Raw genomic sequence first — 144,179 nt, forward strand, 5'->3', positions numbered from 1 at the left:
ACCCCAACAAATATTATACAATAGGCTTTGCATATATGCTGAGTGTGAGAATAAAACATACATAAAAGCTTCACTTTTTTCTGAGATTTGCAGATATTATGTGTGTGAGGCGAGGAAGAGAGACCAGAATGAAAAAAAAAAAAGGGGGAAATGTAGCAAAATAGACATGGTATGCCAAAATGAGAAAGATCCTGTTATTCTTTTCTTTGATCAAGCTACTGGCCACAGAAAAATGGCCAACATAAATTATATATGCCAAAGTCAACTTCAGCTGATGTTCTTTCTAGCCATTTGATCTTTTATCTGCCAACTTCCACCCATTTTCCCCAATTGTATCCACATTTAATATTATTTTAGCCATTAAAAATGTGGTTTTCTACTTAGTTCAAGTTTTCTGTGTAACAGACATTTTATTCTTCCACTGCAATATACTGGAGAAATAAAATGCCATTTATGCAACAGAAGTGATACTCTACTGAATATATGCTACCAATAACAACTCCTAATCACTAACACTGTTTCCTTTTTTGACCATTTATATGGATTTAAATAGGAAATCAAAGAGTTTATGTCTTATTTTTAGTTGAAAACCACACCATGAAAGGGTTATTTTCAGTGAAAAAAAATCAAGCTGTGTACATCATTATTTTTTAAGAGATCTTTGAATTATTATATTGTTTATGTGGCTGCTGAAAGAATACTGCTGAGTTCAACCATAATTAATTGATGTGAAAGAAGATTTCTGTGGCTATATTGCAGGAACTGATGATAAAACACAAGGAAAGGGACCTCCTACATTGAGAATCTCTAACTGTAAATCTCACTAGTTTATGAGTGGAAAATACCCAAATAATTGTTTTGCTCAGAGGTACTAAGCACCTGTAGCTGCTGTGGACTGTAATTGATGCCGTCAACACTCATAACTTCTGAACACTTGGGTTGTGTAATTCACTGGTCCTGGCATCTAGAAGACGGACAACTCCAGCTGGTGCTGATCTGAGGTGAGGCAGCAGACTTCGCTGAGTTTTAGGTTGTTTTGATGTGGACAGTTTTCACTTTCCCATCTGAAAAGAAAAAAAAAAACAAACAAAGGGTGGTGTGTAACTGTAAACTTCTCAATTGGGAAGAAGAAGACTTTCAGTCTTTCCTCAGACTTCCCTGCACACCTGAAGTATTGTCATGCTACAAGCAAACTATTGAGAGAAATTGAGATTACGGTGTTTTCATGGCATATATATTTTATTTTATAAAATATTTTATATTTTATTTATATATATTTTATATTTTATTTATATTTATATTTTATTTTGACTTTAGCTGTTTTATTTCCCATTGTCATGAGAAGTATCAGGATCTTGTGAGCAGTATGTTGCCCACAAGCCACTGGCTAGCATCCACAGAGGCTGTGAGGCCACCAGGAGAATTAAACACTGCAACTGAATACTAGATATTTCCACTAGGAGTGCCTCCCTCCGTGCACATCGTGTTCAGTAGAAATGAAACCGCGGGTGTTGCAGAATTCACACTGTCACGGCGCTAAGTGGGAAATACGTAAAGACTCAGTAAGCCAAAACCTGAACCTCTGTAAACATGATGGCAACGTTGCAACTGGGCACAGGGCAGTCCCCATCCACCTGGAGTACCAGCGCAGCTCCTGACGAATTTTAACATGGCCCTTCAAGCTGGTGTTAACTGTGAGGCGAGTTCACCATCACTGAAGTCAGCTGCAATTTCTGTATTGCTTTCCAGTGCGCACACAGCAACCTGGTTTGGCCATCGTAAGTACGCGGATGCTCCAGTCCTGGAGAAGACAGATGACAGACAGTACTGCAGGTGAGGTGTGATGCTCTCAGGGTGGGATATCTTGAGGGATTCCAGGCACAGCGCTGCTGGAGAACTTTGTAGCTGACTGCTTTTTCACCGGAAAACAGATTCATCGAAACGGAAAGCTTTTGTTGGAACGCGTGATGTGCAGCATAACTTTTTCGTCAGAAAGGACTTAACAGAATCGGGAGAAACGAGCTGGCTGTCACCCGAGGGACCCAAAGGAGGGGAGGGGGGGCACGCCTCGCCCTCAGCTACCCCACCTGGGCAGCCATGGGCCTCCCGGGCAGCGTGTCCGGCTGCAGGAACAGGGAAACGCCACCACCACAACCCGGCCATCGTCGATGCTCGGGCCACTGGTGCATGCTTTTGGGCTTAAACCCTTCGCGAAGTGGTATGAACTGGTAAAGCGGGGTGCTGACGGCGGATGAACGCCACGGCGCCTGGAAGGTGAGGGGTGCCGAGCCCCGTTCCTTGCGGCGCAGAGCAGCAGCACCAGGCACTTGGCCTCCCCTCAGGCTTCCTACAGACAAGCTGCCGAGCCGGCAGCCAGGGCCCTGCTTCCTCGCCATGAGGAGATCCCTCAGCCACGCCGAGCCAGCGGCGTCCCCGGGACAGGCCGGCAGAACCGCTCCTCGCCCGTTTCTCCTGGGCACACAGGCACGTTTCGGGGCCATGCTTTCTGGGCGAGAGGAGGCCCCTTTTCCCGGCCCGCCACGCCGGCCCGTCGTGCGCTTCACCCGGCCGCGCCGGATCCCAGCCGACCCTCCCTCAGGCGGCGGAGGCGGGACGGCTGAGGGAGCGGCGAGCGGCCGGACCCCGGCCCGGAGGCGGTGCCGTTGGGGGCGGCACCTCCTCTCCCCCGTCCCTCCCCTCCCTCCTCCCGCCGCGCCGTGCCACCGCCCCCTCCTCCCGGGCCGCGGCCGGGGATATCCCCGGCCCCTCCCCGGCGGGCCGGCGGCGGCCCAATGGAGGCGGAGATGCTGTGCGGGCTGCGGGCGGGCTGGGGGCGCCGCCGAGCCGCGGACGCCGCCGCCGGCCCGGGGACGCGCACACTCGGCGGGGAGCCGGAGGCAGAGGCGGGCGCAGGCGGCGGCGCCGGGGCCGGGACTCTGGCAGGCGGCGGCTGGGATGAGCCGGGGGGGCGGCTGTGGGGGCAGATAGCGTCCCGCGGGGAGGCGGCCGAGTGGGGCTCGGAGCGGCGGCGGGGTCCGCCCGGCAGCGCCATGGCGGCTCAGTGCGACCCGCTGAGCGGGTACCTGCAGCAGCCCCTGTCCGACCCGGGCTCCAACAGTGAGCGCAGCACCGACTCGCCCGTGCCCGGCTCCGAGGAGGACTCGGCCGGCCCGCCGCGGCCGCTGCACAGCCCCGAGTGGGGTGAGGAGCGATTCCGGGTGGACAGGAAGAAACTGGAGGCCATGCTCCAAGGTGAGGGTGGGGAGAGGCGGCGGCGGTGGTCCCCGGGGGGCGCGGGGCGGTGGCGGCCCGGGGAGGGGAGGGGAGGGAGCCGCGTCCCCGGCCCGCCATGCCCTGTCTTCCCCGCCGGGCCGGGGATCCTCCTGTCAGCCCCTCCGGCGCCGCAGAGGGGCGGCCGGGGGCTGGCCACGGCCCTGGGTAGGGGGGGGAGCCCGGCGGACCGGTCCCGGGCGCCGTCGTGGCCTCCCGGGATGGGGCTGGGGGGGAGGAGGAGGCTCCATGTTGCCCCCCGGAGCGGGCCGGGAGCGGGCGGCGGGGACACCCCCGGGCCGTCAGCGGCGGCCTGGGGCCGGGCGGCCCCGGCGTCGCGGGTGGCCGCGGCAGTGGCCGGCCCCGCCGGGGCTGCTCCCGCGCCGGGAGGCTGCAGCGCTGAAGGTCGAGGTCTCTCAGAAATCCCGCTTAAAAAACGCGGTATCCCCGCTCTGGCAGGACGGTCCGTGCTCTCGGCTTTCGAGGAACGGCCGTGTAGCGGAGCCTCTGAAGCCGGGCGTCCCGGCCGGAGGAGCGGGGACGGCGCCGGGAGAGCTGACAGCGGCAGCCGCTGCCTCAGGAATTGCTCTGCCTTCGGTTCTGCTTGCTTTTTTTTTTTTTTCTTGCTTTTTTTTTTTTTTTTTTTAACTTGAGGCTACATATTTTGTCCCAGTGTGTTTTGAATTATCTAACTCTCGGTGGAAGTTACGTAGGCAGTTTTTGACAAAATAGCGTAAGAGTAGCGATTGCTGGTTTAGTTGCTGAAGAGCAGATAAATAGGTTTAAACCAGTTGAGGATGTTGCGGAGTGGGGTTGCTCCCCTGGGGTGTTCCCTGCTGTCTGCTCTGAAGAGCCCGTGAGAGCGGAGGTGAGTTTCAGGTCTTAAACTGACAAATCTTGGGTCATGTTTGCGTTAACAAGGCAAGATGAAGGTGGTTTCCAGAAGGGTACTCTTTCCTCTGGGACTACTGTTATGTAAACATTTAATGTTACGCTTAACATGGTAACTCATGTATTTTACCGACATTTTCAAAACAAATAAACCCCTGACAAATATTTCAGTGTTGGCCATGTGGCGTGTCACATGGAAGGCATTTCATTGACTTACTGGAGAGCAGTAGGTGCTCGCTGCCTGACCATCCCCTGGCCAAGCACCTGCCTCCTCCAGGGATGGGAGACTGGGGGATCTAGCAGAGGGATAGGAGTGGGTGAGTTGGGTTTGTGGCTGAAGAGCTGCGGTTTGACTTGGTGACTACAATGATTGGAATTTTTTTAATTGAGATTCTCTCTCCTGGGGGTGAGTTAATCTTTAATCAGTTAATACTTCAGTCCTAGTAGAAAAATCTCATTATGTAATGCAGTAAAGAGAAAGGAATTCAGAGGAACAGAAGTCTCACAAGCAGCAGCAACTGCTTTATAAAGATGTGCTCATCAAAAGTGTCTTAAAACCAAAAATACATGGGTATTGAAAAGAAAAAAGTATTTCTGTGTATGAAGTGGTAGGAAAAAGGGTCAAAAGTTACAAAGTGCTGTAAGAAGATTGAAGGTTGCCTTAATATTTTCCTTTAGTAGCAAAATAAATTTCCATTATCTCATCCCACACGCAGTCCTTCCTTCTACTGCCTGAGGTAGTAAGCATGCGAGGGTAAACAAAGCTCCTAAGCAGAATCCAAATGCTGCATAAGTTGTGTCATCTGGTAGTAACCAAAGTGTGAGATTTTTTTTTCAGTTTGCTCTTTTTTAAAGTTTTTTTTCTTATCCTCATAAGAATGTAGTAAAAAGCATATGATTGATAGAGTACAGTGAGTAAATGCTGCCTGCTTTTCGATGAGAGGTTGCTATCTGTCCAGTCTAGAATACAAATGCTTCAGGTAATGGTTTAAGGAGCTTTTGCATCAGATAGTTATGCTTTTTCTGAAGAAAAGTATGTGTTGGACTTGGTAATAGTTGATTTTCTGTGAAAATCAAAACTTTCTGGCTTATTGATAATGAAAAACTACTTATTAGCAAATAAATAATTATTCCTGTCAGAAAACTGTGAACTGTTTGTTAAACACTATCGCTGTCCTTCAGTTTTCTCTCTGTACTTTACAAGTTTTTACCTCATCTCTTGACTTCCTACAAGATAGGTCTTACTTATCCTTTCCTTGTAGAACACCTCAAGGACTGAGGAGCTCTGCCAGGGTGTCACAAAGAGCATCATGAAGCCAGATCTGTAAATGGTACCCAGAAATTTAGTGACAGTTATACTGCTGACTACAAGCTAAAGTTGATTTATTTTTTAACCTCGTCCCCTCCCCTCCCTTGTTTTTTGTGGCCATCTTTTGGGTATGGAAACTTCGACTGCCCCTAGTAGGAAAGGAACATTGGAAAGGAAGCAGTGTGCCATCTGCAGCAACTAATTTATGTTAGACAATTCATAAGGTTGTGTTTCCTATGGTTTCTAATACCAGATCCTTCACGGGAAGTTCCTAAAATGTGCAGAAACTGCATCATGGAAGGGAAACATCTCAGTAGTCTAAGTGGTGATGATCAGATTTCTGGTTTCCAAAAGTTATCCAGTTTTTTGCCTTTTTTTTTAAGCTCAAGCTGGTGTAAATATAACTTCTTGTTTGTATTAGATGCTAAAAGGCTCTTCTTCTGCTTTTACTGGCTGCTGGAGAGCATGTTTACACTTGTGAAAGGTACTCCTTTAATGTTTTAAAAACTTATATTTTCTTCTAGTGTTTACCATAGCTTTCTTATATTATGGGAAAGTGAGAATATGTCATCTTTAGTTCAGTTGTCTTTAAAGCCAAGTTTGAAAAGGCATCTGTTGAAGAAACCTGTAAGGAAATGTTCTCATTCTTGCTCAGGGATCCCTTATTTTTTTTGCTAGTCAACATCTGTTGTTTACTGTACTAATGATGAAATGTAAAAAAAAAAAAAAAAACCAAACAAAAAACCCAAAACAATCAAGCATAGAAAGAATATGAAGAAGCTCAGCGTTCGGCTTGGTGCTTCTATTCTGTGATCGCATTTCTGAATTTTATATGCATTTTTGCCACGGTTATTATCATCTTTCCTGTGCTTGATGTTTTGTGGTTAGCTGCTTGGGGGACAGCGCTGACTTTAGCGACACTCCCTGGGGCGCAGCAGACTGTGTAGCTCATGGGGGAGACCGGGGTACCTTATTGTCGGATAGAATCCACATCTGGAATAAGTGCTGTAGCAAGACACTGGGTAGCTCTTTCAAAAAGGAGTTGATGTAGCTGGTTTGCTACCAGCTGTATCTGAAGCAGAAACCAAATCTGAATTCAAGTGTCAGAAAATATTGATAGATTTGAGTGCTACTGATATTTTAGATTTTTTTTTTTCCACTGTGAAATAAGTTTAGTATTTTTGATGTGTTGAAGTTTGAGGTAGAGGGAGCTTCACTGAGAGCTTTGCTTTTTCTGTTCAGAATATCAGAAAATGCAAAAGCTGTGGTAAAAACCTTGAGCATAAGAATAATTATTTTCTTGTTACGTCCAACTGTTTTGTAAGACTGTTTTATTACTTACTTAGAGATGAGTGGAATAATGTTCCATAAACAAATCTCAGTCTTTGCAGTGGGATGTAAGCTATTTTATGCTGTGTGTCTTCATCAGAGTTTGTTGGTGATCAGATCTCTTTAAAATTTTACTTTCTCCAGAAAGAAAATTTGAATAAACTGAACAGCTAGTCTTTTCAGCAGTGACAGAAGATGGTATTTCATAATAGCCCTATTAATTATAGCTGCTTTGCACTAAACTCTTGTGAACACTCAGGTGACTTAATGCTGTGGAATGATTTAGTGAATGTTTGAGTGCCTGTTTCCATAGCAGCTGAGTATTATAACAAAAATGCAAAACACTAAACTTAGAAAAGCTGTCCAGAAAGTATAATCTAACAGGTAATGTCACAGCCATCGATAGACTTAGGCAAGTTGGCCATACACCTTAAAAAAAACCAACCAAACAAAAAACCCTGCCAAACAAAACCTCAAAAAGAAACACAAAAACCCCAATCACTACCATCCCCCGAAACAAAACCAACAAAAAAACCCTAACGCTTTTTTTATCTTGCGTGATGAGTTTTATTCTTGGATTTGACTGTTACGCCAGTCCTAGGTTTCAGATAATCCTTTTTCTGTGTCATGTTCTTTAACAGACATTGGGGGTTTTGATGGGATGTATGTACAGCACATGCTTAAATACTTTGTAGGGTAGACTTTATAGTGCACCATCGCACAACAGTATTTGGGTAAAAAAAACCCCAAATCCACATCATTGTTTTTTAAGAAGAATCTAAATCTAGCAGTGGTGTGGATGCCATATTACATACAGCTCTTTCATTAAAAAAAAAAAAAAAAAAAAACCACAACCAATTGCGTGCCTGTTAGAATTCAGCTTTTCTCTCTTCTGTTTTGGGTTTTTATGCATCATCTTTCAGTTTGGGGAGTCTTTTGGGTATTTTTTTATTTTGGAATCTAGAGACTTTAATGGGTGGTTTTATGCTTTGTGTTACTTACTCTTCATGAGGTATTTCAGTATTTGTCTTGGCTATTGATAACCAAACACATGAAGAAAGGCACGTGCTCGGGAAGCTCTGAAGAGTGCTCAGCACCTCAAGCACCCTGTTTGCTGTTGAGCTCATCTTCCAGAGCAGGTGGTGTTGATACCGAGTGGGAATCTTGGAAAATAGCAGTGACCAGTGCTGACTTAGTACTGACTGTCGTTAGTGTCTTCATATGTTAACTGCAATAGGTCAGAATTTATAGGAATCATGTCAGTCTAAATTAACATAATGTAGACCTAATTTCTAAAAATAATAAAGGATCACTTATTATTTTTCAGGCAGTAAGGCTGCCATCGCAGCGTTGGGTGAGCACTCCCCCGTCCTGTTCCCTCAGTTTTGTTGCTCTTTGCCTGTTATGGGGAGTTAGAAAAATGCTCAACTAGTAATTTTTCACCAAAAGAAGCCCTATTTTTCTTAGAGGGAAGTGACATAAATACTTAGGTAACTTTTTTGCACAATTTGATCTAGGTGAAATTTATTTACTGTAAATCTGCTGAAAACTACTTGTTAATTCCTTTGCCTAAAGGTTGCCCTTGAGACTGTTGCCCAATCCCAAGACTGTACTTAGGCGATGCCTGGATGATAACCGATTTATTTTGTTTGCTGATCTACCAGGTGAAACTTGCTGTATTTAAACAAGTATATTTTCCCTACTTAATGCATAACTATGTGGGAAAGTGTACTTTTAATACTTTTCTAGGCTTCTCTACTAGTTTGTTTCAATTACAGAGAATGATAAGCTGATATGTGTGACAAGCAAAGTTTGGAGGGGGTGGAGAGGGGAGAAAAACACTTGTAATTGAAAGTACTGAAGAAGATGGAGATGTTCCAGGAAACCAAGGCCTCTGCTGGGACCTTGCTACAAACAGTGGTTTTATTAGAGGTTAGACCCTGGAGACATGAATTAATAGATTTTTGAGCAAGTTAGCTGCTTAATAGGCAATTGCAACTCAAATAGAATGATCCTGACTATGATGGTTTCTGTGTAGGGATGGCAAGCACTGTGCTATATTTATGTTGGGTTTTTATGTTTAAATGGCTAAGCAGGAATTACTATTTCTCTTCTGGGTTGGTTTTTTTTGTGTGTGTGATGGTGGCAGAATTCTGTGTGATAAAACTAAATGTACTGTGATCCTTCAAATAATTAGTGTATCAGAGTGCTTTTTATTTATACCCCTATTTAAAGTTCCCCGTGTCCCTGTTGGAGTTTTAAGAGGTGTGAAGTATGTCTTTTCTTTGACCAGATTCTTACTGAAATATTTTCTCAAACTCTTTACTTCAGTAGGTCCTAAACACGATTTCTTTTCCTAGAGGAAGAATTTGGTTTTTTCCTGCTAAATTGTGAGATTTCTGTTGGTGGTTTTTATTATTATTTTTTTGTTCCTTGCAATGTATCAGCATAACCTGGACAAGGACATAGTTGTGGGGAACTGGAACCTTTCTAATAGCATTTACATTTGGTGTTTTAACTTGCATGTAGCAGGAAAAAAATTCAAGTTCTTTGTCAGGTTTTCAAATCCCTAAAGTGCTGAATAGTCTATTTCTACAAAAATAAATATATTAAATGAATTTGTGTGACTTGTAGTTTTAAAATGTTCTTGCATTCCATTGTTAACAATTGTAATAATACCACTTTCTCAAGTTTCAGTGTTTTTTAAGTAGTACAACGGACTATCATGGTTTGGCATGAGTTACTAAGTTAAGTATTGCTGGCTTGCACATTCCTGTTGGTTATATTGTAATCTTTACCTCCATTGGAAAATATGTCCTATTTTGAGTACTTATTTCAAGCTCTTGGCTTTATGTCTGTCAAACAATGAAACATGTTAGTTTCCTTTAATTTCAGAATTCTGTGTTGAAGAAGTAATAGCTTTTTTAATTTAATTTTTTTTACGGTAATATCCCTTACTGTGAGGACTCAATAGGGACTTTCATGAACTTTGAGCATAAAAACTAATATGACTACACGTGAGTTTGAGTTCAGATGGCTTATTAATTGCGTGTGCTTCTTGTAGCTGAAGGAATGAGTACTTGATGTAAGGATTTCTTCTATAAGATGTTACCTGTTGATCAGTGGTAGCTAAAAAAAAATAATTTGACTGAAGCAACTGAAAACATTCCTTGAATATACCTGCAACTTTGTTCAGTATTTATTTTTGTTTATGACTAGGCTTTCATGTCTCTGGATCAGATCAGTATGATTGTATTGCATGGGGCAGTGTAACTCTTCATGCTTCAGTGCCTTTTATAGCTGATTTACGTAGAGATGTCTACAGTGATATCCTCTTTATTGGAATAGGAATACATAATTTAAAAAAAAATATTTCCTGTTAAAGGTTCACTGATATTGTGAGGGAATGCTCATGTGTGATAGCAGCCCTCTGCCAGGGTATGTGTGGAGCTATTGGAGTAACTCTAATCCTTATAGAGAACAGAGCTGTATCCTTTCTGATGTTCTCTCTCTAGCTAATAGCACCTGAGGAATCTGCGTATTCAACAAATTCTCTCATATATACTCTTTTATATCCTCTCTTATTCTCTTTTGTACATAAAAGTGTAGGTTTTGGATACTGGGAGGGAAGCTCTTCATCTCTTTAACACATGAACACACACCCCCTGGCCCCCGGCTAGGGGGTTTAAAACAAATGCAGAACAGAGATAACGCTAGATGTCTGAATGGGTATATCACTTGCCTAGTAGCATAACTATGTTTAATTCTTCTGCTGCAAACCAGATTTCACGAGGAGAGGTTGATGGACATGTAGCAACATTGGTCTGTCCTAGTCATTATCCCAGCTCTAGTGTAATAGAAACCAGGGCACAGAAATGGGGAAGGCACGCAATAGACGTGCCTCCAGGACAGTTATAGGAGAAGCTCTCATCCCTTTTCTGGGAGACCCATGTGAGTGGATACCTACCTGAAGTGCCTGATGCTAATGCAGGCAGCATGGATATCAGGTGGAATTGGAGGTCTGCAGGCAGCCACAGGGCTGTGATCTCACTAAATGTTGGAGAGGTGTCGTGGGGACAGCTCTTGGGATGGGAGTCCTTCCATGACTAGATACAGACCCTTCAGGATGGACAGGCTGGGATGCTGAGGTGCTGCCCTTTTATGTGAGAGAGCAGCGGGGTTGTACTGAGCTCTGCCTTGGGACAGATGAGCCAGATGATGACCCAGTGCACGGATCAGGATCATTGGGTAGACCAGTCTGGGTGGTGTTATGGGTACAGACCATCTGATTAGGAAGAAGTAGCAGATGAGGCCTTCTTCAGACAACTGGAAGAAGCCTCATGGTTGCAAGCCTTGGTCTTCATGGAGGACTTCAACCAACCTGCTCTCTGCTGGAGGAGCAGCACATCAGGGCACAAGCAACATAGGAGACTTCTGGAGTGCATTCATGACAACTTCCAAACAGAGGTGATCAAAAAGGTGACAACAGGGGGTGCTCTGCTGGACTTTGTACTTGCAAGCAAGGAAAAACTGGTCAGGGACGTGAAGATGGAGGTCAGCCATTCAGAGGGACCTTGACAGGCTGGAGAAATGAGCCAAGAGGAATGTCAGGAAGTTCACCTAAAGGAATCATGAAGTGCAGCACCAGGGAAGGAATTACAGTGTCTACCATCACGGGTTTGGGCCTGCCAGGCTGGAGAGCAGCATCCCAGAGAAGGACCTGAGGGTCCTGATGGACAATCTGATCATGAGCAAGCCTGCAGTGTGGCGTTGTGACAAAGAAACCCTACACCATTCTGGGCTGCGTGAGAGAGTGTTGCCAGCAGGTTGAGGGTGGTGATCCTTGCTTGCTACTCAGCCCTGGTGAGACACATCAGGAGTGCTGTGTCCAGACCTGGGTTCCCCAGTACGAGAGAGACATGAGTATTGGAACAAGTTCAGCAGAGGACCACAAAGCTATTGAGGGACCGGAGTGTCTGACATAACAGAGGCTGAGAAATCGGGGACTGTTTAGCTTTAATCTTGAGAAGAGAAGGCACAGGGAAGACCTTATTAATTTTGTGTATTTGTGTCGGGGTATAATTAGAGGGAACTAGACTCTTCTCAGTGATGCATAAGGATGGGATGAGCAAAATTTCATTTTAGGACTTTTCTCCTTTTTCTGGAAAGGAAACAATCCATAAAATCTGGAGACTTGTCAGTTTTGCAGTGTTCAGTGCTGAAATGAGATCACTAATGTCTCTTCTGGAGAGGAAAGGAATCGGGGGATTATTAACTACAAAGCTTAACATTAATTTTACATTTTCAATTGTTGAGTTAAAATACTAAATCTAATACTGGACTGTAATATTAGAGCATAATTATTGATGTTATGCATTGAATAAGACTATAATTTTTTAGGTAAATGCTTGATCAGATACCAGTGTTAAAAATGGCACTTTGCAGCCTGAACTGTACTCCAGGGTCAATAAAATTGTGACTGAGTTCAGGGGTCAATTTGTCTTCCCCAGGGCAGTGAGAAACATCTGCTGGTAACAAATGGTCTGTACATCCCACCTTTAAAAGTCCTCATAGGATTTAGATTTTTTTCATTAAACACTTCAGATTTCTTAATGCCTGATTATTGATGCTTTTAGTGTCATGTCAATGAAACTTAACTTGACTGCTCCATCAGTATTTTATTTAGGTTGCCTTTGCATTTTTACGCTGTGGTTCTCTTAAACAGGTAGAAAATAACTAATACTTTAAAAACTTTTATTCTTGTTCTATTTTTTTAGTGTGGTTACTGCTGTTCTTTAGGCACTTACCACCTTATAATTTATGGTGGCTCCTAAATACAGGCTAATCATCATCTTGCAAGTCATAGTTTACTATTTCATAGTGTTTCCAAATTTTTTTTTGATGTGCGATACGCAGTTTAACAGTCCAGTTGCTGACCACTAGCCTCTGCCTGGGAACTGTGGTTTCACAATGAACAGCGAAGATCAAAATGTTGGGGCAGCTGACCTCTTGCTCCTTATGCCCGCTTCTTATGTTTATTTTGACCCCTGTATCATCTCTTGTGCCAAAATTGCATCCTGTCTTACTTCCTTAAATACTTGTATATTGACAAAAAAATTAGGAAATAGTTTGGATAGTCTGTGTTAGGTGTTGATGTAGCCAGGGCTTCAAATATGTGGCACTGAGAAGAAGGGACAACGCCCAGCACGTTTCATATGTCATTTGGTTGCACCAACCTGACTGATGCCTTCCCAGGTTTGGTATGTGAGATGACGTGAGGTGGCCCTGCTGTGTGGCTGGTGGCAGCGTGTGTGGGCACATAGATGGGGATGTACCCTTGGTCTGTTGTGTGCGAGGGCTGGGTCTGGCTAATGCAGGCTCAGCTGGGGCCTGTGCCTGGGGAGGGTGCTGGTGCCTGAGTCCCCACCACCCCTGGGAAGATGGTGGCTGGGGCAGGTCTCAGTGGGCACCTTCTTTTAGCCTATGCCCGTCCATGCGAGGAGTGAATGTGTGCTGTGTTTGGGTGCAGATTGCGGCCTTGCTAGGGGTGCTCTAGACCGAGTGGAGGGTCCCTGGTGGGAAGGGGACCTGCAACCTGTCTGGGCAAGTTGGGACACAGGCCTCCTGTGGCAATACATAGAGCACTGCTGCTCTGATGCCTTCAAACAGCTTTTAAAATAAAACCAACGTGTGTGCTTCTTAACTGCTTGAGCTTAAATTGAGGTGTCAGGGTTCACTACGGAAACTGAATAGACTAACCGGTGGTTCTGTGGCCAAGCAGTGGGAGCTGACTGTGGGTTGGAGTGGCCTTGCTGGTTCAAGTGGTGTAGTTCATGGACTCCATGCTGTGCTTTATGCTGGGCCCTATGAGCTTTACGTTCTTACTGATGGCGTGTTAGCAAGTTGTGAAAACAGGTCTTCCTAATGCAGCTTAGATGAGAGCACAGTTGTGTTATCTCTATCACTTGGATTCTGTTGTGTAAACCACAGAAAGACTTGTTGCTCAACATACCCTTCCTGGAAGTCTCTTCCTTGCACATCTGAGTCAGAACAAACAGGAGATAACTTGTTCTTTAGATTTCTTTTCTTTAAAGAAGTGTGAAGGGTTTTTAAAAAATGTGTATAAATGTATCACTTGCGATGAGAAAGACTGGCAATAATAGACATTGCTTAAAAAGGCACGAGATTTCCAGTCACACTGACTACCTCCCAAATGGCCAGCTGCCAGCAGCTGTGTCTTCTGGATTTGGCATCTTGAGATCAACTGTTTTATAAATGCTGTGGAATAAGGCTACTATTTTTAATGCTTAGGTTTGTTTGGTTTTTGTTTTTTTTTTTTTTTTTTTTTAAGTTGCCTAGGTTGATATCCCCTAGAACTTTAAAGATCAGATTTTGACCCATTTTATTAGAGGCTGAGGACTATTGGAACACACTGTGGTCACCTTACAGGACACGCAACATGCAATTTGCTGAAGATTTTTTTTGAAGCTGCGGTTGGTACCTGATAAGTGATATGTGTGTATGTAGTTAAATGTTTTAGCTGTTACACCGTCTCTGGAGAGGTACAAATGCAGCCCCATAGAAATGTTACTGGACTAGGAGCCTGACAGCCTCACTGACCTGCCTTGGGATCTCGATTAAATTACTTTTCTTTCCCAAATCTGATTTGACTGTTAAGCCATTTCCCAGAGGTAGGAAGCTGGTTGGTGCAGTGCCAGCCTCAACACGGCCTCAAATTCCCTGTTCCTATGCAATTCCTGGTGTGTAAGGGTTGCTATAAACCCTGTGGAAAAATACTCCTTGTGTAGAAAATGTGATAAACTTGTATGGAGAATCTTTCTCTCAAATATTAAGAAAATAGCGACTCTCCATTCCTCTTTTTGGCTTTTTGCCTGTTGGGAACATGTGCGGATGCAAGTGAAGCATGAGCCATCCATTTTCCATTTGCTAAACTTCTGTGCAGGCCAGACCTGGGAGGCTTTGTGGAGTCTCAGTTCCATTTTCTGCTAAAAATGTGATATGAATCAGGTCTGTAAGTATTGTTTTCGAGGAAAAATAAGCAGTAATCTTTGTGCTTATACGATTATTGTGAGGCTTGCAGTATGTAGATACTGAGGAATTTTTTTTGTAGTACTGTTATACATACGTTTTACCCCCCTGTCCCACAGAAAGGATTGTCTGATTTTATTTTTTTTTTCTGTGGGCCTGCCCGATGTTTTAGTTAAGTAGTGGGATAGTAATTTTTTTTAGATTTTTTAGTGCTTCTCTAAAGCTTTCTAACTTGTACAGATAACTTCTATTTGTAAGAGTTAAAATGCCACAGGGTATTTTTGTTCTAGATGCTAGAATACTACAGAGCTTTTGAAAGCAAAAATTATAAATAAAAATGAGTGCCAAGGAAAGAAAAATAGAATGGTTTGGGTTGGAAGGGACCTTGAAGATCATCAAGTTCCAACCCCCCTGCCGTGGGCAGGGACACCTCCCACTAGACCAGGATGCTCAAAGCCCCATCCAGCCTGGGCCTTGAACATCCCTCTCCAGGGATTGGGCATCCATAGCGTCTCTGGGCAACCTGTTCCAGTGTCTCACCATCCTCAGAGTAAAGAATTTCTTCCTAGGATCTAGTCTAAATCTCCCCACTTTCAGTTTAAAACCATTACCCCTTGTCCTATTGCTACACTCCGTGATAGAGTCCCTCCCCATCTCTCCTGTAGCCCCCTTTAGGTACTGGAAGGCTGCTACAAGGTCTCCCTGGAGCCTTCTCTTCTCCAGGCTGAACAATCCCAACTCTCTCAGCCTGTCCTCATAGCATATGTGCTCCAGCCCTCATTGAGACGTCATTCAAGTGAAATAAGTATATAATTTGAATACGGATAGATAAAAAAAAGATTGGGCTGTGTTATTTCTCACTTATTTGGAACAAAGTATCTGTAAAATCTAGATTCATTGCCTGTACTAGCAATGAGATGACTAGCAGAACGAAACCAAAATGCCATTCTGTTGCCTGTGGAACAGGTCAGATCATGGGCTTTGTCTAGTTAAACTTCATTCTTGGACAGGAGTTACATTGTATGTCCTTGTGAGGAAAACTTGCAACATTTTAATAATGAAGTTCAGCTAAATAGTTTATACTATAACATGTCTGAAAATCAGCATTAAGCCAAGTGAGTCTGGCCTGAAAGCAACAATGTTAATAGATAAGTGGAGGTAGAAATTGGTAATACTACTGATTTAACTTAGTTTTTTTAAAAAGTGCCATTTAAATCCTTTTGAACATATATGCTATACATATGCAGGTTTTTTTCCTTAATGTAATCTGTGCATATACAAGCTGTCTCTTGTATGATCTACCTCTGTTATTAGTATCTTGCTATTTAAAGTTTCAAAATTTTTGATTGTATTGATATGCTGAAGTTTCATGGTGAGGTTACCAGATATTCCAAATTTTTAATTAGGTTTTCACCACTTCCTTTTTTGTTTATAAAATATTGTTTAATTCTACTTACAGGTAATGATACTTTTTTCCATTTTAAGCAAAATCTGGCTTTAGGAATCTGTATTGCCACTCTGAATTTGTGGTTTAAACTAACCTTTAAATTTGCTTTTTCCCTATTGGCAATAACTTTGTGTGAATGGAGGGCTTTGATTATATCTATTTTCATTGGCTCTGTTCTGTTCAGACTGTGCCTACAATAAATTTATGGCAGTTGAATATATGAGATTGGTAACTTAAGACTAAGCATCTTGAGAAATGTAAAAAATGAAATCTGTAATTCCAAAATAAATATTAAGTCAATTAAGTGATGTATTTTTATGTTATGGAAAGCTTTAGCAGATTGATGTCTTACGAAGATATTCCCCACGACCTTTATGGTAAGATAATTGAATTGCTTGAGGGAATACAAACTGGGATTCAGAGAACTGTTTGCTGAATTAATTAAACAAGAAGCATGTTGTAAGATAGTTCCTGTGGAGAGCATTATACTGTGCTACAAAAGCCACGATGAGTGAAAGGTTAAACACTTGATTAAAAAAAAAAATCTGTGTTTAAAATCATATCTGTGTAATACAGATATTTAAATAAAAAATATTTATTTGTATGTAATTCAAATGAAGGATACGTATGTATGTAATCCTTACTGTGACATGTAAATAGTTTGTTTCATTGTGATCTACTTCAAAGAATATAAGACTTGGTCTCACTTTTTCTGAATGTGTAAGTGCATCCGTTGGTGAGAAGTGCTATAGAATGGTGAAATACTAAATTACTTTAAATGGCCTTTGTTTATATGCAGTTAGAGCAGTTAAAATAACATTGATTTAAAGAGTCTGGATATGGAATAAATTTTTGAAATATTTTTTTAATAGGGGAAAAGAATCTTGGTACTTTTTTTTTAATAAAACAAACATAAGTGCTGTTTTTCCTCAGTAAACTTACTTCTGGAGTGTGTGTAAAATAGTGGATAAGAGAGAATCTGTTTCTAATCTATGCCATGTGCAGAAACAGTGAATAAATTTGATCAAATCTTTAGTCCTTTATAAGCAATTCCTTTTTGAAATATGAACATATCCTGCAGAATTTTCTTTTCTCCCTCTGTGTGGAAGACATTACTGTCATTAGAGTCCAGAATACATGGATTCTCAATATGTGTGAAATTTTTTAATGCACTGAACAATTGAACATGTAAGGGTGTTTTCTGGGTTGCTTAGCAGCAGTCAGGTTTTTTTACTTTAAGTGGCCTTCAGTGACATCTTTAGATTGTTTGAGATTTGGCAGAAATAAAAAAGTCATTCCAGTGTTTGAAACATAAGGAATCGTTTAAGCTGTGAAAAAAGTAGGCTCGACTTATCGTAAAGTTTTGTTTATATTTAAACATTTACAAAACTATGTTCTTGTGAATGTTTGGGTATAAGTGAGTGCTAGAAGAGTATTTGGTTAGATGTTAATTATAGGTTTAGGTGACTTGCCACCCCAAAGATGCAAGCTTTGGTTACAGATCAACTGTATCAGAATTAAGTCTTTTTAAAAATTGAAATATATCTAGTTGGAAGTATATTTTCTGTATTTATATAGAGAGCTGACTATTGCTAGTTTACTAAAACATACAATATTAAATATACTTTTTTCCCTTATGTGATATCAAACTTATATTTACAAGAATCTATTAATAGGGTGGGTCTCCTGTATGGCTGCAGAGCTGGTGATGGCACTGCCACTCTGGCTTGAATAGCCAGCGGAGAGTTTGAGACCGGTTTTAATCCATGTTAGAGGGTTACATGCTGGCAGCTTCCTGCTGTGGCTCCCCACTAACTTAGGATGCTTTCGGTGTCTCTCTTCCCTTCCACCTCCTCTCTACATTGCACGAGTTAAAGGAGTGTTCAATCCTCTGAACGGAGTGGTGGCTTGGGTCTGGCGGGAGCGTGCTGCTGGACCGAGTGAGGCGTGGGAGAAGCAAGTGGCTGAGTTAGAGGAAAGATTTACATAGCTGCCTGTGCAGGTTAGCCAGACCAGAGTTTTAGCGGAAGGGTGTAAAGGCCAAGTTTTTCAGACAGAGAGGAAAGATATTTAAAGTGGGAAATCTTAGGACCCGAGAAGCGAACAGAGACGTGACTAAGAGGATTATAAAAGTCCAGTAGCTTTGGACACTCACAGGAAAGATCTCCCCATAGGTCATGCAGCGGCCAGACGTGCTGTTCTGAGAGGAGCTGCTCTTGGCGCTTCTGTTCAGCTTCTCTTCTGCTCTCTTTCTGTTTGTACTGTTTTATGAGAGGAGAGGAGGAGAAACCACTCACCAGCTCTGTTCTGCCTCCTTCCAGCACTGTGATGAGTCAGGATCATCAGTTGGAGCACATTTGGGCACTTTTGCAGCTGGTACACAGACTCAGGGCTGTTGCCTCTTTGTGCGAGTGAGAGCAGGCGAAGGGCAGGCATGGGGAGCTGGGACCCTGCAGGGGCTGGATGAACATCCAACTTTCTTCCCTCTTCTACCCTGTCCTTCCAGAAGGTGTAGAGCTTTGGTGAGCACTTAAGTTTTAGTGTAGGCTTTGGTGTAAATACTTTTTCTACTTAACTACCCAGGCTTGCGTTCTTTCCACGTGTTGTGTTGAGTAGGCAGATCTGGTGCATATGCCCGGGGAGAGCTACTCCAGTTAATGGGATGTCCTTTACGGCAAGAGAGGCAGCGGCAAGACAGTTGAACTAGTGCCTCTTCTCTTCACAGCAGTAAAGCAAATTCAGATACCTCAGTGCATATTGACTTCCATATTAAAGATTTAAACTGGAGGACCATGATATAGAGCTGCTGGCTGTGGGTCAGTCATCATTGGTTTGCTTCATTCTACTCTAAAGAGAAAAGCAGCAGCCATAAAATAAATTTTGTCATTTTCTAGGTAACATTAGAGATTTTAAGATTATAGCTAACCAGTTTTGAATACAGCTACTTATTATCTTTGTAAGGTTTTGGTGTTGTGCTGATTTACCTTTCATCTTAATATCTTGCAGATGATTTTAAAATAATTTAGAGAATATACATATTTTTGAGGTAGATCACTACCATCACCTGGTAGTGTAATGGTAAACTTATAGATGGAGCTTCTTATTCTGGAACACTTTAAGTTCCTTAATATTTAGCATTATGTTGTAATTTATCCTTTCTTACATCATTTTAATAATCAAAGGAATAAGAATGCATTCTTAACAATATCTAAGTAATTTTATATTCTGCAAAGGAGTTTAGCATTGGCAAAAGCTAAAACATTATAGTCTTTTCTAATTCTAAAATAGAAAAATTTTTCATTGTAATCTCTTGTAATTCCCAAATGATGTAGCCTTCTCAAACTTTCTGCTCTTGGGCTGTATCTCTTCAGTTCAGGTTCATAAATACAGAGGCAATTTACCTTTTTAGGTAGTTCATAGGTTAAACCTGGTTGAATTTAAAAGGATAGTATTCCAACGGTTTTGAGGACAGAAGAGTTGAAGAGGCTTGTTTACGATGAAGACACCATTTTTAGGCAAATTATTATGTAACTTTTAATTTGGTTTTTCATATATCCTCTAATGACTCTAGTACTTTGTTCTGTGAATGTCAGTTAGTGGCCCAGATAGACTGCGGGTCCAAACTGGTATGTTACCAGATTCTTTTGCTCAGATATAGACTGTTTTGTGACTTCCTGGCAGGAACTAGTTAGTTACTGCAAAGCAGAGGCTGGCAGCTGACTGATCATCCACACTGAATACACTAGGGGTTGGTGCTTAATCTAGTTCCGTGATGCCATTTCTCTAGCAATGTAAATACAGATTTCTTTTCTGGAGAAACCCCTAATCTGTGATCAAGTGGGCTTGTGCAGGCACAGCTAGAGCTGGGAAACATTTCACTGTGACAGCTTAGGCAACAGAAGCCAATTTGTGTTTTTCTAAAACAAAATGTTTCTTCTGACACCTTAAATTTGGTGATTATTTTTCAGCAAGTTACAGAAAAGATTTTTATCAATTTCTGCAAATTGGTTTTGCCAAGGTTGTGGGTTCATAGTAGCCAAGCTCTCATGATTTCAGGGTAGCAACTCACAGACCTGAAAAGTATATTATGGTTAAAGCCAATTGAACTGTAGCAGGAAACCAGAATTCAACCAAAATCAAAATAAAAAAAAAAATGTAAACAGGAAATGCTGCTTTTTTTGGCAGTCTTAATAATAATAGCTTATGAACTCTAGAAACAGAGGAAACCATCTAAACTTTCACTGCTGTTAATTGTAGATTATTTTTTTTGTTATGCACAATTGAGATTTGTAGAGGCTTTCAGAATCTGATGAGCTTTTTTGACTCTTACTCTGGCCATTGCAATGTTTTTTTCCTCTGTCAAGACAGCTTTGGGAGCTTTGCTGTGTCTATGGAAAAAGAATAATTTATAGCTTACATGCTTGCCCTCACAGAACAAACTACTAGTCTCCATACAACTTAATTAGCCCTAATTATATGCAGTGCCTCATTGTTTTTAGTAATGTGCCAAAAAAAGCAAACAATAGACAAATTCTGGTTTAAAGGGGTAGTTATAATAGTTGAAGTAGTTCAAGTAAAAACAGCATTAAGGAAGAAGCTTAAAAGCATATATTAAGTGATAAAGTAATTGTTTGCACAGTAGAAAATACAGTCCTGTCATGTTTATCTCAAGAATAGGTGATAGAAGAAATTATTTTTTCCCCAGATAATGGAACTAGATGAAGTGTGAAGGTCGGAGTCTCATCTGGTGCGTTGTATTTGTGCTGTTGCATGCAGCTGATGGTTACACTTTTGTAATAGCTTGAGTTCAAGAATAAGTAGTACTGATAGTATTTTTCTTAGAATGGGGCCAAATAAATAATGTGTAATTTATGTGGAGTGTTTTTTGTTGGAATACCTGGATTTCAGTATTAGGAGATTGTATTCTGAATCTTGGGTTTGTGTATCTGTGAGTATATGGACTTCAGGGGTTTTTTCAACTGTAAAAATAGACTTGATGTAAAATCACTCAGTCTCTGCTAACTGGGAAAATTCCTATGGATTAATTGCAACTCCAGAAAGACCCAGTTAAATAAAGTCAATAGTAGGAGGCTTTGCTTGATGCTTATCATGTGTGGGTACGGCTGCGTTTGCCATTTTTTCTGGAGTAGGCATAATGCAGTTTTATGCTTCTTATTCGAAGTGGACACTTTTCACTGTAGGGAGGATTTTTCTGAACTTAAATGCTCATTTTTTCTGGTGTCCATCGCATCTGCTCTGTTGTTAGAGTTCTCTCTGCAGTGACTTGTCCTTATCCTTTCTCAATGCCTTTGTGATGGAAGATGACTGAATGAGGACTCCATTAAGATTTCAAGAGCTAGTTCTTATGCAAATACCTCATGTCTGGAAGTGGAAGCTTCCAGTATGATACATTTTCAAGAAAGCTCTAGTAGTATAATTTACAGTATTATTAACCTCCTTCTTCAAGTGCAGTCTTCTGCAGCTTTGAGATACTGTTTACTCTCTTTAAAGACTCATGAAACTTGAACTTTCCAAACATTCAACAGAGGAACTAGAGCAGCAAGTCCTCAATTTTCCATTCTGCTTAGTTTTAAAGCTAATCCATTTTAACTGCATGAAGAATGTACGGTTTTTGTCAGTTGGTTTGCACTGCATGAAGCTATCGTTCGTGTTGTGGAACATCTTGAAGTCTATATTATTGTAATGAAAGAGGAATGTTAGGAATCTTTTGTGGACAATTTATTTTTTGCCACAGAGCTTTCTGTATCCTTGCTTTGGATGGTGAAGAGCAAAGACTGTAATTGCTTGTTTAGTTTTTCTGTTCCTTAGTAGTAGGCATTTTCTGATGCAAGGGCTCCATCATCCATCTTCTTCTTCCTGTCTTAGGAGAAAAAATAAATAATAAAAATTGTAGGCTTGGCAATTTTAGGTAAGATACATATCCTTAAATTTCCTGTTTTCAGCTGTGGCACACCCCTGCTTTTTGGATTATTTTTTTTTTTTTTTTTGCTCCTGGATGCCTTAGTGGCATTATTCAGCATTACCCAAGGCTTTGCATAGTTCTTATAAACGTGTGAGAATAGTGACCTGACTTTCTCTGTCCTGAGTCACGGTATGTGAATAAGAAGGCTGAAGCAGAGGCAAAGGGCTCAATATATTGAGAAGAGCACATAATTTCAGCGAGTGGTCAGTGGAGGTTTTTTCTTAAATTGTAAGAGGATGAAGCGTTACAGGGCTTCCTAGAAGTGTAAATTGGACCCCACGTGTGAAAGGCTTTGGGAGTGCCTAATAAAGCCTATAGGAAGTAACAGAGGACTTAAAAATTTCGTATTTTTCTGTAATTGTGATACTTGCCTGTCTATGTTGCAATTTGGTGTTGTAAAATCACATGGCTTAAAATAGTCACCAGAAAAAAAAGTGAGACCAAGTTACAGTGTGTGTACCATTTTAGGTAAATCATATACTTTTTAACGGAGCATTTATATTCCTACTCTTCATTGTATATAATTTTCTGGTATCATTGTCTTAATACAGACTTTGGAGAATGAAAACTGAAAGCATTATTTTTTTTAAGTATTTATTAATTGGATCTGATTAGGAACTAGAGCAAGACATTGTTGCATTTTTTTATTTTGTTTATTTTAAATTGACTACTAACTGATGTTTAGGGAAGACGGTAGCCAAGGCCAAGCATATAAAGAGTATTGACCAGTTTGTACCCAGGGTGGCGGTGGTGGCTGTTTTTCACTGAAATACAAAACTGAGATCCCCTTAGCTGTCAACTGACAAATGTGCCATTGTATTTTTTTATTCTCCAGCAAAACTGAGTACTCAAGGCTTGGCTTATCATTAATTCTGTGGAACATAAAATGCTGATATCGTGCCTTTTTGTCTGAAGATACTACTGATGGCTATTGCAAACATGCATCTAGTCTTCGGGGTTTTTTTTTTTTATTGATGGGTGACTTTTCTCCTTCACAGAAGCCTGACGCCAGTACATGCTTATGTCTGCGAATGCTGACTTTGAGCTACTTTACCCTGCCCTCAAGTGGAGAGTATTTCTTTAGGAAAGTTTGCAGTTCAAAGACCCTTGCCTGTTTGAAACAAAACTGTTGTTGAACTAGAAATTACGCATTCATACAGAGTTCTTGTTTTCCCACATATCAACCACAGATATGATTATTGTAAATTAAAAAGAATTTATTTGTATAATTGAAAATAATTTGTGTATTTGCTCACTTGGTTTTTACACTGTATAAATCAACTGCAGTTAGGTGCTTCTCAGGAGCAAGCGTAGCTGCATACATAAAGGAGTCCTTTTTCTCGTATTACATATCTTTATCATTCCTACCTAGAATTATTCTCAAGAACAATCTCTTTTAAAAAGTGTTCCACGATTATGGCTGTTTGCTGTGCTTCTTTTAAAAAGGCTTTTGAATAATATGTTTTCTTTTGCCAGGCCTGATATTTAAGTTGATGTTTTAGGCTAGTTATTTCTTGGCCTATTGTAAAATATATTTATCATTACTTATGTACCTGTTAAATAAAAGTGTGCTTTCTTGTACTTAATATTCAAACATTATCTGCTGCCATGGCAATCTAATCTTTACATGTTCTTGGGCAACACTTTGTTAATATTTTTTGTCCAACAGTTGGCTATGGTTTTGATTTTATTCACTATCGAGTCCCCAGAGTGACATTATGCTCCTTGATTATAAAATATATCTTAAAAAAAAAAAAAAGGCCTTTGTACTATGTCAGCTCAGCTTCAACAGTTAGATCTGGATGTGTGTGTTAATTAGTTAATTATGGCTACTCCATAAAGAACACAAATTGGCAGGTAACAGGGCAAATAACAAGGTTTTAAAGTAGACTTGATTTTTCTCATTGGTTCACAGACATTCCTTCCAAATTAGTGAGATTTCCATGTCATTTAGAAAGTGTTCTGGCAAAAGCTTTATGCATGCATGAGACACATGGACAATATTTATAAAAACTGGGATATTTTGCAAGTACAACATGTTGAGAGATGTTACACAATGTTTAGTTCCTAGTGCTTTATACTGATAGGTGGTAATGTCATTCTGCGTTTAGTGATAAGATTTTTTGTATCTGTCACCTGATTACTTAAAATCTGCTCTAATTTGAAAGGGCTATAAGCTTTGTCAATTATTATGCAGTGTATTGTAGGCTGTCTTTGAGTATTTTTAAGAGGAGTAGGGTGGTATCCTGCCTGAGTAGAGAGGCACTTGCCACCATACTTGAGACTCAGTAAGCTTTTTGCTTTAGTACTAAATATGCATGCGAAAGAAAATCTAAATATAGACTTTAGGGTCACTGTTAACGCTGGTAAAAGTCATGTTGGGATATAGTAAATGCTTGTTACGATGCTTACCATCGTTTCATCATTAATTGAGATGTGCCTCGTGCTCATCGGCAGGCACTTAAAAGTGGCAATTTGAAATATTAAGCCATGTTTGAGGTCTCTTATGAATGTGCATTATGATGTATTAAAACTTTCTGCTAACTTTTATATTTCTCCTGTGTACAAGTTACTTTATTACTCTGTAAACACTGAAAAATGAGTTGATACTTGACATGATACAGGAGAAAAAACATATTCACATGAACTTTTACTGAAAGGATCTGAGTTGAATAATACTGAGCAGAAATGGGAAAAAATTATTCCTGAAAACAGCATTACACTAAGTCAGCTGCACTAACATCTTGCTACTTAATACTGGTTTTGTTTGCAAAAATACAGTGTTTCTTGAGCTAAAGCTCCCACACAGGAACTGGAGGCAGAAGTAGGCCAAATATTAGTTCCTTACTCTTTATCGTTTGTTTTTCTAGATTTTGGCAGAAATAGCACATTCTTTGTTTTAATTTTTCACTTCCCCACACTTGACATTTTATATCCTCTTAAGTTTACAAGTTTCTTTCCAGTTTATTTTGCATGAACTTAAAGGAGTTTAGTATTGTATCAGCTTTTCTAAGCAGGACTTTCTTAAGTCTTAAAATGGAAAAGAGCAACTTTACTTCAGCAATACTCAAGGTTACCAGATAAATAAGTTGCATAACTCAGAATTACAGTTGTTTAACCACAAAACAATGCTTTCTTGTTTACTTGTGGTCATTAATTTAGCTTAAGCATTTCCTGCACTGTATCACAAGGCTATGTAAATGGAGTTTTGTAGAATTTCTCTGGCTTATATATTTCTTGTAAACAACAGTTTTAGAAATAGTTTTGTGTCCATAAAAAATACGAATTAGCTAGCAGGGTTCTAGATACTAGTGTTTAAGATCATGTGCTGTAGGCAATGATGTGCGTGCATGTAAAAAGAGGAGTCTTATGATTTCAGTAACATATTTTGGGCCTGTTTGTGTAGGCAACATGCAAACATTCGACACAACTCTCCACTTCCTGACTGTTTCTTAAATGCCTCACTGAGTTTAATGAAGTTTGAATAAAAGGTTCACCAGTCTACAAGGGCTGCCGTTTGAATCTTGTTACATGTACTCGTAAGTGATGTTTATTTAGAATTAGTCTGTTACCCATAGCAGTTCTGTGATATTTGCTTTGACTGCTCAAACCTGTAAGAGGTTTCAGTCCTCTGCAGGATTACTTCCCCAATACTGAAGAGTGCAAATGACGATTTTTCACATCGTGCAAATGCAGCAGTTCAAAGGTGTTGCCGGGACTTTGCAGGCTTCTGGGAGCATTTCAGCTACCCTATGGCAGGATCTTGCCTCTAAGGGGTGGAAATCACAAGGATCTTATGCCTAACAGGGCTGGCTTTCTAAAGACCCATCTGTTAAGAGGGGTGGGGTGGGAGGAGCTTTGTATTTCTGTCTGCCATGTATCCAGAATACAAAATTTGGAAACGAAGAAAAATTCACTTGATCATGTTTGTGTTTATGAAAGCATGGCCCAAAAATACATGTGGGGTTTGATGGTTGAGCTATAAAGTTGATGATATAGTATGTTCATATATTTTTATTCATTCAAGTACTGAAAAATTTGCGTTCCTGACTAATTTTTCTTCTTGAGATCACACTAAGCTTGGGAGGAGCCCTTGCGTGAAGATGGCTAACAGCCTAGATCAGTGCTTTAAGGTGGATGGAGCAGTGAAAACTTCTCATTAGTTTTCCACCATCCATATGTAGTTTTAGCAATGTGTGCTTCCATCATGTCTGTATTTAACTTAAAGAGCTTTGGGGTCTTTCTGAGGGACAAGTCTCAATAGCATTGAGCGATTTGAATATATACCACTTGTACATTCTGCCAAATAAGATTAATTTGTTGTTGGTTTTTTTTAACCTTTGGGTGACTAACTGAGCCTCTTTGCTTTGACTTTCTGTAATGCGTAGCATGAGTTCAGCTTCATAATGCTTGAACTATCATGCATTCTAGGGAGGTACTTGGTTCCAAGGCAATCTGGAGAAGCTTGTGGATTTTATAGCACCTAGGACTGTAAAACATTAAACTGAGCAGTTCTCAGCAACTAATGAATATGAAACTTTGTTGCTTGCCTGTGTAACTTGAAATTCTGCTTTTATATGTCACCCTTAAAGTTAGTTTGGCAAGAATACTTTAGTTTTCTGAAATCGTATTTAGTAAACTAAATGCAACATGCAACTGGTTAGTTTTTTTCCCCAATGAAAAAGATTTATCCTCCTGTCCTTCAGCTCTTCATTTGCTATAGAGAAGATACGTTGTAGTTTTTCCATAAATATTGATGAAAAATTAACTAGAAATAGTTGGTGAAAGAATATAATTCTCGTTCACCTGAAGTTCACAAGGATTTGCTACCACTCTGCAAATATTTTATAGGAGATCAGTTACTTTGAAAAACATGTTGGTAACAAAAAAGATAGTCTACCAGTGTAAGTGCAGAATTTCTTGTGGAGCTACATCTTTTTTTGTCCAGAGAAAGGCTTTCTCCTGGTGCCAATTTAGACCAATTTTTTTTTCTGGATTTGTACATCTGCTATGTCTCAGATATTGTTTATTGTTTATATCTGGTGTTGCCTCAGTGAAGAAGCAGCTAAGATTTCCCAAATGGAGTAACTTACCTTAGGAGATAAAATTAATGTAATTATTGAAATTTATTTTTGTGTAACTCTCTAAAATCGGAATGCTTTTGCTTTTTTTAAGCTAGATGTCCTCTTTTTTGCTAAACGGTCCACAACACTACAGTAAAAGCTACTAAAATATGTTTAATAGCTAATGCTGTCCACATCTTCTAACATGGCATGATTTGAGCCACGATTTGGGCTCCCGGCTAAATTTTACCCCTGCAATGTAAACCAGTGCAGGCTTCTATCTTGCATAAACTGTATCTAGAAATCCTAATTATACAACATGACATTCTTCACTCTGTGTATGTTTGTATGCTTTTATTTATATGCATATGCATAAATGGAATCATTTAGTGCTTTGGCAGCTGTATATAGCAGTTCTGTGTTTTAATATGGGAACTATTCATAAGAAAAAAATCATGTAGATGTTGAAAAATCTGGACACCAAAACAGCTGTGAAAATAAGTTTTTTCACCTTTACCAGAAGGGTCTAGACTTCTGTTGTGCTTTGATCTTCTTACCTAAACAATGACTTCATTTCCTTAGTTTCTTAAAGGCAGAAAGATCTTGTTGTGAGTAAACTTAATTTGGCCAAGTAACTTATATTTCTGTGTTTTGTGCTGATACATAATTTGGATTCCTTGCCTAGCTAATGTTTGGGAAAAATGGGTGAAAAATTAGCACACACTTTGTTGTGGTGATACACAACTCTAAACCTGATGTATAGGTGAATTTCTCATTTCCTCTGTCTCAACCCTTTGGGGAGATCCGTCTCACTCTCTCTTTACACAACTACTTTGCAACTTCCACATTGATGTTATTTGCTCTATATTTTGCAATGCACAGAATTAGTATTTATTCTTCAGTGAAACAGATGAACTTGTTTTATTCAAATGTCATCTAGATTATGGTGATATCTAAGAATAAGCCAGACTGGGACAATTTTTTTTCTATCTTTAAAGCTGTGAAAAGTATGAGTTGAGACATACAGTGCATTGCTGTAAGTTGGGTTACATGTTAAAATGTGATTATTATTTTTACCTTCTGTGTTAAAAGTATGAGGTTTTATATTTTCTCCATTTTTGAAATTAACTGAATAATTCAATGCCTTGCCTCAGTGCTTTATGCATGTATTTATTTAAATCTGTTAATGTCTTATTCTTTTCTTGTTTTTTTTTTTTAAACTTTTTGTCCTTTGCTACTTTATACTTGCTTATAGCCCAGTTATACTTTTCATGAAGTATCTAAGTGGGTTTCCATTTTTCTGCATGTAAACTTACTTTTGTTTTTTCATTCAGGAGGAGTAAAAGGTACAAAAAGGATCTGATTTACCAAATACTCAAAGCAACAGTTGATATCAAGTGGTCACTGCTGCCACATTATAAACTTAGTATAGAAGAGCAACTCACAATTTCACCCTGAACTGAAAATCAGTTATTCTAAATTTAACAGTCCTCTTCTAGAATCCCTCTACAGTCACATGCCTTACATCCTAGAATTAGAAAGTACTGAAAATAAGACTGGATTGGATTTGATTAATACTTGAAATTTTGATGAAGACGTTTTATGCTTCTGTATGAAATGGAATTTTATAGGCTTGTAATATATATATATTTGATAATTAATAGAACTTACTTTCATGATTCAATTATGTGTAGTACAACAGGTACTGAACGCTTGACCTAAATGCTAAATAATTTGTAAGGAGACTGGAGATGTCAAGCAAAAAGAATAAAAGGATCTGTGAATGGTACCTGGGAAAGAATTTACATCTGAGGTGATCCATCTATTTTCAAACAAACCACCACAAAAGAGAAAAAGAATACTCAGGTTAAGGGGGAAAAAATGATGCCAAGCAGCCTGGATGTGTGGATATGAGTGTGGTGAGGTGTTACTAGCTGTGTAGATGCACAGAAACGGGAGCTCAGATGCCTAGAAAAGGATTCATCGCATGTGTCCTTTAAAAACCAAGGCTGTTGTTGTTTTATTCCGATAGAGACAGAAGTGAAAAGAAAGTGTGTTTTGGACAAAGAGAACTGTTTGTGTTGTGTTCTCCAAATATTCCAATGGCATCCAGGAAGCCAGAGAGTGTGGGGTTGCTTGGTTTTTAGAAAAGGAAGTGACCTCTTAATTCCAAAATTAATGGTTTTGTCCCTGTCCGTATGTATTTACAGAATCTCGTTCAGCATAATGATTCCAGATATGCACGGTGTCTCATTACTGTTTGAAAAGGCTTTTTTCCTTGTAGCTCAGTATGTAACCTGCGTTGCAACAGACTTAAACTGGTTTCCTGTATAAAGCTTTGTCTTTGACTTAATCTTGGCTTCTCTCCTGTAACTCTACATCTGTGAATGACTCATAACAAGCAGGGCCATCAGAAAAATATTGTGTACATTTTTATCCAAATCTGTAGGGTTTTTGTTTCTAATTTTTTTACAGCCTTGCTACATTCTTCCCTCCCATGTAATGAATCATACGGTATCTGTACGCATACCTGACAAGAAAAGTGGTTGTGTGTTGAGAGAAAGTTGAACACTAAACAAATAGAAAGAATATCCCCAACCATTCATCTGCTGAGAGTGGAGCTTTTGTATTTGGCAGTTATCCTCTGTCAGCCCCTGGGGCACTGCTGATATTATGATTTTTCTTTCCCCCTGTAAACAGCAAGTTCTGTTAAATGGATACTCTGGCTCAGGGGCAGAGTTGGATCTGTTGGGCACTGGCAGCAAGAGAGGTTCCTGAGGCAATCAAGGGCTGCTTTTTTTTTTTTTTTTTTTGAGCCCTCACAGCATCCAGTGATTCAAGAAGGCAGCCCTGCTGCTGAGCTTTTTAGAAAAATGCCAAGCGTTACATCTCTTACTTCTCTTACTCTTACATGACTGTTTTGACTCACTTCCAGATGTGTGACAGCACGGGAGTAGCTCAATCAACTGTCCTGTCCCTTCTGGAGTGTTTATGGTGGCTAGGTTGCAGCGAAGAGGAAAAATACTAGAGCCTAAAAGATGAGTCCTTGTCTTCTATCTTTACCTTTCACACAATATCTTCCTAGGTGAAAAACAACAGTCCCCAAATTCAGCATGAGTTAAGTGCATGTCAGCTCATACACTAACAATAAGGGAGTCAACTGAGGTAGGCAAGATGAAAGCGTGGCTGGAATAGCTTAACCCTACCACACTGTTTTGATCTCTTCCCTTGTGTCAGGGAGTAAGGATACAGTAATGGAAAAGTCGGTTACTGGCATAAATAGCTTCTCATTGCTCTGATGAGAAGCATTTTATAACAGCAGTGGGTCCTATGGGATATTGGTGAGATTTTCCTACAGCTACCAGAGCAGCACTTCTCCAGCTGTCTCCTCCAAAACTACCTCTCTTTGGATCATGGGTCAAGGGAATTGATATTATCTAGACTGTGTTTAATGTGGGAGAATGTTCTTGCTGACTTTGTGACTGGCTGCTGACTGCTTCTGTCAGTTTTGTGCCTACAAAGGAAAATTGTTTCTGGCCAGCATATCATTTTGACCACAGGTTCCCAAGTTTCCTGAAAAATTGAGATGCAAAAAGGCCCATTTGAAAGCAAGGAGACAATGAACTGACTCTTTGACTAAAATAACAAAAGCTAAACCACCCCCTTTTTCCTCTTCACAATTCAGTAGAGGTGACTTTTCCTGGGATGTGACCCTACTCTGAATCTTTCTGGAGGGCAGCTTGGCCAAGGAAAGTAAGAAGACTGAGGTCATGGGTCCTTTATTCTTTATATTTAGGTACCAAAAATGTTTTATGAACATTAGAATGAATCATTCTCTTCCTTTGGTAGTACTGTATCCCATACATTCTCAAAAAATGTTTTTCTTAGAACTGGGGGGAAATACTGGGGTGAGCTACATACAGTGCATGAACATACTTTTAATATAACATTTCAGTTGTGTTTCACTCATGCTAATAGCCATGGATCTTAAAGCTGTTTCGTTGTAATTGACAGTGACAGTTTGATAGATTCACTTTTTAAACAGTTATCTGTGGCACAGATACAAATTCTGTCTTAAGAGAAACTAGAAATAGGTTGTTAAACTCAGCCACTAAAATACTTAGATGCTGAAAAGCTGTCTTCATTCATTGACTAAAATTGAAGAAAAATGTTCCTTATAATTAAGTAATCTGATGATGGTTATCTTGATAATTTTTCATTAAGAGATTTCCAAAGTTAGGTCTCTGTTCTTGAAAAGAAACCTTTTCACAAAGCAAAGAAAAGCTCAGTTTGCCCACATCAAGTATGTTCTCTAACTTTGTATGCTACATCTGGAACTTTAGCAGTGTTTTTTAAGTCCTGGTGATAAAAAAAGAAATAATTTAAATTGTAAGTTTTAAAATTTAATTTAGGAATGCTTACAGTAATGCACCAACTGTTCTTGTTTCAGAAGAATATCCAGTATCTTTTATGACCAGCTGCCCTCTAGTTGGGATACCCTGTCCTGAATTCTTTCTTCCTTTGAATTCTCATCTCCTTTCCTACAGTCATGGCAGCTGACTACACTTTCTGCATGGATATGCTATGATTTTAACCTTTTACAATACAATTGAAGCACTTACAAACTTGAAATGGAATTTTTGCATGAGCTTGAGATTCCTTACACTTTAAGGAAAATCTTAAAGATTTGGTGGGTTTTTGTGGGGTTTATTTTTGGTGTGTGTGGTGTTTTGTTTTGGTTTTTTTTTTTTTTTTTTTAGAATTTAGTTGAATCTTTATAAGTTAAGGAATTTCCGAAAAGCCCTTTGCTGCTACCAGCAGCAGGGCCATTTATTTAATCTCTGTCGGTCTTTGAAATCAAGAGTTCAGGAGAGTTTTTTGAAGAAAAGTGTAGGATATACTGAACTCCAAAGAGACTATTCTTTGATTTATCAGGTTATGGTTGAGCAACTGAATATTCTAAGGGAAAAGAGGCTTTGGTTTCAGTCTAGATTTTGACAGTGAGAAATGGAATGGTGAGAACCATCTAGGAATGCTAGCATCAAACGAAAGAAGTTGGTGGGACTTTGTATGAAGGAAGAGGAAACTGAAAACTTCATCTGGAAACATCAGCTGACATACCAACCGTAGGAAACAGCAGAAGTCCTTCAATGATGATGTAGGAGACTTCTAGGAATATTTTTCCACAGCATGCCAAAGCACAGAGTAGAAGAATCGACTTGCGCAGTTTTGGGATAGACTGCAAGTAATCAGTTTTGGATTTTGCCTTCTTCCTTATCTATGATTGCAGTTCTACCATAGCAATACTAATCAAGCTGCAAAGGGGAAAGTTTTGTTACTGGGATTTCCATATGCAAGGAAAGAGAAGCAAATAATAGAGATGACAGGGTGTTTGGGACTGTAATAGTGAACAAGTGTCAATCCAAGGCAGCTAATAGAGTAGTTTTAATCAGGTAATACAGTGCTGACAGCTAGTCAGTTTTCCTGGCTCAGTTCTTAAGAGTAACTGGCAGGAAGTGAAGCATTCACTTCATTATCTTCATTAAAATCCTAAATCTTGTGCCATGCACTCGACTCTGCTCCATGTCACATAAGGAAGCGTTCTGTGGTTGTGTGGATGAGCTAGACCCATGTGTGCCTTTCAAAGGAGAGATTTCTATCAAGAAAAAAGGGGCTCCCAAAGCAACCCCAACTTCACAGCCTGCTTTCAAGCTGTGTTGGCTATAAAAAGAAATAAATAAACAGACTTTCTCTATGCAGAGACTTGGCAGAAGCTTTTTCCCTGGAGATAAGTTTGTTTTGCAAAATTAGAAAAATCTGTTATATATCTACCATGTACAGTTGTTATGTATTAGATTTTTGGTTCTGCATAGACTTCTATAGTTATGCAACTCTAAAAATATTGATGGGAGGAGGGGAATTGACAAGGCAAGTAGCCTTCAGTGTAACTCAATGATCTTATTTTCTTTTATTTTTTTTTCCCCTGTTGCTATTAGTCACCAAATCCATGGACTCCCTGTGGAAACTAGAAGGAAATCTCTAGGAATATTTGTTAAAAATCAATGTCTTTTTGGTCTTTAGAGTGTATATGTAAGGGTTTTTTTTTTTTTTGCATTCTTTCTTGGCAATGTATGCCGAGGTAGTGGAAGTAAGCATAGTTTATTTTAAGCTTTCCTTGTTTCTCTGTGTGTTGTTCCCTTTAATCATTGCAAATGATGGATGATTAAATTTAATGAATTTTGGTTGTAGGGTTGTTTTGGTTATTTGCCAACAGTCTCAATTTTAATATAGTATGCAGGGAAAAAAGGGTTCTTGAAAAGTAAATATCCCAATTAGTGAATGTGCTATATATAGTCTTCATGATTCTGTATCTGAGACTAAATGTGAGCTTAAGGGGAAGAATTAGGTATGTGAATGGCTTACCTGTCTGTGTTTACATGCAAATTCAGATGACATAGGCCTTGATCCAAGAAATTTCATCCACCTCTCAAGTAGTCTGAAAAGAGGCCGTAGACGCTGAATTTCCAGGGTGCTCTTAAACACTGTATGTCAGCAGCAATGTAGAAGTATCCTAAACTCAGCCTGTTCTTTTCCCAGAATTAGTTATGTCTGTCAGAAGTTATTGCACATCTGGCCTCTTTCTGGATAGCTTAGTAGCTTGCCTATGAAGTTCCTGATGGAGATACAGTGGAACCCACCCAAAAGTGTCCAAATATTTAATGGTCTATTGTCATTTACTGAGCATGCTGAAATTCTTCCAAACCAGAGGAAGAATGCTTCCATATAAACATTTTAAGTTTGCATCATGGGTATCTTTTTGTCTACAATGTTTTTGATATTTTTCCCCCCCTAACTTAAAAGGTGATGCTCTTATTTTCACCTTTAGACCACGAGTCCTTTTGTCACAGACTATGTAGACACTGGGTGATTTTTGTAATATTCTAGATATCACATAGGTCCTGACTTGACAAATTTCTCAGCGTGGAGGTCCTGACTGACAAATTTCTCAGTGTGGTATACGGACAGATATATTCTTGCTAGCTTTCTTGGTTGTTGAGTGTGCCAGTAACTTACAGAGTATTTTGGGTTTTGTCTCCTTTGCCCACTCCCCCTTTCTGATACCTCCAGTTGACTTTGTGGCTTTACCCTGACCTACCTATGGTGAGCAACCGCAAAACCTAAAGGCTGCTTTACAGATTAATTTAAGAAAGTTTAAATGCCTGATTTCTCATTCATTGGCTCTGGAAAACTTGCTCATATTTATGAAGCAGCTTGAGAGCCTAAAATACCAAGATTGTTATTTATTATAATAAATTTCATGAAGTAAACTGTAACATATCATCAAAGTGAGAATAATACGTAATGATATTGAAAAGACAATTGAGAGACTATTCAAGATTGTTTGTTATGCAGATTTCTTGTTTGTTTAGGCCTTGATACTTTTCTTGCCAGATCCTTTCATTTTAGCTGAGTTGTCTCTGTCTGACTTCTTAGTTTTGAAGCTGAAAACTGGAAGCGAGACTAGCTTTGTAATTACAAGAAAAACGGAAAACTGTTTTGTTTGGATTTCAATAAATTAAATTTAAGATTAGATTTTTTTTCTTTAACAATGTCTGCTCTATCTTTTTGTTCCTAAGGCATATTTTCAGCAATCTGACTTAAGTCTGTGGCCATTGGGGTGGAATTCTTTATCTTGGCTTTATATAAGCAAGCTTTCAGAGTATGTATGGGTTAGTGTCTGACTTTGTGCATAGGAAAACATAATCATTTTGTCAGATGGTTTCTGGTGCAATGAAAGAAGCTTTTTGATTGGGGCTTTTTTGTGTATGATAACCAACTTGGTAACTTCTGATTCAGTATCAAGGAGGAATAGCTGTCCATTTAATTTAAAAAATAATAATAAATAACCTGGCTACGTGACTAGCATGTTTCTGTGGCAGTTTCAGAAGAAATCTAATCTAACTAAAATGAGAACAATCTCAACATATGTGTTATGAGTTCTTTCTCATTCAGTGGATAGGAAAGGTAATGGATAACTGATCACTTTCAGGTATATTATTCTACAGGTTCTTGAAATCCTGTTAAGTTGATTCGTCTTGCTAGAATTAGAATAATATCTAGTTATCTCTCCTGGTAAAGAGTGTTTTGATGCAAGTAATGATTTTGTTTCATCATAGCTGAAATCTGAAGAGCAGAACATGCTTTCACTTCCTCTTATAAATATAATCTTTCAATGTAGGTAGAGGGAAAAGTTTTGATACTAATCAATGTAAAGGTAAATTTGCAAATATATAGTACACTTTTCAATAACAATTTCAAGAGTTTAGAAAACGAGATACACTGATTAAGTAAAGTCTTATTTAAATGAATTATTGCAATTTTGTGTCTATCTCACACATCAGTTTGTATCTTGGGTTCAGTTCCTGTAAAATATGGTTTGTATTGTAACAGTTTTTTTCATAATTAAAATAACATTTGAAGTAAAAGTTCAAATTCATTTTTCCATGTGAACTTAGAAGAAATTACAATTGGGCTTGTTATGATTTGGTGATTAACTAGACAAGCAGTGTACTTCATGGGTACCATAATAGTTAACACCTGTTTCAACTGTTTTATATTTGTATTGGATGAAACCTCAGCAATCCAATATATCTTGAAAAGCAAAAACCTAATATAAAATATTTCACGGTATGGAAGAAATTATAATAAACAGAGTACAGCTTAAAATATAAAATGCTTATTATGCACATTTACATAGCCTTTCGTCTACTTCTGAAACCAATGTTGCCGTTTTATGTAAAAATAATCCTAGTTTTTGTGAAGGTCAGTTAAGTGATTGTTCAACACCATGAAATAAATACTGTTTCTAAGAAAACAGTACTTCCTGAATAGCAGAGGTTGGCAGAAATGGATCAATTTGTCAGTCAGAAGTCAGTACGCTGTATTAATTACTATTTGGTTTGTGGTTTTTCTCAAGGCTGCTTTGGGGACAGGTATCATTGGTGGAGTGGTCTCCTAGGGTGGGTAACCAGGCATGGCTTTCCAGAGCTCATCTGGAAATCTTCTCAAAGCACTGATGCTTTCCTGTTTCTCATTGGAGACACTTCTAAGCAGTTGTTGTTGTACACATTTAGTTGAGATTAAGGAGAACTTTCATTGACTTGGTAGCTTTCCTGCAGTAAAAGGTGCTGTTAGAAAGTTAACTGCTCTTCTACTTGTGTCATGTTTGTGGTGCCTGGTCCTGCTGGCAGAGGAGCCTGCGGTTCTTGAAGATTTACAAAATGTTAATTGTGTCTGCTACTGCTTCTTGAAGCTGTGGTTGCCCAAACATCTTCAGCTGGCATATGCCAGAGCTGCCAGCTAAGTGAGCTCCAAAGATCTCCTTCCCTTTGCACTTCCCAGGTAAGACCAGGGGGCTGTTCCAGTAAATGCTGCTCTTTCTACCAAGTATAAAGCTAGATCTGGTCCCTGCTGTAGCTGCGCAGAAAGCTGTGCCATCAAATGAAGGAGAGCAGCTCAAGGTGGAAGTGAGCAGCAAAGGCTTTTTCTTTTGGTGGCTGAGGCTTTCTTGTAAAACAGAAGTCTGTGTGTCTTCTACAAGTTACTAGTTGGACTTGGCTTTTAAAAACATTCTCACAGCAACTGAGGGTAGTGGGGCTCTAGTGACCAGCATCTGTAGCAAGAAAGTTCTAAAAGTGTTTCTTAATCGTTATTTTAAGTGGAATTTAGCAAGCCATTAAATAATTGAACTGTATTTGTTGGTATAGTATTTCCTAGATCAGGATTAGGGCTAGGTGCTAGTGTCATTTCTTTATGTTGTTTGTTACTGGTATGGTATTTTGAAATCATTAATTTTGTTCACAAAGTCAGAAAATGCAAAACTTTGTCTATTAAAATCTGAAAGCTTATTTCAGATTTTATGATGAGATGGGCTACATGTTGCCTTCCATGCAGCACAGGTACAGCACTCCCACAGCCTCCCACAAAAGGCTTGTTCTCTTGGGTGTTTGAGAACTTGGAAGTTTACTGCTTTTTGAAGAAAGCTTGGTTTCATATTACAATTTTAATTAATGCTTGTAAGATTACTAAAATACCAGGGTACATCTGCCAGATGTAAATTTTCAGAGCTTCTCAACGTGATATTTCAAAGATGAAGTTTATTTTGAGAGTCAGGGTTAGTACTCTCAAGATTTCTTTAGAAAGGAGTTGAGCTTAGGATGCAATGACCTAGCAGACATTTTTCCTAAACACAAATTAAAGCTTGCTTTTATTTCAGTTTATCTGATTTGAGGTATAAATTGCAGCTCGTTCTAGTGAACACTATAGATGGTTTCCAGTTCTAATGCCTTGTGCATAAATTCCATAACTCTGGAATGCTTCTCTTGCTCGTTTCCCTGCAAAAGATGCTTGTTTTGTCTTGTTATTGAACAAAATCTGTGTAGCCTTTCGATTATGGAAAAAAGGGATAAATTTCTCCTTGTGTTTGGCTACTCTTATGTTTTCAGAAGTGCTAGAAGTGTCTTAGCCTCCTTTGCAGAGGAAGAAAGGCGTCAAGATAATTTCATGTGAATAGTAAATGTTTTGCACACATGTTGGAAACTGTCTTAAATATAGGTGCTTAGTTTGGAGGTCAACGGAGATGAAAAAGTATGTAATTGTGTGGATAGCATCTCAAAATTTATAAATTACTGATGAAATCACATGTTTAACTGTAATTTCTCCTTATAGAAATAAGAGAGCAATTTTTAGGAAGCAAGTAAAATAAGAGTAAAACAATATAATTGGTACAAAGAGTTGTATCAAGAGGAGGGAGGGCAAAAGAAGGAAATAGCTGGAGAATAGCTAACCTAAAAGGAAACGTAATATACTGCTTCACATAGTTTATCTTCAAATTTCTAGGCACTTTTTTTCTTTCATAGGGAAAGACACTGTAGTAAGTGTAACTCGGTACTTTAGGCTGCAATTCTGAGCACTTTTTTTTTCCCCTTAACTCAATGTGTAAAGGAGATGGCAATGACTAGATAACCTTAATATCCAAAACTATTTTATATGAAAAATGATCAGAGGCATACTTCATGGATTAAATAGTGCTGCATCATGGACATAAAGGGACTAAATACTAATATATTGCAGTATGGTTTTAATCATGTGAAGAACTGCTTTAGGGTATAGTGTCTCTTCCAATAAATCACCATACAGTCTTCCCTGCCTTTTGGTAGATATCATGAGACCTGACAAATGTGTTATCATAAAACATACCCTATGTGCTGAAAAGCTATCATGAAAGACCGTATCTTTATAGTATGGTGTAACAACTAAAACCATTGATTATTAACTAAAGATGTTTCTAAAGTGCCATTTGCTCCAACTTCACTATTCTCTATACTGGTTTGTTGGGTTGGGTTTTTTCTGTGAACATGGTTTAGGATGTTCGCATTCTCTCTTCTTCCTTACTTCGTTCGTGCTTGTTGAGTCCATCTGTTGTGCCATACAGCTGTTGGTGGGGCCAAGCTGTAAATCAGGTCGCCAGAATGATTCAGATTAAAAATAAACTTGCAATACAAAGCTTGGAATTTGCTTTGTCAGCATTCTGTTTAAATGTCCTGCGGAGCATCACTGCTATTATCTAAGCCATCTCTTGTTTGTATTCAGTTTAGAAATCGTGTATTTGCAGCTGGAACAAAATCTGTCTGTTCTCAAAACTGCAATTTCGGCCTCACATCTGTCATGTTCTCATCTCCAATTTATCTTCTGTACCCTCTGATTAAAAGCATGTTGGTCCCATGTTTTGCTTGAAAGTGTGGTGGTACTCCTCATTTCCCAAAAGTGTTTCCTAGTTATTCCTGAGCTAATGGAAAACTTGTAAAACAACATGCATCTATGAAGTGCCTGCTGTCAGAAGAAAGTTGTGTTTTACTGCTAGTATCTGTAGCTTGTAAATCTGAAAAACTGAAGTCTTGCCCAATTGTTTTCTCTGCTTTGAGAAAACCTTGTTCTGGTGAAACATGCACCAGTTTACTGTCCTCTTACAGGCATTTGTGGGTTTTGAGGGCAAGGAGGGTTTTGTTTTCTTCTCAGACTTGTGGAACTGCGGAGTCTGGAATTGCTCTGCAGCAGGATGACTGCTTGACAGGCTTCAGTCACTGCCTCTGCTCTGACCACTTCACTTAAATAACATGAACTTCTGAACTGTATTAGATAGAACTTCCCAGTGTGCACTTTATCCATAGTATTTAGGTGTTGCTATTGATATTTTGAGAAGTCTGTTTCAAATGGAGTGGCATTGCTTCCTCTGGGGTAGAAAAAGTCATCTCATGCCTCTAGCCTGTATCTACTCGGTTGCATTTGTTCTAAGGTTGTGTTAGCTGAGTTAATGTTAACTTAAGAGTTTGTTTGGAATTGTTTGTGTGGTTGGAAGAGTGGGGAGAAATAAGTACCTGAAACAGTTTTGAAGCCAGGGTGATGGGGTGAGCTGGCGGTTTGTTTTGTACATGAGAAATACAGAAAAATAACAATGACAATTATTTTATTCGGTAATCCAGGATTATTTGGGAAACTTTTTTGCTCTTGGTGTTCCATTTGGAGGCATCCCTTTATCCAGGGAAAAGGAAATTTTCCTCTTCGTAATCAGCTTGAGCTACTGTGTTTTGGATTGGTTGCTAGATCTCAGGTTGCAACCAGATAAGCTACGGCATAAGCTATATGTAAACAGTTGTATCATTTTAAGTGCAATCATTTATATTAACTAAATTTACAATTATGGGTTTAAATACATGTGGGAGATAATCCAGGCCCTAATCAGTCTTGCTCTTGAAATCACTGAATTATATGATTGCTTCTTGTAAGCTTCCAAGTTGTGTTCTACAATGATGTTTTGTTCTGCCACTGTGGTGGTGTCAGCAGTGATTTTGAAAAGTACTCTGAAGTCTCTGTACTCTGTTTGCAGCCTACATGTATTTACTTATTATTCACTCTTCCTTTTGTTAATGTTTCCTTTTATGGAAACATGAATGTCCCAGTGTGACCAGTACAGCCCTAGAGTACAGGGAGCATTTCACTCTGCTGGCACGTGTACCTCCGGTGATGCCTGTTTTCCCCGCGCATCCTCTTGAAGCTGAGGTCCTGGGACACACACACACATCCCCTCCACTCCCCCCTGCACTTAGCGCCTTGCACTGGGGCAGTTGACACTGGAAGAGGTGTGTGTTGGGTGTGATGAGGAGGATGGGTGGCATTTTCTGTTGTCTCTTCTCCTCCAAATAGGATTGGTGTGGAGTGTTTCCTGATGGTGTTTCTTTTCACAAAGTCAAAATTTTGACCTTTTCAGCCTTAGATTTCCTAGGCTAAGAGGGTGAAGTCGAAGATTTTCCCTGCTTAACAAGTGCTTCTTTGCCCACACTTGCCAAGCCCTACCCAGTAGCCACTTCCAGTGCCACTTTTAGCTTTGAGTCATCTTTCCTGAATGTCGTTCTCAAAATGTTCAAATGTGCTCATGCCTCTGCTTTGTGCAGTGGCAGCATTTTTAGTGGAAGTATCTAGGGTTGCTGTTTGTTTTTCAGCTGCTTTGAATGCAGTAGCTCATGAACATTGGCTGGTGGAAAGTACCTGTTGCAAAATTTCACTGGGTAACAAGCAATTGAGAAAGGAATATTTAACATCACTAATAAGTGTTTAGATTTTTGTGGCACTTTCTTGGTCTCAATAAACCAAATAGCAGTAACACTATATTTCATTTCAATGTGAAAAATAGCGAAATAGAGGAAAATCTCTTAACATAATGCCGGTTTACCATAATGGTTATTCTTGTTTTGGTTCTAATTTTTAATCTTGATATAGCAAATCTAGTGCCCTCCTGGCTATCTTTTGATCCTCCCATTAGTAGAATTGCATAACAAAGTATGCAGTGTGAACAAATCACTACACTTGTGCGACCATATTTACTTTGTAACTAAAATACATATCAATACATTATAGCTCTAGTATGCAAACACCAACATCTGCTTGGACTCCATCCTGAGCAAGTGACTTGCAAAAGGTTGTTCTGAGTATGTCAGTTGCTGATAAATGTTCATTGCATGAGATAAAACTACCTAGAGTTATAATTTCACAGTAGCATGTACTCATTGATAATTTCCATATGCAAACCTGTACATTTTCTCCTATATGTTGAGTAACCAGATCCTGCTTTTGTTTTACAGCTGCTGCAGAAGGCAAAGGGAAAAGTGGGGAAGACTTTTTTCAGAAGGTAAGAGATATTTTAATTCCGTAGCATCGGTTGACTAGAGGAAAAATTATGCCCACTGCTCATTCTTGAGACCAACTAATTAAATTTAATGTGCCATTTCCATTGTATTGATCAAACTTTTAAAAATGTTTTTGTCATTGAATGTGTCTATTAACCATCAACTATGCACAGAATGTGATGAGAAATGTGTTTGTTGGTTTATGTGACTGTCATTTATGCACAACAACTTAATTATTCTTTAACTGAAAACTGTCAAAATATGCATTATGAAAGTTTTGCTTAATAACAGGGGGTTCATCCAGAAGATATTGTGAGGTTTTAAGGTTTTTATATCTATGGATAAATGCTACCTCCTGTTCATATCAGTTTTTAAGTAAACTTATTGTGATAGTGTTGAAAGCATAAATATTTGGTTGAGAAATGCAAAAGCCTTTTAAGAAAGAAATGCACAATCCACAGAGTGATTCAATAAAGTTTGTGGTTAGACAGAGGCACGGAAGGACTGGAAAAAATAGTCCTGCAGCAACTAAACTACAAAGAGAAACATGGTCAAGAGTAATGACTTTGAAATTATTTTTGCAAAGCAACATGTTTTGGTTTGGGTTTTTTCCCCCCAAGAATAGTGTGTCAAATATTATTTACAAGTTACGTTAATGAAGATCTGCATACTAATAAAAAAGCATCTGCATGCTAATACAAATGATAAGCTAACTTGTCTTTCTGTACTATAGAGAAAACAGTGTAAATTTTTATCCTGTGTACTGAAGTGCCTTGAAACTCCTTTCTGACTGGTGGTCTGTTTAACAAGTAGTTCGCTGTACTTCCCATGTTTCCTTCATATTTATAAGTGGTACTTCCAAAAATGTCTCTTTTTAGATGTGAAAGAATACTTTATGTTGCACGTGGTTGTCAGAGGCTTTGATGAAGGCCGGTGGGTAGCAGTCAGTATACTGCCTACCTGTTTGCTTCAGAAAGTATTTTTACAGGAGCGTTCAGATTATGTTGCTCTTCAGTGACAATGAGAATTACTTTTCTGGACGTGGTGGTTGTGCTTAACTGTCTAATACTAATGCGCACAAAGGAGAATGTATCAATTTTTCCTTAAGATTTTATAAAAGCGCATGGGTTTTTTACTTGCTGAAACAAAGCGAAGCCACAGTAGCATATACTTCATTCTACACATCGTTCATTTTACAACAGACTGTTTTCTCACACTTGTATAAATCTGCTCATAATTCTTGAAGCTGTGGACAAAATACTTCGTCTGTGTGGGATGAAGTGGCTTATATATTTGACGTGTATTTACTGTAGATAGGATGTACCTTTACAATTATGTAGTTATTAGTGTAATAGCAAAAAACATTGTTTTGAATTTAATAGGAAAGTGAAATGTGCTAGAACGTCGAGTATGTGAATAAGAGTACAGTACTTAGCCACTACATCTATTATCAATGTGGATATTTTGACATTACCGTATTATCATATATGTGCATAATTATTACATAGGCACAGTGTAGATGCTGTGATAGGTTAAAGCTGCTTTGTTTTGAGTGCATTCTCCTTGCAGTCTCATCAACTCTATAGTTTAGATTACTGAAGTTTCTAAGTACATGCAATACTACAGCTAATAAAAACAGATGGAAACTATCTTCTTTGCGAGTTTTTTGTTCAAAAATCTTTGGACAGTTGCTCATAGCTTACTCACCGTCTCTGTCTGTGCAATTTCCTTTAATCAGGGTTAAGCTTTTTCCTTTCTCATGTGAAATGAATAAGGCAGTTTCTGGAGGTAGAAGGAAGAGTCTCCATGAGTTTGAAGTTGTATAGTGAGGAAGAAAGTCATTTGTAGCATTAGAAACACATTGCAAACTAAGGCGGCAAGATACTTCCAGAAACTTAATATGAATTTGAAGCTATAGTAAATGGATTTATTTTTTTTAAAACAGTTTTGAAAATGAGACTTGAGGGCATTATTGGCAGGCTTTTGAGTGGAACAGGGAGAAGTGCATCATATAAGAGGCACATAAAGAACTAAGGGTCTAATTTGCTTAAGTAATGCCATGTTTACTATTTTCTGACAAACTCTGCCTTCAATGTGCTGAAGTTATTGTTAGGTTGTGCTTTGTGTGGTGAAAGAAGTTTTCCTATGAATGCTGAAATGACAGAAGTAACAAGGCAAAGATTCAAGAAGGTGGTTCCCTATGTCAAGAGAATGCAGACCAAGAGGGAGGGGAGAGGAGGCCAGTACCGGAGGGAGTGAGACAGTGCTGACTTCTTGCAGATGGCTCTGTAAGTGGCTGGTGGGCCTTGCTTGGTGGCTGGTCAGTGGGGGACTGCGCTCAGTTCTTTATTAGCTTGCCCTCAGGAGGAACCAAAGTTGCTTATACACTCTCTGAGCTGGGCTTGAAGTTGGGGACTCGGTCTGGGTTGTTAAGCTACATAGTATGCTCTAATGAATCTGTCATGCTTTTGAAAAAAGTTAATGCTGGGTTTTGGTGCAAAGTAGTCTTTTACTGGTCTTCAAACATGTGAGCAAGCAGTATTACTTGGTTTTTCATAATCAAGCAGACTCTCAGAAGACCTGAACTGCTCCTATCAACTTTTAACTTTTGAAGTTTAATAATAACATTTTAGAATGTCAAAATATTACTTCACTGAGTATTTTATCAGAAGCAAACAAACGTTCTGCAGTTGCTGGTGGAGTTACAGAATAAGCCCCAGTTATTAGCTTAATTTGCCCCTTGCAGCCAAGATTTCTGCCCTGTCATGGTGGGGAAGATCAAGTGATGAAGTGCCCCTTCTTCTGCTCCTGACTTAAAGTGGAAAGTAGATAAATGTTTTTTTGGTAGTGTTACTTTAAAAAAATCTGAATACTTTAGCATACTTTCTTCTCATATTTCTTAAGTTTTAGTACTGCTTCAAAGCGGGGGAAACCTAACATAGTCTAGTGTGGATTTTTCAAAACCACTGGGAGCTGCTAATAATTTAGCAAGAAATAAGTAAATAATGGGATAGTTTTCTCTCTAGAGCTCTCCAATCTGCAGTTCAATGACAGGTAATCTTAAATAAACATGGATCCGTTTGCTGTTGTGTTACATACTATTTATGTAAAAGATCCTTGTGGACCTTTTTCTATATATTATTGTTCTAATTTATTCCATGAGAGTAATACTTAATATGAAGTTATTACTTGTTTTTGATCCAAAGCCCATGTTCAGTTGATGGTGGAATTTTTCCATTGAGTTCCATAACATCTGGTTCATGCCTCATAGGCAAGCAAGGCCCTTCCCAGACAAAGCCAGGACACTGTTCCAAGGAACATATAATTTATGTAGCACTATAGATATGCATGGCACTCTTATATAAAATGTAAGAAGGTGGTGGGGGTCTGCCCTGAAGAGTTCATAATCCAAAACAGATGAGGGTCAGCCGTGTGGACAGAGGGGAATTTAATGCATCATTTCTGTTAGCTTTCAGTTCTTCCCTCATCAAGTTTTTGGGTTTGGATTTGTTTTTGTTTTTTTCTTAAACACTTGGAAACGCTAGTGCTGATGATGATAATCTTTCATTCTGAAATTTTTCAGGGCAAGAGTGTACTTCTGGCCTTATCACGGGACTGTCAACAGTATGGTAGGTGATAGGTGAAGGCTGTGGTTTTAGTGGAAGTTGGATGGAGTTCTTGGGCTAATGTGGGACTGCATGTGCAGGAGGTAGTGACTGGAAATGATGCACATGTGGTGCTCTGCCCAAGTGTTTGACTGTAGGTCAGATGTAAGCTGCTCATTTCAGCATAATTCAGTGTGTATGTGTGTTAATCACGGGCTTTTGGAGTTATTTCTGAAGGGGCTCCTCAGCATCTCCATTCTGGGCTTTCCAAGTGTTCCTTTGCAGAATTTGGTTTTATGGAAAGCACAATATACTACCAGCCAGATGTAACTTGTGGGTTTTATTGTTTCTGAATGTTTGAGATAGTTTAGATTTTGTGGGGTCAGTTCTTCTTTGTGTTTTGGTTTTAATCAAAGAGAAATTATGTTTGTAGGAATATATTCATTTCCACAGTTGCAGATACTCAGGGTTTTTTTTAAGATAACACTGGATCTAGGCAAAACATGTGTTTAAATGCTCATACTTCTCTTGACTGCGGACTCTGTTATTCCCTGGAGGGGATGTACTCATGCTTGTGGAAGTGTGAAGATGCAAATGGGCAAATGTTGCATGTGTGTACCAACACCTCTTCTGTAATTATTTGGAGTTTAGGAGTGTAAACAAAGACTAGGGTTTTCTTTTTTCATTTTCCTTCCTGTCCTTACATGTAACATGTTTGATCTGTGGCTTCTAATTTCATTAAATGAGTAGCACCTTAAAAGAGGCCATTTTGGAAGCAATATTTGGTGAAACCATCCCTTAAAACAAGTTGCTTTTCCAGTTAAGATAATGGAAATAGTAGCAGTAACAGATTAAAAAAAAAAAGGCAATTATTTGAAGATGTGAAAAATAGGTATATCTAATTGCATCTTTAATTACCTTTCTGTTAAATTCCTCTTCTGTATACAGCAGTTATTAATGAATGTATGTTACCTTTTATTTGTTTCGGAGGCTCTGGCAGCAAAAGCAGTAAGGAAGCTGCCTCAAGCCCTCTTTGTTTATCCAAGACACTGAAAGAGCTTGTTTTGCAACCTCCTCTATTTTCACTTGTATCTTTGAAAAATGTTTGTTATGCTGATCTGGAGCAAACCTTGTAACTTCTGTAAAACTGTTATGTGTGAACGTATTGATACAGTGCTCATGTATACATGAATACTTTTCTAAGTATAGATAGTATATACTGATACAAATTTAACTTCTAAAAGTTTTTTTTTTTATGTCTGCCATAGGTCAGGCTGAAAGTTAGTCTGTCTTCATTTTTGATCTCTGAACATGAAACCTGTAGGTAGACATTCAAATGTGAATGGCTTAGGGCATTTTTAGGCATGACAAATATTAATCATTTACCTGCGACTAAGATGTCTCAGGCTGTTTATTATCCATGTTCAGCAGTAACTTCTGAAGGGCTTTCCATGTGTCTTCATCCATGACTTCTTTTGAACTGCCTGTTTGTAATTATAGCTTCCCTAAGGCTATACTCCCATTTCTGATGGCAACCAGTCAGCTATCGGTTTCTTCCAGTGCTGTTTACCTTGCTAGTGAGACACCGTGAGTTCATGGTTATTTATACATTATCATGGGGTTTGTCTCTATTTCAACCACAGGAGCAGTTTTGAACTGTGGAAACTGGTTCCACACCTTCCGCTTTTTCTGGGTAGAAATCAGTACCTACATTAGCATTAAAATAACCTCTTAATGTAGAGTTTGGCTCATAGCATGTGACAAGGATATATTGAGGCCATACGTTTCCAGAATGTGCTTGAAATGCCCGGCTGTGATGGGAACACTGGCATGCGCTTCTCATTTACATTGAGCTTCCTCTCATTTAGCTTCCCAGAAGAGGAAGCGACTGCTTGGGGAGGGTGGTATGGATTAGAGAGTTGAAAGAATGTCAGCGGCAGTCAACATTTGCAGGAAATCTTGAGATTGAGAGGTCTGTCTCCTCTTGGCAAAACCCCACCCAGTGGAAAGAAGGAAACTATTTAGGTTGGATTGGTTTCTCTAAAAAGGTAAATCAAGTATGCTTACTTAACTTTTTGCTCAGTGCAGGCAGAGCTAAGTGGTGGGAAGGCTTCATTCTTGTGGAAAACTGCATTCGTCACGTTTCTAGTATAGCAATCATTCTATTAAGGGAACGGAGAAGTTACAGGGGGTTGCTTTTGTTTTTCTTATTTCATCTAATTGTCGAAATGCCCACTGCAGGTAGAATTTTTAAAACAGCAACTGTGCTTACCAAGTTCTTTGTGAATTCCCTTGGCCAGAAGCAGTGGGGATGTGGGTCCCGTAGTATTATCCAGATTGACTATCTACACCACTGCTTGGAGTTCGGTCTGAGTTCCAGGTGAATCAGAGTGTTAGTTGATGATTAAATCCTATTTTATGCCACCTTGTGCTATACCTAACACTTCTTGTGCAAGGTCTCTTGCATTGTAAAGCAACAGGGAAAGAGCAACTTCTTACCGTAGTCTCGATTGAGATGCTTTAATCCTTTTCACTCTGAAAGTTAAATCCTGTCAAAATAGAGGAGGGGTTTTGGTCCTCAGAAATGCTTGCTTTCTCTTTGTGGGAAAAAAAAAAGGGGGGGGGAGATGAGTGTGAGAGATGCTAATAATATACACTGGGTTTGTGATTTGTAGGGAGGAGACTTGCTGCTTCTGCTTTTGGAGAAAAGAGTTGGCTGCATAGTGGTGTTTCTAATGTTGTGTTGTGGGGGCTTCATTGTTAAGTCATATTTTTTCTTAGATAAATTCCCCTTTTTTCTATTACTTCGGTAGAATTCATTAATGCTGTACACACAGATACATTTATAGCTTATGTTTTTGCATTCTTAGATAATAGCTTTACATTTTTTACTATCCTTAAATTTATTTTAAATAAATGACTGAACTCCCTGTGAATTCCCTGTGAGTCAAGTAAAGGAAGGACTTTAATGTTTCTCCGTACGTAAGGCCATTTGATCAATTGAGTTTTCTTCTCGTTTAACTTCGTACTTAATTTACAAATACAGTAAATAAAGTGCTCTAAATGTTGTTATTGTTGCAGAAGGTTCACTTAGTGCAGTGTTTGGATGCAGCAACAATGCTGCAATACTTGCTTGCTTAAACAAGACCCTTGTTTTAAGAACGACCTTCCTAGTTCATTTTGGGTGAAGTGAAGGTTAGAAACGGATGCAGTGTGTGTGTTGCATGTATGCATGTGTGCTCTTCGCTTCTAAGCTAAAAATGCCTTCATGGAAAAGGAAACAATATAAATTCCAAAGCCATATCTACATAGGTACATTTCCCAATTCTCTCTTTATTGATTTAGAGCTTTTATTTATAGCCTCAACGTTTGGGTTGTAAAGCTGATGTTGCTTACACTGCTGCCTTTATTGCCTTTACATTTAATCTGTTCATTAGCTTCTTGAAGTATTATCACCTGATATCCATTGATCAAAACTACAAATAAATTACTATGTTGCCTATGATGTTAATCTTGTCCTCTAATTTTAGCTTCAGTACCTCTTCATCCTGCACATGCTTGCCTTAATTCTTGATAAAGTTATTAGAAATGGCTGTGAATATCTAGTGAAGATGGTAGTTTGTTTAGAGTTAATCTGGGCTAGAATATAGACCTTAACAACAAACAGCCTGCTTGCTTCTTTGTGGAAGTCTCAAAGTCTGTTCATCCAGGCCACAAAATTACTGGTCATGAGAAGCTGAGGAAAGCATGTTGGTATTTTGCTTAGTTTGACATGAAGCTGTGTAGAAGTATGTGAATGAGAGGTAAAAAGGCAACAGAAGGAAAATACTCCTGTTTCCCAATCTAGATTAGTTGGAAAACTCAGAGATGCTTTAATATTTTGGATAAAGTTATTTTGGCATTTAATAAAGTTGACTTAAAAATTATGGACAAATTAGTATGTGAAGATCAAATTCCTGCAGTATTGAAACAAATTACTTGCAGTGGAAGCATGTAAAAAAGATACATGGCAGTATTGAACCTCATCCATACAGGTTATCTCATATGATAGTCTCTATGTTAATTTAAATATTACCCTTTTCAAGACAGGTAAAGTTAAGGGAGATGGACTAGCCAAGTAGTCACATACAGATATGTTTCTAAAAATGTTTGGATTACTGACAGTTGGACTATAAAATAGGAAAATCAGGGATCCCCAACCTACAAGAGACACGTGCTCATGTCCTTGCACTTGGGAAGGCACTTTTTTCATGCTGATCCTTCCCGTACAGTCACTCCCACAACCAGGGCTGGATCCTTGTCCTCCCTATGTGTTGTTTCATTGTGTATTTTTAATTACTTTAGAATTACACGTAAACTACTAATACTGCATTTGAAATGAAGAATAAAAATATTTTCTGTGTTATAGTTTTAATTCCCACTGTGCTGCCACTCCTCATAGGAGATGGATTTTCTGCCACGCAGGAGCACAGGCTGCGAACTCAGGATGGTGTTTTAGTGGGGAATGTGTGGGTGCCTGGGGGCATCTGGTGCTGCTCCTCCTCAGAAACAGCCCCTCACTCTTACCTGCAGAAAGGCAGCATTAATAAATACTGTGGAGTCAGGCACACTGCACTGCCTTCTTTTTAGAGTACTAGTTGTAATCTAAATAGTGAATTCTAGTTTTGAATTTCATATTTAGACCACCTTAGGGGAAAAAAAAAAACACAGCAGGGCTTGGGATAGGAGTTCTTTGCTGTAAATTTAGGCCAGACTTGCAAAAGAGCTATGTAGTTGCACTGAGCTTTGGGCAAAGTTTTGTCATCTCCTCTTCTTTAACTTCTTGCATGCCCTGTATTTCCTCACCAAACCCAGCCATCCTTGATGGTATACCATTGATGTATTCTGGCTCTGGCATCTCAGGCGCTTACTCTGGCCTCACCAGTTTTAGAGGCTGAATTCACACTGTCAGTTCCTGAGTAACTTTACACAATTCCCTTTTGTGTCTTGTTCTTCCCCTGCTTTCTCCTCCCCTCAACCCCCAAAAAACAACAAACCGTTAAATATGATACTCCTTCTGGTTCCAGCTACACCCAATGCTATGTTCTTGCTGCCAAAATTCATGTTCGGGGATTAGTCATCCTCTCAGATACTGCTGCTTCACCACTTCGCCATTAGAAGAAAAAATAAGTATCAGCTCATGTAGTGTTTTACTTGTATACTGTGACTTTTCAGCTCAGGTCTTCTCCTACTTATACAGAAATATTATTTTTTTTAAAATTTTATTTCCATGCAAATGATATTCCATGTTTCAATTAAAGTATAAGAGTAATCTTGTTTATACTGTTGGAATGCATACATGCTGAGGGGGCCACGCTGCTCTAACTTCATTGCAACTTCTTTGAAAGCAGAAGATGCAAGGTGAACATTTTATGTCTGTGAAACAAAATAGTCGAAGACCAGCAAAATTTGTGTATGTTTGTTACTAGACATCCTGAGGTCTGATTTTAAAATTGTCACGTGTCATCTTTTGGTTAATACTGAATTAGATTGTACATGTAATGGTTTCATGTTCTAAAATGAAATGCTCATTTGGATGTTAAAAAAATTTTAATGAATGAAATCTGCAATAGTGAATACTGGCTTTTTTTTGTGAGTTAATAAATTGAATAACTAATCCTTTTGCCATGGTACTCTCACCTTGATAATTAAAAGCAGATTTTTGCATCAAAACTGTGACCATGTTTATGTTATTATGACCACAACTTATTTTGTCTGTGTGTCTATCTTCTTAGAAAGAAAAATGTTTTTGTTGTCAACATTAAAATTGCTGATCTACTGGAACTTCAAACTTTTAAATACTCTGTGCAGAGCCCCAGCTTTCCTTATGGTTCTTAAGGAATGCAAGCTTATGCTTTTAATGTTCAGTTGCCTGTTCACTTCTTGTGGCTTTGAGTTGAAGCAGTTGGAGCTCTTGTTTTATGAAAGCTATAGATGTTTTAGCAGAAAATGTTGCTATGGAATGCAGCTTCTGTGTGTTTGTAAATGATGGTGGGTAAGGACATATATCTGTCTTAAGTATTTGTGTCTACTGACAAGCCATTTTACAGATGTTGCAGAGATTAAGACAGTACTACCTGTCAGCTTTATATTTAACCAATTTCACTGCTTGCTTAAGATTGTTCTATGTGTAAAGGAAAATTAACAGGCATAAAATGAGGATGACATTTATTTGGTGGTAAGATAAATGTGATCAGAGCACTCTCTCTTGTAGTATTTTCAGTTACCTACTGAATTAAATTTGTATCCTGAAGAATATTTTAGGTAATATTTGGAAAAACAAACGCTTAAAAATCTGTATCAGATGGTGGATGACAGTTAGTAAAGTTCCATCATGTTTTGGTTTCCTCTTATAAGAAATCTGGCTTTGGAGTGGTTTTGATGCTTAAACTAAATCTGACTTGTTACAGCCTTTGGTTTTTAATGCTCACTTTATCATTCAAAACCATACTTCTAAAGCTTTTGCAGTTATTTCATCTTAAGGTTATTCAACCATTATGGTGATTTAATCTCACAGCTTAAGTATTTTCCATTTTATCCTTTAAACACTGTGCTCCCTGTGAATAATTAAGCAATTAGAATGTACCTGTAGAAGAGCAAAAAAGATATGTGGTAGGTTTCAGGAATCGGCTGTGCGGGGTGAAGCTGGGGTGGATGTTGATGGCAGGAATCTTTCTACCTGCAGAGCTTATTAGAATATCAACATGATGCTGGGCTTGCTTTCCGTACCCACAACAGCAACTGCTTGACTGTTTTGAATCTGCAAAAAGTGTTAATTTTTATGACAGTAAAACTATCTTCTCCATGTTTATGGGGAAACATACTTGTCAAGTTCTGAAAGACCATTACCATGGTACTGTTTTCTCTTTTACTATTGATATTCCTGGATTTCATTTCTTTCTCTGCTGTCACGTAGAGTAACTTTTATCTTTGTCTTCTGTAAAATTGATGGAACAATCTTTCTTGAGAATGGGGGAAAAATGGTTCTTAGAAAACAGTACCATTAAAAATGGGGATGGATGCAGTGATGTAAGAAAACAACCAGTCACCTTTCCTTCAGCAGCTGTGTATGAAATATTTCTTGAGTATGGTTGGTCCTCCAGAAACTTATGAATCTATGGTAATACATAAGGAATTGCTGTGTTTTATTTAACCTGATGGAGATTCAACTTCAAAGCAGGATTCCCGAACATCTGCTTATAGAATTTCTATTATCATGACCTTTATGTAAATAATACTTTTTCTAATCCTCTCTGTCCTTCCCTGTCCTTCTCCTACCCTCTCACATGGGATTTTCTCCTCTGCAACCATTTTTAACTGTACACATTTACACTGGGAAGAACTTGTTTTTTAGTAATACATGTTGGGGGTTGCTTCTGGCTCTAAGCACTTTATAGTTCATATGTCAGTGGAGAAAGGGATATTGATTGATGCTTTATTAGAATGGAGGTTAGGGACCATCTTGAACTTGCAGATGCAATTGGCTCTGAAGTTCCAGATGGTCATGTTGCCAATAATAATTCTCTAGAGGTGTCCTTATGCTTGCTGCTCCAAGATGTGCTCATGGAATATAAATGAATAGTCAGTCCTGCATTTCCATTCCTTCCCCAATATCTCCTTGATGGAGAACTTGATCCATGTAATTTATTTTTTTTTTTTTTGGACAGGGAGGGCTACTGGTGCAGCTCAGACATCTATATTTTGTCTCATACTTCAATGTGGTTTTGTTCTTGTTCTAACTCACAGTAGTTTCCCCCTCTTTCCCCATTTGCTTTTTCCCTTAACATGTTACATTAGCATTGCTAATTCAGAATATAATTTTGGCCCTATCTTGTTTGACCACCTTGTGGTGACTTTTTTGTCTGCACATGGAGGCAGTTTCTGAGTAAAAATCAAGACCTGGAAGGATATAATTATTTTTCCTTATAGTGTCTTTTTTTGCTTTGTCACTTAACCTGATGAGAGAGACCTGTCCTCAATATGCCAGAGGGAACTGGATCACTTTTTGAAGGGCTAATTAAGTTAGAAGAATCACTTCTTGGTTCCCTTCCCTGCTTCTCATGCACCTCTGTTTTATCTGCCTTTATTTTAGAGAAAATAATTTTTATTTTCATTGATATTGTCACCTGTGGTTATTCAGCTTAATTTTCTTTTGTGTAATTTACCCAACTGGTCTGCTGCAGCCATTTTTAGTTAACTCTAGTAAGAAGTAACTTTTCCTCCAGCCTTGAGAATGCTAGTGGTAGTTCCCTTTGTCAGGGAAAAGAATTTTTGAAATTTATTTCTTTGTGCCAAATTAAAGTGGAAGTTAGTTGCTTGAATCATCTCCACTTACTGAAATTTTAGGTCCTTGCTTACAATGTATTACAATGGATTTTATTGGAGTGTTGTGGGGTTTTTAAGCTAAGATACTTCATGCAGGATGTTCAGCTTTGAGTGTTTGTCACCAAGGTGCTCAGACAGGATTTGCAGTCTGCTTACAAGAAATGGAGTGTAGTCTCTGAAATATTCCAACTGGCAAAGAAGTTAGGTGCTCTCTGAGGATTTGCATTGTTAGATAGTCGGACATGAGGTACTGTTGCAGTACTTCATATGTTAAAATGTTTAGGGTCATTGATGTTGATCTAAACCTAAGTGTTTCTGTTTGATTTTTAACCTGTAGAGGGAAGCCTAGGAAAACTCTTTGAACGCAAAAGCTCGGCTATTCAAAACATGACATGGACAGATAAATAGAAATGCCAGTGAGCATACAGTTTCATTGCTTTCTAGGGTTTTTAATAGCATGAAAAATTCAAGGTATCTACAGAATCTAGCATTGTATATTTTTTAAAAAATATATTTTCTTAAATACACATTAACATAACATGTATCTTTTCTAAAAATATAATTTAAATGCATTCACAAGGTTTTTAACACCTATACTCATTCATTGTCTAAGCCCTCTATGTGTTAAAATGGAGTATATATCTTCTGTTGTATTAAGCAGGGTTAAACTGAGGAAGCTAATTCCTCATACTGAGAAGGGGTTTTTCCATTGATGAAATAACAAACTGGGGGTTTTGGCAGTTATGCTTGCAGTTTTGAGAGTTACTTTTGTCACTTCAGTTGGAATGAGCTTGTTAAACTAAAGTTGAGAAAACTAATTACAGAGACCCACTGGCAGACGCAGGTTCCTCTTGTACTCTTTTTTTTTTTTTTTTCCCTTTCATCATAAATAAGAACTGAGGCAAAAATGGCCAAGATATGAGTCCCAAAGGTGGGAAGATCAGAAATAGATAATTTCATAACAAAATTAACTATACAGAATACTACTGTTACTTAGTGTGCTTGTTTTATATGAGGAAAGGTCTGTTGGCTAGGTTGTTCTTTTTTTGTCTACTGCCTGTAAAATACTTCCTTTGAATTCTGAAATGCTCATGGGCTTTTGGGGCGTTTTGGTTGTTTTTGTGCATTCAGGACATTCCACTTTCCATCCAAAATCAGCTAAACAAAAATTACAATGTAAGGAAAAATAACTTCTTACTGTCTTAATGTAAAACTCCCCAAAGTGCTTAAACTATAAATTTTTCAAGCTGGAATACAAGGAAGCCAAAAGCTTTTCCTCCAGCTGCCTTACAGCTAGAGGGTTTTTGTGGTTTTTTTTTTTTTTTTTTTTTTCATGAAGGCCCAATGATTTGCAACTAGAGCCAGTTTTTTCATGGCCAGGGCACAGTCTTATTTGTTTTCTTGGGATCTTCCAGTATCTTGTGTCATCTTCTGTATGTTCTCCACTGAGAATAGCTTACATATTTTTGGCTACGTAAACACCACAATTTCTCTTGGGGAAAGGAGATGTAGATAAATTATTTCTTAGTTTCCCGCATTTTGAGAAGCAGCAGATAGAGATTATTTACTATGTGATTAAATCTTGCTGCCAAATGTGCCTGCTCCTTCTTTTGGTCAGTTGATGCCTCAAGGTGAGGAGAGTACTGATTGTTATAAACCCTATCACTTACTTTATGCGAAAAGAAGGAAAGTCTAAGCAGAGGTGCTGGTCTGCAGTCTAGATGATCTTGAACTCTGATTTGCTTGTCCCCAGGCTGAATTTCCTCTAAAAGTTCTGTAACTAAAGAATTAATACAATTAATACATGTATATCTCTACATTACTTGTAAAGTGAGTTCCTCTTTCTGTTTTGTTCATTTGAGAGCAGTACTACTGTTATCAGGATATGTGGTGTAACACCGGGTTTTCACTAATACAAGTATTCCATTGCAGTATGCAGCTGAGGGTTTTATGGAATGATTACTGATTTGTTTCAGGGGAAAAAAAGTAAAATCCTGGCACTTAAAACTGCCTGGGTTAGAATGGTAAAACAGAACTAAAAGTTGATGCAGCTGATCGACACTGCAGAGCTTTACTGTCACACAGTTTCCAACATCATGATTACCTTCAAGTTCAACAGCTACAGTGAAAACTCAGTTTCTTGTTTTCTAGAGCTTTGTGATACTTCTGCTGTTACAATAAATATGATATATAAATAATCAATACAATAAATAGTTTAAAGAGTAAGCAATAACCTTCCCTCTTAAGGGTTCTTATGAAAGCCCCGGTTTCTCAAAAAAACCCCTAGAAGTACCTTTCCATTGCAAACCTTTTTAGGCAGTTAAAATTCTCAAATTGTTGTACAGACAAGATAAATTTTTTTCACTGGTGAAAAAACAAGTGCCACAGTAAAAACTGTTCTGTTTTTTCCTACTTAATATGTGGTTTTCAAAATGGTGGAATAGATGGTTATTGCAGTCAGCTTGGAATTTATGATAAAGTTTACTGCTTGGAGTTGAAAGCCAGCACATACTCTGAGTGTTTTTATACTTCAATACATGCACTTAATTTAAATGCAACCAGACTTTTTTTTTTGCCTAACTGCCTAAGACAAGAGATAAACTTTGTCTTTGTAAGGACCAAACTGAGTCTTCTTTTTGGTCTAATGTAGTAATTTTTAGCATTGCATTCTCCAAAGAGCTTAAGGGTATTAGGTCACCAAATCTCAGTGGCTGGCAGTCAGACTTTTCTTCCTTTGAAGATCTCATATGCATCTTTCTTGTGTGTCCCCAGAATGTGTGCATCTCTGAACTTGTGGGGCTTTCATTTTCTTTTGGTTAGCATGAGAAATGGGGAGAATTTAATTTCTTTGACACAAAGCCTCCAAACTTTGAGAGGGTAAAGAACCAATGGGATGTAACACTTCTCTTGAATGACACTCATTCTCTCCTCTTCTGTCTCTTCTCTTGTGGTTCCTTTTATGTTGGATCTTCTTTAACTCAATCCTGCACCGTTCTTTGTTTTAATATCTCCCTTCTCCTTTTTGCTAATGCCTTCCTATTTTCTGTGTATTTCGTTGCCTGTTGCATAATTAAGAATAATCCTGGCCCAAAGTCCTCTATCAGACACAAGTGAATTCTTTGAAATAGCTTTTTTTACATCTGGATTGAAAAATTGTGAAAAGTATGTATATGTTGCTGCTAGAATTTCACCCTCCTGGAAATGTCTTATTTCAGCTGTAACTTATTATCGAATAGTTGCTGAAACCAAAACTATAGTATAATGAAGTCTGGCTGACACTTTCAATTTTTCCACATGGTGTACTAATCTGGAAGTTGTTGTGGTGTCCTAGGGATTTGGATGTAAAAGATAAGAATTAAGACTTGTTAGAGAAGTCTGCCTTAGTTCTGAACTATACTGTTATGGAAAAACTTAACGGTATTGTAGATGTTTTCTTAATGCATTAATTCTCTTCTTGGAAGTGGCTTTGTTAATTATTTTGGAATTTGATATTTTTTTTATTATTGCTTATGCTTGTTGCAGATAACTAATGTACTAAAATGTACTGTTCTTCTTAACCACCCCCCACCTCCCCAGCTGCGCCCACCAATTCTGGCAAGTTGACTTTTTTGCATAGTTTCTCCTTTTTGTGCATTATAATTCTCATTTGTATCAGCAATCAAAAGAGGGGAAAAAAAAAAAAGGGTGGTGGTTTTTGTTTTTTTTTTTAGTCCTTCTGTAGAAATTGAGCAAACATTCTTTATATAGGAGGAACCAGACGCTAGAAGTTGCCATTTGAAAAGCTCTTCCCTCTTCCTTTCCTACTTGCAGCAATCAAGTACTCTTTCAGCTCTTCTGATCTAGAAGGTTTTTTTTTCTAGTTTATAGTCCATACTTGTTTACTGGTTTCCATTATGTGTATTAAATAATCTCCTTAATACTTATCACCCCACCTTTTTGGCAAAAGTATTTACATAGGCTCCCTAACTAAAATAGTATGACCCAGCAGATCAAGGGAAGTGGTTATTCCTGTCTGCTCAGGTACTGTGAGTCTGCATGTGGAGTACTTTGTCCAGTTACATCCTGCTCAGCCCAAAAAAGATCCTGACAAGCGGGAGGGACTCCAGCTGATCAAGGGCCTGGAGCAGTTGATGTACACATAGAAGCTGAGAAGGTGGTTTGCTCAGCATGGAGGAGGGGAGGTAAAAGAGGGATCTAGTAGCAGCCTTCAGCTACCCTATGGGTGGTTAGAAGGTATGCTGAGTCAGGCTCCTCCTGAAAGTGCACAGGTAACAATGGCCAAAGGTTGAGCAAAGGAAAAATCAACCATATATGACAATAATTTGTCAGTAAAAATGGCAACACACTGGAATAAGTGTGCAGAGAGGCTCTGGAATCTCCTTCCTTGGAGGTAATGAGAGCTCAATGGGCAAGGCCCTGATGGCAACCTGACCTAACTTAGCAGTTGGCCCTGTTGTGAGTGTAAGCTTGGACTTAAATGACTGCCAGAGATACCTTTCTTCCAAACTTGTTCTGTGATTCTAGGACTAATTAAAATTAGTTACGCTGAGCAAACTGATCACTCTTAATCTCTTTTATAATGAGTTACTGAAATTTTCAAAGGAGTGAGGACCCTTTTGTGTGTTGCTGTACAAAACCTTGTCTGTGTGTGAGCAGAACTAGACAATTTGTTCCAGGTGAAAATTCATCAGGGCCTTCTACAATCAACATCTCTATTAAAAAATGCCTCATCTGACGCAGCCTAGCACGATATTTAGATGTGTTTTCTTGGCATCCTACAACCATCTCGATGCATTTTCCTCACATCCTACAACCATCTTGTCATGGACTAATATGGGCAGATCTTTCTAATTTCTTCTCATGATGATGAGATACTCTGATCTCTCAAATGTGATGAGAGGTATGATCTCATCATTTTTATTTATTAGATCTTACTTATTGATATCATCATACTGATAAAGACAAGTTCTTTAATTTCAGTAGACATGCCCAGCACTTCTTAGAACTGAATTTCAGTTCATGTATATGAAGTCTTTGGTGTCTTTCAGTTCCTTTTCCTGTATTGCAACTCAATACTAGTGATAAACAGTAACTCTGTGCCAGTATTAAACTTCAGTATAGTATGTCTATGGCTAATGGATTTTTTCACTAAAAAAAAAAAAGGCGGCAACAGAATGAGAGTCTACGTTGAACCAAATGACTACATGGACTTTAAAGTTAAAATGTGCGTATTCGTGTAGGGATTTTCCCTGTTGGCTAGTTAGAGATTTACAGGTAGGTTGCACATTGTGTTTTAATAAATGCTGTCAAATCTCTACTCTGAACTGCTGAACCAAGAAGTAAAATTTTTGAAATCTGGATAGGCTTACAATGAAAAGTTGCTTTCAGGTAAAGGTGAGGCAAAAAAAAAACCCCAACCTGTGAAGGCAAGCCAATGTATCGTGGTTTATGGAGACTGAAATGGACTTAATTTCAGTTTGGTTGGACTTCACTTAGAAACCATTCTAAGATAACTGAAAAAGTATTTTTATTAAATTGCAAAGTTTTGATATTCCCTCTGAGATGGACCTAGACCATGCTGTAGCTTGTAGTGGTCATTTGAACTTCATGGAGACTGAGCATCTCAGTTCGGTCTTTGGATTTCTTTGGAATGATCAGAACTCATTCCACCCATCACCAGACAAAAATTCTTCTCAAGAAAACCAGAAAAGTTGTTAATGACTTGTGCTACTTACAAGTAATAGTAGTCAACAGATTTAAAAATTGTAAACATCATCTTTTCCAAAAATGTACTTTTGACTTTGTAGAAGAACAATAAAAAGTTAATTTTTCTTAAATGTTTTTTTTTTTTACAGATTATGGAAGAAACAAATACGCAGATTGCTTGGCCATCAAAGCTGAAGATTGGAGCAAAATCGAAAAAAGGTACTTTGTTTTGTTATTTTTACGGGGAGGGATTAGTTTTTAGAGTAGTAAAACCATAGAATAAACAATTCTGTCTTCAGAGTCATCAGTACTGGACACCTGAAATAATTTCATTTCAGTCTACTAATTTTATAACAATTTCTTGTTGTAGTTATCTCAGCTTTATGTAGGTATTTGATGGACAAACCCATTTCAAGTAGCTTGCAATTCTGCAAGTGCTTTACTATCAATGCTATTGTACTTACCGTCTTTAGCATGTGTGGTTTCTTCTGTATAACTGCATCTAATCTGAATAGTTTCTTTATTTTAAAGCAGCCAAAGCCAGTTAGTTTTTCTGGTAACATTGTAGATTAGTGGGTGTTCTGTGGGGTTTTTTTGTTTGTTTTTATAGAGTGCAAAGATGTGTGTTGGTCAAGCCGAGTTAGAACAATATATACTCATTGTGTCCCTGACAGAGACAGTCTGTGTGCTTTTTTGGTTTCTTTAAGAAACCTAAGTAGAGCTGTCTCTTAGGAATGGCCAGTATTATGTGTTTTAAATTACGGTTCTTCTGGAAGTACAGCCTATTAATGTGAACTAAGTATACTATCTGGAACATCTTTTTGTTTTTAAATAAGACTTTTACTTCTGTTCTTGAAGAATCATAGCTGTGACTGAATGAAAGTGATACTTAACTTTCATTCTGCAGGGAAAATGAAATTGGGAGCGATTTCTACCATTGCATGTATTCCTGTTCAGGCTGATGCATGTTAGAGCTAAGAAAGTGGAGTTCAAATAATTTCTCTGTACATCATATTTCAAATGTGTAGGTGGAGATGTGGGCTAACAACCTTTGTAAATGAAGAAGGCTTCATAGGAAGAAAAATAATCTCTTTAGAAAGGTGCAGGAATAATAACATTTTTATGGTGTAAAGTGAGATTCAGTCTCTGAGGTACTTTCCCACATGGTATTGAAGTACAAATTGATTTAATTTTTTTTTTTACCCACTTGCATGGAAAAGAGTCTCCACTTGAGAGGGGAAAAATGGGGAAGAAATTCAGCCTGGAAAAAATGCTGGTGTTATGTGTGTGTATATATTTGTATGTGGAGCTAGTGTTTATAGTAATGTGAGTGACAAAGTCTGCAAACCTGTGCTGCTCTGCATCCTTTCTGCCTGAGGTGCTATGAATTGATATGCAGCTAAAGCTCCTCGGGAAACTGAGGCAGGAGAGTTTATTTTTCTTTTGAGGGGTGAAAAGAAACAAAGTGATACATGCCCTTGTTTTCTTTCAAATCTAAATGAGCCAAGTTCTGAAGATGAAAAGCATGAATGAAAGGCCATGAGAAGAGGGATAAGAGGTGACTGGCTGGAATTCTGGATTCGTACTTAGAGACGCAGCTTTATATGTAGATTAATTTAATCTCTTTATTAGTGATCTCAAAGAGAACATAATGTCAGATTTGTGGTGAAGCTCTATCAGTATATGGAATGAATTTGAATACCAGGGGAAATAAAACAGCTAAAAGTTATAAGCTGATAATAAAAATAAAAATTGAGGGGAGGGAATGCATGATACATCTGGGCATACTGAGTGCAGCTGCAGTGGGAATGATTATCCTGGATAGTCTTTATGCCAAAAGAAACTTTGGATAGTGATGGGCTGCAAACTAGGCATTTTAGCAATACTCTATACTATTAAAAAATGTTTTAAATGCCTGTGGACTGGAGGGTGGCTCTAGAGTTAAGACTCGTTCTCTGGCTAGCTTTGCTCTGGGAAGTTGTGTGTCTATGTACACCTAAGATAGTAAATAACATTATGTGTGCTCAGAACTCCTTAGCCTAGAGGCTCCTATTTCTTATGAAATAAACTGTAGTTTATATATTCTGTTTACACTTTATATCAATTGTTTGCAATTCTGTAACTTTCCATTTGCAGCTACAGCAGCTGTTTATATAGGGAAAATATTCTAAGTGTTCAACATGCTCTAGCTTCACTTGATGACATTCTGTGATTGAGAGGAGAGCCTGCAACAAATAACTGTCTGGGTCTCCGGGGACTTCTTGAAGTCAGAACATGCTATCTTTCCCCGTCTCCTTGGCTGGGAACAGAGTGCCTGATAAGCAGCCATTCAGTGCGGGAGAAGCAGTTACGGATGGACGGTCTTGTACCCCAGCCATACGCTGTACCCTGTCATCATCAAGTGATACCAGATTTTTCATATCATTTTCCCGTACAATTTGCCTGCAGTTTCAGTAGCTTTGCATTCTGTGGGTGTGTGTTGGGGCCTCTGGTCATTCACGGCTTTACTCCCAAAATATGTAGGGAAAAACAATCACTAGGAAGACACCTCTAGCTGTGCTGTTGTTTCTGTCACGTTCTGCCTCTCATGAAACATTTAGGGCTTAATGTAGTGTTCTTCTCACTGCTGTTGTCAGTGTTTAAATTGAGATTTTCGATACTAAATCAATAAGGACAGAATACATATTTCTTTCTAATTACAACACAGAGGTATTGAGATTTGCAGACAAGGTGTGCATAATAAGGTTCAGCAAGGATCTGAAGAGTCAGTTCTGCACAGGACCCAGAATATTTTTGTGATCTTACGGAAAAAAAAATTTACTGTGAAGATAAAGCAGTAAGAGTAGGTGACCTGCAAATTGCTAAATTGTTTCTTTTCTGTGTTACATGGATTACGACTTTTAAATTAATGATTGCAAAATACTATATATTGAGTATCACAATGGTAATTCATTAACTCAAACTTGATAAATATTTTCTGAAATATTTATCATCGCAAAAGACTATTGTCTGTATTTAGCATATGCAGAATTTTAAATATTTGCTAATTAAAATTTATTGTTTAATATGAAATTGCTAAAATAGCTCTTTGCAAAAGCTAGAATTAAAAAAATCAATTACCAACTCTCAACAGTTTCATAAAGGGCAAACCAGGAATTTCCTGGCTTTAATGAACACCAGATGCTGCAGTCTTGCTCTAGTGACGAGGGTGATGGGGGTTAAAGTATTTTGAAATACATGTTTGGAAAACACAAACATAAGATGCTACTAGAAGATTTTTTTAAGCAAGCTATTTGGTTTGCTCAGGTTGACAAAGGGATCCCGTAATTTTAAGGCTTCAGAGAAGGAAATGAAACAATTTAAAGCACTTACATAATGACTGCTTCCTGTCCAGCAGTAATGAAACAATTGCCACTGGTGTGGTCTACCCTGCTTTGCACGGGTGCTGAAGAGTTCAGGGTATCCAAAACCTCATCTTCTGGAGGTTTGGGGTCTTACGTAATCCAGTGAATGAAAGATCAGAGAGACAGTAACTTTTCTATCCATTCTTCTATTCCTCTCAACATACTTTTTCACTCTGTTATGGTTACTGTTACTTAGGAATGCTATTAATTGTCTTTAAAAGATTTATTTAGTGGTATAAAAGTTTAGAGTAGAGTGCCAAATCCTAAATGGTCAGATACTATAATTCCACAAACACTTTCAAAGCACGAGTAAACAAACATTTTTCTTTTTACTTTTCCTTCCCAAATTACTGACCTGACCTGCTCTCCTGTTCTTGTCCAGCCCTTTCTGCTGTGCTGTCGCTGGTGCTTATGTTGTCACACAGGAGTCCAGGTTGGCTTAAAACTAACCATGGTTAGCTTCTGCTGTTGATGTGGGGGGGGTTGTGCATTTGCTAGCTGTTTTAACCCAAACTGAATCCCCAGTCTGCTTCCCTTTATGGTTGTATGAGTCTGTAATGCTTAATGCATTGGGAGCAGGTGATGGTCGTGTTATCCAGCAGTGCTGCTGGTTGATGGACAGTTAAGGTGCTCTTTAGGAAATGGCTACATGTAAATTTAGATTTCATCCATATTCCTTACTCTTTTTCTTTCCTCCTTCTAATTCTTTTCCCCCCTCTATACAGATGCATGTTTTTGAATGTCAGCAGTCATAAAGAAGTTACGGGGATATGCATGTTCTCGGAATGCAGACAGCTTTGACATAGTATTTGGGTAACAACCAGCATAAGAATCATTGCAGGTCCTGGAAATTTAATGGCTCTAAGAAGGAATTAATTCAGAGAGTTGGAACAGGGAAAATTTTGGGAGGTTAAAAAAGGTGGTAAGGGGAAATGCAAAGTAAATTGAGCTGACAGAGCAGGGATAACTCAGGAGTCTCTTTCACCATTCACTTTAAACATGGGCTGCTTTGTACTGAACTTCTGTTGTACTGAACTTCCGTTGCTCTTTTTTCTTTCGTCCTGTTCTTCCGATATTTTCATTCCTCTTCCACTTTATCCAGATTACGATCTCCTTTTGATCTGTCTCATCTGTTGAAGTAACTCCCTCATTTATTTTCTTTCTTTCTTGAGCTGCTCTTATTTCATTTCACCTGTTCTTTTGTTTGCTGTTTCTGGTTTGGGGGTTTGTAGGGTTTTTGTTTGGTTGTTTTTTGTTTATGTTTTTCTGTCTCCCCCTCCCCTCCTCTTATTAGTGATTCATTTTAAGTTGGTTAAAAAAATAATCCAGTCCATGTTCCATTTGAGTATTTTTCCGTCACCTGATTTTTCTTCTTACTCTTTCATCTTCTGTTTCAGAAATCAAGTTTCAGTAACTTTTTTTTTAATTTAAACTAGCTTCTATTATCAAGTTTACTACATGCTATTTTTCATTAGCCTATCTCAAAGGCAAGTCAAATACACAGCATATCAAATTCATATATAAGGAGAATGGCAAGAAGGGAGGAAACACAGTGGCACTGAAGACATTAGAAGACAGGCAGCAATAACTAGCAGCGGGCATTACTGGCGTTCATTTACTGAAAATTTGGTTTCACACTTTTTACTTAAGCTTTGCCTTTTGCAAGCTGTCTTGGCAGCAGAGTCCAGTATTTCCTTCTTTGCATCTTAAGCTGCTGAGACAGTATGCGAAATAAAGTTAGCAACTGTAACACCATATTTGAGGCAAATAACTGTTACTGAGAGACTTCAACCAAATTAGTAAAATATTTCTCCCATGTATTTGAATGTTGCTTAGACACAAGGGAAGAGCTTTGCACATTCCAGGAGGCGTTATGGTAAAAGCTGCAGACTGACTTTTTCATTAAAACATAAATGTCACTACACAGTGAACTTAAGGCCAAACTTGCATGCAAGTTACTGCCTTAGATAGCAAGAGTAAGCTAAAATGTAATCTGTTTATTGCTTCAGACCCTTAAGTCAACTTTCAATTGTTTCCCAATATTGTAATACAGGCTGAAGTTTACATTTTGAGAGGAAGAAGAGAAGGAGAGAAGATGTGGTGTCAGGCTGTGGAGCTTTATGAATGCGTGCAAATACAGTGCTGGGTTATTTACTCTTTTGGATTAGGGTTTCCGATAAAACTCCAGTCTGATTTTATTCTTTTCAAGTTAATTTGTTTTTCTCTTTTGAAATACTTAATTTTCTCAGTTTAGTTTAGTCAACAAAATCTTTAAAAAGAGTGAAAAGTGCTTCTAATGCTAAATCTTCTATACTAAAATATCATACATGGAGAAGTAGATAACATAAGAGCAGTTCAGCATTGTACTTGCCAGTTTTTAGTGTCCTATGTGTGGACACCTTCCAAACTTACAGACATGTTTCATGGAGAGATGACATCTTTTCTTAAATACATCGCTGACTGTTATGCAATAGTGCTTTCAGTATTGGAACTGAGCTGAATCCCACACTTGTACAATAACATTTGTTTCAATCTATTAATGGATGCAAGTAAGACATTGTCAGTGGTCATGTAGTATCCTATCAATATAGTGATAGGATTAGGGGTAATGGTTTTAAACTCAAAGAGGGGAGATTTAGATTAGCTACTAGAAAGAAATTCTTTCCTGTGAGGGTGGTGAGACACTGGAACAGGTTGCCCAGGGAAGTTGTGGATGCCCCATCCCTGGAGGTGTTCAAGACCAGGCTGGATGATGGGGCTTAGAGCAACCTGGTCTAGTGGGAGGTGTCCCTGCCCATGGCAGGGGGGTTGGAACTCAATGATCTTTAAGGTCCCTTCCAACTCTAACCATTCAGTGATTCTATGTTCAAACCCAGTATTTTATGATGAAATGTCAGTGAAATGGAAGTTAATATCCTTGTGCAGCATTGTTATGTAGGAGTTGTGTGAGCTTTCAACAGCATCATAACCTTTTAGTCTGTCTGGAGGTCTCTGCATTCTCCATCCCCCAGGAATAAATTCCCAACGAAAACCCACAACCCCCAAAGCCCCACCAAACCAAAACACCCCTAAGTAAAGCAATGAACATAATGAGGCAGCGATTGAGAGACTTGGAGTACAGCAAAAAGCGTCTGTGTGGCATAAGGTGGTCTTGGACCCTCACTTTGGGAGATTCTGACTCCTTGCATTGATGGTATTTTGTAAAAAAAAAAAAAAAAAAAAAAGGCAAATTTAGAGATATGATTAGTTTTCCCTGCTTTCAATTATTGCTGGAATCACTCGAATACTAAAAGGATTTCAGTATATAAAAGGATTTCAGTATATGCTGCTAAACTTTAAGTTACATATTTCATCTTTTTCTAAATACCGGGTGGCTTGGTGTACTTCAGAGGCTGGCATGTTTGCAAAGTGCAGTTATATAATCTGAAATTTTCCCCAAGAAATTGGCCAAGTTCTGAGTTTAGTCAAACAAGCATAAAAGTAACTAAAAATTACCTAATGGTGTAGGCTATTTACTTCTTTGTCTTATATAATTACTTAAGTTGAAAACTGTAGCCTCTGTTTCCAGCAGTTTGGGATCTACAAGACTAAAGACCTTGCAGTTTAAATATATAATGCTATGCTGTATATGTACGTGTGTGTGTGTTGATGCATATAGAACAATGTTTGTTAGGATTGCTTGATTTTTAGTCTTCAGTGTTTTCTTGTTCTCAGGCTTTATATGTACACATTATTCCTGCTTAATATTGTTGCAGCCATAACACAGCTTTTTAATTCTCTGTTTTCCTTAAATGACTTCATTAGTTTGGGCTGAAGAGAGATTAGTTTCTTTTTTCCTTTTCACAATGCATATATATTATACCTGCTTTGAATTTTGTTTTAGTTTTGTTGAAAAGTAATTTGGAACTAGCCGCATTGCGGAAAAACTGCAGTTGCTGGCAACACCCTTGTTGAGCTTGGGGATTTTTACCTTCTCATTCTGATGGAGGGCAGGGAGGTAGTTTCTTGTTTGTTTGGCTCTTTTTGTGTTAAAAAAAAAATCCGCCCCAAGAAAACAAAACCCAACCAACAAAAAAGCAAACAAACCCCACAACTTCCCCACAATCCAAAACCAAAGACAGGGCTATGAAAACCCATTGATTTAAACAGCAAGAGTTCTTTTATAATGAATCCTCTCCCTGTGCATTGCTTTCAATAATGGCTATGCTCTGTACAATATCGTAAGACCATTTCTAAAAGTCTTCCTAGAAGTGAAGGATAAGGATGAATTGCTAATTTTCGTTTTGTGTTGTTTGTTGTTGGTTTTTTTTAAATTCATCTACATTTATAAAACTTGCATTTCAAAACACGACCAGATGAAAATATCTAACCTGTTTTGGTACTCTGTTAAACTCAGGAGTCGGGCTGGCCTGTTTGTGTATGAACCTCTTTGCTCTTTGGACAATGTAGTGGGGGAGTGTAATATCAGGTTTTTTTATATATCTGAATTACTGAATTCTTCATGGAGCAGATCACTATAGTCTGGAATGTTAAAGTAAAGGCATATGCACACCTTCACGTATATATATAATGGAGAAAAATAAGCAACCCTCTTCTGTTAATACGGACACTGAGGTTAGAAAATTCTCAGGCTTCTTTATATAGATTTAGATAGTTTATGGCCTCAACCTGAATATAGAAATGTTTCAAATCAATTGGTATTTATTGTATACAATCTGCTTGGCAAATTGAGACTGAAGTCTCAGGTCAGGAGGAAGAGAAATTTACATCTGCATATAAACTAGAGCTGCTATATATGCGTGTGGGTTATTTGTGGTTTTTTTTTTTTCTTTTACTTCAAAAGAAATTAGAGGTGGCATATTTCAGATATTTAAGTTGCATGAAAACACTTTCTTACAGAGGCTAAGTTTCTTAATTACACTCTTTTTGATCTTAATTCTTTGAATATAAAAGTGAATCCTGCTGCTTTTCAAAAGAATATGACCATGTAAATTGTGTTAGAAGTCTTCATGTGCATAAGTACTAAAAGTCCTCCTATCATTTCATTCACTGCTAAAATGCAGTCTCTTCATAACCATATATAACCTCTGAAACTACATAAAAATGATGTGGTAAATAATGGGAAACAAAGCTGGAATTGCTTCTATGCTTGCCAGTACTTTATGTAGCTAATTTATCAGTCTTTAAGCTTAAGAAAAACACTCTTTACTGTAAATTACTGCAAAAGAAGTTCATGGTTTGTGTTTCTCTAAGTGCAGTAATGCATTGAGTTTTATTTTGCACGTCAGTCTTAAATGCTAAGCCAGCCCTGCCTGAGAAGGTCACATGGCATCGCAGGACTACCAAATACTTCAGACTTGTTAATATAACAAGTATTGTAACAGTAATTTTTTCATAGTTTTTGTCAACTTTTGGTTTTGACCTACTTTAATATCTTCATGTGCTGTTTCTAGTTAGAATAATTGCAGCTTCTGCTGTTATCACAAAGAAAGTTCCGAACACATAGAGTGGAAGAGAGTAGACAATGGGATATAATCAATTAAGTTTCCTACCTTAATTTCAGTGCTATGAATAGCCACTTAATTGGCTTAGAGCCTTAAGCTTCACTTCAAAAAAGAAAAGGAGGGAAAGAATAAATTAATCAGGCCGTTGGAGACCTGCAGTGATATGGAGCTTTTTGAAAAACTAGCTTCTAATCCACTAGGGTGCTTTTGAAAATTGTGCCAGCTGTCCTGCAAGGCTGTGCTCTAGCTCTGATAGGATCTGAAAATATATGGAGAGATGTCCACTTCTGCACAACCACTGCCTGTTCTATCATCTTTAACTAGGGATGTAAAGTGATGCAGAAATTAGAGCACCTAAGCCTCTGAAGTGCTTAGATGCTCAGGCGCTTAAAAACAAAGGTAACTTTTTTTTGTGTTGGTTCATGGTCAAGTTTTAATGTCTGTTGTCTCAGCATTGATTTCGGTGCAGATGAATGGAAATACAGGTTCAAATTGCCAATCTCATGCTGCTGCTTAGAAAAATAACATACTGTATACCAACTGGAACTCTGCCAGCAGCTCTACCACTGCTGCCCATCTGAGGATTGGTTTAGGCTCTCGCGGTGCTGTTTGGTGCCTTCCCTTGTTCGTGTGGATCACCGCCTTTACAGGGCAGGGGAAACAGTCCCCTGACAATAGCTGATCCGATAAGGTGGGTGGAGGTGATGATTTGATGACTCTGTGCTGTGGAGGACCTCTCCACCTGGTTACATGAAGGCCAGCAAAAAGGTGCTAGAAGATGAGCTTTTGAAGTTACTCCACATCTTTCTCCTCTGTGAGTGGAAACGGGATCCTAGTGCATCAGTGGGGGACAGCCTCATGTAATAGCAGTGGACACAATAGGTTTTGATTGTTGTACCTCTAGGACAGCCTTATTCTCTGTGTTTGTGAATAATGGTAAAGGTGCACTCGCTTGTGCGTTTTCCAAATACTTCTGAAGGGAAGACTAGTAACTACTTTTGCTGGAAACGAAATCAGGAGAGACAGAACTGTTTCCACAGCTGCCAAACAGCGCAGTTGTGGTCTTATCTCTCTTGCCTTACCGCATGCTTGAAGTCTGCTCCTCTGCCTCCATAGCTACCTGCTAGGCAGCTCAGCCCTCCAGCCTGGCATGCCCTGCTCTCAAACCCACTGACGGAGAGGGCATTCAGGGCTGCTGGTGTATTGAGGCCTCTGCTCTTTTGTCAGCAGAATTTTTCTTAAAGCTATTTAGTTTTGGTTCCCAAGGTATAAAGTTGTGGGCCTGACTTTATACCAGTTCAGTAAAGGTTTTCTTAAAAATCTTGGCATTTAAATGCTTTTTCCTTGTTGGTGCCCATGACAACAGAACCGTTGGTTTGAGTATCCTGTGTCAGCTCTCCATGTGTGGAGCAAAATTCCTTTACAGCTTTTATTTGACCTCACTAAAAACAAGAAAAAGATCAGTCTGTAAGGCAATTGTCCAGCTGATAATTTAAAAAACCTTCTACTTATATACAGTTATGCTCATATCTTTGAAGCACAGGAATTTCACAACAGTATGATTCTGCATGTTGAAGGTAGTCAGGTCAGGAGATAAAGGATGCTCTGTAATGTGTTTTGAAAATGCTAACAAGACTTGAGGGGAGGAAAAGAGATAATTTCTTATATCTGCAGTTGCTTCATAAAATAAAATTTCAGTCATCTAGTACATGGTCTGGGAAACTGCATGTTTTTTCTGTTCTTTCGAATGGCATTAAACTTATTTTTGTGCCTGACCTTTCTAAAGTAAGCCTAATGCTATTTTGCATTTCCCTATAGGTAAAAATGGATTAACTTGATCAATGCGGTATCTTATGTAGCTCTTCTAGAATCATCCAATTTAAGTGAAATACAACTGAAGAGCTGCATAATCTGAAATGCAGAATACCTTCATTTTGGAAGTTCTTTATAAGATGGACATGCAATTACTCAATTATTTTATGCCTTTCTCTAATTGTGCTGGATTGTACCTTGTGTCCTTTGAATTTCTTAAAATTGGTTTATTTCATTTGATCTTGCTCTGGTGTAAATCAGATAGGCATTTTCAAAAGAAATAAGGTTACAAAAATGCATTAACAGCCTGCATCATCAGTGATAACCATCAGAATACAGAAAGTGTTTGTTGGATAATTCCTATCAATCAGTTATTTTAGTCTGTCAGGCCTGGGGAGGCTGCAGTCATCTGTTTGCAATGCTATGTGGTATCTGCTTGTTAACTATTACCACTCATTAATACTCTTTTCCTTTTGAGAAGGGATCATTCATATTCTTCAGTTTTTTTCATAAGAGAAGATAAACTCTTGGTATCAAATGTCAGTGGAAGCTCACAGTATGTTTTTGTTTTGTTTTTCAGCACTTAGTTTTTCCTGGGTTTGGTTGGAGAAGTGTTGATAAAAGGGAAGTGTCATGTTTCAGCTTTTTCGAACTCACTCCTGTTTCCATGTGTTTAAACTGTAATGTTGCAGAAGGTTTCAAGGGATGTTGAGAAGTTCTTTGTGCCAATCTAATGTATTATTGTATGCAAACGTTTGACACTAATATGAAAAACGTATTGCAAGCCTAGTTGAAGATGCTAATTTAAACACAAGAGGTATGCCTTAGGCATTGGTCGCTGAATGGTGTTAGATTAGTGTTGAATTGAATGATGTCTTACATTAGTAAACACGATTCAAATTTTTGTTTTTGATTTGGAACAAAAATGGCTTAAGTGGAGCAGGCCAGGACCCCAAAACAGCTTTCAAAAGCATGGAGAAAGTAGCACACATAGCAGAGATCCACTTCAGGATCTTGTCACATTTAAAAAATATATATATAAATAAAATGAAATTTAAAAAAAAAGCATTTGCTCACCAGTGCTACTGGGGAGAACACTACATTTTTATACTCTGAAGTGATAATACCTATATACTGATACTCTGTAGCTGACAGAGTCAGCTTATAGTCTATATATGTAAGTTTATAGTCAGTTTACATAGTCTTTCCTGTTTCTTAATACTGTATTTCTGTTACTGCCATCCTAAGACCAATCTTTCCCAAAGAAAGCCAGTGCCTCCCCTGCTGCTCCAGGCTTTCCTGCTGACTGTAGCACTTGCAGGTAGGGCTGGCTATTGCATTTCCCTTCTCAAACTTCTGCAACTTCTGTGAACTGTCTAGAATTACAATGTAAGTGAGTATCATCCTGTCTCTGAAAATCTCTTCGTATTACAAGCTTAATTCTGATTATTTTTTTTAAATTGCTTTGGTTTCAAACATTCTTTATAGTGTGCATTCTAAATATAGACTGAGTCTGTGCCAGAGACCAAGTGCAAACATACAAAACCATCATTGATAGAAAGTCTCTTTAATGACTTCCTCTGGAAACTATAATTTGAATCATATGACTTTTTCTGAAGTAGCAGCAGGAGGGAATATCTGAAAAATAACTATAATATGGTTTTCAGAATTTTAAGTCTTTCATCTGTACAAACTTGACTTTGTGTGAACTGTGCTAGTCATTTTATTTCTTGATTATTTGGCAAGACTAACATTTCCTGTAAAGCAAGTCAGATCTAAAGAGAAAAAAAAAAAATCCAGGGCATAAATAGTGTTCTTGTGATTTTATTTTATTTTTTTTCCCCCAGATTTTTAGCAGTTAGAAAATAATTGTTGTTTTATGGTAAATGCTTGTCAAGAACTCTGGTAGCCTGTAATTTTGGCTGTGTCGCAGCAATTGAAGCTGCTGAATTGGTGTAGTTTAACTAGTGAGACTGATGCTATCCAGCAATGTTTATCAACCAAGGCTAGTCGCTGAGGACTATTGGCAACATATACTCCCTTTATTAACTCCTGTGAAAGGGAAAGGCAAATGATCTCTTGTTAATGGGAGGAAAGCTGTGGGAAAGGAAAAAGTTGGGAATGAAGTGGAATGGGGGCAGTGAGAGACTCAGAGAGGAAACAAGAGACTGATGAAGGGACTGAAGTCAGTTGGAAAGAGGTAGACATGATTCAGCAAGTAGATGGCAGGAAACATAAGGTTAGAGTGGGAGTCTTAAAGAAATGAGGCTTTTGGAAGAGTAGAATAATAGAGTCAGTGATGAGGATGTTATAAAGATAATGGGAAAACAGATGGAAGGTGGAAAGAGGGCAGATGGAGGGGAAGAACCAGGTGAAAATGTATATACCAAGAAGTGGAGAGGAGCATTACAGTTCAGTGTTCATTGGTGTCGGGCATGGACTTCCAATGCATATCCTAGTCTTGGAAATGAGATCAGACACAATTGTGAAGTTTCTGCTTGACGAATGTCCTGAGGAGAAGCTGGTAAACACCACTATGTTGATGCAGACTTTCATTACTGTCCTAGACCAGTGATTCAATATCTAGCACGTCACTATTCTTATATCTAATATCTTTCTGCTACTTCCATAAAGATGTAATTTAGTTGACTGCAATTCCAATTTGTTAAACACTTAACAGATGTCTCATCTTGCATCAAAACATATGTATGATTTAAAGTACTGGGAACACAAAACATTAATTTCCAGTCCATGGGAGTTGAGGAAATTGGCACTTTCTGCTAAAAATCACATAACAGAGTTAGAGTGTGTGCAAGTAAAACAAGATGGCAATAAAAGGGATTAAATTTGAGTGAAATTGTCATCCAGTTTATTAGATTTGTGTCCAGTGCAATGTCAAAAAGCATAAACTGCTTGGTTTTGCAATGCTGGAGGAGAATAATAGCCAAGAAAGTAAGCTGACAAAATACTGGGCTGCAAGAAAATGCAGGCTGTTCTGTGAAACTTGCTTAAAATATTGTGATGCCAAACAGTTGCCACAAGGATTTTTAGCAGTAGGTCACTGGACCTCCTTAAAATGGTTGAAATGTAGCATTTCTCCTTCTGTTAGATATTCTGAGGTACTGTCCCATACTGGGCAGTGTTTTCATTCCATCAATTGATGGGATAGTATGTATCCATAAAATTTGCAGCTGATGTCAAGTTGACAGAGAACATAATTCACACTAAAAACAAATTGCAGATATGATGCAAAACTAGTAACAACTCAGTAATGGTAACTCAACACAGGCTGCTTGGAGAAGAAATATCAGGTGCACAGTGTTGAAGAAAGGGGTTTAAAGGTCATTGTGTATCACAGATTAAACAGGCATTGGAGTGTGATGCTGTATCCCAGAATAAAGCAAACTGGGATGTATGCTCAGGCTCATTGTTTGTAAATAAAAGAAATATTTATTTTGTGCAATTTAGTGCGCTGAGGTTTCTCCTGTGAAATCATACCAGTTAGCAGTGCTGATATTTAGAGTTTGGACAATTTGAATACAACCCAAGGGAAAGCAAAGGAGATGCTTTGAACCAAAAATAGGGAAGAATTGAAAAAAAAAAAAAAAAATGTAAAGTTATATTTAATGAAAAACACAATGAAGACTATGTGGGAATAGGAAAATGGTGACTTATCAGTGTCTGTGTAAGACGGGATTAAAAGCAAACATTTCTGTTATAGAGATTTCTCTTGGATATTAGTGAGGACAAGGGTTGCTAACTATTGCAATTAATTGCATAGGTTTTGGGGTGCATACTGGTTGAGATTTTTGGGGACAGATTAAATAACTATCAACAGTGCTCTAGTATACCAGATCCTGCCACAGAGGTGGCTTAATGACCACCTGGAATAGTTCAGTCCTTCACCTCTGAGACTTTTTTTTAAAAAGAACTGACCCTGATTTAGATACTTACTGAAGGATGCTGCAAGAAGGAATCCAGGTAGAACAGCCGCGGCAGCACACGTCTGTGCAGAGGGAGGGGAGCAGACTTCTAGATTCTGTAAGTAAAGATTGGGTTTGTTCCAGAGTGAGGGCATAAGAAGAAAAATAAAACCCCCAAAATTACTAGAGAAGGCCACTTGTAGCATGAATTATTGGTAAAACGCAGGACAAAAGAGAAAAAAAAAAAAGAAAAAATTGAAAAAGAGATAATAAGGTGTATGAACTTATGACAAAATAGATTGTGCTTTTCATCAGCTGACTTCTTATTAAAAAAAATACTACTTAACATAAATAGCATATCAACCCAAAGGAAGAAATTGTCAAGAAGGGACTCTTGGCGATTAACTCCCCCTGCTTTCTTCCCCCAATGACATACAGGGATTATTTTTTTGCTTCTTCCTCTCTTATCATTTTAGTAAATAAAACTTGAACCACAGTCATCGCTGACTTCAGCAGCTGAAAATGAACACCTGGTAACTTATATTTGAGTGCCTAAATTTAGGTTCCTAAATCTGTATCTGCAAGCGGTGTCCTTGGCTGTTCTGCTCTTGTCTGCTGGCAGGGGAAGATGTGACCGGAGAGCTGGGGTGAGAGTGGCTGCTGGGGGGGGTGTTCCTCACTGCTGAGACTCTGCACAATATCTTGGCTTTTTTTAAGTTCCTGTCACTTTTCTTGCCACAGCCCCAACCGTGCGTAGTTATATTATTTCAAAACCAGTACTTTGCCATTAGCAGTGCCTTGGTATTTATAACCAAGTGGTGAATACTGTGCTGTCCCAGGCGTTTTGTTAGGGGGTGGCAGGTTACCCAGACTTGTAGTGTCTTTTGTACCAAGGCTGTTAGGTGCGGTGGCTCAGCCGTGTCTCCCCTGGCCTTTCACTGCTTTATTAGGTGGAGAAAAGCTGGTCCAGGTACAGAGCAGGTGTTGGGAGCAGATCAGTGAGTGGTTATAAAGAGGCATATGACAACTCTGCATGTCCGTGCTTTGCCACCTGCTGAAGCGGAGGAGAAGGCAGCTGTAGGACTGGGCATGTTTAGTTTGGAGAAGAGGAGGCTGAGGGGGGACCTCATGGCCCTCTACAACTACCTGAAAGGAGGGTGTAGAGAGGTGGATGTTGGCCTCTTCTCCTAAGTGAATAACAACAGGACCAGAGGAAATTGTCTGAAGGTGGGGCAGAGGAGGTTTAGATTAGATATTCGGAAGAATGACTTTACTGAGAGGGTGGTCAGGCACTGGAACAGCCTGCCCGGGGAGGTGGTGGAGTCGCCATCCCTGGAGGTATTTAAGAAACCTGTAGACATGGCACTTCAGGGCATGCTCCAGTGCCTGAGATTGTTGGGTTGGGTTTTTTCTTTTTTTTTTTTTTTTGTGTGTGTGTGTATGGTTGGACTCGATGATCTCAAAGGTCCCTTCCAACCATGAAGATTCTGTGATTCTGTGACAAGCAGCTGTGACTTGGGCTGAGTTGAAAGGGCAGGTGCTGAAACTGCTGTGAGAGGATGGAGAGTTTGCTTCTTAAAGCTACTGTGCCTCTCCTAAAGAAGGTGGGACTCCAGAGGGTTGGATGAGTAAATTTGGACTTGTGGGAAACAGAGGGTTTGTATTTGTGAATGAAATGAATGAATCCACAGCAATATGAACGCTGAAGAGTTTTCTTCTGAAAATGTTGCAAATCTGACTCTTCCCCCTCACTTGCTGACCACCTTCAGTTGCCACTGGCTTAATCACTGTAATGACACAGCTTTTTTTTTTTTTTTTTTTTTTGGCATGGGCAGGCTAATGTTTTATCTAGACAGTGAGGTATGTAAGACCATAGCTGCTAATTAACATATTGATGGAATCCTATGCCCTGTACTGACCAGGAGTTAAATTGGCATGGTGGCATATGGGGAGCACTGGGTCATATTTTTGAGTTTCTTTCAAGCAGCATCTTTGTTCTGGAATTCCAGTGTTTGCAGGTAATTTTTGCAGTGAGTCTTATATCTGGTAGTAGCAGTAATCAAAACCAAGTATTTGCAAAAATTCTTTGTTTAATTCGGGTTGAAATGTGTCAGAGTAAAATCAGTTGAGGCAACTTTTTGAATATGGCATAAATTTATTATTGATTGAATTATCAATTCTTTTTACTCTGTTATACTTATGAACTGGAATTTGACTTTTCCACACCTAATGGAAAATTTGTCTTCTCCCACAAATATTTAGACAGCTAAACTGTGGGGACAATTTTCAGCTCTTGTATGTTGTTTGTCCACAGCTGTTGCTCTGCGTTTTCCTGATTTAAATTGATGGGACACAACAGATTTGTAGGAGATGCTGGAAAGGGGGTGTAATTTTATTTTTTTCCCTCTAGAGAAACAATTAGTGGAAAACTAACACTAGAAAATTTTTTACTTAAAACTGTGAATATAGAACTCGAAACAAAGACAACTTCTGAGTTTTTCAGTGTTTCACTGCCATCGTTTTTCTAAACAGACATATTCTCTACCTGAAGGCCCAAATTTCATGTACCTCCCTATCTTCTAGTCTAGTTTTTCTATAATTTGCCAAGATTGCAAAATATGCTAATATTGTCAATCTAAAATGCTTGCACGCATGCAAAATATCCAGTCTCTCTTTTGTGGGTGGCTGCTCTCCTCAGGCTGAAATATAAAGCTGGAAAAGTTCAGCTGCTTTCTGTGTTTATGATGTTTGGCTTGTGAATATATTGAGGAAAATAATCTTTGTAGTTTTAATAGTTCTTCAGGTATGCACCTTAGGTAGTTGTTGCTGAGCTTCCTAATTGACCTACAGGCTACCTGCCGCAGTTTTTTAACTATTGCTGATCTTAACACAACTTTTTAAATGCTAAATATTTTCTGTAATGTGTTGCTAAGGCAATCAATACATAATTGACTTAAGGATTTAAAGCAAATCTCTTGCTGACATTGTGTTTATTGTTTGGAATTCCAGATTAATTACAGCATGTATTGCAGTCACTGTATTATGAGCTACATCTGCTTTTTGTTAACTTTCTCTCTAAATGAGAAACTGTCAGTGCATACTGGTTCTCATATTCTGAAGAAAAATTCCCCAAACCCTATGATTGTGTACTTTAAAAATTAAAGAACCGTTTTGTGTAGATCACACGTTCATTTATTTCTTTTGTTTCTGGAGGAGCTGACCCAAGCATAGATGACTCCTCCCTGTTTTGCAATAAATAAATGAGCAGAAGACTGTCCCAGGCCATTCGAAACTTGGCTGCAGGAGTTCATGCTGATTCCCTTCCATCTGAGCAGTTAGACACGCACAAATCCACAGCATCCCTTGTGCCAGCAGTTGGCAGCAAATACTTCATTTACTGGGGTTATTTAAACGAGCCTTCAGATTGCTACCATTTCAGAAGCCAGCCAGATCAATTAGTTGTCCCCCCTTTTAGTGCAGTGTAGGTGACAACTGAGAAAGCTTTTAAAGAAAATCACATTTCCTTGAGTCTCTAACCTTGTTTGTGGCTACCTTGTCGATTCTTCTGCGCTCGGTGTGTGTGTACACACAGCAAGGAGTGCTGGTTCTATGCCAAAATGTGAAATCATGCATTTGTATCAGTTCAGAGAAAGATACGATACATTTATGGTCACATTTCTGGATGATTTAAGGAAACAAATTCTAAGTAGCCAGCAGGTGGGCATGGTATTTAAGTAAATTTACAGCAGAGTGATTTGAACTGTCTTTGTTCCTGTAAGAAGAATAGTAACGAAGTTCAGGGCTTTTCTAGTTTTGATTAGGGCTTGCTGTACTTGCTGTACTTGCTGTAAAGAACAGCAATTTGGTTATACTCACGCAGATAAGGGAGAGCCTAAATACAAGCACAGCTGTGATATGACGGGAATTATCAACGGGCTCGACATCCAGTGACAGTGCTTGGCAGTAACTGCATTAAAAACTGAATTTTCAAGCCCTGCAATGTAGTAATATAAACTCTTATCATTGTAATTAAATGACTTGGGAATACAAATTTGTCACAATCTTTCAGTGAAAACTGGAATTAGCTGATGTATTGGTTTGGGATTTTTAGGAGGTTCTAGCCATTAGCACATTCCTTACAATGTGCTCCATACTGCGTTAAACGTGTAAACTAGGAACTGACTTAGTCTTCCATTCTGTGATCCTCGTACTTGTACTTAAACTCAATTTTGGAGCACCAAAAAACCAATTTATCGGAATGACTGCTGAAATTCATATCACACAGATGCTCAACAGGCGATTAATTTTTCTGGAGGTGATTTTTGCTATTGGTCTAATACTGAAAAGAGAGAGATGATCAGAAGAGATGCAAGGAAAATTAATCTGAGAACAGCTCAGGGATGAGCAACACTTGACATCTTCAGGTATCTATTTTTTTTTTTAGGCATATCACTAAGAAATTACTCTTGCAGAGGAACAATGCGGGTAGTGTGGTGTTTACTTGCTATGAACCCTGCCCTGAAAAAAAAAAAAGCAGAAGCTTTTAAGTAGATCAGCGGTTTTCAGGAGATGTCGGTTGACTTCCCAGATCAGCTGCAAACTGCCTGTCATTCTGGAGAAAATAATTTAATATCTGTGAATAAGAATAACTTTTAATGTAAGATATACAACTGTTACAGTGCCGTACAAATATTACTGTGCTAAAAGCCAAGAAATGATAGATTATTATATGATTACAATGTCTAATTCAGTGTTCACATCAAAAATCACTTGTGTAAAAGCATCCTGAAGTTTTCAACATTGATAAATAATTTCCACTAGATGACTTTTTTTTTTTTGATTAGGTGCATCACAAATGGATGCAGAAGAAAGATGGAAACACCACTTCCCCTATTTGCTTTTTTTTCTCCTGGAGACTATAGCTTGCACAGCAGTAATACATGGAAAAAGCTATAACATTGCCATGCTGGCTGTGGGGGGAAAAAAAAAGCACCTTGTGCTTTTAAAATATAATAATTAAAATCTTGTTTGATGAATGGCAGAAACTAGTTGATCATTTGTAGCAATTTTGAGTCAAATTTCATGCACTTTATATTATCATAACTTCAAAATATGTATTGATATCTAACACTAATATCTAAGTTTCAAACCCAAGATGTAGAAATGTAATCCATGTGACAATAAATGATCTAACTTCCTGTATCAAAAAGAAAATGACTGCTGCCTTTATGGCTTCAAAAGGAGTTAAGGAGGTTTTTCTTCTGTACTGTCTGTCTATTGTAAGCCATGTTATTTTTATCTGGTAGATGAAAAGACAAAATAAGCAGTGAAGGTGATCTGCTGGCACTTGACTTCTCTTTCATAAGAGACTGTTAAGCCATTAAATCAGTATTCAAGTGTGGATTGTTAGACTGGAGTTTTACTGGGTTGTCGGCACTGTAAGAGAACCCCTGAGCTGTGCTGCTGCGAGTCCTTCTTGTGCCTGTGTCTGTCTGTGTGCTCTGTGTGCCGCTGCCACACGGATAGCTGGTGCAGATACGTCACGCGCTAGGATTTGTGAGCAATAAGCCAATGACTTTTCTAAATACATAGGTACTGTAAATAATGTATGTTCAGGATGAGTAACAAAAGGTCTGTTAGAGCTCTAAATGGTCTTTAACGATAGCTCACCGTAATGCAAATAGCGAAACCAGCCAGTGGGGCTTGTTATGCTTCGTGTTTGCAATATTTGTTCAGATCTTACTGTTGTTAGTGTAGTGGCCAGAAACATCTCTCTACCATCTCCCAGTTGGTGGTACATAACCATTCATATTCCCTGACTGTGATTATTCCTGCTGTTAGGCTTCTGGCCTCAGTGGGCACCAGTCTCTGTTTTGCCTTGGCTCACAGACCACCTGTTCCAGTTTTTGAGCTACTTGTTGCTCTGCCCCCAGCATTAGCTCATCGGGACCTGCCTGAAGACCTGCTTTGCAGAGGCTGTTTGCTGATGGGGATCTCCTCACTGGGGTGCTCTGCTCCTCCCTGGGGTGTTGCATCTTTGCACTATGTTCATTGCACTTCAAATCTTTACTTGGCAGCTGATTAAGTGCTTGACATTGTGCGTTTATACCCCCTGTGTTTGGGTTGGGGTGGGCAGCTTAGAGGTACCCTCTGAAAGGCAAATACACTCACAACACATGATCTGACTGTGCTTTGCTGTAACTTGAAATATGAATAATTTTCATGTACTGCGTGTAGCTTGATACTTGGTTAGCTCTCAAGAAGACTGTACAGATGTTTCTTTATTGGACTTTTCATTTTTCTCTTTATTTAAAAAAAACAACAAAATCAAAACAAAACACAAAAGACCCCAGAGAAAACAAAAAAACTCGTTCACCATGTTCATCAGGAATACAGACGAAATAAGAATTTCTAAAAATACAATAATCCAGGAAAGGGAAATTTTTCTGGGTAGAATCCATTTCGCTCTGTAGAAATGCAATACTAAAGCAGAGAAATAGAGTATTTGCAAGAGTAACAAAAAAATACTCTATTTAGCTGTCTTTGGCTTTAGTCACCAGGTGTCCGATCTCCTATCGAGAACGCTTTCCATCTTTTTGAGAACATTGCATTTCGTACTGACTCTGAAGAGCACAGTTCTGTTTGTCCTGTTCACTCAGGTGTATCTAGTGCAGTAGTCTCTGCTAAAGACTAGCTGCATCCTCCTGTTCCAGCCACAGAATTAATACTTTCCAATGGCTGTATAAAAATCAGCTGGCACAGTGGAATGCAGTCAGTCAGAGCAGTAAGACATTAAAAGGCGCAGCAGTCATCAGGAAGCATGAAGCTGCAAAGTAAGTGTAATTGGGTTTGGATGTGGGAGAATTTGCAAAGAAGGTTGAGCCCGAGGCATGCATTTAGGCTCATGAGTCAGATGTTATGATGCTTTTTATTTAGCAAAACACAGCCACAATGACTTCTTTTGCCAATGTTTGCGTAAGAAACTAAAATTATCTCAAGGCTCATGCATCAAAATTGTAACCTTGAATATGTCTATGTGCAGTGAAGATATAATAGTGTTATTTTTGATAGGAATGTTGTAAGTTGTTTTTTAAGTCCTCTATTAAGTTGATCTTATGCTATAGCTTTTTTCTTCCCTTTATTTCTTATTTTCTTTCCCTGGCTTTGTGGTTCTGTGTTTGTGCTGTGAGGTACAATGGCAACAGACATTTAAGTAATGAACTGTGAGTTCATTGGTTCCATGCTGAAAAAATAAGATTTAACAGACTTTGTGTCCTGCTGAGATTGCTTTGCTTTGGGTGGCTGCTTAGGCTTAAGACTGAAGAACAAATGCCCAAGAAGTAGCAGAATTGCAGCTTGGCATGTGCTTTTTAGTGTCTGAATGCATTTATAAAATGTCCCTAATGACCTTTTTCAGAAAAAGTAAAATAATGAATTTAAGCTAATTATGGTGGTAAGAAACTGAAATTGTGTAACTGAAATGGAGTCTCTGGGAGATCACAATTAATTCATTCTCATTTCTTCTTTCCAGGTTTTCTTCTTCTTCACCTTGGCCTTTCCCTTCTCCCTTCAAGTCCGGTCACTTTTCTGTTTAAATTGCTATACGTTCTGTTACCTCTTCCTTGTCTTACCTCTTTGTTTGTGCTTTAAGAGGAGTCTTTTCAACTTCTTTTCCTCTGTCACTGGGTCTGAAATCCAGTCATCAATAGTTTATTTCTCCAAAAATAATAAGTTGTACAGGTAATCTATTTTTTTTAAAGCTTATTGATGTTTCTGGGTAATTTTCACTTAATTCCGGGCATTCTGAACATTAACTTTTGGTGTTCTGCTGAGGTGTTTCAATGCTGCTAAGAAACCCAAATGTGGGATTCAGCTATGATTTGGTGTATTTCTTTTCATTTGTGAGGCTACATCAAACAGATATTTAATTTGCCGTTTTATTTAAGGTAGCCTGTTACAGATTTTAAACATTTCTTTTGAACTACACTGTGAAATCTTTGAGAAACAAGATGCTCTGCTCTACCAGATACTGCACAGCATCTCTTCTGGGGTGGGTGGGTGTTTGTGTGTATGTAAAGTTGGTGTTTTACCTAGTCTCTGCTTCGTGAATATCTGTGTAAATGTGTCTGTGTGTGTGTATATACGTATATTTTTATAAGTGGTGGACAGAAGTAACAGTTGCTACAGCGCATCATTGAAAAGCAATGCTCTGATACTCAGTGCTCCTCAGGTGACTCCATAACAGCAACCAAAACATAAAAAGAGGGAAGGTTTCCATGTGAACTGCTTTCCCTGCAGCTGTGGCAGAAGCAGTGCAATGAGTATTTACTTTTTTCAGGTTCCTTCTCATATGCTGAATGGAATAGAAATTCTTTGAAAGGTGGAGTTAGGTGCCAGTAAAGGGGCGGACAGTGAAGAGTCAAAAAATGCTGAAGGTCTGAGAAGATGGTTTTTCCAATGTGTGCGCACGCGGAGGCAGTGGCTGTAGCTCTTCCCAAGGACATTTCGTAATCAGCTGTTCACAACAAACAGATCCCCTTGAATGCCCAGAGCCTCAGGATATGTCTACTCTGAAGACGCTATTAATTGCTTGCAGCCCATGTTTTGGACTAGTTGTCTAGTTGAAGTCCAGTTCAGAGATGATGATGCTGCAGTCTAAACTACAAAAAAAAAAAAAAAAAATCCCAAACCAAAAATCCCCCTGTTGCTGAGTGATGTGTCTGAGGATACAGGGGAGTCTGCAGCAGGAATGGCCCGTTGCCTTCATCCTTAGTACATGAGTATCTCTTGTTCCTTCTGTAGTTTAGATACTGAGAGTTGAGGTAAGTGCACTGAGGTACATCGGAGAGAGCGTGAGAATTCTTTTAAACTGATAAGCCAACAGCAAGAAGTGCCCAAGTGACAAATTTCCTTTCTTATTCAATTGATGTAATTTGCATATGCCCTTAATAATGAGTATTTGCTGCATGCTTTTAGCCTTAATGTTTCTTCTCCATGGGAAAAGATTGAGCCTGTTTCAAGTCTATCTTGGCTATCATCAACCCATCTAGTCTGGTCAGTGAATATCCACTCTGTACACACGGTATTTCCTAATTTATTTAAAAGCATTAAATAAGTTGTTTTAATTCAATTATCACTTTTGCCATACTAATAGTAAGTTTTACTTGACCTTTTTGATTAATTCACTTGTTTTATAGACGTCTTTTTGTTGCAGGGTGAATAATAGACTCACTCTTCCAGTTGAGAACATACTAACTTACATATGTTCATTTGGCTTTCCCTCTTTATTTTAACTTCTCATGTAGCTCTGTGTGGTTTTGCTTGTAATTTTGGGGCAGATATTTCCATAAACTGCCCTTAAAAATGCTAGGTCTCTTTTGTATTTGTTTTCTCTTTGAATGGCTCAAGTTCAGTAATACTCATGGGCTATTCAGAGCCTAATCAGCTACTTATTAAGGATGACTGTCATCTGCCCTGGTTTTGCCCAGTTGTCAAGCTATTTTTAGAATAGTGGTGTTTCTGTAACTTAAGTAAAGTCTCTTCGTCCTGTAAACAAGCGAGATGCATAGCTGTGGTCTGCAGAGCTCGCCTGGACATTAAATGTAATGTCTGATTTGCAGGAGAGGCCTACACAGTTAGATGTCTAATTTTTTGAAATACTTCTTGCCTGACAAAAGTGACAGTGCAGATGCATTTGCACTGGCACAAATGTATTTTTGCTTGGTGCAATTTTATTTTGTTTACTGAAATGCTGCACGTAATAGTAGCAAAAAAGCTGGAAGCTTGCTGGTGTAGCTGCGGACAAAGACTGAGGAGGTGGAAACTCTGCCAAAGTGTGGAGTGAGGAATTTGAGGATAGGAGCAATTAAAGGCCACTTCAGTGCAGGAGTCTGGAAAAATGAAGACTGTTGAGAAAAATTTCCAGCATTTTCTGTTGTGTAACTTTAGCTTTCTATTTTGTGTAAATATTCCCCCATTCTTAAGAAGGAGGCAGGGGGGAGAATCTGTTAAAACTAAGTTTATCTTTTCTATTCTTAGGGAAAAAGATACTGCCCATCAAAATTAATTAAAAGATAGGTTACTATACAATGAATTTTTTTATGTTTTGCAAGACGCTAATGCTGTCTTATAAGACAAAATCGTTTCCAGTTTCTGGTACTACACTTGTATTTTGAGCATTAGAGTCAGATATGCTTTTAGTATACAGACTTCTTCTGAAGCCTTTGTTCTGTGTTGGCAAGTGGTTTGTAAAGCTTTGGTGTCTTATTTCTTCATTCATGGTAGGCATCCATTCTTTGCTGTAGCTCTAGTTTTATTTAAAGTATACTTCCAGTTTGTTCAAAAGCTTTTTTTAAAAGGGGAAGAAAAAAAAAAAGGCAGGTGAATGGGATTTTTTTCCAGTAAAAATAGGTACCAAGCCCAGTGTTCCTCAGGGATGGAGTATGGCATAACTTGTTGGTGATCAGATCCAGTTGTCATCTGGACAAAAATGGCATTGTTGTGGCCCCAGTCTCAGCAAGAGCCATTTCTGTTGGAATCAGTGGGTCTTGTTCAATGGGTGGTCTCACTCCAGTTAAGGCTGTGTGCAGGTGCTGTTGTCAATAGGGTCAGTCTAGACACTGACTGGAAGGTGATTTTAAGCTTATCTGTGCTGACAATACTATACATACATTACAGCTGCTATACCTTTATGCCTAACAATCCTCGTCACGCTTTTAAGAGTGACATTTATCTTAGTTTGGACTTTGTCTGCTGAGAATGCGTTGCTACAGTCACACCTTGAAGGTATTTCAAATATTAAATGTAGAGCTTTTTCCAACAAATATTTTTGTTTTGGTACTAAGGCAAAGTAGTAATTTTTCTCTATGTTAAAAAATGTAACTGTAAATACTTTGAATTAAATAGTTGCACCTGGAAAATAGATGATAGGGAAAAATTTTATGGTCAGCCCCATCTAATGTAAATACAATAGCAGACATACATCACTTGTCATACACAAGTACTGAACACCCTAAGTTTGTGGTGCCAAGAAGCAACAAATTTTCTGGAAGCATTTTTAATGTATTTGGCTCTCTGTTGGTGACAACAGCTTCAGAAAACATTTAGAAACTTAAGTCAACTGTTTTAATTACTCCCTTGTATTGATGCACAAAGACCTTAAGTGGTCATTTCATTCCTGCTCGGATAGAAATCCTGAAAACAATTGTCAAATACTATTCAGTTTCGGTCTTTTCCACAAATAGTTGAGATTAACCAGAAAGCTGGAACTGAAGGTAAATGCTGATTCCATTAGTGACAGGTTTTCTCTCTTCAGCAGACAGTCATTTGAGGTCAAATGCAGCCTGATCTGCACTGGGCTTCCAAGAAGTTTGGGAGAAGCTTGCCTTTTGATTATCTTCTGGTAAATCTGTCTGTGGCGTAGTGTTACAAAACAGAAAGTTCTTTAATTTGAAAATAAATAATCTAGCCAGGAAAAAAACAGGCAGCTTCTCCATCTTATTTTTCTTAATAATTGGTCAAATTAGATTATCTATGGTTGGGCTCAGAAAAAGAGTTGGTATGATGATAGGTGATTTGATTCTCATACACAGACCATCACTGGAAGACACTGTTGAACACTAAGGATTCTTTAATCTGGGTGGCGGGGGGAAAGGTAGAAGAAGAACCAGTGAGCCCCAGTGTCACAAATCAGGCACCAGTCTGGGAGGTGGAAACTGATGAACTATTAGAGCAAACAATTTTCTGCTTTTCCGTATTTTCCAGAGGAGATACAGAAATACTGCAATACAAACAAGCTAATTGATTCCATAGAGAGGTATATTTCAGAAATGTAAGGGTCTGTAACATACAGAAAATCAGATTATGTGATCTAATTGCCTCTCTGAATTTTTAAGTAATTCCTGAAGTTATCTTTTGGTTCATTGATTCAATATTATTTGTGTGTCTATTCATTTTCCTGCAAATCACACGTCATTTCAATGTACTTTCAACTCCTGCAATGCCAGTTCAAAGAATTCAAACTCTTAGTTGCAAGTAACGCTTCTCATACAAAATTTTGATGTAGATATCACATCTAGCTCGTGTTTCCTTGAAGGAAAGAGTGAGCGAGTCTCAAAGGAAGAATTTTGTTAACTTAAAAACAAGTTGCTTCATATCCATTACCAACCACTGTGTCATTGAGAAGTCAAATAAGGAGAGGGTACTTAAGACCAATTTTAAAAGATTTCATAGCATATTTTAGAATTGTCACTGCCATCAGTGGCTTCTTTTTTGCTTTGTGGATTCTTCTTTGCTTTTGTTTTTGAAGTGAGTAATTGAGCTTTTTTTTTCCCTCTAAAAAGAAGAAAGGTTAAATGTAGAAATACGGAATTTTTTGCTGAAGCTGTTAGTACCAACAAGAAAGATGAGTCCAACTGAGATGAAAAATGGGGAAAAAACCAGGTTTTTTAAATGTATTTTCACTCACAGCTAAACAAGTAGTATTATGGCATGGTAGTAACCATCTTTGGTACTAATAGGATGCCAGGCTTGATTTCAGGTATTTTTCATACTTGTGACCAAATGTGTATTAAAATACAGTGTTTACAAATATGTGAAAATCAGTCCCAAAGTGGTGGTGGTCTGGTTTTGTGTTTTTCCTGGTGGCCTCTAAAGAGCACTTGGAGCACACGTCGTGTGCTAGAATCTGCTTCTGGGAATTTCTGCCTGCGACATCCACTTCAAATATCATTCACAGCTTAAACACATTAGAACCACATGGCTTACTGTCAAATTAAAAAAAGAAAAGAAAAATTGCCCTTAAGACTATTTTGTTGTGTTTTTTCACTTTGCTCCATTGTGAAAAGGCTGAAGCAGCAGATTTTTAGAGCTTCTGTAGATTCTATGCGCATACCATGTTTTTGCAACTACGGTTTTTCCATTTTTAAAAATGAAATATATCTGTTTCTCAGAACTCAAAATGCTGCGTTTTTCTTGACTTTCATGAAACTTGGCAGTGAATCCTATGTTCCTTCAGTGTTTCTGTATCCCCGGCTGAATGTGCTCAGAACTTCCCAGTGGTAAAGACTAGAGTCTTTTAATTGTTGGAAGGAAAAGAGTATCCAGGCATGGCTTAAACAATTTCAATTTTCAATTGAAAACACCAGGTTTACAATCTAAAGTTGTGCTACCATTTCTTTAGCAGTGAAGTGATTTCAATCACTGAGATGATGGGAAAGGCAGATATGTTGTGTTACGGCTGTGTTTTCTCCTGCCATTGAGAAAATACATACTCTTATATACCCTAAGATGTATGTATCTGTCTAGCATAATGAGTTAGATTAACTCATTAGGCAGAAGAGGGTTTAGAGATCTTTTTTTTTTGAGAAGAGTTCATCCCATCACAGGAGAAAAAGCCCTGTTACGCTGCAAAAGGGTAGAGGACTCAAGAACTGGGGAAAGAGAAGTAGGCATCACCTGCAAAATCATATCCTTGTTTCTGATACTTAAAATTTTAGGTGGTGGTTGGGGATTTTTTTATTTATTTTAACTTAAGCTGTATTTAATGTTTTGACAATAGTTTCACATGGTGGCACTTTATGCTTCTGGACACCAGATGGTGCTGCTAAACTAGCTAATGTGTCATTTTCACACTTCTTTTTGAGTAATTGATACTTGATTTAGTTCCAAAGTCAGTTCTGTACCATTTCCAACCAGGTGTATGTGCCAGGATGCAAAACTGTACCTGAGAGCTCAGCACAACACCTTCTGCTGTTTAAGGACAATGGTCTGAAAATTGTAAACTGAAGTGTGTTGTAGAATCAATATTTTAGATCTCAATGGGCAAAAACTGCCATCAGCTGTTGTTCCTCCTAGGTATACAGCTTAGTAGCAAATCTTAATTTAAATACTTAACGCTTCAATAAATCAAATCTCCTAAGTGTCTTTTAAATGTGATTTGATAACTTCACTCAAAACTTCTGGTGATGGCACCTATATTGCTAGGTTAAAACTGCAAAGGATAGTTCTAGAGACTAATTAAATATAATGAAGTAATGATGAGTGTGGGTTTGAGTTTGGGGATTTTTTGTAGGCAATGTCTGAGTCAAGATGAGTAGGGCTGTCAGAAAGCTTTTAGCGGTCCTCTTAATATTTGAGAAGACATGATGGCTTAGCTACGTTATTGTGTTGCAGACAGCAATTATAATACTGTGAGGTACATTTGTTATTCGATTTCTTTGTATTTTAAGTTGTTTTTTTAATGAACTCGTCCGGTAATCCTAATTGTGGGGCTTAAAGGGATGGAACAATACATTTGGGTTTTAGCTGAATCCCAAAGACTGGTACAGTTTATCACTGAACTATAAATAATGGATTCAAATTTATTTAAGCAGTGAGGAAATTTTACTGTATTTTTCTTACAAGTCTTTACTTCTTTTATAGATCCCCATATTAAAGTCTCTGGAAAAAAGGAAAATGTTAAAGAAGCGAAAGAGAAAATCATGTCTGTCTTGGACACAAAAGTAAGAAAGAACTTATTTAGGATGACAACTTAACTCCTAATTTTATGGTGACATTGATCCTTTAAATGGGCTTATTTAAACAGAGGGTATTTATGGATGCTCTGAAGCAAAGTCTCCAACATATTCCTTCTGGATGTTAATATTTGGTGCATACACAAATATTTAAACATGCTACAAGAAAATTCTTGCTTAAAGCACCTTTTCCAGATCTGAACTATAGAGAAATAGTATTTCCAGCTGTATGGCTGAAAGCATACGTGGTTTGTTCATTGGATTGGGTTTTTGAATTTAAAATGTGGGATACAGCTTCACTGCAAATAGTAAATTATGCAGCCACTTTGGCGAACCTGAAATTTTGTTTTTGTTTGAAATTCAATTTTAGGAGCATTTATACAGTTCTATTTTTAACTGTTACTGCATTTCTTACACTCTGAAACATTAGAACCGGAATTTCTAAAACATCAAGATTTTGGCTGGAATCTCCTAAGTTCATCAGATTTCCTTTTCATCCAATAGCAAGTCTTTTGGGGCAGTGTGTACGCCAGCTTTTTGATTCTCTAAACAGATGCCAAAAGGAACACTCCAGTGATAAGCGCCATTTTTTTGGAATGACTGTTAACATTACTATGGACTGTTAACAACATTGTTTTTAAGAACAGCTGTAGGCAGTGTTTGTGTATTTTAAAAATTGATGTACCAGGAAAAAAAAAGGTATGTTTGTGAAAGGAGGGAAAAAAACAGTTATTTTAGGTTCCATGGCTTTGGTTTGCCAAAGTCTTCATCATATGGTCCTTTAAGATCAGACAGAGGGGTATGACTATGATTGAAAGAACACAGAATTTAAATACATTAGAATGGATTGCAATAGGACCCTTAGGTCACAATTGATAAAAGCCAGGGTGTGTTTTAAAAAAGCCTTAGACATTTTTTGAATATGTATCTTTGGGGTATTTATTTGCATGTTATTTCCTCATTGGAAAGAAAATGTGAATGGTTTAGCATTGACTATGATGAGCCACAGCAATAATACTTTGGAAATACAATTTTGATTGTGATTCTTGAAGTTACTTTACTCCAAAATACTCGGGTTCTGCTGTGAACAAATCTAATCACGGGTGCTTGATTTCCAGAGCAATCGGGTAACCTTGAAGATGGATGTTTCACATACAGAACATTCTCATGTGATAGGTAAAGGTGGCAATAATATTAAGAAAGTGATGGAGGAAACAGGATGCCATATCCATTTTCCAGACTCAAATAGGAATAATCAAGCAGAGAAAAGCAATCAAGTAAGTATTGTTTAACATTAACTCATTTATACTGTAATTCCTGAGAGTATAAAGCATTTCTAAACTTTTGTTAATTTGGGGTTTTGGGGGATGGTGAGTTCATGTTCAGGGAAATAGATTTTTGGTATTTACACTCGTGTAAATACCAAATAACTAATCTTTAAAAAAACAGCAAATCTTTAAAAACGGATGGAAACCATTTGTGATGGTTCATGAATAATTTTAATTTTTTTAAACTAAAATTATTTTAAGCGTACAGAAGTCAACAACTTAATGTGAATGGTAGAGAAGCAGTATGAAAAGCACTGCTTTTACATTTTTTCCTATTCAACACCTGATTTGTTTAGCATATTGATTAATTTCATCATGCTTTTGGCTTATGGTGTAAGCAGTTGAAAATTAAACTTGGTGGATAGCAAGCAAAAATGCATGTTGTAAGAGTTCGATTTTATTAGAATAAGTCACTGAACCTGGATTTCACATCTTTGTAATGCTAATGTTACTGGAATGTTTACTTTGAAGTCTTTCATCACTGTATATAGAATTCCCTTTTGTGCATCCTAGTGGCTGCTGAGCAAAATACAGTAACTTCACAACGTTCAAGAAAACTTACTGTTGTTGAATGTTAGCATTGAGCACATGTATACAGTGGTGGTTCCATTATGAGATCCAAACAACTGTGGTGTTTGATGTATCAATTTTTTTCTAGTTGCTTAAGCTTATGTAACCTAAAGATGCTATAATATTCATAGATTATTTTTTTTAAACTGGTTTTAGTTTTCAGTTACTGTTTAGAGAACACTTAAGATGTCACCAGGTGTGAAATAAGTGTTAATTTTTTAAAAATTATATTTAAAAGGGAACACAGGTATCTGAATAACTTTTGCAATGCCTCATTTGAAAATGTGATGTTATGTTTTCTATATTCTTGCTCTTCCAGGTGTCTATTGCAGGACAGCCGGCTGGAGTGGAGTCCGCAAGAGTTAGAATTCGGGTAATAGTCTGTTTCAGTATAGTGTTCCTTGAAAATACGTGAAAGGAAAAAAAAATATATAGTTTTGAGAACCCTAGGGTTGTCTGGCTCTGTCTTATGACAGCAGAAATATAGGAACAAATGTGAGCCTCCATATGAGTAAAATGCAAAGAGTATTATAAAAACAGTGATCCACATTCTGGCCAAATTTTTAACTAGCGCAAGGTGGACCTTGACCGTGAAGTCTACAGTATCAACAAGATGTAAAGTATCCCATACTGTGTTTAAAATTACATCTTAACTTACTCTCGCAGCTGGCCTGTAGAAGCTCAGGCATACTGTGTGAATCTGTAACTAAGGAAAAGTAAAAGTAATTGCTGCCTTTTTAATTTTAACCACTTTCATGTCTGATTTGTGCAGATAAGTTGGTGGAATTCAGTTCCGTTTTCCACTCCTAGCACTTTTCTATCTTCTAGTTTTGATTTGTATGTGTATTCTGGCACAGATAATTATAAATCTAATAAATTATGAAGACTTTTTCGCAGTTGTTGTAGTCAGGTATGTCACTTACACAACCTTGGCCTTGACAGTAATGAAAGCAGCTGATGTTTGCGTAGCTTTGTAGCTGACTTCAGAGCTCCAATTAATCCATGATGGAAAAGAGACTTATCAAGGAGGTTTTACAAATATTGACCAGTTTGTAGGTCTGCATGGATAAGTGTGGGAAATTACCTGGCTCTGTTGTTGCTGCATAGCTGCACACGATCCTGGGGAGGGATGCAAACAGAAAAGCCCATGCAAAACAAAAAGCTCTCCTGTCCTTGGAAAAAATCAGTGCCTTCTTCTGACTAAAGATACAGTATGTTTATCGGTGAACCCCTGGGGGGAGGATGTATTATGTCAGTTTAATCATCACTGACCAGTACATTATGATTCAGTAATGGGAACTGTTGCAGTTTTAGCGAGTATGATTGCAGTTTTCAATATTTGCTCTTCAATGTTTTTGTAGGAGCTGCTTCCATTGGTACTGATGTTTGAATTGCCTATTGCTGGAATTCTCCAACCAATCCCAGATCCTAATTCTCCCACAATTCAGCATATATGTCAGACATATAATATTTCAGTTTCCTTTAAACAACGCTCTCGAATGTATGGTGCTACAGTCATTGTCAGAGGGTCACAAAATAACACTAGTGCTGTGAAGGTAATGTGTCATCTTAAGTATGTTTCTGCATGTAATAAATACATTCATAATTTAGATACTTAAGAACTATACCAATGTTATATCCTGCCTCATCAGTACATGTTGTTATTGTATAATCACTTCTGAAGCCTGAGGTTTTGGGTTTTTTTAAACGCTTATAGGTGAGGTGTAAAAATGCATAGAAAATAAATCCTAAACTTAAAACTAACGTTGTTTATGCTAAGCTTTTAATTTCATCTCTTGCACACCTGTTTGGGTTTCCAGCAATTCTGGAAAATGTGTTAATCTTACCCATCTTTTAATTAACCCCTTCCACATAACTTCAACGTTTCCCCTCACCCTCACTCCCCCCCAAAGAAACCCCAAAAGCCAAAAACACAACCACAAAACACACATACCCCCAACATGATTTCTTCATGCTTTGATCTTCTCAATGTACACTCAAATATATAACCTTGAAAATTGCCCTAACAGTCGATAAAACTGGTCTTGCGAAACCAGGACTAGATGTGAACTTGACAGTCAAGTAAAGGAACTGCCATGAGCCTATTTATCTTAACAAAATAAAAATATTTCCGTGTTATCAACTGGCAGTGAGACGGATTGATATGGTCTCAGATGGGTGTATCTCAAGCCAGTAAAAATATCTTAGTCCAAAATTGAAAGACAAATTTTGCAAGTATACCTACCCAATAATATCTGTTGACTTTTATTTCCGTATGTGGGTACAGAAGGTGTGTTGGGACCGAACCAGTTGACATTGTCTTACTGCCTTTTACAATGGCAATTAAACACTGCATTTGGTCATAGAATGGGAATAGTAGGTAGAGTTTAGTCCATCTGTTACCTTTAAGAACTCAATCAGGTTTTTAAACAAAACATCTTAAACATGGAATGTACGATAAGTAAGGAAACACTCTGAAATGTCATTTTGTATGCCTGTGAGCACTGTTTCATCTGTTTCTTGCATTTCCCCCGCAGGAAGGAACAGCCATGCTTTTGGAACACCTAGCTGGGAGCCTGGCCTCTGCAATCCCTGTGAGCACACAACTCGACATTGCAGCGCAGCATCATCTCTTTATGATGGGTCGAAATGGCAGTAACATCAAACATATCATGCAGAGGACTGGTGCTCAGATCCACTTCCCTGACCCTAGTAACCCACAGAAGAAATCCACTGTCTACCTCCAGGGCACAATTGAGTCTGTCTGTCTTGCCAGGCAATATCTCATGGTAAATGCTTTCAGTGAAACTTGCTTGAAAAAAATGCCAGATCATAGAAAATACGCTCATTCTGCATGTACTTATAGGTCAAATGGAAGTTAGCCTTAGAGAGGAAAGATTGCGACTCACATTGCAAAAAGCTGATTCAGTTGAATGCTCTGTTTTTTTCAGCGTGTTGTGAGTGTTTGTAGTTACATAAAATATTTGTAAACTCTGGTGTCATTTGAAAAATGACCTTTGTAATATAAATGCAACATAAGCAATTTAAATTTACAATAACAGTATGTTTCTGAGTATAAGGCTGTTTTTTGGAGGGATTTGTTGTTGTTGGGTGGCAGTTATTTTGTTTTGCCAACCTGCCTTTTCCATGTTTGTCAGGTAAGTAGTTTTCTTTTGGGAGCAAGTGGCAGGAATTTCTTAGTTCCTATGTGGGCGAGTTTTCAAGGAAACTGGGGAACCGTAGGAAATAATAACTCGTTCTGCAGTCTTACAATCTTTCTAGTACTGTAGCCTCAGTGCTATAAGGCCTTCTATAAAAATAGCTCTGCTGATTAATATTATTATTACTTGTACAGATTTGTGTTATATTGGCCTTTAAGCTTCACAGGAGCCTTTAGGTGGTGTTGTAGTAACAATATTTGTACGCGTGTTTTTATACAAATGGATATTTATGAACAACGCATGGGAAGATTGGACTTTTAAAAGCCAATTCAAAGCTGGTATCAGGATAAACCATGATATCATTAAATTCCCAAAGTCCGTATCTCTTGCATTGCACTGTGCCTTGCTGCATAGTGTAAACCGAAAACATGGTGCCTATCTGTTCATACAGTTATATTCATTATATTCATATTATATTCTAGGATATTATTGTCTGTAATTACTAAGAGAGCCTTATTCATGTATTTCATTGGTGAGGTTTAAGTAGTACTTTTCTGGAGGTTCATGCAGTAGAAGAAAATGCAAACAAGCTATTGTATGAACATCAAAGTACACCTTTACTCTCAAAACTTAGAATTATACAAGGGACATTTTTTGAAATATTGAAGATTGATTTAATTCCAAACACACCAGTACAACTTAGTATCCTACATCACATCCACTGTATCGTCCTTTAAGAACTGTACTGATCAGGAAACTTGGTCTGTTTCAGCTCAGGCATTGTGTCCTGAAACTGTTCTTTCCAGTTTTGTAGATAAAACAGATATTAAAAGGAAATTTTGCAAAGGAGGAATATATCTTTTTAAACGATAAAAATTGGAAAAGCTGAGGGAAGAACTAACTAGCCAGATAAAAACTTAGCTCTGATTCCTAACTAGCGTTTTTCAGCCTCAGATAAAAGCACTTCAACATGCCAGCCATGCCAATACCTACATACAGATGGATAGCTGCAGTCGTTCTCAGCTTCTTTTGAAATAAGCTTCACTTGGCTTGTTTTCTTCTTGGGTATTGTTCAGCGGGATGAGATTTCTGTGGTGTGGAGTGATTTCCTGTGAGGTGGGACTGCATGCTGGCCTTGTCACTGTCGTTACTGCCTCCTGCCAGCTCCTCTCAGTCAGTCAGAGTAGCAGCTGATGCTGCTGCACAGCAAGGCAGCACAAGTGTCCTAAGGAATTGGAGAGGCGATTTAAAAATAGTGGTTTGATCTCCGCAGACCTCCTAGGAATAGCTGTCTAGAAGCATCTGAACATCAATACCAAGAAATACCATAATGCTTTTCTGAGCTACTAAACTGTTGTGATCTGTAATTCTCATCAGAGACCAAATTTGAGGCAGGGTTTATTATATCAGCAGAAAATGCAATGCTGTGCACAGATACCTTATAGTAGGACATATGTAATGTATTGGTGTTATCTTGAAAATTGCTTAGCAGCATGACTAAATGGAAACTTTAATGTAAACTCATAATTAATTTCATTGAGAAGGCTATGAATTCTGTGGTGTATGAATTGCAAATATCCCTTATCTCTGACAAGCATTGCAAGCCCCAGTTTCTAATCAGCAGCATATTGCTGGCAGCTTTATATTCAACATGATGGTTAAGACAATACTTGTAGCACTGAGGGCAACTGTAAAAGGAAGAAAGAATACCCCGTCATTTAAAATTAAATACTTTTATCTAAGCCAGAGGGATTTGGAGTCTTGTTTAAACTTTCTTGCTCTATGTCTTCTCTTTATTCCAAACCCTTTAGTTTCATCTGTATTTTGATCATCACTAAAAAATACTGACTTTTTGTTAGTTTAGTGTATAATAATGGGGACTGTAATGTATTTAATTACAGAAGGACATATTGACAACTTAGTTTTGTTCACTCCCTGTCAAAGAGTGGTTGTGTTCCTCTCTCATCATCATCATGTAGGTGCTCTAAACATACAATAGCAAAACAGTAGTGTAAAAAACAGAGCCTTTTAGTATGCTTATAAAACCTGACATTTCAACTTTCTTTCTGTTTTTCCTGTTAACCTTCAGTTGCACTTCCATTCAGCAGGCTTTTGGTAAGACCTTCTGATATTACTTTCTGTAACTTTTTTACAAAAACATCTGGAAGATTGAAGTATTAAATGCTCTCATCAGTTCTGTTACTGTAAAATCCTTGATTATTGATTTCAGGGTTTTTAAATAGACTTTATTTATAATTGTTCTGTTCAGACAAGTTCACTTTGCGGAGTCAAGCTGTGTGTGTTTGTCTTCCTGAAGCCAAAACAGTTAAGATGCTTTGCTTTAATTTTCCTTAAGTTAAAATTACTTTAAGTTTGGGAAGTACTGTGTGTAGGTGGTACTGTTGAGAAATGCTATTTAAATATAAAATGATACTGAACTAGTGATCTGGAGAATAAATGTACCAATCGCTGCTTTTCATTCTGAAGCAAAAGCGGGAAACTGATAAAATATGACTGCTCTCTTGAATGTCTCTTACTGTGGCTTTTTTGGATACATGTGATGCTGTGTTTCCTTTATCTTGAATCTAAATTCACAAAAAAGTAGGATTTGGTTTTCACTGACTTTGTACCCTTTATTTTTGTTACTTTGTGAGAAGTAGCAATCTAATAATGTGGAGATATCCTGTGACCGTTGTTTTTTGTTATTTTTGGAGGTTGGGCTTTTTTTAGGGGTGCTGAGTTTTTTTGGTGTGTGTTTGGGTTGTTTTTTTTTACTTAAAGCTTTAGTATTTCAAGTGTTTGAGATGTCATCCATATCACTGGAAAATACTTACCTAGCTGATCTAGAACAGGGGAAGAGAAGGGTAAAAGTTAAGACTTAAGCAATGGTGACTTACAGAGAATTTTTTTCAGAATTACATTTCCTTATTTCAAACGTAGTTTAACATGAGCTATTCGAGTATGTGAGAGCCTTACTGATAATAATTGCTGACGATATTTTCTTCTGATTTAGTAGGTAATAGAGGTTTCTGAATTTGAATATCTGGACACCTCTAAGTCTGTATAAATAGCTAATGCGGGGTGCATGTGCACTGTTTGGGATGTCAAATATTTAGCAAATCATTTCACTCTTATACCACCAGACTGTTTGTTTGGAATCCCTGGGTAGAAAGTCACCTGTATTCTTGCACACAAGGAAATGGCTTTACTTAAAATTTCATCCTTGCTATATTTTTTTCTGAATTTACTGTATCATGATACGTATGTGTTACAATCTCAGTTTATTGCTAACATTTTCATGAAGAAAGGATAGGCTATAAGTTTTATGAATCGTTGCGTCTTGTCTTTTCAGGGTTGCCTTCCTCTTGTGCTCATGTTTGATATGAAGGAAGAAATTGAAGTAGAACCACAGTTTATAACACAGCTAATGGAGCAGTTAGATGTCTTCATAAGCATTAAGCCGAAGCCAAAGCAACCAAGCAAGGTTGGTGAAAAGCTAATATTTTCTTTTCAGGCTTTTGTGACAACTTTTCAGAGCTGATGAGTTGACGTGACTGCTCCTCCTACTAGCTTAATGGATCATAAACTTGTGAAAGGCATATATATATTTTCTGCTTGAAATATCAATTTAAATGTTACAACAGCTCTCCTTTATGGTAATTTTACTTTTTCATTAAATATTTGACAATACAGAGATTAGCTTTCAGGTGGAAGATACTAATAAAAAGTCAGCTATGAGGAGATAAATTGTATCTGACTAGAACTACTCTTGATTTGTTTTTAAAGAAATTAGTCCTCAATTGCAGCTCCCTCACATAACTGCAGTGTTCTTTAGCAATTAAAAACAATACAAACAAAAAAAGCAACATCCAAATAATATGACTATGAGAAAAGTCTGACTGTTCTACACAAGATGTTGGAAAGAACCACAAGAAAAAGAATTACAAAATACCTCTTGTGGGAGATGTTCATTAAATGACCATTCCGTTGTGTCAATAAGTAAGCTTCTCTGTATAGGGATATATAAAATCAATGCAAAGAAACATTGTGTAGAGACTGTACAAGAAACAAATAATGTTTTTTGTCATTTAATTTTCCAGGCATTTGTTACTTTATTCTCAGATAGCTATGAATTTATTAGCTGAATTTAATACGAACAACTTTTCTTGTCCACTTCAAGGTATAGATCTCTGATAAAAGAGAAGATAAGATTTTAATTATTGGTTCATTTCTCTAGATATCAGGGCATTTAAGATTTGATATACCAAATAGTACTGAAGTGTTCTTCTTAGTCAGAAAGAACTTTCACCGTTCTCCTTGTCAAGTGCATACAAAATCCCTAAACTTACCGTAAAGGCCACTGAATTTGAGTAGTTGCTAACAGACGTTATCTCATGCTGTCTCGCACTACTATGTTACTGATGGCCGTGAGGGAGTGTTAAGGAGAGTTGTGTATGTTGCAGATCCGCGTTACATAGTTGTGTTACTCATTGCTTTTCCTTTTTTGTTGTTTTCTTTCCCTACAGTCTGTAATTGTAAAAAGTGTTGAACGAAATGCCTTAAATATGTATGAGGCACGGAAATGTCTCTTGGGACTTGAAAGTAGTGGAGTTATCATAGCATCAAATCCCTCTACTGTCTCATGCCCTGTTGGTCTGTCCTGTCCTGGTTTGGATATCTTGTCCTCAGCAGGGCTAGGACTCACTGGACTTGGTATGCATTCTATTCTATATATATATCTTTGTATTTTTTTATAGTTATATATTTTTTGGGGACTTAATTCACTTGTACTAGAAAAAAGGACCAGATGTGTATTTTGCATAAGGAACTGTGTTAAAGCATTAGAGAATTCCAAAAGCATCTGGCCTTTCAAGGGCTTGTTGTTGTAAAACTTCCTCCAAGGCTTTCGTAATCATCTGTGTGACTCATCTCTGTACAAAATTCTCCGGAAGCTTGCAAACCACTCAGCTGAAAGTGAAAGGGAGGGAAATGCAGGTGAAGTAGGACGTTGCTTTTACAACTTTCAGAAGAATCTCTTTCAAATGAAATTTCTTCTTTGGTAATATTGTCATGTCTGTCTCAGGCTGTCCTGAATTTGGGCACCATCCGCAGTACCATGAAAGTTAAAATAGTTCACACCACACTCCAGTTCTGGCTGTATCTCACTGTAGCTGAGGGATGCATGTGCTGCTAGTTTCGATTTACTTATCAGTATGAAATGTAGGACAGAAACGTGTAAGCTTTCTGTGAATGTGATTTTATAAAAGCAGCACATAGTCCAGACGAGAATTACCATTTTATTTTCAAGCTCTGCAAACACCCTATTATCAGAAATGCATACAAGGGACAAATTTTGACACTGGTTCTTGAAACTTAGAGTCCTCATGTAACCACCATGCTCCCTTGCAACCTGCCATCTAGGAGTGCTGTGTAGTTCTATGTCAGATGCTTTATGCTTTCTTGGGGGTCACGTGGGGGCAACTGTTTGTGACATTTGACTGGGGTTTTCAATGCTGCTTTTGTTACCATTCTTGTCATGCCTGCAGTTCGGAGTTGTGTGTTTACCTCTTTAGAGTGTAGTGATGAACTGCCTTGTGAATGCTCTTATACGAAGAACTGGTTTGAGGGAACGCTTTGGGAATAAGCAATGCATTTGGGGGATGATTTGCAGTCAGTATTGAAGATGCAAAAAGGAATTGAGTAGTTCTTAGTGTGGAAGTAGTGGTTTGTTCATATGAGCTTCTGAGAAAAGGTTATAATCATAGATGAAAGTAAGGTTGCTTTCTTGTTCTCTAAGTGATGCTTCTCTGAAACAAACTGGTGGAAGCAATGAAGGGGATATAAAGGGATGGTGGGGCAGAGAAGGAGCCAGTGTGGACTGTTTTGTTCTGACAATAGTTGGAGTCCATTAGAAGAACACAAGAGATGCTACAATTCTTCCTGGATATATGATTCACAGTTTAAGAATGCTTAATGTTCTTAATGTGTACTCTGCATGAAATTAACAGCAGTTTTAATGTTAAAATTTGTAAAATACATGCTGGTGCAATTTAGTGTTTGTTTCAACTGGTACTTTTGTAAAAATGTTTTTCTGTAAGTCTTAACTATATATTCACTTGTATAATTTTTTGCAGGCCTTTTAGGTCCAACAGCCCTGTCAGTCAACACCTCAAGTGCTCCAAACTCTCTGTTGAATGCCCTGAATAGCTCTGTGAGTCCCTTACAGAGTCCAAGTTCAGGCACTCCTAGTCCCACGTTATGGGCAACATCTCTTGCTAACACAAATGCCACAGGTTGGTAGAAGTTAAATGTAAATTAAATGAATTGTGCAAGAGTAAGTTTTTAGAATGACAATTATCAAGTCCAGAATCATTCATTTTTTAGAGCCTTAACAGTTCTCAAGTTTATCGTAACACTGATTAATAAAATATCCAAATTTAAAGTTATTTAATATAAACTTACAACATTGCTGTCACGTGCAATGTCTTTTGGTCTGTTTTTATATATGTAAGTTAACTGTGTTAACTTACAAAGTAATGGTTAGATAAAGCATTACATTTTTGGCATGCAGTTCTAATATAAACTTGTTTAATGATGTATCAAAGCCACATAGAGATTTATATGAAGTATCACTATAGTACTTGAGAAAGTTAAACGAGAAACTTATCGGAACATGACCAATTTGTGTTACAGGTTTTTCTGCTATTCCACACCTAATGATACCATCTACTGCCCAAGCAACTTTAACTAGTATTCTGTTGTCTGGAGTACCTAGTTATAGTCAGAACACTCCATCTCCACCACCAGGCTTGACTCCTGTTGAAGTCCACGTCAACGGCTTGCAATCGGAGAGTAAAAAAGGCTCACCTTCTTTAAATGGTCACGTAAAGGTAAGCGATGTTATCTCTGGAGAGCCAGATCTGTTTGTAATAAACTTCTACTAAGGAGAGCTGAAAGACAACCGGCTATGCGAGCCGGTTCTTAAAACTACTAAGTTTAAAAATAGAACAGTAGTATTTTCAAAATATGATTTAAAGATGGAAAAATGGAATATTCAAGCACATTGTTCTTCTCTATTAGGAATGAATTTCTTGTTCTCCTGTGCAGATAGAAACGGGAAATTCTTGCAATATTTCCTTAAGCATCGCAATCACTGTCGTGATTTTTTTGACAATCGTTTCAGACCTCAAATATCAACTATGCTGCACTGTCTGCCACATCGCTAGGAGAAAATGTGTTGAGCACAAACCACAGTGATCCAGTAAGACAAACAAGTACTCATGGTGCCGCAGAACAAGTAGCTGCCAAGTCAAATAGTGCAGAAGGTAAAATTTTGACATTTTATTCTTTTGTCTGGCAGTGTTTGTGCAGTCTGTGTGCAGTTCATAAAACAAATGTAAATATATTGCCTGTGCATTGGTTTTGCAGCCATGTTGAAGGAAAATATCGCTGGATCTCCCAGATTTGTTGTCAAAGAAAGTAAATAGAAGCTGTAGTATCTGAGCTGTACTGTTAATAGAAACACCTTAAGTCAACAAAAATGTACTTGTAACATTGATTTATCCCCAAGAAGCAGAGGGAAATAACCAACGAAAATTTTAGTATGTTTTACAGCAGCTTAATTTCATTGGTTTGAACAATTTCTGGTGGTATAAATGATGTTGTATTTTTTCTTTCTAATGAAAGGAAATAGTGCTTTTGAGAAGGTTATTGCAAAAAATTGTCTAAATTTAAACTAGATGACACTGGCTAACACAATTTATTTACATGTTTTATAACAACATTTAAGTTATGCTGCCTTTTAGGAGCTGAAGGAACTAATGAAGTGTTCCTGTCATTCTCAAAGGGAGGGATAGCCAGATCCACTTCAAATTTGAGCAAATACATGTAAAGGCCTTGTTTCCCTTGCAAATATTGAACAAGGGGATGCTCTTTTATTAAGGGTTGTGGTCATTTGAAATGCTGATTTGAATGAAAGGTACCTTGCCCAATTATCATAAATATTTGTAACAAACATACTCTAAACATATTTGAACATTAGGTGGGGACCTTTTATTGCAACAAAATTATCTAAGCATCTAGCTAGGTTTACTATAACTATATAAAATCAAATTTGTTTGAAATACTTAGTAATTGTCAGTCTTCAGATTTAATATTAACTAATATTACTCAAAATAATGTTTTTTAAAAATAGAGAATACTTAGTCTACTATATATATGAATACTAACACCTTTTTTATGCATTTAAACTTACATTTATGACATCTTAAACTTGACCAAGCTGTTATCCCTGAAGACTAGAGTAATTCCATAAGGAGGAAGAGCAGGTTTTTTTCTATAGTTGTCATTCCTTCAGTAAGCGCACTAAAACATGAGAGGAGTTTTGTTTAACTATTCTATTGGTCTTGTAGGCTGCAATGATGCTTTTGTAGAGGTGGGCATGCCAAGAAGTCCATCCCATTCAGCAAATACCAGTGATCTGAAGCAGATGATGAGCTCTTCCAAACAGGCCTGTGCTAAGAGACAAACTGTTGAATTATTGCAAGGCACCAAAAACTCTCATTTACAGTAAGTTAAATGTGCTCGTACAAATTAATGGAACTTTTGCCATGCAAAAATACTTAACATGTTTTTGTAGGTAGAGGGAGTGGTTCAGTCGTTAAGATACTCAAAGAGCTGATTTAAATCGGGCTTGATTTTTTTTTTTTGATCACACTGGGCATTAATATACCACCCCCCCAGTTTGTCTGATAATTGCAAACTTTGAATGCTTTTTGTACATCTTAAGTATTTTTCTTTGGTTTGAACAAAGTGCCTTTTTTTCCCACAAGACAGTGGGGTTTTTCTTCAGAGTAACTTTCATTACCTTTTTCTAAAAGATATTTTTGCACTTTCTTTTTTTATTGATTGCTTTGAGAACAATTCCTAGCTGACAGCGTTTTTCGTTTTGTGTGTACTTGAGGCTGTTTTCTTCTTAGAAAAATTATATTCAGGGCATAACAGCACGTTCTTGAACACTTGTCTTAATGATATTTTTTTTTGTTTGGTTGTTTTTTTCTAAAGAGCCAGCAGTGGGAAAGGTTCTTTTGAGTCATAATATGTCTTGGCAACACAAGTTCTGTGCTTAACGCAATGTTTTGTCCAATCTAATTTAAGTAGTGTTTTCGCTATTCCTTTTGGGAACTGTTTATCATCACTCTTTTGAGATGCATATTTTCTCTTACCTAATTTATTTACACTGTTAAAGCTATAATGCATATTTCATTAATTCTGTTCTCATAGTTTAGAAATCCAAGGATTCCTGCTAACCAGACTCAGTTGTTTGTATGTTACTCAGTTGTTTGTATTTCTTGTTCTTTCTGTTGAGGATGTAGTGCTCACAGTTTCCTTAGGGCATTTTTTTGGGGGTAGTCCACAGCATCAAAAACATGGTCACTTTGCTTTGAAGTAAGAGTTTATACTCTTCTAGGGTAGGCATAAAATGTGTCTGATTTCTAGAAAGAAAAGATTTCATTAACATGTGCTTTGGCTTGTAGGGCTGTGATTATTGAAGCTTTAAAAGCACGTAGGACCTGTGTTAACTTAGTCCTCATTATGCATCTCTTTTTATCCTACTACTATCAGTCTGTTGGAACTGCTGGCCTGAGCAAGGCTGAACAGTGTGAAGTCACACTGCGTAGGGACTGCACGTGATAATTCCAGATACCAGACAGCTGCAATCTGAATCTGTAAACTATGCCTCATGCTTGGTAATATAGAAAGCAGCAATACGTGCTTGGTTTCTCTGTCAGAGAAAGAGGTAAAGAAAAGCTGAGACTTTGGAAATGCTGCTCAAAGTGCTGAGATGTTGTCAATGATGCATAGAATCATTCTATGATTCTGTGTTTGCGTACTGGTATTTCTTGAATTTTGCTGCCAAACTTCTCAGGGTAAGGCTCAATTATCAAAATTGCATTGAATGTTCACTGCTAGTGAAAAGGAAGACTGGAGTTAATACTGGCTTTGCTCCTGCAGTACTACAGAGAGGCTGCTCTCAGACGCAGAGTTAAGCGCTTCTGAAAGTCCTGTGGCTGATAAAAAGGCTCCTGGAAGCGAACGTGCAGCAGAGCGAGCAGCAGCTGCCCAGCAGAACTCTGAAAGAGCACGCCTAGCTCCGCAGCCATCGTATGTAAATATGCAGGTACGTGTCCCTGAATAAACCCTGATCTAATGCAAAATCTGATAACTGCAAAGTGAAATTACCACGTAATGCAAAGGTGACTCTTGACCAGCACAGACTGACTTGCCATTTCAGTAAAAGCATTTCCCAGCAAAGTCGTGAACTTTTTCAACTAAAGAGTAGGTTGTCAACTAAAAGTCTTGAAGACAAAAAGCCCTTATGCTTCTGTTGAATTAGAAAAATTTAAGTACAGAAATAAATTGCATGGCTACATTAGTCTACACAAGCATCATTTGTGTGTTTAAAATATCATTGCTTTGAGAAGAGAGAATTATATATAGAAAAGACATTTTACAACTCTTCATAAGCAGCGTCAACACAACTTTTTTTTTCTACAGCTTCAGGTTCATATTTGGGGGGATTTATGGGAGTAACTACACTGGTTTTGCTTTACAAATACAGATCTGTACATATACTCTTTCTGTTTTTCTTGTACTGCTCCTGCTTGTTAACTACAGGCTACTACTATACTATAAACTATTTCCATGTTATTACAAATCTCCCCAAAGAGAGACCTTCGACAAGGGTCAAGCAGTAGTAACAGTAGTTTTCATTATAGATCTGTAAGTGCGGACATAACTAGACTGCATGGTTTAGTGGAACAAGATTAAGGTTAGTGTTTTGCAGCCCTTTTCCATATCAGAGCTCTAGTTATTTCAAGTATTGGATTTAACATTTGAGGCTAAATACTGCATTTTTGTAGTTTTATTTGTATGTTTAGACTTGCTAATCTGTAATTCAAAGAAGTGTGACTTAACCAGGTGTATTTAAACTTCAAATCTTCCATTCTCTTAAGTAGTGCAAATGCAAGTATTTAAAACTCTCTCAAAACTTAAGTTCTTTTCCTTTCAGAAGATGAGTGCATGGAGAAGAACTAAACTTGAAAGAAGATTACTAAAAATAACTGTGGTGCTGAGATTTGCTGTCAAATCTATATACTGTCTTTTTTGTACTGTTAAGGCATGTTTTAATTGCTAAGAACAGATGATTAATGGAGAAATGCTTGAATAAATGTCATCTTAAGAAAAAAAAATTTAAAGAAAAATTCTGCTGAAACAGTTCGTAAATACTGCTGCAGCCTTGCCCAAATGGATATCAGATAGTTATCTAAACTCTGTTATCTTTGTTTGAGTGAATGCTGTAAGTAACTAAGGCTCTAACTAGATGACTGTCAAATTATTGTGCAGTACTTCAGGTTTCTCCTATACATATTCACTGGCCACTTCCAAAACCTTTGTTTTGACAAAGAGCTGAGGACTGGAATGACGTTTAGTTTGAATGGCAATTAAGCTATCTTCTGCATGTTTAATTTTTAGGCATTTGACTATGAACAGAAGAAGCTACTAGCAACCAAAGGTATGTGGATAAACAGTGCCTTCTGAATAGTTTGGTAGTACACGGCTGAAAGAATTGTCTGATGTTTCAGTTTTGTAATTTGATTTTTTTAATTAAATGTAAAGCTGACAGTGAAACATTTGTATATTAGTATTCATGTTCCAAAAATTTCTTAATACCAACATAGTGTAAAATACAGTATAAATATCTTGCAGATGCGATATTTTCTCTGTGAGTATATCCATATGCAAATGATACATATTGTTTTCAGAGACCTCACAGCTGTAATACCTCATGTTATTTGGATGCAAATTAAAATTTAAGATGTTTGTCATATTGGCAAGGTTACATCTTATTTCAGGGATAAATTAAGTTACAGAATTGATAAGGGACTTAATCATATCTTTGATAAAAATAAACCAAATATCCCCACACCAAAAGAAAACCAGAAACCCTTCTTTTTGAAACAGATATGATTCTTTTGGCTTCTTTGTAGCCTTATGGGGTTTAACTATCTTCTGACAGAGAATCACAGAATCACAGAATATTTTTGGTTGGATGGGACCTTTGAGATCGAGTCCAACCAACAAAAAAAAAAACCACACCCAAAAAATTCCAGAACACCAACACCAAAACCAAACCAAACAAACCAAAGAAAACAAACGCCCACACCCTACCTCACCCACAAACAGACACAACCCAACAATCTCAGGCACTAGAGCATGCCCTGAAGTGCCACGTCTACAGGTTTCTTAAATACCCCCAGGGATGGCGACTCCACCACCTCCCCGGGCAGGCTGTTCCAGTGCCTGACCACTCTCTCAGTAAAGTCATTCTTCCTAATATCTAATCTAAACCTCCCCTGCCGCAACTTCAGACCATTTCCTCTGGTCCTGTCATTATTCCCTTGGGAGAAGAGGCCAACATCCACGTCTCTACACCCTTCTTTCAGGTAGTTGTAGAGGGCAATGAGGTCCCCCCTCAGCCGCCTCCTCTCCAAAGTAAACATGCCCAGTTCCCTCAGCCTCTCCTCATATGACTTGTTCTCTAGACCCTAGAGTTACTCTAGACTCTAGAGTAAATTGCCTTAAGGAAGGGTAAGATTCAACGTGTGTAGCAAGTGAAGGTGTTTAGAACTTACCGTTTTGTGGGCTGAAGTCTATTAGAATACATAGCTTCAGGATTATAATTTCACTACCTTTAGTAAGGTTGAGATTTACTATTTTTTTTTCTCTATTTTTTCAGCTATGTTAAAGAAGCCAGTTGTGACAGAAGTGAGAACTCCAACCAATACGTGGAGTGGCTTAGGGTTCTCTAAATCTATGCCTGCAGAAACTATCAAGGAACTAAGAAGAGCGAATCATGTATCGTACAAGCCATCTATGACAACTACATACGAGGTATAAAAACTATCCTATAACGGAAATTTTATTTCTAGTGAATGATACAGGTGTTTTTCTTGAGAAGTGTCTTTAACTTTTGTAAAAAGAAATCTTGCAGATATTTATGTAAGAAACATTTTTCACAATTAAACAAAATAATTAGAACCATAAGAGGAAAGCTAAAAATCTTAAGGCATATGGAGTACACTGAGCCCAACACAAAAAATTACATCTACGTTATAAATCTTGTATAAGTCTTCTAGCTTTACAGAAGTTTACTCCTGAAAATATATTTGTTTAAAGAAACTTAAAACAACTTACTGGACCAAATGTCTCAATAGTTGTAAACAAGAGGTAGAAATTTTGTAACCTAATTAAAGCAATGTGTATATAACAGATAAACTATATAATGTGAATCACTGCATAGTGGAGCAGAATGTTAGAACAAGAAGTGGCTGCAGCTCATCTTACCTTCTGTGGACAAAGCTGTAGAACTGGAAGACCTTGCTCTATTTGCACAATTAACTGGGCCCAGAAATTTCCCAGGGAGAAGTACCCATAGGGTTCAGCAAGTCTCTTCAGAGTCTCACTATGGGAACGTTGCAGGGAATTCATGTTCCTTTCTGTTCAAAGGCATTCTGAAGTTGCTTTTTAGCGTGTTTCTTTGCTGTAATCTTTCCCAACTTCCACAGAGACACCTTTTTCTTTATTTCTGTCCAACTTATATGACATATAGGACATACAGCTGTTCTTTTAATGCAAAAGAAATATTCAGCCATGGTAAAAATGTGCCTTGGTGTTTGCCACTTGACACGTGAACTTTTTGTGTTATTCAACTACATGTAATAAGTTTGGATAGAGGCAATGAGCTTGCAATAGTAACTAGGGGAGAGAAAAAGCTACAACCAAAATCTGTGAATCTTTGTTTTTACATACTTTTCTATACTGATTGAGCTGGGGTGGGGTTCCCTCACGCCCCCAAACCGCTGCTAAAAGTCTCTAAGCTGGCATGTAATTCTAACCAAGAACACTGTATCTTAGTCACTCGGAGTCTGCACATGTGCAAACCACTGGCTTAGCTCTTCCCAGTGAAATGATAGTGTGTTAGGACTCCTGTTCCATTTTTCGGTATGAGCTATTGTGGAAACATCCGGGGAGGCTAAAAAAGCTTGGATTCCTTGTATCCTTAGCAGTCTTCATCATTGGTATGAGAGGCAGTACCACCACAATGACGTTTGACAGTCATGTGCTGAAGTCTTTGAACAGACATAGTAGCAGGATTATAGTCATGCCTGAGAAGTTAATTTTTAAAATTAGCTCACCAAACATATTTAATCTTCACTGTGATATTTTACTGTACATTCAGTTTTCTAGAAACATTGGATGACATCATCTTTGCTTCACAACTCTCAGCCATCACTACGATGTAGTGTTATGTAGAGGCTGTGTACCTTCTTGTTTTTCTGTAAGACTTGAAGTCAGTTCCTGCCTTTCTTCATTCGTTGAGTCATACTAACTGTAGCTCACACCTTTGCAATTTTGCCAATTACAAGGAGCTTTTGCCTCTTTTTTCAGTGATGTTATTTTTCCTGAATAGTAGAAAAGATTGCAGCCTCCCAAGTTACAGTTTTGAATTGGAATTTGATGCACGTGTATAGAATTAAATTGTTCATTTGGTTCCACAGTTTTTAGTTCATCTAAGTGTGTGGTAGCACTAATGTCCATCTTGTTTGGAGTACAACCCCACCCAATTCCATAGTGAACTTCTGCTTTCAGGGAGTGCTGTTGCTGTATTTTGGAACATTCCGACCCACAGTGATGAGAGCTGATAATTAGTACTTTGCAGGAATATGAGAATCTTGTTTAAAAAATAAAAAATGCAAATCAACAACAATTTGGTGATGGCTTGTGATTGTATTGTATACCGTATTGTTGTCAAGTATTGTGTACTTGATCCACTTATCTTCAGATAGTTATGTTCTCTTCCCCTTGAAGGGATCTAGTCAATAGACTGCTTTGTCTAGAATTTCGTGGAACTTGATATCATGGAATGTTTTGGAAACAAACTTGGAACTACTGAGCAATTTATTTTGAAGTATGGTCTTTAAATAACTCCTTAAAAATCTGTAAACTGCATATGTTTTAAGCACACCTGCTGTTTTTGGTTTGCAATTATTTGACTATTGATCAACTGCCAAAAGAATGTTTGCAAGCATTAAAAGCTGGGTTTTTTTCAACTGAGCTGCTTCAAAGAAAACATCTGAGTTACAATGAATCTTCTGTTTTCTGCCCAAATTTACTTTTTTTTGATTTGCAGGGTTCATCAATGTCTCTCTCACGGTCCAACAGTCGGGAGCACCTGGGAAGTGGCAGTGAATCTGATAACTGGAGAGACCGTAATGGGCTTGGACCTGGAGCTCATAATGAATTTGTCTCCTCAATTGGTAGCCCCAAACGGAAACAAAATAAATCAGGTTAATAATTTCTTAAGATTGAGTTTAAAAAAAATAATCCTATTGATAACTATTTTTTTAATATAAATGTTTTCTGTATCACTAGGTACTTAAATTACTGACACCTGTAAAGTAGATTTATTTTACAAATTGAAAAGTGAAAGCATATGCAAGATTGTGTAACATACGAATAATGGTCTGAAAGGAAAACTTTAAAGGAAATTTTTTAAATGCAAGACATTCTTGCTGAAAGCTCTTTGCTGTACTGAAGGTATACTGAAAACAGACCTATATAAAAGCTTATTTCTATAGTACCGTTGTTCTGCTCTGTTATCGATGCAACAACAGCAGCTTTATTGGGCTGTTTGCTCGCTGGTGGAGAAGTCTGATCTGAATTTGAATTTTAAAGCAGATTCTCTTTATGGTGATAAAATAAGACTGTCCATGTGTTTGGCATGGCCTAGCACATCATTTTAAACAATAGTTTCTGTGGACACAGGCTGTAAGCTTTGTAATTTCTTTTTAAGCAATGTTTAAAACTTACAAATTGAAATTTTACTTAAATTGAACTCTTTGAAACTTTTGTTTTATTAATAACTTAATATATGCCTTTCTGGAAGAGTGAAAAATGGAGGTAGAGAATACTAGTCCATACTAACTAACTGCTTTATGGAGAAATAACTACTATGGCTGAGTTTACTTTTTTTGTTGCATTTTTCTTATAAAGATGAATAAAACCTAAATTTTAAATCAACTACAAAGTACACAGGTAGTAAAAGTTGGACATGCTAAGACAGGATAGCTTCAATTAGAGTAAAGATTCTTGGTTGGCATACTTGCAATGATTTATGATTTTAAAAAGCACATTAGTTCAGCTGTGGATGGCTGCGTACCATGTTCTAAGTACTCACAGAGTACTTAGAAGAGATGAGAAGTTTTTCTTTGAAATCAAGCCATTGACGTTTCCAATTTAGTTGGACAAAAATGGAAGTTCTAGGTTAATCAAAATAAGTAAGAATTAAAAATGTATTTGCATATGCATTAGAAGAAAATTAGAAAGGTGAATACATTGGCAGTTGGTGAAACTGATCTGTAGCAACTGTAGCTTTCCCAGAGCATGAAATGCCTGGAGGAGGGACAGAAGAAATATTTGAGTTGCTGGACAAATGTATTTACCTTAATGCATAGGTGCCAGAGTACTCTTCATTGACACAATTGCATAGTAGTGTTGAATTTCTTCTTTGTTTTTAAGATAATGCTTCCTGACTGCACCAATAAGAAGTATTTCTTTATATTCAGTTTTCAATACGTTACCTTGCATCATCTTCCCTGAGTGCAGCACCAAGGATTTCTTTTTGGGTATTTTTAGTGTTATCTTACTCTGATAGTGAAGAAATTGAGGCATCACCTTTTAAAGTCTAAAAATCAACTTAGTTATTGCTTCATTTGTCAGACTTAATGTCCAGATTTTCAACTTTGAATGGTTTACTGTATTTTAAGACTCCTTTCCAAAATGAATCTGAGGTTGTTAGAATTTCTCCAAGCTCTGTAAATCTGATCTCAAATGTTTCTAACTAGTCTGTGCCCAGAAAATAAGAAATGTAGCATAGCCAGTTGTGAAAAATGGCGGTTTTCACATCCTATTGGCATTCTATACTGGAGGCCATAGTGTAAGTCTCTGGGGCAGTGTTAATTTTACTTACCTGGGAAAGTATCTTTTACCTCCTTCAAGCCTCTTCTGCTTTCACTGTTATTCTTTCCCGTGTCTGTAACAAGGGAAGGAGCACTCACAGTGGCCTCACTTACACAAATGCCTGATGCACTCCCTGGGAGCTATCCTTTTCTTATGAGCATGAGGAAAAATAATTATGAACTAAGTGATTATATGTGATCAGTATGCACACACAAGGGAAAGGGATTGCACTGCAAAATCAGCTTTCTTGTTTGTTTGCTTTTTTATGAACCTCACCCTGGAAACTTTTTTTAAAAAAGATATACCTTTTAGGAATATAATTTAAAATTGTATTGGGAGTGTATTTCCAGTTTTAGTCTTTTATAAAACTATTGCATTTATTTTTTGTCTGTATTGTACTAAAATAATAGCAAAATCATGTGGCTATAGGTAGTTCTTCTACCAGGAATAGCTCCAGTGCGGTTTTCTCACCATCAAGACCAAAAAGGGCTGGTTGCATTTATGTACAATGGTGTTTTCCAAAATATTCACTGGAGAAAAGAGGAGAGGGCTTAAGAGGAGGAAAAGCAGCAGAGCTTTGCAGCTCTTTCCCCTCTGTGAATTCATGACTCGTATCCATGCCACAGTTCACCAAAAAAAGTTGATTTTACCCTTTCTACAGAAAATGAAAACTGGAACTTAATTAACAAAAAATTTGCTTTATGTTCTTGATTCTCTGAGACCACTGAAAGGCATTTTTTTTCTGAATAATAAAGGTTTAAATATTTTGTTAATTTAATGATCTAATTGAATACAGTGTTGATATGACAGAAAATTGTGCACTTCTGCCATGTGACTAAAAAGTGTGCTTCTTCCCTTTCAGCTGAACACTATCTGAGTAGCAGTAATTACATGGACTGCATTTCCTCGCTGACAGGAAGCAACGGCTGTAACCTGAACAGTTTGTTTAAAGGATCTGATCTGCCCGAACTGTTCAGCAAACTTGGTTTGGGCAAATACACAGATGTATTCCAACAGCAAGAGGTTAGTATTCCTTTGAAAGACACCTTTGTGTTTATTTCATGTTTCCCAGCAGTAGTTGTTCTGTCTCTTGACCAAAGCCACTAAGAAGTCTCACTTTGTGAGGGAATTTTCACGAGCTGTTCTTTCAAAGATACGTCCTTCAATTTCCAGGTAGCCAGTCTGGACGGAAGTACTATTTTGTCCTCGCTGTTGATTTATATTTAACGAACAATTCAACTAGGGTGGCTTGTTGTTGTTTGGGTTTTTTCATTCAAGGAAGTTTAAACCTTGGCTCCTACCTGTAAACTAGGATGCTAACTAGAATTTAATAGTTTTCAGTCAACTTCATGTATAGGTTATGCTAATCTAATCTGCATTCAGTAGTAATGTCTTGTCTCGACTGGTGCTGGGGTCACGTATATTCATCCCTCGACTCTTACCCTGTGTGCCAGTTGACTTCCTTTGATCCACTCCCAACAGGGAGATAAGGTCGGTCATCTCTGTGAGCTTTTCACCTCTGCATCCACTAATCTCAGTTTAGTCCAAGTGGTAGTACTTCTTATCCATAGAATACTATATAGGTAGAGTAAACTTGGTTACCTGTAGATAGTTTATTCTGGTGACAGATTTAACTGTGTCACAAAAGTACAGTGAGCCCAGCTGCAAGACTTACTGGCATAGTCCATACTGACCGTGTCCTGAAAGCACTGTAGATGAATGTGGAAAGCTGTGTGTCACACCACTGGAGTAGGGTGTACTAGGGTGCAAAACAGATGTCCATGTGGGTTCTGTCAGTAGCTTGTAGAGGGGAAGGACCGCAGTTGGGTTTGGCATCTGCCTGTGTTCTGGACCCAAATTGAGCAGCTGTGTGAAGAAGCCATTGGAAAGCAATGATTGCTGTTTACATGCACAGAATAGGTTGGCAGAGTAACTATAAAATGCAGTAGGAAAAAAAGGGAGAGACTTGTTTTGCATAATTTTCCTATTTCTTTTTTCTCTAGATTGATCTGCAGACATTCCTTACTCTTACTGACCAAGATTTGAAAGAGTTAGGAATTACCACTTTTGGTGCCAGAAGAAAAATGCTGCTTGCAATCTCAGGTAAATAACACCGATCACCATTTGTTGATTTTAAGTGTTGTTTGTATTCTTCTCACTTGATTTGTGTGTTTATAGTTGGTAAAGGATCTTGGAAAGACTGAAAAGTAAGAATCTAGTCCACAGAAGTCATATTGGTTTGCCCCTCATCAGAAGGCACTTAAAACCGGGCTTTATAGAGCTTTCACATTACTTAATAAGATTTCAGTTGCATAGTCTTGTGTCCCCTTGTAAAGTTGGAGCTTGGTAGAAAGCTTGTTTCACAGCAGATTGTGACCTTTGTTTTATGCCCCAAAACTGTGGCTCCTCGAAGCTCTGAGAGTATAGGCTCTGTGGAGTCTGAATGGCACTACAAACCGGTCGGAACTGGCATTTTCAGGCTTTTGGTTCCCTGTCCTCCACTTCATTGATTAGCAAAGCAATCATCCCAGTAGGAAAAACTGCCTGGTGCTGGAGGGACTTTGGTTTGGTTTTTTGTTTGGGGTGGGGTTATTTTGTGGGGTTTTTTGTGTTTGTTTTTTTTTTTTTTTTTTTCCCCAAGGCCAGTTGTTTGCACAAACTGTTTAAGTTTGAAAAGAAACCTGTACCTCTTAGCTGGAATTTTCCAACCCACTTTAATAGGATGTGTTGTACTGTACATGCAGAAATATGAAGGACAATTATAATTTCTTACCATGTGTTGCAGTATGTAATCCCTAACTGGATTTTTTTCTAATTGTAATAAATAGCATGAGATTTCATATCACATTGCCTAGGCAATGAATCTGTATCAGAAGAATAGTTTTCTCCAGATGCTTTGTTGTAACACCAGGTCACTTTTCTCCCAATTGTATCTCTTCTACTGATGCCATTAGTGAATGTTTTTTTATAAATGTAAAGCAGTGGCATAAAGAATGTAAAAATGCACTGTACTTAGTTCAATAGCAGTCATGAAAATCTATGTAATCTTTCAGTGATTTGTGTCTATCATGGAGTTTGTTTACAAGAAGAGAAAAGTGGGGAAAGGAAAAACATTTTGGATAAGCATTTGCTAATACAAGCTTAGGGCACATGTTTGAATGAGAGGCGAGTGTCTGTTTTTTCTAAAAGTCCTTATTAAAATATTGCTTCGGTGTTGTGTTTAAAATAAACAATTGTGCATCGAGAAATGATCAAGTTGGTAATAAACTTTTCTGTCATCTCAGTTTACGTTGCATGATTGTGCAGCAGCCATATGTTCTGTGTGCGTGTACCTTCAGGAAGATTGCAGCCTTTGAGTATTATAACAATCTTTTTAAAGTGTTTCAGCTTTGTCAATTTGATCTAAATCAATATTGCAAAATGTAATCTACTGCACACTGTATCAGTGCCAATTAAGCACTGCACCAAATAGATGCCTGCATCCCAAGCAGCCTCCCAGAGTTCTAAGCTGGCACTCTCACTATCCCGTTGGACTGTTAAATTAAAAAAGTACGTCACAGACATTTTCATTTCATGCTGTGCTGTCTAAAATATTTTGGTTGCTTAAATGGAAGTTTTGCTCTTGATTTAGATCAAAAGAATAAAAATAATCGCTGATGAGAGATATTTTTGGTGTGACCTTTACAGAACTGAATAAAAACCGAAGAAAGCTCTTTGACCCATCAAACATACGTGCCTCATTCCTGGAAGGTGGAGCCAGTGGAAGACTGCCGCGTCAGTATCATTCGGACATTGCTAGTGTCAGCGGTCGCTGGTAGCAGTAAGTTGTGGCTCAAAAAGTCAGCTGTAAAGATGGACATGGCAATCCTGTGGACAGCCTTCACTGCACACCACCCTCTGCACTTTGGGAGTTTGGGTGTCAAGGACCAAAGCATTTTGTCTGCACAGTACTGTGCCAAAAAAAGAAAAACACATTTTGTCTGTTGTCTTTCAAAACACCAAATGTGGGTTATGTTTTACTCGTGTAGATTGGACAGAATTTGCAATAATAATAATATAGGGTTCCTTGTTTAGTATTTTATTACCTATAACAATAATGTATGCACTGAATTTTTACTTTGTTGAATGAAGGAAGAATGAAGAGCTGGGATGCCAGAGAGCATAGATTTTGGTTTTATCAAGATGGATTTTTCTGGTACTGCTTAAAATAATTATTGAGGTCTTTCTGCACTTTACATGTTCTGATTTCTTGTCCTGTGGAAATTTATCTCTCTTTTCATTTCCATATCGATTTTTATATTGGCACTAATCAAATTTTTTTCAGGTGTTCCTGCATTAAGTCACATCTCACTATAATGGTACTAGAAACTGGTTCTTACGCAGATTTTCCCCTCTCTCTGTCTCCCCGGTAGTTATCTGAAGAGATTGTTCCAAAATCAAGCCACTTGGTACTGGACCAGTCCTACTACACTCTTTTGAAGCAGTCTCATGCTGCTTGCAATAATATTCACTCACTGTAACAGATGCAATGAAAGACCAAAATGGACCTTGCAATATTAACCCTTTGCAGTGATCATATTTAACTGCTGCCTGTTATGCTAAAACTGTTTTTAATGGTTGTCTCAAAGCAAAGGGCTATTTTTAGTACCCTGCCACTAAAGGACACTTATTTATATCAGACTTTTATTTTTAGATTCTATACACCTACAATACGTAACAGATTAAACTGATCTACTGCAGATTTATGGTAGAGAATGAAAGGCATTCATCAAACTAGAGCTCTGGGCTGTCAGTTTGATTAAACAGACAACTAATCTAATTTGACAAGACAGCACTGTTGCCATTTAACAAATGACGCATATTACTTACATGACTATGCATGCAGCAATTAAGCGACCTACATAAAATAGGTGTAATAGCATCTGTTTTATTCAATCTAGATTTGTAATTGTCAGCTGCAGAAATGTTTAAAACTCTGGAGATGAACTATTTCTGAAACAAGTTATGTTCAACAGAAAGAGTCCATATTATACATGGCTAGAGCTAACTATTGCATTCTTATACTGTGAAAGTCCAAATAATTTGGCAATATTGTTCCTCTGTCTTTACAGATGTCTTGTTATGGGTTTATGAAGGGTTCTGATAATGAAGGAATTCATAAAGTGCCTCTTTCTGCAATGCAATATGAAGTTTCCAAGCATTAATTTGTTAAAAAGCGTTCCCATAAGAAATATTGTGAATTACCTCTACTGTAATGTATTATTTATGTTCGGTGTACAAGCCTTTTGAGATGGACATAAACCACTGTCAAGTGCTCTTAAAAGAAGGCATTAGAATAACATTTACAGTAGTTGGGTTTTATGCAAAAATGGGTGAGAAATAGTTTTGACACTTTCCATGGATCATTCTTTCTTTTAAGGTGAGAATACAAAATGATGTATAAAGAAATTTGCACACACAAAGGGAATTTAAAGAATCTATTACTTGAGGGCATAGATGATCAAGCAATAAGACAAAGTTTTGTTGTGGTTAGCAAAAAATAACTGCTCAGTACTCATTTCAGCCATATCTACTTAATGGTGTATAGCTGGGTGACTTCCCCTGTAGATCAAGCAGCAGTCAGCTTCCTCTGGTTTTAAAATCGTACTAGAGATCTGAATGGATACAACTGCTTCTTGCACGCACGCAAAGTTCACGTCAAAGTTACTGTGCTCAAATGCTAGACGTCAATATCCACGTATCTATGAGATATTTGTGTGTATGTGTGTTACACGGGCAAGAGCAACTTCATGGAAACCCTCGTGGAAGCCACAACTTCTAAAAGTATTTACACTTGTCCTTACTTCTAAGCATGTAGATAGTTCCATTCACATGGACTACTTACGTGCTTACAGATAAGCTGTCATTTAGGTGTTTGCATTTGCAAGACCAGTGGTTGCAAATCAAATTGTATTTAGTCATGTTAATTTTATAAAATATTTTTAATGAAATAAATATTCAGCAACACTTTGTACAGAATGTTCTGCAACCCCGTCTTGCTTATTTTGCCTCAAAAGCATCAAACCCCCTTTATACACTCTTAGATTTTTAGTCTTTCATAAGTACATACTATGTATCTAGACAGTACTATACTCAGAAACTGATTTTATTACAGTATTAAGTTGATGTGGTGTTTTGCTGAGCAGTGCTTACATCATCTACACCAAAGTGAAGAATTTCCCATTAACAACATTATTTTTCAATAGGGCTTCACACACAAAAAAAAAAAAGAACACACTGGAAGAAAAGAATTTCTCACTTATTTTGATTCCACAAAGGGAATATGACAGTACAGTGTACCGTATTGTTAGTGTTATATTATGCACAAATATTTGACTTGCTACATAAAAATGTTAGTTTTAAATCTGTGCCTTAATAGTGACCAGTTATCTGTAAATATAGAGCAGATACAGATTGTATTTTTGTGGGTTGTGTCCTTTTAGTGATTTTTTTTTTTTTAAATAAAAGATGAAATTAAAACATTAAAAATGGGAATTTTCAAAACTAATCAATGTTGCATAAAATAAATTTATATAACTCCCTTGTATTCTTACTGGTTAATGAAATATTTTTTATATAGACCCAGTTCCAGGGATGCTTGCTTGTTAATAAAATATAAAAAGCAGTATTTGACACAATTGCAACATGTTTCTTTCACATGCTAGTGCTCTGTGTGTTTTACTGTTCTTTTCATATCACCTACAGTGTGTTTGTCTGGTTTTTAAATGAGAATGCGCTGCTTTTTTTTGAGATACCTCTCCTTAAAAATGAATATGACAAGAGTTAAATTATCTCAGATTCAATTCATAGCTGGTTTTAATGGTTTTTAATAGCTTGCATGAGTTTTATTCTTGCTTTGGCCTTCCAGTTTTAATGACTATGTATGTTTGGTGATTAGTAGGACAGTTGTATGTACTCTTTCATGATGGTCATTATATTATCACTTCTAGTGTAGAAGCAGGGGAAAAAAAACAAGGGGGATTTTTTATTTGGGATGCTGGCCATGCAACCAGTCAGTCTAGCGAGAGATACAGCTTTCACACTGAGGTAATATGTACATAACGTTACATCAGTCTTGTCTGTTTGTTTGACATGTAGTGATACAAGTGTAATATTACTTGCCTCACTCAGTGCATTCAGGCATTTCATTATGCCAGCCTAATGTGTTTCCTCTGTTAACTATTTCATACACACAGGTCTCCACTTAAATTACAGTATTCCTGGCTCACTGACCTTTCTGAAAAATCTGAGTTATTTTTCTTAATACCTCTGGGAATTGCAGATGTGAGAACGAGTCCAGGAAGGGGACAGATCAACAGATTCTTCTGTTGGAGAATAACTGAAGGGTCTGGTGCTGAGTACAAACTCAAAAGGCATTGGCATAAACTATGTGGAAATCGCACAGGCAGGTGGACTTGCAAATCGCGCAGCGTGTTTGATGCCTGAGCAATAGTGAACTAGAGAGGTCTGAAACAAGATCATTTTATTTGGGAATATTACTTTTGATGGACCACCACATGGCTTCAGTCAACAGAGTGGTAAAGTTGATGTGGGAAAAAGGAGGACCAGCGATGGAGGGGCAGAGCTAGATGGCCACTCTCCTTGAGGTGCGAGCAGTGTTCCCAGCAGTTGGCATGGCATAGAGTGGCATGAACAGGATTCCTCCCTGAACAAAGAGGCTTCACTGTCCAGAAGCTCATCACCTCTCTCTGCTACCAGTCACAGATCCTGGGCTGCATCAAGAGAAGTGTGGCCAGCAGGTCGCGGGAGGTGATTCTGCCCCTCTACTCTGCGCTCGTGAGACCCCACGTGGAATACTGTGTCCGGCTTTGTAGTCCTCAACACAGGAAGGACATGGACGTGTTGGAACGGGTCCAGTGGAGGGCCAAGAATATGATCAGAGGGATGGAGCACCTCCCCTATGAAGACAGGCTGAGAGAGCTGGGGTTGTTCAGCCTGGAGAAGAGAAGGCTCCGGGGAGACCTCATAGCAGCCTTCCAATATCTGAGGGGAGCCTACAGGAGAGCCGGAGAGGGACTCTTTGTCAGGAGATGTAGTGACAGGACAAGGGGTAAAGGTTTTAAATTGGAAGAGGAGAGATTTAGATTAGATATTAGCAGGAAATTCTTTACTGTGAGGGTGGTGAAGCACTGGAACAGGTTGCCCAGGGAAGTTGTGGCTGCCCCATCCCTGGAACTGTTCAAGGCCAGGCTGGATGGGGCTTTGAGCAACCTTGTCTAGTGGGAGGTGTCCCTGCCCATGGCAGGGGAGTTGGAACTTGATGATCTTTAAGGTCCCTTCCAACTCTAACCATTCTATGATTCTATGAAAACTGGTGACTTCCAGTCTGAAGAGGAAGATGTCTACTAAGAAATGTTGCCAAAACACAAGAGAAAAGAGATGGATTCTCCAAGCTGTGTAAAGGTTAACAGTGAGACACCTGTCCTTAGTGTTTGACCCCACACTTGGTGGAGACTCTATTTTTCAGGGCTTTGGAAAAACTGGTTACAAAAGGTGTATGAGTTCCGTTGCGGGCTGGTCAGGAAAGGTGTGGTAGGCAAGGATATTCAGAAACTTGTGCCTGTACTGTGATGTAAGCCAAGAAGGATTTGATTCCAGACAAGTCTGGACACTGCTGGAGGTACCTTTTATACCTGAAGAACCGGCTTGCTTTGTGTCACAGACATCTGAGCGAAAGAAACGCTTGGCTTTTATTTGGAGTTGCTGCAAAGTTCTTGAGGATTTGAGAAGACAGAAAAGCTAAGGGGCTTCTAGACATTTTTGTAATATGGAACACTAGGAAAGTGTTTACAGAATGCCTGAAATCTAAAAGATAAATGAGCTCTTATTTTGAATTGGGGATAGTTGTGAGTGAGAAAAAGCTGAAAAGCACCATACAATAAACTCATGCTTTTGGTATAAATTCCCTTTATTTTTCTTTTGGCTTAAGGTATTATCTGGGGCATTTCTTATACCTGAAAACTAAATCCAGAAATTACAAGAGGCTTTTTGCAGATTATGATTTGCCATTGCATTAAGGAAAACTCGGGGTTTATCTTTGTTTCCTGTGCTACAGATATACAGAAGTCTCTATTTATAGTGTTCCTTGTTTTAATATTTTACATGATTTCATGAATCAACAAAGCAGATTTTGTAAGTTTTCTAAATTACAAAGGCTCAACGGGAGTCAGCAGTGTTCTCAGGCACCCAAAGGGGCAAACTGCATCATGGGGTGCATCAAACACAGTATAACCAACTGGCCAAAAGAGGAGATTATCCTTCTGTACTCAGCATTGGCAAGGCCTCACCTTGAATACTGTGTGCAGTTCTGGGCCCCACAGTTTAAGAGGGATGTGAAGGTCCTTCAATGCATCCGGAGGAGGGCAACAAAGCTGGTGAAAGGGCTGGAAGGAGTGTCCGGTGAGGTAAGGACTTCAGACTTGTCTAGTTTGGAGAAAAGGAAGCTGAGGGGCAACCTCATTACTGTCTGTGGCTTTCTGAGGAGGGGAAGTGGAGAGGGACGTGCTGAGCTCCTTTACCTGGGATCCAGTGACAGGACAAGTGGGAATGGTTCAAAGCTGCACCAGGGGAGGTTCAGACTGGACATTAGGAAGCGCTTCTTTACCAAGAGGTTGGTCAGACACTGGAACAGGCCTCTAAGAGAGGTGGTTGAGGCCCTAAGCCTCTTGGTGTTTAAGAGGCATTTGGAAAATGCCCTTAACAATATGTCTTAACTTTTGGTCAGGCAGTTGGACTAGATCATCATTGTAGGTCTCTTCCAACTGAAATAATCTATTCTGTAAATCAAAGTAGTAGAACAGTCACATTTGCCACTTTTTATATTGACACAACTACTACGAGGAGCTAACAGTTGTTAGATTATTTTTCCTCTCACTTTGAAGAAAGTATATTATTAAAGAACAGACTCAAATGTTAATAAACTACTTATTGTAATAAGGTTTAATTGCAAAACAGCCATAAGGAAAAGCAAAAACAATTAACTCCCAACTTCTCATCAAAAAGCAAGTTTTCAGCCTTGAAGGAAAAGAAGTGTTTGAACTCTCTCAACTTGGTTGTTTTTTTTTTTAATAAATAGTCCAGAAAATACTCTGAAATTCTTGGAATTACATGTAAGTGTATTTACAGTGTATTGTTTTGTTATTCCCAGTACTCTTTAGAGTACTGGGCTATTTTGAGCTATAATTACGAGAAATATTCTATGAATTTCTTTTGACTCTGAATTGAATCAGAGTAGATATGAATTATGTTGGAAAATGAAGATACTTGCTTATGAGGATGCAGAAACTTATACTAGTCAAAGCATCATCTAGCATCAAGTTTCTCCACTCTAAAGAGTAAAATTTGGGCAATATTTGCTCTACAGAGAAATACCAAGTGATTCCAGATGTTTGACGAAAATATGAAGATGAATACATTGTGATGGAAATTACCTCGTTTGCACCAAAACTGTGTTGCAATTTTGTGGAAACTAACAGATGGAAAAAGCAAAACATAGTATTAGAAAAAGAACCAATTATATAGCAAAGTAAAAAATTGTCACTTCTAACAATGGGCGATGAATGCTTCAAGAAATAATGTTGCCACTAATGTAATAACTCTAGAACCATGAATTGATACAGAAGTTCTTACCCTTTTTTGGTATGATAAAAATCAGTTTGTCATCTGTGAAGGCCTGAAGATTTGAAGAAGCCTGAAAAGCACATGCCACTGGGTTATGGTTCCCAAAATCAAAACCATCCACAGAAAATGCAATCTTATGCTGTATATGGACTATATGGAAGAGAAGTGGAAAAGATGTAAGATTTTGAGGGGACAGGTAACATAAGAGGCTTTTGGTAGACAGTAGATCTTGCCATATGTGACATGTGAATGTAGTAAGGGAGAAGGAAGATGGAACCCAAGAATGAATCCATTTTAAAGCAAAACAAAATTGAAGTTCAGATTCAACAAAACATTCACAACCTTTTGCTCTAGCAGGAATCTTTCTGCTGTGCAGCAGAAGAGGTTTTGGTTTCTTGAGAGTAAGCCTAAACTCACCTCAATGTGAAGTTGCTATTGCATGGTACCAAAAAGATCCTTACTCTGAAATAGCTTGAATGCAGCATTGGATGCTTAGCCATTACAATTCAGAACTAAAAATGCTGATCCTTTTGGTACTGAAAGATACTTTTATACATAGTCTAGCATCTAGAAACCAGTACCAACAAAGCAGCACAGTAACTGAGGCTAAATTGCTGACAGATTTGAATCTTGCTTTGAAACTGGATGGGAGACAACTAGCTAACTAATCCCTGTGGGCCAATAGATGTTTTGGTGCAGCTGTATTTAAATCATCTTTGTCCCAGCTGTGTTTCTTCTTGCACCAAGGGGTGACAATAGCCAGCAATCTGAAGGCATCTGTCACATAGGGAGGTTTCTCCTGAGCATGCCTCCAGCACTGGCTTATCTTCCATCTTCACTGAAAGTGGTTGCAGATGCTCTACTGTTGAGTCAGTACTTTGTTTCCATTATACTTTTGGACTCCAAATGCTGGAAGGGGCTAGTTTTTGAATTTTACATGCAGTTTCATGAGCTTTTTCCTTGCACAAGCACAACATTCACTTTTTTTCCTATGAGTGATTAACGTGGAGAGTATCCAGAACCGCTGGTGTGGATGAGAGCTTTGAAGGATTTTTTTGAAGAGATTTGAGTCATGACTGGAGACTGGAAATAACACTTCTGGCACTGCTGTCTGTCTTGGCTGCTGGTGGTGTCTGCTCACCTCTCCTAGATCTTGGCTCTCCTGTACTTGGCTCTAGCTTCTGCTCTCTTCTGGTGAGCAGTCAAGTTTCAAACAAATACTATTGGGAAGTTTTGAAGCATTTTAAATTTTCAGGCAGACTTGTGTTTCCTTTGCTTTTTCTGTTGAACTTAGAAACTATGGCAGTGAATGTACGGGTGCTTATGGTCCTCGTTGGCCAGTGTGAGGAATGGAATTTGTAAGCACAACATAAACAGTATGTTGTGATTACAAGGCTGGTTTAGATGAGGGCATAATTTCTTCAGATGGGTGGTTGTTCATGAAGAACACAAAGAAAAGGAAACATCCATTTGTTTAGTTTTTTAATACATTCATAGAAAGGAGCATCTGTCCTTTTGCATGGTGATCCTATTACAGTTTAAAAATCATTATGCAAAGTGACTCCACAGGGCACTTCCTGTAACCAATAATAAATAGATAATTATTCATAGAAGGATTCTTTAATGCCTGTCTATTTCTTCTTTAGTTATTGGAGTCATAGGCACATTTCTTCCTTGTTTCCCATCTGTCCATAGTACTTCTGCTGAGGCCAATGCATCCATGTTCTTCTGTTGCATATTAATATGTGGTTATTCTCTGCCCTGGAGCTGCTACAGAGACAACATAATGAAACCCCAAAACCAGAATCACTTATGATCTAGTTCCTAGTGCGTCTTCTCGCTGTGTAAACGTGTCAGGAGGTATGAGAGAATTTCTGGACTGAACAGATATGTTCATCTGATGAAAACTTTGAAGCCCGGTGTTTTCAAGTCCTCTCTCTGCTTACTCATTATGTGATGAATGTGTAAGCTTCAAGACATTCTCTTTGTCAAATCACTTTCAAGTGTTCAGTTTTTTGTGATTATACTATCTGGGATAAAATTGGCATTAAGTGCTGTATGAAAATGCAAGACTGTACTGGAAATTAAATATTGGTGGGGTTTTGTACCCTTGGTTTATTTTGAGTTTAAGTGAAATTTTATGGGTATTTCAGAATTTTTGTGTATACATAAAACCCCAGAATGTTATAACAAAGAATCACCGAGGCTCTATCCTTTCCACCTCCCTTTGCAAAATCAGGTAATAGTCCAGTGTTTCATCTTAAAGCATCTTTTTATCTAATGAAAATTTTCTAAGCTCATAAAATTTGGCAGGAGAAAAATTAAGTTCTTTATGGTTCCTGAAGGCAAATCATTTTCTGATAAACATTCTGGTATTTTTTCGTGTGCTATTCAACATGGGAGGTGCACGGAAATATCAAAAAGATGTTGAAAGCTTTCTTGCTTGACCTCTAACTCTTCACCAGGTCAGCTTTTCCTTTTGCTTGAATTGAGTGAAGTTGTTCTGTGCTGAAGCACAGAAAAGAAATCCATGGTAGAGCAATATTCCTTTCTCTGTGCATGCTGTGATCTTGCCTACATTTTTTTTGAAAACAAGTTCTCCAGACTTCTAGACCTGGTATATGTTGTAAGAAATGTCTAGCTGCTACATGTTCACCTACCCAGAGATGAGACGCGTGTGTGCCATGGTGAACAAACTCTGAACTTGTATACCCAAGGGAACTACTTTGTGCCCTTGTTTCATGCTCAAGCATGAAAAGGATGAAGTCCGAGATAGTATAAATTTTCAGGCCTTCCTTTTCCCATAAAAGCTGTCTCTGGCTAAACTGCTTCTGTGAAAGCAGAGTTCTTTTAATTCCTGTTAAATTAAGTGGACTGCCCCTGTTAGATAGTTATTTGTCAAAATAAATGTTACGGTCTATCTCCTGGCAGCTACTCAAGTCTGCATAAAAGAGAGTTTTACTCCACAGGGACCCATAACTGAAATGAACAGTGGCAAATGCTGCTTAATGGTTTATTTTCCTTTTGCAGCATTCACAGCTTTCATTATGTAACATCCTAATGAAGAACTCTTCCGGCATAATTTTCTTCTTACTTACAAGGTGTAATATTGCCATTTTATAACCAAAGTGAGGAGTTCAATGGTCAAAAATTAATGTGAGCAGCTGTTAGGAAGCTGTGGATTAAAGTGTCCGTATTTGACTTTGGGAAGAGTTGCTTCAACAGGTCTTAAAGGGTCAGAAAATATTGCAAACCTTTGCTTTGCTGTTGCTTATTAGTTGGAGTGGTAATGATTAATGATTAGAGGAGGAAACCAACTATGTGGTGCACTGCATTTTCAGGAGCTTTATCTCAAGTGATAGCGGCCAAAGGGAGCATCTGCTTGGAACTATGATGCACCTTTTAAGAAACATTGCCAAATCACTGCTCTGAAGAGACAGAGGCAATGTTTCATGAATGTTTTTAATATCTCATCATTCATTAAGTACTGAGCCTGTTCTTGATAAACATGGGTTCACACCTCTACTGTGAAAGTGTTTGAAAGTTTTCGATTAACGACAACAAAAAAAGCCACTTCTTAATTTTCAATGATTTGCCAATCTTTAGCAGGTGTTTAAATGGATAGTTTCCCTTCTAAGCAAGAATCTAACCTTGCTTTAAATCTAGATAAAGTCAGAATCTATTTTCAGACACTTCTTAACATTTGTCACATAAATTCAATGAAATCATACCTCAGATTTCCACAAGGAGATACTTAGGTTGCAATAAAGTTATGCTTCGGGTTTTGTCCCTGCAAGTTAGCCAGATGGAGTTCCATGTATCTTTTACTGAAGGTTCTTGGATCTCTATACCTCATTCTTCATCCTTTATGTGCGCTACAGCGTCCCTTCTGAAACGGCAGCACCAGACATGGACACATATCACTGCTGCAGCACGGGCAGTACCTAAGACAAGGGCAGTACCTAAGACAAGGGCAGTACTCTAGCCTGGCAGCAGCAGAGGGATACTTGATCAAGGGAGCTCCTGGTCGGCTGATTTACATCCCCTCTGGCCAGTCACCCTTTTCAGTGCTTCCAAATAACCTGTCTGGCTCACAGTCCCAAGCTGGGCGTCTCACAGGACCCTGCTATGGGCAGGTTATATTACTTTAATTGGTACAAAGTGGCCAAGATGCACCCCGAGCCCCTGTGGTGGGTCAGCGGTGGCCAGATGTCTCTCACTACCCCCCCTCAGCGTGGCAGAGGAGAAAATACAGTGAAAAAGCTCTTGGGTGGAGATAAGGACAGGGACATCCCTTACCCATTACTCTCACAGGGGAAAATGAAGTTAATTTCTTGACAATTAAAATAGGTTTGGATGGTGAGAAACAAAGACAAATTAACCCCCCCACCACTTTGTTTCCCCCCTTACCCCCTCACCTTTGCTCCTGGCCCCTCTGCCTCCCCCTGCTCCAGGCGGCCCTTTCCCGCCTCTCACCTCCCTCCCCCTCAGAGACTCAGCCGGGCCCCCAGAACCGGCTGGAACCGGCCAGAACCGCCCCTGCCCCGCCCTCTCCTCACAGAGACCCCCTCAGCCCCACCGCTGCCCCAAACCCCTCCGAGCTCCCTCTCCCCAGGGCAGGTTTGTGAGTAGCCCCGGCCACCTCTGACGTGGAAGATGCTGCCACCGGTCACGGCGTCACCTTCAACCAAAGAAAGAAGGTGCCTGTGGCCGCCTCTCACCTCGGCACCTGCAGGCCTGGGAGCCAAGGCCAGTTGTGCCGGTTTAACACACGAAGGTAAGGATGTCCCAGCTGTGGGGAGCCATTTGGGAGTGACTGTTTTGGTGCACAATGAGGTGTCACTGAAGGAGCTACTGGCGACCCCTGCCATGTCCAGGTGGTGGCTGTTACTGGTGATGAGCTGCCCCTGGGTCCAGGTGGGGGCCATTGCTGGTGATGAGCTGCCCTCAGAGCCCTTCCTTCCCCTGGTGCTGGCCAGATCAGGGTAGGATGGGCCTCTTCGGTGCTGTGGTTTGGAGTTGTGAGCCGTGTGTGAAGCAGAGGCCTTCATTGCCACAAGCTCCTGGCTGAGTTGACCCAAAATGTTAGCCCTGGTGAGCAGAGAGCGGTGAGGCAAGGCAGGAGGAGCAGTGCACCAGGACCACCCACAAAGGTAAGTCCTCTTTTATAATCCCTTAGAAGAAACAAGTTGATTGCAAAGCTGCATCTGGGCAATGTGTTCCTTCTCTTTTGCTGTCTGTTGCATGCATGCACAATGGGGTGCTTTGTAGCAGAGCCTTCGGTCTGCTGTCCTCGTAGGAGATATGTTGTCCACGTGCTGGGCTGTCCTACGAGTTGTTAGTGTCTGGTTGTATAGCTGAGTGTCAATGCCTGTATTTGGACCACAGAAGGATTGTAAAGCATGCTTTAGTTTCTAAATGCTTGGTTTTCCTTGTTTTAAAATGCTTCTTTGTAGTCAGACATATTTTGAATTGTGTATATTGCCTCATCCAGGGCTTTGTTTGTCAGGTGTGAGTGTAAATATTTACGTTAAATCAAATAGTAGCACCCTGAGGAGGGTCCTCTCCACTGCTGTGTGCTCGGGTCTCCAGCCCTGGGTGCTGGATGGGCAGAGAAAGTGTGTTTCTGCGTATGATGCTGTATGGTTTTAAATTGCATTCCAATGTGCTGTGTGATGAATTCAGAGTTGGCTTTGGGAGAGAATCATGTGTTAATGACACAGGTCAAAAGTCATCCAAATCACAGTTTAAAAATGTTTTTGTAAGAAATAGGCTTGGGGTAAACTGTTGAATATATTTAGTAACTTAATATCCAGACAAATCTGACCTTGCATCTTTAGGCTTTAATCTGTGCTGATTTTTTACGTTTATGTGAATATAAGAGCAATCAAAGAGCAGTCATGATTCAAATTAACATTTTTTTAAACATCTGATAAAGGCTTTCCTTTCCATTTGGAGTCACTGATGTTTTTGTGTGACACGAGAGTAAAGGCAATAGCAGATGGCAAAAATTTTCAGCAACAGGCAGTGTGACATCTAAGCAGAGCTTTCCCAACACCCCTGCTGTGGCAGCAGATGGAGAGATTGGCAAGTAGGGAGGACGTTACTTTTACAGCACTCAGTGCTTCGAAAGATGGGCTTTGCTGTGTGAGCCGGCATTGGCAGAGCTTGAGCGCGCTGCGGCAGCCAGGGCTGAAGGAGGAGTAGCAAATGCTAAGAAAGGAGATGCCAAAGGCACCGCAAAAATGTAGCAAAACTCCTAATGGAGTGTTGAGGTTTTCCTTGCTCTTGACCTTCTATGACTTTCTCCAAGGCAAAATATCAGAATTGCGGCTTTCCATCAACCTGTACGCGCGCACACGCACAGAGAAAGGCATTTCAGCATTTTGTAAACCTCTCCAAAATATTCAGAAACTTTGAAACCTTTCTGTTGTTTCTGGGACAATCAAACTTAAATCTCAGAGCATATAAGTCAGATAACAAGTGCAGATAACAGCAATTATCAGAAGCATTTAAAATAATGTCTAATTGTGCTAGAAAATGAAAACACCTTTCTTCTGCTGCAACTTGGATTTTTTTCCGAGCTGGTAGAAAACTAATTTTATGAAAGCTTCTGGGTTAGTTTTTATTTTACATCATGCATTATCCCACCGCAGTATGTCTTCTTGAAACCTGTTTTCACTCAACCCATCCAAAATGATAAAACTTTACCATCTCTTTATAAGTAATCTCTGTAGAACTGACATTTGAAACTGCAGTTCCAGCAGATTAGTATGTGAAAATCTTCACTTTGGGGGCTTGTGTTGACTAGGTTATTATTGTTGGGGGCTTAGAAATGATACCCTGATCTAGTTGCAGATGTCGCTGCTTGTTGCAGTGGGATTGGACTTAGATGGCCTTTTAAGATCACTTTCAACCCGCACCATTCTATGACATTCTTAACAACAAAGAAGCACAAATTAAAAGACTCCCAAATAAATTAGTTCAAACATATTCATTATTCAGCAATACAATCAATCAACAAGTCTTTTAAAAACCCTTAGTTTTTAAAGAGAAACAGTGTACAACATTTTCTTTTCTGCTTCTCAGGCTTGAGAAGCTCAACGTGAGCCGGCAATGTGCACTCGCAGCCCAGAAAGCCAACCCTGTCCTGGGCTGTATCAAACGGAGTGTGGCCAGCAGGTTGAGGGAGGTGATTCTGTCCTTCTAATCCTTTCTGGAGCCCCCAACATAAGAAGGACAAGGACATGTTGGAGCAGGTCCAGAGGAGAACCACAAAGATGATCAGAGGGCTGGAACACCTCTACCATGAAGACTGGCTGAGAGGGTTGGGGTTGTTCAGCCTGGAGAAGATGAGGCTCCAGGGAGGCCTTATAGCAGCCTTCCAGTACCTAAAGGGGGCCTACGGGAAAGATGGAGGAGTCCTCTTTGTGAGGGAGTGTAGCAATATGATGAGGGGTAATGGTTTTAAACTGAAAGAGGAAAGATTTAGATTAGATACCAGAAAGAAATTCTTTAGTGTGAGGGTGGTGAGGCACTGGAACAGGTTGCCTAGAGAAGTTGTGGATGCTCCATCCCTGGAAATGTTCAAGGCCAGGCTGGATGGGGCTTTGAGCAACCTGGTCTACAGGAGGTGTCCCTGCCCATGGCAGGGGTATTGGACCTTGATGATCTTTAAGGTCCCTTCCAACCCAAACCATTCTATGATTTGCTGTCAGCTTGTGGAAATGAAAAGTGCTTCTTCAGGTAGCAATGGGGCTGGCATGTCAAACAGACATGGATCTCCTAATGCAGCTGTAGAGCTGTTTGCTGGGACTTAATGGTTGCTCTGGTATAGTGCAATGAGAAGTGCACATCCACTGTGCTGTTAGACTGCTATATGGGAGGCTAAAGAGTTTCTGGTGTCAAAGGGGAGCATAAGGATAGTTGCAGCTCAAATTTAGGTTCAGAAGCAATAAAAGAAACCTCCCTGTGAGTTTCATTGATTAATCATTGAAGTGAAAGATTTTTCTTCCTTTGCATGTAAAGTTACAGTAGGTTAAAATTGCACTCTGTGGGTTGTTAGCACAGTACGCTTGTATGTAGCTGAAGCTTTGTCTGAGGACAGTGACCTGTGAATTGTATTTTTAAAGCTGCCACTGAGCTTTGAGGTGCCCAGAGGCACCGTCTGGACTCGTCAGGAGCTGTGAAGCAGCTGTATTTCATAAGAGTCTGGAAACTTGCCGGTAATAGCCTCACAAAACAACATCATTCTGGCTGAAATGATAAACTTCATTAGGTCAATATAGCTGCACATACTAAGGAATTTAAAACATACTTTTACAAGAATACATAAAAACATCACATGCTTATAGGCCTTATAACTAGTGAAGTCTGAGGAAAATTACCTAGTGCTTATTAAACTTTCTTCCATCCCTCTGAATTCTGTAGTCAATAACACTGACATGCTTGAGCTATTACTCGCTTTCTTCTCTTTGGTTAAAAAGTAAGAAACATAAACATTTTTGTAGTTTAGACATTTCAATACTAAATAACTCCCTATTCTATATGGCTGGTGGAATTGCAGTAACCTCTCCCTCATTATTTTTTTGTATTTTAGCATACCATTTATATAACTTTAGGAAGGCAGATACAAGACTTAAGGTTAGCGAGCCAATGCTCAATGTTTTATTTCTGTGAATGTTGTATTCTATTCTAAATAACTTTACCTTTTGGGAAGCTGTTTTTTGAGAAGTTACAGGGAGTTAGTTTGTGGTGATTGTGGTGTTCTGAGGATATTTATCCCTACTCTTTTCAGCAGTTAATATTGAATCAAATGTAGTACTGGAAATGGGAGATCTAGTGCATCTCCTGTTGTTTGCAAAAAAGCTTAAAGTAGATAAAGTGTTTTGGCAAAATCTGATTGCAAGAGTTAAAATAAGTGTGGGGGGGGTTTTGCTTTTCTTTTAAACCATAGGAAGGTATTTTTTGCATGCATCTGTGAATGTGGGATTTTAATGTACATTTCTAAAACATACTACTTTTTGTGTTGTCTAAAATTGGGAAATTAGCTGATGGCTCATCTTTAGAGGTCCTGAAGTTGTAGAGAGGAAGATCTTCCTGGTAATAAATAAGAAACTTTTTTGTTCCCCAAGCAATGGAAAGAGGAGAGGTAAAACTTTTATAACTGCAGTGTGCTACCCAAGTCATTCAGCTGTGTGTACTAAAAGTGACTTTGTAAAGCCCTGCTTGGTCGAAGCAGACAATGGCATATCTTGGAATGGCTGCACTGGAGTAGGTCAAGGTCTGTCTGGTCCAGGACTGTACTGCCAAGAGCCATGAATATTCCCTAGGATTTCCTCTTGGGCTCCAGCAGATTACTTAGAGGCTTCCACGCAACAGGATCAGCTTTCACTTTGATAGTTACGTTAAGAACATGGAAAAAAGGTCCAACGTTTAATTTTCTAGATGTTATGTTTTTTCCGAGTGTGTGTGAGGAGCACACAGCCTGGGTGCCTGCCTGGGGCAGCCCAGCTCTTTCTGGGGTGTCCCTCCCTCTCTGCCTGCTTTGCAGGTAGGGGCGAATTTCCATTGTTGCCGCAACCTTAAACTAGTTTCTTCAGGCTAACTGATGACTTCTTGGGATTTTTGGATTTGTGGTTGGGGTTTTGGGGTTTTTTTTCCATGTTTAAAAGTTAACCTCATTTATTGCCTGAGTAGAATACGTGGATAAAAGTGGTGGTTGTTCACATGTTCCTATGTTGTCCACATGGTAAAAAAGGAGTGAAACAAACTCTTCTGTGGCTTCAGGCCAGGTTCATTCCTTGGTTATACAGGTTGCAACACTCTCCCCATGAGTGATACTCTCATTGTACAGTGCTGGGAAAATGTTGTTTTCTTCTTTCTTTTTTTTTTTTTTACAAGAAAAATTTTGGTTTTGTTATTAAATTCTACGAGTTTCCTTTCAAGTTCTCCAAGAAATCTCCAGAGCTTCCCCTTCCCAACCAACACTGCCCTTGATTTGCAGTTGACCCCTGTGGGATGAAGTCATCAGGAGAAAGTTCTTGTTTTCCTGTATCTGTTTTCCTACACAGCCTTGTTGCTTTATTAATTTCACCAGAGTAGGCATGTGTTTTAAGTCTGATGACTTGTATCACGTTAGGAAATCCTCCCACAGCACAGACCTTTCTAAACATTGTTTGTTGATTTACGGGAACAAGATCATTCCTGTTGCTCCATTCTGGCCTTCGGAAATGGGCTGACATTTGTGTGTGGCAACCACATGCTCTGGGAGATGGGGACAGCTCAGTCACCTTCCTGTTTGTAGAGCGAAATGAACAACAACAACAAAACAAAAAAGCTGTTGTCTGAGGGGCCTTTCTGTGTTAAAATGCATGGCAAGATAGCTTTGAAGAGGTATCACTTCTACTAAAAAGAGATGTTTGCAGCCAGGAGGCTCCTGAGAGCCTCGCACGCAAGCGTTTAGGGGGTAGGCGGTATGTCTCTGTCTGTCAGCCTGCCCGAAAGAACTGGGGCAGGAGCGTCTGTTTGAAAAAGAAACAGGCACTGACTTCCTCTCATCCTAATCCCCATCCGCCAAAAAAGAAGTGAAGAACTTGGCGGGGAGGGAGTATTTGGCATCTCCCTGAGGAATGCAATAGTCCCAAACGTGGTGTGAGAGCACTTCATGATCACACACTGGCACTCACTCCCCACGGCTGCTGCCAGTTTCCTTCCCACGCATGCTTAGTCTCGGAGGTAATGCGAGTCTGGATGCTGGACAGTTAATCAACTGCAGGGAAATTAACGTTTTGGCGACTGTTCTTCTGTTGCGAGGTGCTTGCTGTTTAATAAAGCGCAGTATGCTGTCACATATCGCATACTTACACGATCCTGCTGGCCGCCTGCTCTGTTGGCTTTTGGTTTTGGCTGGGGTTTAGCATTTCTCGGTGTTGAATTTCTCTCTTCTATTGCCATTGCTGAGAGGAGGATGGGCTGCACTGTGCTGGGGAAGGCAGCTGAAGTCCGACCCTGACTGCCCTGTGTTTTCTTCGGGGATGCACACCCTCGGGAGAGTGGCGTCCCGTTGTCCCTGGGTGCCTGCATGCAACCAGGGGAAACACTCGCAATGTGGAAATTGGATTTAGAACAGTCCTTGTGAGACTATTATGGGGAGAGGATGATGAAGGGGAGGTGAAGGGCCATCTACTAAGGGGTGCACAAGTGTTTCTTATGGTAATTTTTGTGCAAATGAGAAGCTGTGCAGCTTTTTGTTAATGAAGGCTATGAGCCTGCAGGTGTGGAGCCAAGATTCCCTAATCATAGAATCATAGAATCGTCCAGGTTGGAAGAGACCCTTGGGATCATCGAGTCCAACCATCTATCCTACACTACAAAGTTCTCCCCTATATCATATCCCCCAACACCACATCTAAACGTCTCTTAAACACATCCAGGGATGGTGACTCAACCACCTCCCTGGGCAGCCTATTCCAATGCCCAATCACTCTTTCTGTGAAAAATTCTTTCCTAATGTTCAGTCTAAACCTACCCTGTCGGAGCTTGAAGCCATTCCCTCTCGTTCTGTCATTAGTTACCTGTGTGAAGAGACCAGCACCAACCTCTCTACAGTGTCCTTTCAAGTAGTTGTAGAGAGTGGTGAGGTCTCCCCTCAGCCTCCTCTTCCTCATACTAAACAGTCCCAGCTCCTTCAACCGCTCTTCATATGATTTGTCTTCCAGGCCCTTCACCAGCTTCGTTGCCCTCCTCTGCACTCGCTCCAGCACCTCGATATCTGTCTTGTATTGAGGTGCCCAAAACTGGACACCGTACTCGAGGTGTGGCCTCACCAGTGCTGAGTACAGGGGCGTAATCACCTCCCTACTTCTGCTGGTCACGCTATTTCTAATACAAGCCAGGATGCCATTGGCTTTCTTGGCCACCTGGGCACACTGCCGGCTCATATTTAGCTGCTTGTCAATTAGAACCCCCAGGTCTCTTTCTTCCAGGCAGCTTTCCAGCCACACTTCCCCAAGCCTGTAGCGCTGCTTGGGGTTATTGTGGCCCAAGTGCAGAACCTGGCACTTGCCCTTGTTGAAACTCATGCCATTGATTTTGGCCCAATGATCCAATCTATCTAGGTCTCTCTGTAGAGCTTCCCTATCCTCCTGGGAATCAACACTCCTGCTTAACTTGGTGTCATCTGTAATATGGCAGACGCCTTTGGCCTTGGGGACAAGAATCCTTGCACGGTGTGGGGAGGCTTTCCAAAAAGAACCTGACAGCAGTGGCAGGGTTGTTCCCTGAGGGCAGAGCTGTGGGACAAACACAGGCCAACCGTGGAGAGGAGAGGAGGTCTGCCCACAAATCCAGCACTTCAGGTTGTTTGTGTCTGACAGCAGTCAGGACCCTGGCACATGAAAGCCAACCCATCCCTAAAAAAAACCCTTGAAGTAATTCTTTTGCTGTGATGAAATATATGAAAAATATTTGCTATGAAAAATAACTCCATTGGGATGCACATGAAGTGTTTTGCCATTTACTGCCTAGAGTCTGGATAACAGTAGTGTGGTCTCCTTCCAGTGAGGGTGATTTAGGGAGTGGGTGTAAGTGATGTATGTAAATCCCACGTCAGCAGTATGTGCCTGTGTTGTTGCCCAACGTGGCCCAACACACAGCCCCCATGCTCTGGCCCAGCTCATGTGTTTTGCTCTGGAAGGGGCTTAGTTTGCCCCATCCCACTGGCCAATCAGTGTGTACGACTGCTGTATTACTATTTTTTTTTTCTTGAGTTTTAGCTTTGGTTAATTTTTATCATTTAAATAAATGCATGGAAAGTGATAAAGAATAATGTGTGTCCTGTCCAAAAGAGACTGCAAACGATATACCCTGACTACTAAGGAGGATTTTTCAATTGGCTTTGCTCAGATAGAAACTCTGTTACTTTACCTTTTTATAAGTCATGTAAATACTCTTATTTTCCAGCTCTGTGACATTTGAAAAATGTAACAGTAATCTTGTTTGCTCATTTGCAGTTTCTCGCAGGGCTTGGCAGCTCTGCCAGCCTTCCTTCTCTTGGGCACTGATCTCTGTCTTGGTAAAACACCCACAAATTCAGCACTGGAAATGTAATGGACTGAAGTTGCTCTCACGAAAGGGGTTTTGGGTTAGGTTGTTGGTTTTTTTTCCTGGTATAATGGAGGAATTTTAAGAACAGAAGGAAAAAATACTCACGTAGCATATCATTTCATTGGCCTTCACCTTCAGAACAGTCCTTTTTACACACACTCAGAGAATGGCTGGAGAAGCTCTTGCCTGCCCAAAAATCTGTTTGGTGCCGAGCAGTTGGGACGGCGCAGGCAGCACGTTGTGCTCTGGGGTTATGCTTGCAGACCAGAAAATGAAGCCGCAGCTCAGGAAACAGCAGAGGCATGTGGCTGGAAGAGGCATGCAATTTTAGGCTTGTCCAGAAACAACTGAGGTAAGGTTTTAGAGGCATAATTTCGCGAAAGGAAATTGCTCTCCTCCCACCCGTTGCACACAGGCAGGCAGATGCAGGGAGGGGTGGCCAGACAGAGGCAGAGGAGGGGGGGGTGTTTTGTACTGACACTGCAATGGTGTTGTCTGGAGAGCAGCAGAGACTTTGTCACTGTTTCAAAATAAACAGATGACTTTGGACACAGGAGAAAATACAGCAGCTCTTCAACATGGTGTTGACCACTGCCATCAACAGAGCTGTGCTCTCTCACCACAGGAAGAGCAAAACTTTACCCCATCTTTAAATGAGGGCTGTAAAGAGAAACTCTCTTTTCTGGCATTGGTCTGCCAGCCAGCCAAGAGAAGAGCCTCCGGGGTCCCAGCTACTGCCCATCTGGGTCTGTTTGGCCACCAGGGGCCACTTGCCTTTCCAGACAAAAGCATCACGATACCTCTGAGGAAGGACAGCATGTGATCTCTTGCTCCTATGCTCTAGGAGAAAAATCACTATAAAGGCACTATGGTTATTTCCACCGTTAAGGAACAAATGGAAAATATCAGCATGGGAAAAATTTTAATTCTTAGGGTGTTAACCTTTTCTCACCAATGAAACTGGTCCCGGCATGCGTCGGCTCTTGTTAGGGAGCCAAACACAGTCCCAATTCAATTTATGCTCCAATGCTTTATTTTATTAGGTACTTTTGTATCTTAATATTTGTCTTAGGAGCCTCCCTTAAAGTTCTGTCAGTAAAGTAGACACTGTTGCAGCCAGCTGAGAGGTGCAGGATCTTGAGTGTGTTCCCATAAGCTCATCAGGGCTGCTCCTTTCTTGGGAAAATGCTCTGTTATGCTTTTTCTCGGCAGCGCTGGTCTGTGAAGCCTTCCCTGCTTGTGGGTGCTGAGATTTGCGGATGTTTGGCCTCTCTCAAAGCAAGGCTCCTTGCTGCTCTGCTTATTGAAAAAATGCTAATTTTGCACTGTGGATCCCCTGTGCTCGAACTCTCCGTCCCTAGTCTCCAGCAGACCAGGACTGGTCAGGGTCTGTTAGACTATTGATTTTATTTTTTTTTTTTAATTAATTTTCCATTGTAAGGCTGCAGGCACAGCATTGCTTGGTATTGATTTCTGGCAACATCACAAAGGGTGCGCAAGGCATAGTGTTTGCAGGGTCAGCCCATCCGTGGAGGAGAGCTGAGCCCCCGCGCTGCAGAGCTGCACATCTGTGTCCCCCCAGTCTCAAAAGAAAGTGCAGGGGCAGAGGGCTGATGGAAAAGGGGAAGGGCAGCTGACAAAAACATGCACCTGGGTTCATCAGTGGGGCTGTGTTAGGCTCTGACTGCAGAAACTTGGAATTTTCAGGATCTGAGAAAACCTACACCATTTCTTAATCTGCTCCAAGGAAAATGCTCTGCTGCTCCCAGTGCACAATAGGGGCTGGGTTTGTTCAGAACCTAAATAAAGACAAAGCAGAAGTGCATTGTTCTGCATATCATAAAGCACATTATTTCCAAAGGATTTGACCCCAAATTGTTTGGTTCATGCAAGAGTCTGTTCCACTTTGACCATTATAATCCCATCTAGCTAAAACTGCAATCACTCTTACGGTATTTGTCTGCCTGAATAATTTTTAGTGGGCTTAGGACTCCAATAACTAGGACTGACGCTCAGACTGCGGTGCTGTGTGCTCCTGCTGTCCACATTTGAGTTGGAGATAACTACAGTTTTGCAAAGCATTTGATCTAGATCTGGACATGCAATTTAGGCTGCAAAAACTCTGAAATGCTATCAGGGTACATCAAGCACAAAATTGATGCAGAATTTTAACTGACCCGGAATTGAGAAAATCCAGGATTTCAGTCCTGTGGGCCCTCTGAAACGTTTTCAGCTCCAGCTGCATCCCAGGGCTGTAAATAGAAGTTGCAACTCATGGATAGTGCAACAGCATGGGCCATGACCATAACTGCAGGCTTTTTAGCTTACAGCAAGTAACAGAGGTGCAGGCAAGAGCTTGCCAGTGGCTTTTGTGTCCCCAGTAAATGCAAAGTTTTGGTCCCAGAATGATGTTGTGGTAAAGCTAAGGTCAGAAAGACAGGACTTTCCCTGCTGCTTTCCCCTCCTCCTTTCCTTATGCCCTTCCCATATGGTGTCATAGCTGGTGTTTTGCAGAATTAGAAGGCAGAGTTTTTGTTACAGGACCTGGGTGCTTCGTTAAGGCACAGAGCCTGCCAGGGACCACATGCATGCTGTTCACCTGGGAGCAGGGCAAATCCTCCAGGGCTCTTTAAAACCCGTGGTGCAATGGGTCCCCTTCCAGCGTTTACAGCTTGAAGAAAGATTAAAAAGCAGGACCTATTCAAGCATTTATTCGAGCCCTTTCAGCAAAAGTCAAATGTGTGCTTCCTTCCTTCTTGCATCTCTATTATAACAGTTCAGGCTCCCCATACAATAAAAGTCAAATTCATTCACCGAGTCCCAGGGAACACCAATATATAATATATATTAAATAGATAATATATAAAAACCCCACCTTGTTAACTTTTACTATATCTCATATGCCACTTACACCAGTGTTTTCCCTGCCTTCCTGGTGGCCTTCTTACAACCCGAATTTGCCTGAAAATAAATGAGACAAACTGTGTGACTGACTAATGGCTGTAGGATGGGTTTTTTTCCTGTAAGCAGGAAAGGAGAAAAAAAAAAAAAAAATCTGTTCTCAGTTCCTCTACTTAGGTGTGAAACTTGCCAGACAGCTTTCAAACCACATAAGTGCTTAATTCCCAGGAAAAAGTGGGATTTGTCTCTACAGTAATGAACTCACTTTTTTAGAAGATGTTGGTGCTATAAGTGGGTTTTTTCATCAAAGCGAGCATTTCCATTGATTTATCATCCTTATTGTAAAGTAACTTAAGAGGCAACAGAATGAAGTTTAATGTATTAAATTGATGCATTTAATAAGCTACCAAAAGTCTTTAAACTTAAAAAAAAAAAAAAGCAAACAAACCCTGAAACAATCCACCCCCAATAAATCCAAGTGTCTTAATTTTTTTTTTCTCCTCTCTTTACCTCAGTTTGAGCTTCTTTGCATCCAACCCCAAAACAGTTTATTCAGCACATTTGGAGAATGACAGCTTGACTAAACCATTGATATGAAATTTCAGCAACTCTGTATGTTACTGCTGTTTACAAAATTATTTTGAACTAACAGACATTGCAGAACCATGACTGGTGGTTTGTGTTGTGATTTTTGGTTTTTTGTAATGGAGACTTCTCAAATTAGCATGCATGCAAACTTAGATGTTGTTTTGAAGTTAAAATGGAACAAAACTTGGGAACCGGGGCAGATAGAAGCTTTTCTCTGCTTAAAATCTCTACCAAATGTCTCTTCGCTAGTTTCAGGGAATGGGCTCTTAGTAGGCAGATTTTTGCCTGAGGAGCAGTATCATCAAAATATTTGCATTTGCCTTTCAATCTGACGTACTTAGGTAAATAGTAGCTTGATTAACTATGAATGCTTGTTCCTTGCACAACTAGGGCCTGTAACGACACAACAAGTTCTGGAAAGGTTTTTTTGACCTATAGAGTAAGGATGTGAGAAACTTAAATCTAGTTTTGCAGACCCTGTTGGAGTTGCGCTTGCTGCAGGTGTGCCTGTGCTTTCTGCTCCAGCCCTAAGCAGCAGCAGCTCCTGAGCAGAGACGCATTTACTAGTTGCTAAATTGACTTGCTTAGAAAGCAAACATGCTTTGGAGGACCTGCATCCAACGAGATATCACCGTAATAGTATCCCTGGGCATGAGTCAGTGTAAGCCATGGTGCAGGACCGAGTCCTTGGGGGCATCTTTCGACCCATTGCTGAGAGCAACAGTGGTGGTGGTTGTGAAGCCTCAGAGCAGCTCTGAGGTTTGAGATCTCTCCTTGCTTGAGATTTTTGTGAATTGTGTACTGCAGTAATGAATTAATCTCGCAGCTTCTAAAAATATTTACTCTCAACAATGAAACAAACAAACAAAAACAAAACCCCAAAACAACCACTCTGTAAATAAAAACTAAATATGAATATTATACAAGCTCTTTTTCACACACACAAAAGTTTCTTGTCCATTTGGTTTTTATCTAGTTTTCCCCATGTGCTGAGAAGATTTCACAGACCTGAAGCCACATTCCTGTATGCACTAGGAAGAAATTATATCCTTAGGACAAGGAATGCGCTATTTAGAGATGTCTTAATAGCAGTTGTTTTTCTGTTCTGATGAGAGCCCTTTACATATACATATATGTAAAGCCCGTTAAAAAAAAAAAAAAATTGAACACTTTCAAATGTTCTGGTTTACATACAGTATTTAAAGCCTCAGTGAAAGAAGTGAGTGAAATTAATCATGTGATCAAGGCCAAGCTCGCCAAGATACAATTCCCTCAGTGGAGGGAGTTGATGGCTGCAGCCTTGGTGGCTGCCATGTCCCCAGTGGAGGTGGCAGGGAGGCTGTGGCTGCCAGGAGGAGCTGCTTTGCCTTTCTCCTCCTCACTGGCCAGGGCTATTGAGGAAAACCCTCCCAGGAGGGTGAACTTGGCTTTTGTGATCATTCCTTAGGCAGCTGGGGGATTTGGGCAGTTTTGTGGCCCAGTCAGTTTCTTTTTCAACTGTAAAGTGAAAAATTCCCACTATAACGCTTGCACAGAGCAGAAGTGCTGCTTTTTACAGAAAGGCCCTTTCCCTGAAATATGGAAACCAACTCAAAGTCCCAAACCCAAAGAGTTTGGACTCTGTGGGTATGGCACAGCACTGCTCTGTTTGGGAGATGAAGGGCTGCAGTGGTCCAGAGTGATAGTTCCAGCCAAGGATTCATTCGAATGAGGAGGAGGAGGAGTTCTGTGGGTGACTGGATGAGGTCTGTGGATGGGGAGAGGGCATTTGCCACACATGTTTCTGTGCCGGAGGTGCTGCAAATTCCTGTTGTGCTGCTGCTGCACTGTGAATCGGGTATCAAAGGCTTTGGAGGGTAGATCAGGAACACAAAACCTGTCGAGAGCAGAATTGTGCAATTTCCTGCACTTGGGAAAAATCTTTGTTTAAATGCATGTTAAACCCTTAAAGCTCAAATGGAGTGTATGCTAGTACAAGCCTTTCTCATAACCATAGAAAATATATTTTAAAGTTGGGGGGGGGGAGGGGGAGAGAGACACGTAGTATTCATTTCCCATTTATCTGTTACTAGATTTCCCAGTTTTCTTTGAGCTAGAAAATAAAGTCCCCAGTTTTTTCCACCTCCTGCTTCTGCTGTGAGCCCAAAACAGAAATTCTGCAACTCTGATAGGAAACTTGTTCTCAGGGACTCACCAATCCCTCTCCAGCTCAGGCACTGACTCAGCTTTGATCAACAGTAAACCAGTCTCCAGATGTTTGGGGCTGGTACTAATCTCTGAGTTCACCCATTTGTTCTCCAATTATATGCCTTTTGGGTTGCAGAGTGTGTTCTTTGACAGACAGCTAAATATTGGCAACCTAACTGCTGACTGTGAGGTTGGTGACAGCCGCACAGGCTCAAACTCATAAATCCATTTTTCAGAGACATGTATGTACTAGAGAAAGTGTTAGATGTTGGATACACAAATCAGTAAAATTTAGCGTTAGCTGGTGGCCTTGGATACCCAAATCATCAAAATAAGGCAGCAGTAGCTGCCCCGTTTCTGAGTTACTTGGTTACAGCATGGGGATGTAATCTGCTCTCTGCTGTCACAACCAGATTGTCTTTGCTGTCACTGTTTTTGAAAATTGACAGAGTACTAGTTAGAATCTCTGTATCTCAGGCACGTTGGTGAAGGCGGTGTCCTACGCTACTCTTGCTTCGTTAGCTGTGCCATCTTGAGGTCTCTCATTTTCTGCAATTCCCTGCTATTTAGTGCTGTCTGTACTCAAAACCAGAAGCTTCTCCTAACGTGTTTTCAGGTCCCTTATGCTGAGTCAGAAGGACCTAACCTTGCTCTGGTAGATTCTAGGAAGACTCTGGTTTACAATTATACGTTTTTTCTGAAGCTCTGTGGCTTGCTTTGTATCAATTTAACTGCATTTCAGAGCAAGCCAATTTAATTAATGGTTTCCCTCAGGATATCAAACAGCAGTATATCACATTTCTTACTGAAATCCATAAACATTAAATTGTCTCCATTTCTTTAGTCTTTAACTTTTTCGGTTTCTTTTTAAAAAAAAAATACAATCAAGCTTGTTTAGCAATATTTTCCTTTAATGAACATACGTTGTTTGATCGTCAAGATGTGGGTCGCTTTGACCTTGTTTTCAATTAGCATTTCATGCTCAGTAATGAAGAAGATGCAACATAATCTGTTGAAAATCCACTTTTTGTGTGAGACTTTGGAACTTTTAATTCCAAATTGTGAAACGATCAGTTTTTCTCCTTCCTCACAGACAACCCTCTGTGTCAAGGAGTCTACTATGCAGAGGTTACCCTCAGACTCCTTAAAAATAATGATTAAGTGCTAAAAAATACTCTGTTCTGATTTTCCTCTGTGTTGTTGCTATGCCAGCAGTTTCCTAGATCAGAAAGGCTTCGTGTATTCTTTCTTTTTTTTTTTTTTTTAATTTAACATCACAGTTATGAAAGCATCTAAGGGTCTGATTGTGTTTCCATTTCAATCTGTAAAAATTGTGCTGCTGAAGTGGAGGTGAGATTGGCTCAGGAGCACAGGGCAGGAGAGAGGGAAGGGCTGGGTGTGCGTGTGTTCTGTTGATGGCTGCAGTGTCCTGCTGAGGGTGCTCCTGCAGAGGCATGTGGGATGTGGCCAACTGCAAAGTCAAGGCTATGAAGTGAGGGGGAATGCCTAGTAGAAAAGGTAGCACTTGGATGCAGAGTTTAGGTTTCTTAGGGAGTGGGACAGCTTCTGGAGTAAGTGTACACAAGAAAGATGGGCTTTATCTGAGCCAAGCCTGGTTGGTTATAGTTATTCTGGTGGCATTATACATCGCTAAGGCTGGTATGCTTTTCTTTTTCTTTTTCTTTTTTTTTTTTTTTCCCCAAACTGGAAAAGCCGTTGTGCATGGAAGAGTGCACAAATCTGGGTGACATCACAAGCAGATGAAATAATGAAAATGCTGTAATCCAGGAATAAAAATGATAGTGTAATAAAATTTGAGAAGGAATAACAAAGAATGTTACAAGTAAATAGTCCTTGATAATCACAGCACATAAAAACAGGCAAGAAACAAATGTAGAAACATCAAAACCACAACCAAACTACATTGCATGAAAAGAAATGGCTGGTTTAAATCAGAATATAGATATAAAAGATAAGCCAAAATCTTGGTAGAAATGAAATGCTGTAATAAAAAGAAACAAATCATACAGGCATGACAGCTCCCACCATGACAAGTCATACTTAGCAGTCAGTCAGGTTTTTTAAGATGCTGTCAAGAACAAAACAACCTACTTCCTATAGTGTCTTTGGGTATGTAGGAAAGTTGTTGTCATAAGTGCTTCAGCACGTGTACCTATAAATACTAAGCTGTTGTGGGATAAGAAGGAATTTTTTTTATGGATTAATAAACATAAATAGATGAAGTGGAAAAAAGAGAGGGAGAAATGGCTAGTCTTCCCATGAGAGGAAGGTTGGAAGGTCTCCACTGAGAATCCAAAGCAATTCTCTGTTCCATGAACTCATAGCAATGTGGGAAAACAGGTGACTAGTCAGTGACAAAGTTAGCTGAAGATGTCAAATTGTTTGGCATGCTTCAAGCAGATGTTACTTGGTATTATTCAGGGTGGTGGGAATGTGGCTCTTAAAATTCTGAGCAGCTAGATGAGAACATGGCAGGGACTTTGTATTGATAGAAACTGAATTTCAAGTTCAATAGCGGTAAGAAACGACACCAGCAGTGCTAACCCAGGGACGGGCTCCAAATGAGCTACTGCCTTTTTAGGAAACACTTGGTAAGGTCATTATGGAAACTTACCGGAAAATGTTTGCTCAGTGCCACTAATGAGTATATCTAATGAAGTTTTCCTCTGTGATGACCAACAGGTAGAGTTTTCCTTATGTCTCTTCTTTCAAGTAAAGGATCCTCCTCTTGCTGATATGTTAAGTAAATGAAGTGTGTTATCTATCCTTTTCACTTCCCAATTTAATCCTCTGGTATTTGGGAGTGTATCTGTCTGTACATTCCTGTTTTAAAGCATGCAATCTTGTTTCAAGTCCAGCCTAATTTCTAGTGAAAAGTTTTTGCTCTGAATTTTCTCAAAAGCTTTCTGTCTGTATTTTCTTTTAATCAGTTTGTATAGAGTTTTCTTAGTGTTAGAAACATTTGCTTCCTCTGCATCAGGGATTTTCTTAATTCAATGGAGATGTGGCTCTGGTTAGGATTTTATACAGTTGAGGTCATCTGTAGCATGCAAACTTAGTGGTATTTGTAGATTTTCTTGAAAGAATTTGTCTTTTTGTTTTATAGGCACTAGTTATCTATAGTAGATATTCACAGCTTCTTCTGTTTGCTCAGTTTTTTCCTGATATTAGTAGGCTTGGATGCAGTTTGAGAATTATATCGGAAACAGTTATTTAATAAGAACAGTAAACCGATTTCATGAAAGTTTAATTTCTGAAGGATTAGGTCTTTACGAGCTTTCACTCAGGTTGACTGCATGGTGTTTAAAATAAACTCCTCTTAAATAATCAGAAAAGAACCTTTTGGTATAAAAGCCTCTTGAAATCTCCCTTGTGATTTTCACCTTTTATTTAATTAAAAGAAAAAAATTTGGTTTTGCAGCATTATTACATGGCAATGAATATTTAAATTGTGTTTGGATTCCTGACCACAGCAGAAGCTATTGCAGAAGACTCTCTTGCATTCACTGACTTGAGAATTGTATAGGAAAGTAATCAAAACATGGTAAATCTCCATCGTCCTTTTCTGGATCATTACGCACAGAGCACAATTCACTACCCCCACATTCAAGCTCACTTTTGCTAACCCAAACTGCTGGGCGGGTGAAATCTATCTCCTCAAGGAACTGCTTTTGGGATTTGTGCCCAGGAGCAGCCGACCAGGTGCCTGAGAAGTGGGGCCCACCACAGTGCAGAGAGCATGAGGGAGTAGATTGTTTGCTTTATGAAATTTAAGCAGCAAAAGAAACTGTAAAACAGTTTTTCATTATTGAGTGAAGGGTCTATCTGCATATAGAAGTATTCATATTCAAATGTATTTCATACAAAAATATTATAAAACATACAAGCTTTTCCTTCTTACTGCTGAGATACTCATTCAGCAGATTTGTTTCCTGCAAATTTGTTCACTCCGTTGACCACACAGATGTATTTGCTATTCTGTACTGAGCTGAACCACATTAAAAAAACCCTCAGAGGATTTCTCACTGGAGTCGCTTTTCATTAATGCTTTGCTGATAATATATGCAGGAAGATGGAAAGAAATAAGTCATTTATTGTTTCATTTGAAGAAGTCACTTAGGATTAGTAAGATTATTTTT

At 38.8% G+C, this 144,179-nt stretch overlaps 1 protein-coding gene across 1 annotated transcript; it reads left to right on the forward strand.

The window, feature by feature from the left end:
* The first annotated feature begins 2,804 nt into the window (after positions 1-2,804).
* On the forward strand, positions 2,805-117,236 carry BICC1 (BicC family RNA binding protein 1). The gene is made up of 21 exons (XM_074154712.1): positions 2,805-3,252; positions 41,540-41,586; positions 59,409-59,478; positions 88,324-88,403; positions 89,534-89,692; positions 90,633-90,686; positions 91,675-91,869; positions 92,851-93,102; positions 96,827-96,958; positions 98,001-98,187; positions 99,609-99,767; positions 100,168-100,364; positions 100,658-100,799; positions 101,886-102,042; positions 103,489-103,654; positions 105,010-105,049; positions 106,274-106,428; positions 108,728-108,884; positions 111,419-111,579; positions 112,560-112,659; positions 114,244-117,236. Exons 1-21 carry the CDS (start codon positions 2,805-2,807, stop codon positions 114,372-114,374), a joined length of 3,189 nt encoding a protein of 1,062 aa, XP_074010813.1. The 3' UTR covers positions 114,375-117,236.
* Positions 117,237-144,179: the final 26,943 nt, after the last annotated feature.

This window comes from Numenius arquata, chromosome 10 (genome assembly GCF_964106895.1).
Source record: "Numenius arquata chromosome 10, bNumArq3.hap1.1, whole genome shotgun sequence".
NCBI lineage: Eukaryota > Metazoa > Chordata > Aves > Charadriiformes > Scolopacidae > Numenius > Numenius arquata.

What these genes read in the sequence shown, in the direction of transcription:
- BICC1 (XM_074154712.1), top strand. Translation starts at nt 2,805, where the DNA reads ATGCTGTGCGGGCTGCGGGCGGGCTGGGGGCGCCGCCGAGCCGCGGAC. An exon ending in TGTCTGTCTTGGACACAAAA is followed by an intron (nt 88,404 to 89,533) that starts GTAAGAAAGAAC and finishes CTTGATTTCCAG; the next exon opens with AGCAATCGGGTAACCTTGAA. An exon ending in ATAACACTAGTGCTGTGAAG is followed by an intron (nt 91,870 to 92,850) that starts GTAATGTGTCAT and finishes TTTCCCCCGCAG; the next exon opens with GAAGGAACAGCCATGCTTTT.